General features: G+C 45.7%; 4 protein-coding genes and 1 pseudogene across 6 annotated transcripts in view; 2 read left to right on the top strand and 3 right to left on the bottom strand.

The window, feature by feature from the left end:
* The window catches only part of Pm20d2 (peptidase M20 domain containing 2), a 13,720-nt gene extending 13,194 nt beyond the window's left edge, over positions 1-526 (top strand). Inside the window, exon 7 of the mRNA XM_059254081.1 lies at positions 28-526. Coding sequence (XP_059110064.1) covers positions 28-182 — 155 coding nt within the window. The 3' untranslated portion in view covers positions 183-526. The remainder of the gene's footprint in view (positions 1-27) is intronic.
* A 13,784-nt stretch (positions 527-14,310) lies between these two features.
* Positions 14,311-43,418, bottom strand: Gabrr1 (gamma-aminobutyric acid type A receptor subunit rho1). Its single transcript, XM_059255787.1, has 10 exons — positions 43,318-43,418; positions 32,532-32,585; positions 30,513-30,619; positions 28,075-28,142; positions 26,592-26,815; positions 23,618-23,700; positions 22,543-22,683; positions 20,113-20,265; positions 18,267-18,463; positions 14,311-17,194 (listed from the first exon to the last, which is right to left on the bottom strand). Exons 1-10 carry the CDS (start codon positions 43,416-43,418, stop codon positions 16,901-16,903), a joined length of 1,422 nt encoding a protein of 473 aa, XP_059111770.1. The 3' UTR covers positions 14,311-16,900.
* An 8,546-nt stretch (positions 43,419-51,964) lies between these two features.
* On the top strand, positions 51,965-52,583 carry LOC131904740 (large ribosomal subunit protein eL14-like; annotated as a pseudogene).
* Positions 52,584-69,483: 16,900 nt separating this feature from the next.
* Positions 69,484-113,075, bottom strand: Gabrr2 (gamma-aminobutyric acid type A receptor subunit rho2). 2 transcript variants are annotated; one of them, XM_059255707.1, is made up of 9 exons: positions 112,888-113,075; positions 104,502-104,608; positions 92,671-92,738; positions 89,777-90,000; positions 88,941-89,023; positions 88,633-88,773; positions 84,111-84,263; positions 82,864-83,087; positions 69,484-69,897 (listed from the first exon to the last, which is right to left on the bottom strand). In XM_059255707.1, the coding sequence occupies exons 1-9, from the start codon at positions 113,073-113,075 to the stop codon at positions 69,586-69,588; spliced, it is 1,500 nt and encodes a 499-aa protein (XP_059111690.1). In that variant the 3' UTR covers positions 69,484-69,585. The 2 variants fall into 2 exon arrangements, with proteins under 2 accessions (XP_059111690.1, XP_059111691.1); XM_059255708.1 differs by having other exon boundaries at positions 82,891-83,087.
* Positions 113,076-122,915: 9,840 nt separating this feature from the next.
* On the bottom strand, positions 122,916-142,236 carry Ube2j1 (ubiquitin conjugating enzyme E2 J1). 2 transcript variants are annotated; one of them, XM_059254079.1, is made up of 8 exons: positions 142,103-142,235; positions 135,068-135,141; positions 134,068-134,199; positions 130,788-130,872; positions 129,866-129,971; positions 127,510-127,639; positions 126,484-126,603; positions 122,916-123,263 (listed from the first exon to the last, which is right to left on the bottom strand). In XM_059254079.1, exons 1-8 carry the CDS (start codon positions 142,131-142,133, stop codon positions 122,985-122,987), a joined length of 957 nt encoding a protein of 318 aa, XP_059110062.1. In that variant the 5' UTR covers positions 142,134-142,235; the 3' UTR covers positions 122,916-122,984. The 2 variants fall into 2 exon arrangements, with proteins under 2 accessions (XP_059110062.1, XP_059110063.1); XM_059254080.1 differs by lacking the exon at positions 126,484-126,603 and having other exon boundaries at positions 142,103-142,236.
* Positions 142,237-143,728: the final 1,492 nt, after the last annotated feature.

Genomic DNA, 143,728 nt, shown 5'->3' with positions numbered 1-143,728 from the left:
ATTCTAATTGGCTTTCTTTACCTTTAGGATCCCAGGAAGCTCAGTTGTACACTTTGCGCACAGCCAAAGCTCTGGCAATGACTGCGCTGGACGTCATCTTTAAGCCCGAGTTGCTGGAAAGAGTCAGAGAGGAGTTTAAATCGAAGCTTCAAGAAGAACAGCTTTTAAATACACCCGCATAGAAGGAGGACTTAGGGACTGCTCAGGAAGCGTTGAGTCTGCTTGTTTGTTTTTGACCTCTAACATTTTTTCAATGCAAGAGAGCATGCTTGATTTCCACTCTTGGTAGGTGAGGGCAGGATATAGCGAAGACACTAATGGAGTTTGTGATATTTCAGGCATTGGTATGTGATGCCATTTCTTAAGCTAGATGATATGTGATTCTGTACCATGGTAAGGTAATGTTTTGTGAATGTATCTTTCGTATGGATTTATGTGATTCTGTACCATGGTAAGGTAATGTTTTGTGAATGTATCTTTTGTGTGGTTTTATAAGTCCCACAGGTTTCAAAACTTAACACTCATGAACTCTTCTCAGCAGTTTAAAGTTAGGGGAGTTTGTTTTAAGTCTAACTGTATCTGTCTTGGTCTAGAGAAACACTTAAGCATAGCTTGTAGAACACACCTAGAATCTCCAGTACAAAAAATTAGCTGTACTTGTAACATTTTTTGAGAGAATGTCCTTTATTTACATGTAGTTACTCCAAGAAGCGGCAGAGGAGCAGCGGTCAGTACCAGGAAAAATGACAGGAAGACAGGGTTTGGTTTTCCGGTGGGGTGGGCTGTTGTGTGGTAGCCCAGGATGTTACAGGAGTTGGGAGAGGAATACAGCTTGGCTGTGCCCTGTTCTCCAGTGTCCTGCACTGGTTCCCACCACCCGGCAGCCAGCTGCCCCACAGAAGCGCCCCCAGCCCTGCTGGCCCGTAGTGAAATCAGCCTGGGAAGGCGGCCTCTGTATCCTCGTGCAGGGACTTAGTGAATTTTCTAGCCTTTTCTCTGGAGTTCGTCTGTTGCCTTCTCAGCTCACTTTGTGCCTTTGTGTCACCAGAGCGCTTACAGAACTACAAAAAAGAGTCCATATTACGAGAAACCCAGGATTTTACCTGGACGTTGGAAACCGTTCGGTTATGTCAGTAATAATCCTGGAAATGGGGGAGAGTCACATCAATGACCAGTTTCTCATGGTTCTTCCTTGGGCTTGAGTTTCTTTTTGGTGGCTGATTTTGGGACCAGTTTTCCGTCTGCTCCCATCTTCCCTTTCTTCCTGCTGCGGCTGCTGCCTCCAAGTGCTGGGGTTGTACGCATGCGCATGCACCACTGCTGCTAGTGTGAACTTCTTGTCCACGATTAAAGAGTGCAAAAGGCTGTGAAACACACTCTTGGGCACTAGTGTTCTTTACTGTCAGTTGAATCCTCAGGTTTAGGAGGCGCTCCAGAAATGGAAGCGCAAGGAGGCGGCCAGGTGCATTTGGCTTCTGTGGAGGAAGCAAGTCACTTTCCCAGCTTTCACATGGAAGGTAATCTCCGGAACTCCTTCCAGCCTCTAGTTCCCGTTTGATGGGTCGTGTTGAGGGTCAGTACCCGAGAACTGCTCTCTGCTCTACCCTGACTCGATCTGGGCCTGGTGTCCGCTTGCTTTTGTGCGGCCAGTATAAAGAGTAGCTTTTGCATTTTTAGAGGTTAAAAAACGCACCACCATCAAACATGGAGTATTTACCGTCTGGCCCTTCACAGAAAAGCCGACCAGCCCACTCCATCGGACAGCGTCAGGTTTCCGTCCTGTCAGATGTTCTGGGTAAACTTCAGGCCTGTATTGAAGACACTTGAGTGTGTGGGTGGGGCTCCCTGACGTGGTGACCTGCACTGTTCCGCTGTCAGCTCTGTCCTGCTGAACAGAAGCCTAGTGCTGCTTCCCTCATCCAGTAAGTCCTCAGACTTCCTCTGCATACCACCCTTCTGTCTCTCAGAGCAGCAGTGAGATCGCGCTCCTTCACGACACCTCTGTCTGGATAGTCACGGCTGAGTCCACACATTTGGTATCGTTTTAGAGAAAGAGGGGTGTCCTTGAAAGCTGCAGTCAAAGACTAAGACCATCAGAGATGTGGGTGATGTTGATGGAGTTCTTCTCCTCAGTATCAGGTTTATGAGTTTCTCACATCCTAAGGAACAGGTATTCTCTGGTTGGTTTGGTTTTGGTTTTTGCAGTGCTGGATGCTGAGACCAGGGCTTCACACATGCAAGAGCAGATCTCTAGCACTGAGCTGCGTCCCCAGCCCAGGACAGGACATTGGTTTCACCTCCTAAGACCTTGACAAAATTCCACAACAGCGGTTGTTACTGATACATCCCGTCCTCTGCAGACCGTCACAGCTGTTATTCATGTCTGTGTTCTGTGTTTGGTTTACCTTTTTAAAGTAAAATTAAATTGTACTCATGTATAGACAATGTCACGTTTAGGTAAGGGAGGGACGGTGCTGTTTTTCTTTCTACTTGTTTCCCGTGGAGGTTGCTGGTGTCTTGCATAGGGCCTTGCTGCTGCTTTGACTAGTCTACCCTCAAACTCTAGCCCAGCCTGAGTAGCTGGACAGAGGGGTATACCATGGTGCACAGCTTTAGCTCTTTGTTCTCAAGAGGTGAATGCTTGCTTCTAGAAAGCTGATGAGACTTAAATGTGGAGTGTTGTGGTTTTTTTTTTTTTTTTAAGAATGCCATCACGTTTTCTCCGGGTGTGAATTTGATGAGACTTTAATCACTTAATAGAGTCTATAATTCATGCTTTTGCACTACATTCTGTATCTGAAGTCAGTGTCTGAGTGAGGTGGTTAAACTTTTCACATCTAGCATAGTTGCTAACTTTTGGATTGACTACCTGCTTCCTTGGAATCACCCAGGTTCAGACACTTTCTAGTGGCTTCTGATCACAAGTATTCATCCTGTGATGGAAGCTTTCTCGTGACACCCAGAGTAGAAAAGGGATAGCTGGTGTTACTTTTCTAAAATACACAAACCTGATCCATCTCCCGAAAAGGTTAAGCTTTTTAAAATGAGAAGATTTTTAAAATCTTGACTTAGTTTCTGACAGTCGTCTGTCAGTGGACCTGATTGGGTTTTTGTTGTTTGGAAGTGGTGGTATCTTCCAGTGGTTTACAGTCTTGCATCACTTAACCATGTGCTGAAGCCTTTTCCTCAGCTCTCACTTGGGGGCGTGTGTGTGTGTGTGTGTGTGTGTGTGTGTGTGTGTGTGTGTGTGTAGAGAGAGAGAGAGAGAGAGCATGCTTGGGGGTGGAACCCAAATAGAGCTATAAAATTCCTTTAGGTTTCATATGCACGTGCCGTGTACACACAGCTTGAGGGAAAGTCTGTTCAGTGTTTTTAGTGTGCCTGAGATTTGACTGACCTGTTCACAGAGGCCAGTTGTGCAGTTACCCACCTGGGTCATGCCACTCAAAAAGGTTTGGATATTGGAGAATTTTGGACTTGAAGTTAGGTGTGTTCAACCTGTACTGTTAACTAGTAAGTTGCTAGGTGTTCTATGAGTGTAGCTAATATTTAGCTTTCCTCAAAGTTTTTGAACTGATTTTTAGTCTTAATAAATTCTCCTTATTGAATGAACTACACAGGAATTTTTGTTTTGTTTTGTTTTTTGTTTTTTTGAGACAGGGTCCCTCTGTGTAGCTTTGGAGCCTGTCCTGGAACTCACTTTGTAGACCAGGCTAGTCTCGAACTCACAGAGATCCTCCTGCCTCTGCCTCCCGAATGCTGGGATTAAAGGTGTGCGCCACCACCGCCCGGCTCTTTTTTTTTTTTAAACCATGTCTGTCTGTAGCATAAATGCTAGAGTATTTAAGATAGACATTGCATGTTTTTATGAGGATGTGTAAACACAGAGGGTCCCCACAATCTCCCAATGTGTTGAGTGGTATAGTTCCATTGATTTTTTTTTTTTAAACTGTTACAGTGTGAACATTTGAACGGTGAACATTTGCAAAAGCCCCCCACACACACACACACTGGAGAAAAAAGTAAAGACAGAAATCCCTTGTGGTTGGTGGTGAATTCTCCCAGGATTTTCTTCACCTGACCCACACTGGGGTGGAGGGCACCTGAAAACTGTCCTGGGGATTTTGAAGGAAGGGTTTTAAATACTTTAAAATATAGGAGTCACTTCAGTCAGTTTAAACAGAGAAATTTGATATCAAGTCCTTTAAACGTTGTAACTTTTTTTTTTTTAAGAAAAAAACCTTTCTGGTGGTTTTTGTGTTTTGTGATTTCTGACCTTTTACATGAAGCAATCTTCTGAAACATGTCGCAGATCATCAGAGTGAATTTTGATGAGAATATTATGAGATAGCTTTGTGCCAGTTAGTCATCTCTAAGATAAACTCACACTTCAGGCCTCTGTGTTCTAGTGGCATAGCTTAGGATGGCGTGTTTGGGTGTGAGAGGTTAGTATTTTCAGCTAAGCAGTCTCTGCTATCATGATTTTAATAGTTTTGTAATATTTAATAAATGCATATTAAAGTTCATGGAAAATATAAAATGTCTTTATCTAATAGCAGTTATTTTTAATGACATATATCAAAATAGAGATTTCATAAAAAATAAAGCATAACCACCCAAATACAAAGTTGTGTACTGTTCTCTTATTTGTTGGATTGTGGATTTGGTTTCTTTTTCATCTATGTAAATGTTTTATATATATATATATATATATATATGTGTGTGTGTGTGTGTGTGTGTATATATATATATATAATGTGAATTTTAAGACAGTCTTTTGTTTAAAAATGAATGTTTAGGCTGGACATAGTAGTCACCCCTTTAATCCCAACAATGGGAAGGCAGAGGCAGGTGGATCTCTGTGAATTTGAGACCAGCCTGATCTACATAGTGAATTCCAGGACAGCCAGGGCTACAAAGTGAGATCCTGTCCCCAAAAACAAAAACAAAACAATAAGTTAAACTACAGTTGAAATGAATGTTTTACTCCTCCCCAAAACTGAACTGCCACCTCTGTGGTATGAGTCAGGTACATATTACAGCATCACACTTGACTTTCCATTTCACAGAAAGCTCCATCTTCACTAGACAGTCCAGAACAGATTTCAGTTCTTACCAAAGCTTAAGGATCTGTGAGAAAAAACAAATATCCACTGGCCTTTGTGTTAACTACTTACTGGCTTGTAAAATAGTCTTAGTGTTTCTGTTGTGATAAACATCATGACCAAAAGCAGCTTGGGGAGGAAAAGGTTTATTTCAGCTCACAGTTTACAGCCCACTGTCCAGGGGCGTCAGGGCAGGACCCAAGGCAGGAACTTGGAAGCAGGAGCTGATGCAGAGGCCATGTAGGAGCACTGCTTACCGGAGTGTTCAGCCTGCTTGCTTACACTGGGACCACCAGCTCAGGGGTGGCATCTCCCACATCAATCACTAAAATGTAACAGGCCAACCTAGTGGAGCATTTCATAGTTGAGGTTCCCTCTTCACAAATAACGCTACTGTGTCAAGTTGACATAAAACTAGCCAGCATAAGAGCTTCAGACTTTTAAAATTAATTTTTGTCTTTTCAAGACTGAGAAGAATTGTGTATCCCAGGCTGACCTTAATTAAATTCACTATCCTTCCTCAGTCTCCCAAAGTCTAGGATTATAGGCATGTGTCATCAAGCCCCACCCTGTCCCCATTTCTTCTGTATGTTTGGCTCAAGCATGATTTATTTTGTCTCATTGATCGGAATTGAACAAAAAAGAATGTAGGCGATGTAGTATAAAAAGTGACAGAAGCTTAGGAGGACATTGGCAGGGTTGGGAAGATGGCTCGCTGGGTAAAGCACTTGCCCTTCAAGCCTGTCCCCAGACCCGACTCTACAGAGTTGTTCTCTGACCTCCACACATGTCCCCACACTCACATCACACACACAGGAAAGGGAAATTCCCAAGGTGGCCTTCAACTGATTGTGTAGCTGAGCCAGGCCTTGAACTGATCCACCTGCCCTCACCTGGGATTACAGATATGCATCACCATAGCTAGAATACAAAGCAGAGATTCCTTTTTTAAAATTCATACAATGTATTTTGATCATAGTTTTCCCTCCCCCAGACCCTCCCCACATTCCCACCCATCCAACTCCATGACTTCTTGTTGGTTGTTTTTGCTCTTTGGGGGGCCTGCCACCCAGCTCCCAAATAAATCACACACGGAAGCTTAATTATAAATGCTAGGCCTTATCTTGGCTTGTTGCTAGCCAGCTTTTCTTAAATTATCCCATCTATCTTTTGCCTCTGGGCTTTTACCTTTCTCTTCTGTAAATCTTACTTTCACTCTTACTCCGTGGCTGGCTGGGTTGCTGGGTGGCTGGCCCCTGGCATCTTCCTCTCCTTGTTCTCTTGCTCTTTCTTCTTTTCCTCCCAGATTTCTTCTTCTATTTATTCTCTCTCTGCCTGCCAGCCCTGCCTATCCTTTCTCCTGCCTTGCTATTGATCAGTTCTTTATTAGACCATCAGGTGTTTTAGACAGACACAGTAACACAGCTTCACAGAATTAAACAAATGCAACATAAAAGTAATACACCTTAAAATAATATTCTACAGCATCTTCTTTCTCTCTTTAGAAAACAGTCAAAAAATAAATAAAATAAAATAAAAAAAGAAAACAGTCAAAAAATAATAAAAATTAAAAAGAAAAGACAAGAACTCCCCCCCAACACACACACCATAAAAACAAAATCAGAAACCATAATATACAAGCAAAAAATCAGTAAGATAAAAATGCCCAAGCGATATGAGACAAAAATATTAGAAAAACACCACTGAGTTTATTTCGTGTTGATGGTCTGCTGCTGGGTGTGGGGCTTACCCTTGAGTGTGGTTTTTTATACCCAGTGAGACTCCATCAGTGAAAACTAAATTTTTCTTTGCAAGTGGCCGTCAGTTGGAGACAGCTTTTTGGTTAGGGATGGGAGCGTGTGTTCACTTCCCCTTCTTGGCACTGGGATCCCATCTGGCCTGAACTTGGTTCGGGATGGGAGCGTGTGTTCACTTCCCCTTCTTGGCACTGGGATCCCATCTGGCCTGAACTTGGGCAAACCTGTGTGTGCTGCCACAGTCTCTGAGTTCATGTGTGTATCCGCCCTTTTCTGTCTGGAAGACACTGTTTCCTTAGAGTCACCATCACCTTGGCTCTTACCATCCCTCTCTCTTCCACACAGATCCCTGAGCCATGAGGGGAGAGGTTTGATGAAGGCATCCCGTTTAGGACTGATCTCACTCGGCACATTGTCCAGTTATGGTTTCTTGATTAGTTCTTACCTGGTGCAGGAGGAAGCATCTCTGATGATGGCCAAGTAAGACACTGATCTCTGTGTATAACAGAATGTCATTATGAGTCATTTTATCGCTATGCTCCTCAACAGAACAATAGTATTTGATTTTCTCCTAGGCCTTTAGCTAATCTGGTCCCAGGTTCTTGGCCACCAGAACAATATCAGGTATTGGTTCCATCTTATGGAGTGGGCCTTGAATCCAGCCAGAAACGGATTCGTCACTCCCACAACATTTGGGCCACTAGTGCGCCTGTGTATTATGCCGGCAGGTCACCATTGTAGATGGAAGGTCTTGTCACTGGGTTGGTGGCCGCCTTTCTTGTCTGGTAGTGTGCAGAGGACCATGAACACCAGTCAGTAGGGGTGCAGTCTCCAGTTAAACGTTGTTTGACTTTCTGTGTTTAACAAGATCTGTAAGCACAGCACAGATTTCCTGTCCTGAGATGACGGTAGAGGTACCGTAACTTAGAAGGCTTGTTACTGTTTACATCCTGTGGGTGTGTCTTCCAAAGGCCGTATGTCGAGGGTGTGGTCTCCACTGGGGTAAGGTGGTGAAATATCACTTACCACCAATGACTCTTGCCAAAGAATTGGAGTTGAATTCAAGATTCAGCAAAATCAGGGGGCTTAAGGCTATGCTGCTCCAAAGTGTCTTTACTGGCATTCTGTGAAGGTTTTATTTTGGATACTTCAAAGCCCAAAGCCGAAACTATGAAAAATATACAGACTGTTTCTCCACACTATCCCCAGCTCTGCTCAGGAGACAAGATCTCATGGTTGAATGGAGGTGCTTGCATAATGCCCTTGCACGTGTAAGAAGCGGGCAGCAGGGCCGAGGAGCAGGAAGAAATATCCTGCCGGCAGCATTCCTTGGGCAGGTGGAGGCAATCCTCCCGGGGGAGTAAAGAAAACCCTGTGGTAACAGTTCACACTAAGGATATGTAGGAAAGTCTATTATATGCAGGCTGCAGCAGATTCATCGTGATGCAGGGCCCAAGTTAGGTTACTAGGATCATGTACTTGAAGGGACCTTGGAATCTTAGCCCTTCTGCTTCTCTCTGCTTCCCAGAGGCCATGAGTGCACAAGGGTCTATGTGCTTGTCAGGATAGGCCATGCTGCTACAGTCCCAAAGAGAAAAGGCCAAGCCACCGTGGCTGAAACTATGGATCAAAATAAACCTCTCTCTTGCTGATTATTCTCAGATATTTTACCAAGGTGACAGCAAGCTGACAGCTTGTTTTTAATGTGGTAAATATAAAAAATAGAGTGATACTCAGCCATTTAAAAAAATGAAATGTCTGTATGCACGTGTGTGTGTAGGGCTGTGCTCCCATGCACATCTGTGAAGGCCAGAGGAGGATTTGTCAGGCAGCCTGTTTTATCAGCTTCATCCCCCTGAGACAGGGTCTTTCACTGAGCCCAGAGCAAGGCTGGTGGTCAGCAAACACCAGTAACTTCCTGTTCCTGCCCCCACAGTGCTGGAGTTACAGATGCAGGCACGTGACCGTACCTGGTTTTTATGTCGGTGCCGGGGATTTGAATTCAGATCCATACACTTACACAGCACGTTCTCTTACCTACTGGGCCATCTCCCCAGTCCCCTGAATATTTTAGGTCTGAAGTATCCCTTTGGGTCCTGGTCATTTAAATATACACACACACACACACACACACACACACACACACACACACGTTTGTGACTGCATGTTATGTGACACATTCTGTGACACTGTGTGACAGACTTTTCCTGGAGAGATGCAAACAAGCATCTGCTCACCCCAGATAGGGAACCAGTGGCACACCAAGGAAAGGATACCGTCAGTGTCCAGTTGGTGAACTGATGAGTTGTAGTGCCGTCACTTTCGAGCAGAAATGATTCTAGGACAGCTGCATCACTCAAAGTCGGTACCAGCATGGCTGACAGCTCACCTCGCTGGGAACCTGGAGCACACTGCACAGCTTGCAGGCAGATCAGCAGGTTGGAGAGTCTTCCAGGCAGCTGGTCTGGTCTCTACTTCTTTGAGGCAGCTTGGCGGGTCTGAGCATCTTGTAGGTAGCTTGTCTGAGAATCAAGGCACCTCAGCTTATCTTAAGTGTCTGTTAAGCAGCTGGCCTGTCTCTTTCAGGTGACACTCCTTAGCGTTTATGTATGCCTGGGGAAGAAGGGGCCTTGTGTAGCCTGACAGTTTCAGTGACTTCCTGTATAAAAATTGAGTTGTTCACTTTGTGAACTTAACTAGCATGTCTGCAGACTGGAATGCTTTGCCTCCCTTTAGAACATCCTAATAATGGGTTTCCTCTGAGATGGACAGGAAACTGTTACAGAATGCATGTGGAGGTCAGAGGACAACTTTCCAGGAAGTGCTTCTCTCCTACCTAGTTGAGGAAGGGTCCTTCCTGTTTCTGCCACTTGTGCACAGCAACCTAGCTGACTCACAGGCCTCCTGGTGATTCTCTGCCCCACCACCAGCCCCAGCTTCGGAATTTTTGAGGTATGTTAAGTCTAGAGTTCAGAATCACGTATGAGCAGAGAAGGAAATCTTGATAACACAGTCACAAACAAGAAGTAAGGAAAGATACTGTGTTGGTTGATCTTGTCACCTTGACAGGACCTGGAATCTACTAAACGGCACGGCGCGTCTTTTGGTTGGTCTGTGAGCAGTTCCAGAGTGGGTTACCTGGAAGAAGACCCTTCCCCAGAGTGGGTGGAACCTTCTAGCTGCAGCCTAGACATCAAGACATCCAAGCAAAAGGCTTCTTGCCTTCCGGCCTGCATTCTTGCTGGTGACGTTGCATCTGCCACTGCTGTTACTGCTGCTGCCCTGCCCCACGGTGTCAGAGGCCACCAGCACCCACCAGGAGTCACCCAGGCCATCAGTTCAGGTTGGGTCTGCAGAGGCATCTGGTTTATGGACTGAGGGGCTACCAGATTCTTAGCCTCTCCAGCTTATAGGTGACCATTGATGGGCTTGCTCAGCCCACGTTGTGGAAGCCACCCTAGCGATCCCATGTATTATGCACATTCTGTTCCTTTACATTAGAGAACCCTGCCTAATGCAGGCACTGTGATGCCTAGAGAGCAGAGAAGGCTTTTACCTCCTGTATTTAACACCAAAGATCCCTCGGCTTCCTATTCATTTCTTAAGAGTTTGGAGGGACTCCTGCCAGGGAACCAGGTAGGCGGACTGCAGACCTTCATCTTCCTCTGTTCTCCAGGCCCAACCCCTCAGTCTCATCTCTAGCTTTGCAACAGAAATCCTGCTACAGCCTCCCCTGCCCCTAGTCCTCATCTACTGTGCATCTCACAGATCTCCCTCCTAACTGTCCTTCCCCCACTCATTGCTTTATCCCATCCCCCGACTCCAGCAGGCAAACATACCCTGCTAACCCAAAGGTCACTCATTTCAGGGAAGCTGATAGGCTGACTTAAGATCTTCTCCTCTCCTTCTGCCCCTCCATTCCTAACCCCCCTCAGTCCCATCCCCAGCTCTGTAGCAGGACATCTGCTGCGGTCTCCCTTTCCTCTCCAACTCCATCCCCAAGGACCACAAAGATCTTCTCCTCCAACCTTCCCTCTCCCAGCTCATCCCAGTATCCAAGCCTCCAACACCTGCAGGCATTCCCTGAGCCTCAGAGCCTGGGGACATACCCCTCAGACCCCTAGCCTGTCCCCATTCTTAAGGGTCAGCTCCCAATATCTAGAAATACATTTTACCTGGAATCCCCAGTAGCCACAACTATCAGGTCCAAAGAAAATTTCCCACTAGGCAACACATAGCTATCACACTCTTCAAAAATCTAGAGAGGAAACCGAAACCAAGGAACCAAACACCCACCCAACAAAGACAAATCCAGAAACCAGCACCTAGACCTATAATCATCCCAGTTCCAGATTCCTAGAGGCCAGTGTAAAAACTACAATAATAGCCAGGGCAATACATCTCCATAGAGCCCAGCTATCCTACCACAGCAGGCCTGAATACTCCAACTCCAACAAAGCTGAAACACAGAAAAAAATTAAAATCACCTGTATGAAGATGATAGCAGTCCTTAAAGAGGAACTCAATAAATCCCTTAGAGAAATCCAGGAAAGCACAAACAGTGGAAGGAAATGAACATAACTATTTTAAGACCTGAAAGTAGAAATCAAATCAATAAAGAAAACCCAAAATGAGGCAATTCTGGAAATGAAAAATTTAGGAATTCAAACAGGAACTACAGAGGCAAACTTTACCAACAAACTACAAGAGATAGAAGAGAGAATCTCAGGTGTTGAAGATATGATACAAGAAATGGATATATTGATCAAACAAAACATTAAATCTAAAAAAACTCCTGACACAAAACATACAGGAAATCTGAGACACTATAAAAAGATCACACCTAAGAATAATATAGAAATAGAGGAAAGAGAAGAATCCCAGCTCAAAAGCCCACAAAATATTTTCAACAAAATCATAGAAGAAAATTTTCCTGACCTAAAGAAGGAGATTCCTATAAAGGTGTAGAAGCATACAGAATACCAAATAGATTGGACCAGAAAAGAAAGTTCCCTTGGCACCTAATTATCAAAACCCTAAATGTACAGAACAAAGAATATTAAATATTATTAAAAGCTGTAAGGGAAAGAGACCAAGTAACAAATAAAGTAGACCTATCAGAATTACATCTGACTTCTCAATGGAGACACTAAAAGCCAGAAGGGCCTGGACAGATGTGCTACAAGCTCTGAGAGACCACAGATGGAAGTCCAGACTACTATACCCAGCAAAACTTTCAATCACTATAGATGAAGAAAATAAGATATTCCATGACAAATAAATACAGAGACCCATGGCCAGATACTATGCAGACAGAGAGGGGAGCCTTAGAACACACATCTCTAAATGAGATGTCTCCATCAAATACCTCCCCTCAGAGCTCAGGGCATCCCATGGAAGAGGAGGCAGAAAGATTGTAAGAGTCAGAGGATGTGGAGGTCACCAGGAGAACGAGGCTCTCTAAGCAGGGCTCATATGAACCCACAGAGCCTGAAGCAGCAAGCACAGGGCCAAGACGGGTCTGCACCAGGTCTTCTGAGTATATATTACAGCTTTCAGCTTAGAATTTTCACAGGACTCCTGAGTGTGTGAACGAGTGGGTCTCTGATTCTTGTGCCTGCTCTTGAGGCTCTTTTCCTTCTGTTGGGTTGCCTTGTCCAGCTTCAGTGTGATGGATTTTGTTTTATCTTTTATTTTGTCATGTTTGGTTGTTATCTCTTAGAAATCTGTTCTTTTCTAATGAGAGACATAAAGGGGGTGGATGGGGGAGATGGGTAAGGACTGGGAAGAATAGAGGGAGAGGAAACCATAATCAGGATATATTATGTAAGAAAAGAATCTATTTTCAATAATAAAAAAAAAGAGTTTGGAGGCTGGAGAGATGAGATAGCTCAATAGGTAACTGATTGCTGCAAGCATGAAGTCCTGGTTCAGATCCTCAGAACCTATAGGAAAGCTGAATACAGCAATGCTGCATGTAACCACAGTGCTGGGCCCCCAGACGGGAAGATCCCAGGGCCTCCCCATGCAGCCAGTTTAGCAAAAAAGGAAGCGAGTTCAGTGAAAGACTCTGTCTCCAAAATGTGGGAAGTGATTGGGGAAAGACATGCCAGTGTTAACTTCTGACCTCTACACAATGACACAGACAAGCACATGTGAACACACACACACACACACACACACACACACACACACACACACACACCCTCTTACCAAATGTAGTTGGGCCTCCATACCTACAAGTTCTGCATCCATGTATTCAACTCATTCTGAATAAAGATTTATCAGTAATTGTAGTAGGACAGGCCCATAGGGTTGAGGAAATTGCCCCAGACCAATAGCCAGGGCATGCACATAAAGTACTCCTTAAGAGCCAATCTGGAGTCTGCCTGAGGGCCTAGCAACAGGAGCTGTCAGAGTTCCTAGTCGCTGTCAAGTTCCTGATCATGGTAAGTCTGCCTGAGGACCTAGTAACAGTCCGTGTGATGTCAGAGTTTCTGATCATGCCCACCAATGAGGGATGACCACATAGACTGGGCACTGGGAGAAGGGTATATAAGGCCTTCCCTGTTATTGAATAAAGGAGTTGGTTATTTGCTTTCAATAGACACCTGGTGTCTGAGTCGTTGATGCTGTGCCTTCTCACCCCCTCCCCCGAGGGAGCTGTCAGAATCCAGCAACAAGTAATAGCACATATTAATATTGAACACATGCAGGCATATTTTCATGTGTGTGAGTATGTGTGTGTGGTGTATGCATATGTGTATAGTGGCTTCATGTGCTTGAATGTTCATTCACAAAGACTAGAGGAGAATATTAGGTGTCTTGCTCCATTACTGTCCACCTATTCCTTGAGACAGGGTCTCTTTCTGAATCTAGGACTAGGCTAGTGGCCAGCAGGCCCCAGAAGTCCTCCTGTCTCCACTATGCCCCCTACACACACACACACACACACACACACACACACACACACACACACACACACACACACACACCACAGCACAGCACTAGGGTTGCAGACATGCGCATGACCACACACAGCTTTCTGGGTGGATGCTGATGATTTCAACCCAGTGTTCCTCAAATTTGACAAGCGGTGTTCTCACCCATTGAACCACCTCTCCAGTCCCCAGATTTTTTTTCTTGTCATTCCCTAAATGATATAGTATAACTATTTATAAAGCATTAGGTATACTGCAAATAGATTTCCATGGGCATATATGTTGTGTGACACTATTCCTGTGCATATGCGAGCAGACATGAACCTCTCCAGATAGGAAACCAATTACAGACCAAATTAATGACACCACCAAAGTCCAACTCGGTGAACCAATGAGCTTTATTGGGGTCACTTATAGGAGCAGAAATGACTCAAAGACAGCTGCATCAACAAAGTCCACCCCATCACGGGTGACAGCTCACAACAGCTGGAAATCTGGTGCTCACTGCATGACTCACAGGCAGCTGAATGGGTTGGAAAGTGTCCCTTCCAGGTAGTTTAGCTGGTCTTTGCCCCTTCCAGACAGCTTGGATCACCTAAAAGCAACTTTCAGTGGTTCTTATTGCTTATATATACTTTGTGGAGGGCGATAGTTTATCTATTTGGTTTCAGGGATTTCCTGAAACTTTTGAGTTGTTTGTTTCCTGAGCTTAACCTAAATGGGCTTCTTCCCTGTGGGATGGAGGACATCACCTTCTTTTAGCACATCCTAAGGAGCTTCCTTCCAAAATAAAGTATTCCAACCTGGGGGAGATTGCTATAGAACAAATGGTTTGGAGACAGGCTTCTAAAGAAAGAACTCGGGTTAAATGAGGCCACTGATATGGGCCCTGAGCAAATATAACTAGGGAGAAAAGGACATAGGTGGGTACAAAGGAAAGAAGGCAAGGGTACAGCAAGATGGTGGCCATTGAAAAGTCAGGGAGAGAAGCCTCTAGGGAAACCACATCTGCCAGCACCTTGACCTTGGACATTAGTCTCTAGAACTGTGAGAAAAGAAATCTCTGTTAATCAGGCCATTTGGTCTGCAGTCTTTGACACAGCAGGTTAGCAGACTAGGAGAGCATTCTACACACTGACTCAAATGCTAGAGTATCCCAAACAGTAGGTAAGGTTTAGCTTTGATCTGGAAACCTAGACAGCTCAGTGGCCCTAGTGGTGAGGGAGAAGACAGTGGCAAAGATGTTGACTTTAAAGGTAATTGTTTCATAAAATAAAAATGAAAAAACAGTCTTTTTAAACCTCATGTAGCCCAGGCTGGCCCCCAATATGCTGTAAAGCTATGGCCAGCTTTGAACTCCAGGTCCTCTCACTCCTGCTTCCCAAGTGCTGAGATTACAGACAGGTGCAAACCATGACTGTCAAAACAACAGTCGTTTTTAATATCAATGATAATCAATTATTTAATTTATGTCCTTCTAAGTTTACTACTTGAGTTTGAAGAAAGCTTTTGGTGACTTTTCATTGTGGGAAGTGAAAGACTATCTTCTAAGTAGGAGTTTGCAAATAGCTCTTTTTAAAATCAGAATAAAGAATAGCCATGCATATATTAGTTAGGGTTGGTCTGTCAAGTTAACTCTGAAATGATGGGAGATCTAAGGACATATAAGAAGGGAACTTTCCTAGCACAGAGGACGGTGGTCCCTGGAGGGGTCTCTTAGATCACCTCCATATTTATTAACATGTTCCACAATGTGAAAGTATCATTTATGTCTCACTAAACTCTGAACACAACCACAATTAAGGGGCCATGTCTTAGCTAAGTTGGCTTAGTGGCTAGTGGGATGTGAATGAGTGTTGAATAGACTCCCTGTCTCTGTGAGTGAAAGATGAGGCCCAGAGAAAATGCCATACTGTAAATTGCTATTTGGGGAAGTCTGGTTGGAGTTGTTATAGATCTTCTAGATAGATAACACAAAGGCTTGTTTTTTAAACATTATTTTAAAATAATTCACCAGATTACAACCCATGACATCAGTTGCCACTGGGCCACTTTATCAGGTCTGCTGCCGGCTCAGTCTAGCTGACAACTGGTGTCTAGTTCCTAGACAGTGCTGGCTCTCGCTGAGTGGTAACGCAGACGTCTGTCTGCTTCTTTTGCTTTTTAATGGTATTTTCTCTTAAGAAATTGTGTGCTTCTCCTTCTTATGAGCTATAAGCATCCCAAGATTCCTTGAAATGCTGATTATTCAGAAGAAATTAATACCTCTTCAAGCTCCTCAGTGATATCACACTACTGAGAAAACACTTTATTTTGAAGAAACACCTGCTCCATGGTAGAGAGGCACAAAACAGTGACTAGAAAACAGGAAAAGGAACACGGTTCTCTAGCTTACTCACCTCCCAAAACAGACAAAATGCATACACACATATCTCTATCTTCAAAGTTTCTTTACCAGGGAAAAGTCAACAGTCTAAAGAGCATGTCTTATAAGGGGAGATATCTACAGCTTGTTAGAGAGGTCCTGAGAATCACTGCCTTTCATTAACTGTGGAGGATGCAGAGTGGATGGAGGGAGAGACTGGAACATGAGCATCATTACCTTTCATTAATTATGAGGGATACAGAACAGGTGCAAGGACAGACTGAAGTAGGGCCTTTCATCAGAAGGGGTTCATGTGCATGTGGGCTCCATGCAAATGGGTTTTATTCAGGTACTCCCCAGTTCTACATAGTCTAAAGAACACAGTGCCACCCATGAAGGAAGCAACAGCATCCAGGACCCCAGCACTGAATTGCAGCATGTCCACATGTGGCCTCTGTGCTCTTCCTGGGACCTGGGGACAGCTAATATCAGTGGCTATCATGACAAATTCCTGCAACACTTTGTATAATGCTGTGTATACAACCGATTGCAAAATAATAAATGCAAAAATAGAAGGTGTCTTGTCAGTGCAGCTTTGGACAGCTGAAGAAGAGACAGTGAAAACCCTGGTGGGTACTGGGATGTTTTTTCAACCATCCTGTTTCATTTTACAGCAATTTCTGTAGTGCATACAAACCACGAAGGAGATGAGATTGACAGAATCACAGGCATCTAAGAGAAAATTGACCAGTATATCAGATTGAATAAGATGTAAGCGGCTGGGAAAATGATCCTGGAGTATTTATCAATGGCGTGCGTGTTGATCCTCATGCTCACGTAGCTGCCTCTCTGGCTTTTCCTCTGGGGAGAGCCCCTCTCGGAGGCCAGGGTCAGCTGCACCATCATCCTGTCAGGCTTCTCTCCATTCTCAGGCATGTAGCCACCCAGGTCATTCACCTCCCCGTCACTGTAGCTGCCGTCCAGCATCACTGCTCGGGGCTGGGGCAGTCCGCAGGTGCAGGAGATCTGCAGACACACAGGGGCATGTGAGCTGAGCACCATTCCTCAGAGGCCCGCCAAAGCACTGTGTACGAAGGGGGTTACCCTCCAGCCTCTTTTAGTCCCAGTTTTGGGGGAAAGATAAGAAAAATGGTGATGGTGTCACTGTAAACATCCTAAGACAGCTGTGAGCACAACACTGTGTCAAGAACTTACCAGCAGCCTCAAGATCAGGGTTCGAGCGCTGGCATGGTGGTGATGAGAACTGGGTGTTGAACTAATGTCTACATGTTGGCACACTGTTGTACCACAGACCAACAAGACTAGCAACGGCTAGCCCTGTCCTCTGTGTCCCCTTTGGGGACAGTGGGCACAAACCCAGGGCATTGTACATGTTAGACAAGAGTGCTATCCTGAGCTACCCCTTTTTTCCTTTTGAGACGGTCTTGCTAGTTACCCAGGCTGGCCTCCAACTTGTGACTCCCTCCTGAGTAACTGGATCACAGGTTCGTGACACCACCACACCCGGCAGCAAACTTTTCATTAAAGTGTTTACAGATGGCATTATTCGGTGTTTGTCATGAGGGCTGGGATTGAAAGACAGCACTTTGGGAATAGTATATGGCAAGATATGGCTGGAAGAGAGAGGCTCTAAACTGTAGGCTGGGAAAAGGGAGGAAGGGCGGGAGGAAAGACAACTTAAGGAATGATAGGAGATAGGAGGTCATGTAGGAAGGAAGGGAAGATTCCTAGGCGGAAGTATGGTTGCTCCTGGGAGGGTCTTTTAAATCACCTCCATATTTATTAATAATATGTTCCACAGCATTAAATTATCATTTATTTCCCTCCTGGGATTCTCTCACTAAACTCCGAACACAACCACAATGAAAGGGACCATGTCTTAATTTGGTGTAGTGGCTGCTGGGATGTAGATGCTGAATGAAAACCTTTACTGAATGAAAGATGTAAACGTCAAATATTCTTGACCATGGTTGGAAGTAAGCAGAGACGAGGCTATCAGAACCCCTTTTACAGGGAGGGGGGACCTGCCCACAGTCCCAAGGCTAGCCCCGCCCCCTCGATGTCACGGTAAAGTCACCTTCTCTCGAAACTTCCGTTCCTTCCGCTCCTGCACTGTGGTCAGATAGTTGACAGCTGCATACTCCAGTACCGAGAGGAACACGAACACGAAGCTGACCCAGAGGTAGATGTCCACGGCTTTGATGTAGGACACTCGGGGCATGGAGGCGTTCACGCCTGTGATGATGGTGGACATGGTCAGCACCGTGGTGATGCCTGCCATAAATGGTGAGAAGTAAGCACGTGCTTGCTTTTACCAAATGCTGTAGGCCTTGTCCCTCGGTGTCCCTGCCTTTTGTTCGGCCTTGGCTTGGACGGCCAGGACCTGCTCCTTTCTGGGGAACTCCTCCTGTCTTTGAGAGCTAGCTGTCATGAATCTCTCCCTGCCCCTCTGCCCCTCATCTCCACTTCCTCCTCTGCACACCTGGCATATCCATTACAGCACCAAATCACATCCTTTCTGCAGAAAGGACCAGGCATTTTGGCACGGAGGTATTTCCTTCCATTCTTTAAAGAAAGGACATAGAGATCTAAGCAACCATGTGGTGAAGGAAGGCATGAGGTTTATTTCAACACTGTGTCCTTGGTGTCATGAGAGTTCTGTATCCCAGGCCTGGCTCTCCAGCTGACAGCCACCCCTCTGGACCTGTGTGCCCATCCAGCAGGGGTTCTGTCATCCTGGGCCTGTCTTTCCAGCTGGCAGCCTCCCCCCCACTGGACCTGTGTGCCCATCCAGCAGGAGTTCTGTAATCCCAGGCTTGTCTCTCCAGCTGACAGCCCCCCCACTGGACCTGTGTGCCCATCCAGCAGGAGTTCTGTCATCCCAGGCCTGTCTCTCCAGCTGGCACCCCCACACACACACTGGACCTGTGTGCCCATCCAGCAGGAGTTCTGTCATCCCAGGCCTGTCTCTCCAGCTGGCACCCCCACACACACACTGGACCTGTGTGTCCATCCAGCAGGAGTTCTGTATCCCGGGCCTGTCTCTCCAGTTGACAGCCCCCCCCCCCCCCGACCTGTGTGCCCATCCAGCAGGAGTTCTATAATCCCAGTCTTGTTTCTCCAGCTGACAGCCACCCCACTGGACCTGTGTGCCCATCCAGCAGGACTGCCTTGAGCACCTTGACATTAGTTTTATGAGGCTCGTTTTATGTATAGGAGACAGATTTTAATACGAGAGCACACTTGAACTCAGCACTGTAGCTGTTGGAGTGGCAGCTAACTGCTGGAGAACGGGCATCATCTGTGGAAGTTTGCCCAGGATTGCAAATTAAGCTCAGAAATTTGCTTGGAAAACATTAAATCACAGAGGACTGGGGTTCCCCTAAGGGCCCGCTCCAAACCGTTTCACTGAAGCCTGGTGGGTCACCTGTCACTTGCAACCTGAGCTGTCTGAGCTGTAGCGGTGGTCGTGACTGAGTGGGCTCCGTGTTTAAGATAAGGATGTTTGGTGGGGTGCTGAGAAAGGAAGTGAGGGGGTGCAAGAAAACTCAGGGATTCTGGCTGCAGATATGATGAAACCCAAGACTTTTCGTTTTTAATAATTTCCTCAAGGATTTTATTGCAAAGATCTGCCGGGTCATCTTTGAGAAACACTGTTACAAAATACATTATACGGACCAGCAGGGAAAACACCCAAAGACTGGGAGCCCCTGCCCAAGACCACAGTGAGCTGCTTGGACGGACAACCACTGAGGCCTGGGCAGATTCCCATGTGGCACTTAGATTGTGTGGTGCTACTTGAATCAGTACCTTGACTCATTTCCAAGTTACGCTGTGAAGAGGAGTACAGGACCTGCTTGAGAAGGATGAAAGGAATGCCTTGGATTTTCAGACACATAATACACACTTGAGATGGTCCTTACCTAAGGGGACTCTGGCAGGCACAGCTCTGCGGTCGATCCAGAAGGACACCCAGGACAGCATGACCATGAGGGTGGCAGGGAAGTAGGTTTGGAGCAAGAAGAAGAAGATGTGACGACGTAAAGTGAAGTTGATGTACAGACGGTTGTACCAGCCTGGGGGCAAAGGAAGAAGAGAGAGCATGCAACATAGTTGCTTGACTTCTTCAGAAAACAAGTTCTATTTGTCCAGTTGTGTCTTAGATCTCACACTGGAACCATACCTTAAACAGTGGCAGTGACATGTGGTGGCCCTCATGACTTGTGTGAACCCACTGTAAGGAATCTCTGTCCCCTTCATAAACACAAAAGGAACCCCTTGAAAAAAATCTGATTTCTCAAACTATGACCAAGGACCCGTCAGCCTCACAGTCACATGGGAGCTTCTTAGAAGTTCAGCTATAGCTCATGGGTAGAGTCCTTGGCTAGCATGCACAAGGCCTTGATGTTGGCCCCCTCCGCCTTCCTTCCTTTCTTCCCTCCCTCTCTCCTACCACACTCCTTAGCTGTAGCCCAGACCGCTGGAGCAGAATCTTTCTTGAGTAGCAGCCTCATGTGGTTTGTGTGCATAGCAAAGCTCGAGGCAGTGACTTAAACAACTCCCTTTACTTCTTTCCTTTTACTTTTCTCTCTTATTTATTTATTTATTTATTTATTTATTTATTTATTTATTTATTTATTTATTTATTTTGAGGCAGGGTTTTAGGTAGCCCAGGCTGGCCTCAAACTCATAATGTAGCTGAGAATGGCCTTGAACTCCTGAACCCCCTGTTCTACCTTGCAAGTGCTGGGATGATGGTGAATATCCCTATGCCTGGCTCCCTTCCTGGATTTTTTTTATGGGAAGAACTATGTTTTGAGGTATAAATAGTCTTGTATCTAGGCACAGAGTAACAGTTACCGGTCTACTGTGCTTTACTCTGCCCGTGTGGTTTTCATGAGAAGCAATGTGTGTGAAGAGGGTGCCCAGGGCTGAGAATCAGTGAGACCTGGCAGTGATAACTCAGGATTCGGTGTCCAGTGAGTACATTGCATGGGACATGCCTCTTGGTACCAGCAAGTGACTGCAGAAGGACTTTCAGAAGACTGCGACCCAAATAACTAAGCGTCAAGGGTGAGTGGGTCAGCGTTTGAGTTGGATTGCCACACTAAACTGGACTACCAGTGCTCTCTAATGGGTCAGGATTGCTCACAAGGTGGAGGTCCAGCAAGGGAGACTGCAGAACCTTCTGAAAGGTGGGTGATCAAAACAGAAGCAAGGGATGGAGAATGTCAACCCTTAGCTGTTTACCAGCACAGGCCAGCAGCTGGGGAAGGCCACAGAGCATAGCCTCGAGCACCAGGAGGGGACAGAACCTGTACAGACCTTTGACTCATAAGGCCACAGCCGGGTCCACATGATGACTGGGGTCATTCTGAGGGGCGTGGGTAGGAGTGGCACACCCAGGGAGACAGAGAACAGCAGTCGGAATGAAACTTGTTTGTTTCTATAGAGGCTCTGATGAGCATTTCAGGGATGTAGTGCCAACTTAATGAGGCAATCATCTCAAATAAACCTACTCTCATGGCTTACCTTTGAGCTAATATTTCCCAGGTAATTATCTCTGACACATTGGTGGGTCAAAAATGACCTACAGAGCTAGTTGCCTTGGAGCATACCTATAACTCCAGCACTGGTGATACTGAGCCAGAGGCCCAGCCTAGATACATAACATATATGTTCACCAGCCTGGCCACATAAGTGCGTAATGAGTTCACCTGCCTGGATACATAGTGTATAGTGAGTTCACCAGCCTGTACGATAGTATACAGTGAGTTCACCTGCCTGGATACATAGTGTGTAATGAGTTCACCAGCCTGGATACATAGTGTATAATGAGTTCACCTGCCTGGATACATAGTGTGTAATGAGTTCACCAGCCTTGATACATAGTGTGTAATGAGTTCACCTGACTGGCTACAATAGTGTGTAATGAGTTCACCTGACTGGCTACAATAGTATACAATGATTTCACCAACCTGGATACATAGTGTGTAATGATTTCACCAGCCTGGATACATAGTGTATAATGAGTTCACCTGCCTGGATACATAGTGTATAATGAGTTCACCTGCCTGGCTACAATAGTATACAATGATTTCACCAGCCTGGATGCATAGTATATAATGAGTTCAGAGTAGCATGGACAATGGTTTCCTGTCTCAAAGGAAAACAAGTCACCCCATCCCCACCCTATTCATACTACCCACTAGACTTCATTTAAGACTCTGGTCTTCTGTTTCAAAGCTCTGTTCACTTGGTATGACCACCAAATCACACACTTCCTAAATAGAGCCTGAAGCATCTGGCCAAGACGAGGCCTCCCTGGCACTCAGCGCATGCTCCGAGCTCACCTGTACTGCTGTAGAAGGCTAGTTTTGTAGTGGTGTGGAATTCTTGAATGAGGAACTGGGAGAGGGAGATCCTCTCATCTGTCTTTAAGGAGTCGTTGCCTTTTTTCCAGTATAGCATGAGGTCATCTTCTGTGTAGGCATCTGGGAAGATGAGAGTCAGTGTCAGGCACAGGGCGACACTCAAGCCAGACCCGCCTGTGGGCTGTGTGACACTGGGTCCTAAGCCACACAGACTACTTGGCTTGCAGTAAGATAGTAAACTGCAACCTAAACAATACAGACAGACCACTCTAGTTTGTCCCAGTTTCTCAAAAGTTATCAGAGCAAGGCTTCCAAGTTCAAGGGCTCACGGATTCTGTAAAAAGCCTCACCCCACAATCCAGCTGCAATAGCTAGGTTAAACCAAATGATAGTGTTGCTTGTAGGGCAGAGATAGTTCAATGCTGGCAAGATTTCCTATGGCTCGGCTTTATAGATTAGGACCCAATCAGCTCTTTCTTCTTTTGTACAGGGTAATGATTCACCACTTGAGGGTCAGAGCGTGACTCACTCTCAGGCAGCATGAGTGAAGGATGGGCTTTTCCTCAGGCGATTGTGCCCACTTCCTCAAAATAAGGTGGGAATGACTATGGTCACCACCCTCTCAGAGGCTGCCACGTGCCCAGCACACCCCCTTCAGGAGAGGCCACTGTGTCCAACGGCATGAGCACATGTGCTGCTGGACGTAACTGAGGTGAAACCTCTTGGAGCTGCAGGTAGCATCTGCCTATGTACAGTCTGGTCTTCCAAGGGCTTGCTAAGCCTTGGCTGTGTGATAGGAGACCTCACGTGTCAATGGCTCGGCTCTGATACACACAGATATCAAACCAGATACTAGCCTGTAAAGGCGTTTTCTAGAGGTGACTAGCATTTCAACCGGTAGGCTTTGGGTAAAGGAGATCATCCCAGGTCACCCGGGACAGCCTGATGCCAGGAGGTGAAAGGCAGGGAAGGCAGAGCAGAGGCCCTGGGAGAACTGTCACCTGCCAACCAGAGAGGTGTTTGGAAGTGCTGGTGCCAGGCTGCACCTACTCACAGCTTTCGATTTCCAGGGAGCAGGTCTGCGTGTCCAGGGGGAACCTGCTGAAGTCCATGTTGCACATCGCCGTCACCGTGACTCTAGAAACAAAAAGACACATGGCTTCAGCTCCTGCTGAAGACAGAGGCGAAATGATAGGCAGACAGAAAAGGCCCCGCTTCCTTTCTCCAGTCCCTAAGCAGCGCGTTGACATCAGGACAGACCCTTAGGCATGACGCGCTCTTCAGAGTCCTCTCAAGGATTTATGTTTAACGTTAGGATCTGTGCAAGGCGATTGAGTGTCTCTGCTAACACCAGCACATTCCAAGGATCTGGAGATGCAATGTCAACATAACAGTGTAAAAGACACACATACACACTTTTCATTTAAATGATTGTTGAAAGAATGAATATTCCCAAAACAGAAGTATCCAAATATTTCCCTCACTAATAATATTTCCCTCACTAATAACTACTCAGAGCTTGCTGCTTCTTAATGACATTAGTACACTGTTAGCTGTGCTCCTGATGTTGATGGCACTTACTTGTGTCTAGTAGGACATTGCAGAGCAGTGGAATTCACATCTGACACTGGTAAGTGGTGAAGAACCTGAGACTAGATAACTATAGGCCTAGGGGAAACCTTACTATTATTATTCTGCTAAAGGGACATAGCAATAAAATGACTCCTGATGACATTCTGCCATACCCATAGGTCAGCGCCTCACTCAGTCCTCACCTGAGAAGCCTGCAGTAGACAGCAGTTACCAGAGTCCCACAAACAATGTACAGAGAGTGAGAGACTTTGGAGCACTTAGCCCTAAAAGGAATGTCTTTATCAGCACCCCCTCCCTCCAAGGCTCAGGTATCTATGCAGAAGACATTGTAAGAGGCAGAGTGGTGGATGACTCCAAAGAAACGATTTTCTAGACATAACAGAACTGATTCACAGAGACCGTGACAGCCCACACAAGACCTCCGTAAGTTCAAACCAGACAAAATCCCAGCACTGAGAGAGGGAAGAATGCCCTACCACTAACCGAGGAGCTTTTGCAATTGATAGCCGCTGGGAAAGGGAAATCGGTGTTCTCCGACGGAGTGTCACTGAGTACATCAACCACACTTCAGGGCACGCCCCTTACCCAGGAGTACTTGGTCAACACGAAACGGAATCTACGGATTTGTGTGCACTTTTTGTTTCGTTTAGGTAGTTTCTGTCTTAGTGGATTTTGTTTTGATTTTTATAGTTTTTTTTTGTTTGTTTTGTTTTTAGAGAGAGAGAAAGAACATGAAGTTGGACGGGTAGGGAGGTGGGGAGCTGGGGAGCTGAGAGGAGCTGGGGCAGGGAAAGAATAGGATTAAAATATATTGTATGGGAAAAATAAAAGCAAGTAAACAAAGAGAAAAAAGCATCTAATGTATGTGTTTAAAATGGCATGGATGTTCAGGAGTTATTCATCCAGTATTTGAGAGCTGTACCCAAATCAGGAAGTAGAGTGTGTACATCTTGGGCAAATGAGTAAAGTCCTACATAATTCTTCCTTATCTCACTTCTTACTTATTAACATTATTAAAAGCATTGAAGGCTGGAGAGATGGCTCAGCGGTTAAGAGCATTGGCTGTTCTCCCAGAGGTCCTGAGTTCAATTCCCAGCAACTACATGGTGACTCACAACCATCTGTAGTGAGATCAGATGCCCTCTTCTGGTGTGTAGGTGTACATGCAGATAGAGCACTCATATACATAAATAAATATTTTTTTTAAAAGAAGCATTGATATACACTCTTTTGTCAGCTAAACAAGCAGACTCTTGCTGTGTTTACTGTGGTCTCACTTTACAGAACTTTTGTTGATGGCAGAATTATAAAAACTGGTAAATGGTTTCACATAAAAATAGTAGAAAACGGTGTTGTTAAAGTACATGGAAGTTATAGGTAAGGAGTGCCGTGTATTTTATTTCACTGGTAGACCAGATGCTTCCATCTTAGTTCTCTTTCCCATTGCTGTAACAAAAGACCTCAACAAGGGCCGCTTAGGGCGGAAGGGGGTCACTTGTCTCACAGTCCCAGGTTATCTCCATTCCTGTGCAGAAGTGAAGGGGGATGGGGGTGGGGCAGGAAGGTGAAGCAGCTGGTCACAACACTCCACAGCCAAGAGCAGCGAGCAGTGAACAATGCATGCACCTCAGTGCTCAGCTAATTCTCTTTATTCAGCCCAGGACCCCAGTCTCAGGGAAAGGGGCAGCCCACAGGGGGTGGGTGGGTCTTCCCATATCAATGAACATAATTAAGATAATTTCCTACAGACCAACCTGATCCAGACAAATCCTAACTGAGACTCTCTTCCCAGACTATTCTAAATTGTGTCATGTTGACGATTAAAACTAAGCATCACAGCATTCTGTCACCGAACTGCACACCCCTGGCCCTAGATTTTACTCTTGACATTGTAAACGTGATGCTCAGAATGACATTGTCATCAGGTAGTCCAGAGTCCCATGGTGTTTCAGGATAGAAACTATGTTGGCCAGGCAAGGCAAAAGAATCTATTTAAACCTAAGTTCTAAAAAAAATACCCCAAACATGGGACTCAGAGAGAGGAAGACATGTGTCTGAGCCTCAGAAAACACATGTTTATTTATTTATTTTATTTCCCTGACTCTTACTAGGAAAATAAACTTTTTTTTTTAATTAGGCACACTTTCAGGCTGGAGAGATGGCTCAGTGGTTAAAAGCACTGACTACTCTTGCAGAGGATCTGAATTTGATCCCCAGAACCCACATGGCAGCTCACAACAGTCCGTAACTCCAGGCCTAGGGGACCTGGCACCCTCTTCTGGCCTTTGCAGGCACACATGTGGTATCCAATCACACATGCAACCAAAACACCCATACACATAGTACAAAATAAAAATTTAATTCATTAAACACTTAAAAATGAAAATATTCGGGCAAGGCCTAAGCTCTCAGTCCCAGCCTGCCTCTGTCCCCACCTGAGGCTGTACAGCACTTTCCCATCGGGCTGGACCCGCAGCATGACATTGTCTGTCGTGGTGTCGTGGATAAAGGAGCGCTTGGAGTGCACAAAGAACATGTCGGGAACCCAGATCTTCTTTACCAGCCGGCCATCAAATGTCATGCTGAGATTGTTCGTGCTCGGGAAAGACAGCCGCTCATCCTTCCAGTAATGCCTCAGGTAGAGCGTCATGGTGAAGTCCTGCAGGTGGAGACAGCGGAAACACAGACACCCACCCACTGTGTGAGCCATCACCAGTGGGGACCGCACCTGAAGCCAGTGGGCTGAGCATCGGCACTGGAGAAGGCAGAGAGGAACCCAACAAGGGACCTAGGACAGACTGCCCATGAACTCCACCCACCCATGACATCCACCGTCTCCATGACAACTGCCCCGCTGACAGCAGCAAGCGGTAGAGCAGTGAGCACCTCAGCTGGAGAAAGCAGTCCACCTGCCAGGCCCTGAGCCGGGCTAGCCTGGGCTGTGTTCCTCACTGCCTCCTGGAGAACGCTGTAGGGGGAGTGCTGAGGAGTGGCTTGCTTGAGAACACTGTGCTGTTTGCTCGTTCCCTGTCTCACTGTCTCATTCTGTCTTGGCGTTGTCTGGGAGTAGTCCCCGAGGACACACCGGACTAGAATACTTCTTTCCAGCCTGCTTCTTGGAGGCTCCAGGCCAAGGCAGACTTTTAAAAAGTCCCCTAACTTGTAGAATACTTCCCACCCCCAACCCATGCTACTTTTAAAATTTTTGAGATAAGGTTTCACTGTGTAGCCCAAGCTGGTATGGAGCTTCCTATATAGAAAACCAGGCTGGTCTAAAACCCAAAGTGACCCTCCTCCACCTCTTGGGTGTTGACTTGAAGACATGCACCACCACGCCTAGCTGGCAACATTTTTTTGGTTTTGGTTTTGGTTTTTGTTGTTGTTGTTGTTGTTGTTTTGGTTTGGTTTGGTTTGGTTTTTTTTGAGACAGGGTTTCTCTGTGTAGCCTTGGTGCCTCTCCTGGATCTTGCTCCATAGACCAGCTGGCCTCAAACTCACAGAGATCCTCTTGGCTCTGCCTCCCGAGTACTAGGACTAAAGGCATGCACCATCGCCGCCTGACTCTGGCAACATTTTTTAAAAACTGTAACCCACTGAAAAGCAAAAAGGAATGGTCCCGCCGTTCAGGTTTCTAGAGCAAGACGTAGATTCTGCGGAAATGCAGAGGGCCTGCGTCTCACAAGGCGTCCATGCTGGAGGATAAAGATCAAGTTTGTCTCCTGGCCCTATCTCATACCAACTGGGAACTCTGGACAAACGACATGATGTCTGTGAGTCATCTGCAAAGTGACTGTGACAGTTCCCATCTGCCAAGGAGTGAGGAGTTGGGGGGGGGGGGACTCAATGGTGCGGAGTTTTTGCCCAGACAGGTCCACATGAGCCCCCGTTGTCCAGAGCCCTGGTCAGAGAAGCACTCACCATGTCGACCTCTGAGATGCTGTCCAGGCTCTCCACCTGCACGTCCACACCCACGGGAATGGCCGGGCCTGGGGAGGGTGTGACAGGAGCATGTGTTCAATCGTTCTCTCTGTTCTTTCTTTTTTCCCTCTCTCCCTTCTTACAACTCCTCTCCCTCCCTCCCTCCTTCTATTTTTCTTCTTCTTCCTCCTTCTCCTCCTCCTCTTCCTCCTCCTTCTTCTTTTTCTGACAGAGCCTTGCTATGTAGCCCAGGCTGATCTCAAACTCTCAATCCTCCTGCCTCAGCTTCCAAAGAGCTAGGATTATAAGACTATTCTATCACATCCTGCTGAAAGTCTTTCTCTTTGCTTGAACTTCTACTATGGAAGAGGTGTGCAAACATGTGTCAGTCATGCCAGAGTCCAACATTGGAAGGTTTGGTCATGCCTGCCTGCAGTCAAATAAGAACTAAAAGAACAGCTTCATGGTTGGCCCCTTGAAATCCCCCCCACACACATGCATACTCCAAAAAGCAATAAAAATGCTTTGTCCTTTGTAGAATGATAAGAGTAGATTATTTTATTTTATGTGTACAAGTGTTTTTGCCTGCAGGTATGCCTAGAGTCCACGGAAGCCAGAAGAGGGCATCGGATCCCCTAGGACTAGACTCATAGACCATTATGAGCTTCCCTGTGGCTCTAGGAATCGAACCTGGGTCCTTTAGAAGAGTAGCCAGTGTTCTTAACCATTGAGCCATCTTTCCAGCCCCCGAATGATGAAGTTAGTACAGCCCATCCCTTTCTGGTTCCACTTGTTCATTTGAAGCTGTGCTAAAGCCCTAGACTGAGTCAGGGTCTGGTCTAAGGAACATCAGCACACTCCCTAGCATGAGAGTGCCTGTTGAATTTTCTCCATTTGCACCACCTTTGATCTTGGAAGCCTTTGGCTCTCACTTAGCCACGAGAACCACATTTCTTGGTAATGGTACCAGGACTGGTCATATTCACATCATTTGTCCTACCCACAGATCTGTATCTTTGTTACATGGTGAAGAAGCTTCCAGCAAAGATATGCCATGCCAGAATGGTCTTAAATCAAAACATTACATATTTGTTGTTATTTCCAGGTCATTAAAACTTAGTATTGACAGAGAATAAGAGCTTGCTTGCTCTTATGTGGGTTAGGTATAGGGTGTGGTCCAGTTACCATGACACAAAGAGGTGGGATTGGATCCAATAGCTTACCTATGACAAAGAGAATAAAGACTTTTCTAGAACTTGGGGGATTGGTTTGTTGGGGGGGATGTTAAGGTGGAGGTAAACATGACTAGAAAAAAATGAAAGGCATGAAATTTATTTCTAGGGCCTGGAGGGAGGGCTCAGTCAGTAAGAACTTCTGATCTCGCCTGCATGAAGACCTGAGTTTGATCCCCGGAACCCACGTAGAAATACGAGATATGATGTTATGTACTGCAGCTCTGGGAAGGCAGAGGCAGAATGATTTCTGGGGCCCACTGGCCAGCCAGTCTAGCCTAGTTTGTGAGCTCCAGGACAATGAAGACTGTCTCAAAGGAGATAGCATTCCTGCGGATGGCACAGGAGGTGTCCTCTGGTCTCTGCATCCATCCACACCCACACCTACATACATGTGTTTGCATACACGTGAACACACATACACACAGGCATAAAATATATTTTTCTCCAGGAAGAAACCAAACCTAGGTCAGTGAGATGGTTCGGCAGGTGGAGCTGCTCACTGCCAAACCTGAAGACCCTGAGTTGGATTCCCAGAACCCACATGATGGAAAGAGCCAACTTCCACAAGTTGTCCTCTGACCTCCACACATTTTGTGATGTGCACGCCGCACCATCCCCAAAATAAGTAAATAAATGTTAAACACACAGAGACAGAGAGACAGAGACAGAGACAGACAGACAGACAGACAGACACAGAGAGAGAGAGAGAGACCCCTTTGACAGAGGGCTGAAGCCTGGCATCCGTTAAACCTCAGATCCCTTTCCGCAGCGAACCCTTTCACTTTCTCGAGCTCTGTTCATTCATTAAACCCTGCAGACAGGACTCTGATGTGTAAGTGGGGCTCGTCTGCCAACTCCCGGTGAGAACCAAGCCAGCTCAAGGTTATTGCATGAGATTTCAGAGCATCCTCAGGAGGCAGCCCTGGCTGCCTCTGCCCTGCCTTCCTGTGGCAGCCTCGGTCTCACTGACCTTCAGTGAGGCTTCTTACGAGCACTGCCCTGGGACAGCTGGCTGGCCTTGCCTGGCTGCACATCAGCAGGTAGTCTGGCAATGCCCGGCAGAGAAGGGGCATGAAGGGCAGACACTCAGAAGGTGCTCAACCCACCGTGCTCAGCTAAGGCGGATGTGATAAGCAGACCTGGGTGCAGACAAAGAATCCCAGAAATGGAGAGGAGCCCCACCCTTGAGCATACATCTCATACCTCCGAAGCCAGGCCTCATGCTGAAATCATGGTCATCTATCCTCAGCAGCTGCTCTGACTTGGTGAGAGGCGACTTGGTGATGTCAGAGCTTCGTCTCAGAATTGGGCTGCCACAGAAGGAAAAGCAGGGTGATCACATAAATGTGCTAACCAAGGCTGGTCAGAGCCATAGCCATGTGCTCTTCCTGCCCTTGGCAGGTTTCCTAGGGTGTGCTTGCTCTCCTGAGAGCCACTCAGCCTCCTCTGTTCCTTTTTCTAATTTTCTGGATAAAGAACCGGACCTGGAAGTTCCAAGATTGCGGTCCCCAGCCACACAGAGGGGCTCCTCAAATAGCAATGCCAGGCACTGCCTCGGATATCCTGATTATCATCTGGGAACTGGTATTTTTTTTAATTTAAGGGGCTGACAACTGGTATTTTTTAAAGTTTCCCAAGGCTGGGGGTATAGCTCAGTGGTGGAACGCTGGCCAGCATGGGCATAGCCCTGGGTTCTATTCGCTGGAACCGAAGGGGAAAGGAACTCACCGATTTAACATATAACCAAAGCTGACACCTGCCGGAGCTGGTCTGAATGGTAAGCCAGACTCCTTCAAAATGCCTGAGACGCTGAGGGAAGGCTGACTGGAGGAGAAGCAACTGTGTATGGCTGAGCCTCACACCCTTGACTTTCTGTGGTCATTCTGTGGAGGGTGAACACCTTCACATCGTGTTTCCAGGGAAAATGCTTCTGAATTGCTTGTAGGGACACTTTTTACCTATTTTTGTCTTTTTATCTGTTTATTCCTAAATGTGTGATGTGTTTTCAGTGTTTGACAATCTCTCTATCTCTCTAATGCAGGTAGGGCCTGGAGAAATGGCTCAGCAGTAAAGAGCCCTGGCTGTTCTTCCAAAGGACCCGGGTTCTATTCCCAGCACTCACATGAGTCCAGGGATTCTGACGCCCTCTTCTGGCCTCCATAGGCACTACATGCACATAGTATTCAGGCAAAACATCCATACACATAAAATATTTTTTTAAAAATTAAACATGCAGTTAATTCTACTGACCTACCCCTCATCCACAGAAACTTGTATTATTGCTTCCTTGTCTAGACAGAGTTTGTTACAGAAATGTGTAAGTACTTATATATAGGATTATTTTCTCTCCTTATACAGTTAATGTTATATGAATGCTTCTTTATCTTGCTTCTCCCTCATTTAATAATATGCCTTGTACTTTCCCACACGGGAGCCCCCTGTACCCCTTATCCCACTGCACACTGCCTCCTCTGACCAGTCTTCCCACAGCAGACACGTGACTTGCTCTGGGTCCTCTGTCCCTACAGTGACACTTGAAACTCTTCATTACTCAACAGCATAATCCTAGGGATCCTCATCACTAACTAACCACCTTCCCAGCTCCAGATGCAGATGCCAGCCATGTCCCCTCTGAGAGCCTCCCCATATGTCCTGCCCCCAGTACAGACCCTCCCACACTTGATTGGGGGCTCATTAGAACCTAGATCCCCGAACCTCACAGGCCCTTGTGGGTCTGGCGCAGGGGTCTGGGCTGAGGATGTTGAAAGACAGGAGGGAACACTTGAGAGCCCCGCTCAGGTGCATTACCTTCCCAGTGGCTGGCTCAGGTGTGGTATCCTCCCCCTGACGACTGCCTTCCAGAGGCTTGCTCTGCTCAGCTCTCCGCCCTTACTAACTTCTTCCCTGAAAGAGCCGCTAGTGTTCAGGAGAAGACATGAAGCTGAGGTCAGGGAGCCAGGGCCCTATCCTCCCTTCAGAACCTGGCTGATTTAGACTGCTAAGCAACCAGCTGATTCCCTGAAAGGCATTTTCCTGACCGGAAGAAGGCTTTGAGTGGATCGTGTGGTGTGCAGGTTGAGTGGGGCATGTGGGGAGGTAGCACGCTTGCTGAGCAGAGGAAGGAGCTAGGCAGGGATGGGAAAGCCAGCTTCTTCCTGGTCCTCGTGGGGTAGGGCTGAAAATCGCTGGAGTCGGGGCGCTCGCTGTTATCACGGGCCATACCTGCCTTGCTTGTGGGCATCGTCGTGTGCTCCTCGTCTCTGTCTCTGAGGTCTGCTGTAGGAACAGAAAACAAAAGATGCTCCAGAGACTGTCCAGTGACTTAGATCGACAAAGCACCCCGGCCTCTGTGCATGCTTCAAATTTAGCCGGAATGAAATGGGGGTGGGGAGAGAAGACGGCTCAACGCATTAATCTGGTCTGATGAGCGTTTTCCAAGTACTCACAGGAACAGGGAACGAGGATTAATTATTTAGAAGGCCTGATTTACAGAGATCTGACTTAAGCACAACCCCACCGCATGCACGTGCACACACACACTTACATACATATTCATGCCCACTCACACAGTAATATACACACTCATACACACATACACATACTCACACTCACACACGCATTTACACTCACACACATGCATGCATTCACACACTTATATACTCACTTATATATACATATATTTATACACACACTCCCGTGCACACTCACACACACTCAAACATACACACATTCACGCACACTCTCATGCATGCACACACATGCACTCAGACATATGCATACACACATACACATATGCGTGCATGTACACACACTCATACATGCACTCACATCCACCCAGGCTTGAAACTGAGCCTGAAGAGTTGCACATTCTGACCTGGATCCACTATGAAACTGTGGCAAACAATGACGCCAGTTAATCATGCCCTCCTGGTTGTACTTGCCTCTGGCCAGGGATTTGGGCAAATGGGTACAGCAGGGAGTGAAGGAGAGGCTGAGGCTGGAGCATGTACTGCTCATTTGTTCCTTCCTCAGAGCTGACGCCAGCTATGCCCTGGGCCTCTGCCTAGGGCAGACATGGCATCCTGTTCTTCCTCACTCTGGGGGACATCAACATGCCTGCTCTCCTGCCCTGAGACCTGCCCACATCTCTGTGGGGAGTGCTTGTTTTTGATTGGTTAAGCCCTCTGAGTGTAATGCTATTTCCCGAGAGGACTCCACTGGTGACAGGGACAGGGATTATGTCATCCATAGCACAGTGAAGCAGGGCAGGCAGGAGCTTGGCAGGAGAGGACTGGGAATCGGGAAAGGTAGCTGGGAGAAGAGATCATCCAGGACAGAGTCCTGTGCATGTCCAGCACAGGGCAGCACTGGCTGCAGTGGACGCTCAGCACAGGGTAGCTGAATGAGAAAGGAATAAGTTCCCTGTACATGGAACAGAGCACGTGAAGAGGGACAAGAGACTGAACAAGGAGGTCGGAATAGAAAATGAGTCGTCCTATTCTGATTTTCCCCTTGGGCCAGCCTGCAAAACAACCACTCACCAACCGACAGGACTGTCAAGCTCTGAGATAGCCAGCAGTTGCTGTGGCAAAGCTTAGACTCTAGCCTAGAGGACACAGAAAAGGATCCTCGATGTCTTTCTCATTGTCATTAATACTTTAAAGCAAAATTGTTGTTCCTATACCATATACAAGCTGGAAACTAGAGTCAACATGAAGCAGCTGGAAGCAACCCAGAACACGACTCTGGCATTTCTATGCACGTTCTTAACAGCCCAGGGAAGGCAAGTAGACGGCTGCTTGCTTAGGTCATGGTATAACTAGCATGGGATATTTTCAGCCCCTTTTTACCAGCTACAAATATGACGGTTGTTAAAACTAAGCACAACACAAAACAAGTAATATGAACACCTGGCACAGCTGGAGTAATCACCGTTGGCCGGCACTATCTGACTCCTTCTGTGATGAACTCGTTACTTCTCGCAGCACTTTGTCCTCAGACCTCTCCACCAGCTCCAATCACGTGTGAGAAAACCAAGACAAAATACTGGGAGCTCAAGGAGCTTTGAGAGTGGCAGACTAGGCACTGGGTTGGTGATCTGGATTCAGGGCTTGGAAGAAGTGTTGGCCACGTTATCTTGCTGGATGATCTTCCTCTCTCTGCTAGAAATTGGGTTGGTCTCCACCCCTATTTATTTAGTGTTCGAGCCAGGGTCTCTCACTGGACCTCATGGATTTGCCTGCCATATCCTATTGAGAGCTGCCGGTAGCAAAAGGCCATGGGAGTATACAGCAGGTGACAACTAGTGTTCAGAAAGTCAACCTATCAGAACCAAGGGTTCTGGTGGAGGAAACCATCATGCAAGGTGTTATGGAATTACTGCCTTTTGAATGAATTGCCTGTTTCTTGTTGTAAACTTTTTCTGCAATAACAGCTATGATATCTCCCCATTACCATGCATCTTCACGTAATATATATATTTAATCTCATGATTACATCTCAGTCTTATGGGCACATATATCTGTGGGTGGTCAGGAAGATGACTTTTCATTTAGCTGTATCATTTTGATTATAGAAATTGTATAGAAAATATACTAAGATATGCTTCATAGCCAGATCCATTGTCCCACGAGACTGTGGACACTCAAAGTCTGCTTTGTTCCTTTTGCTCAGACTAACACAGAAAATAATAATCTCTCCTCAGTCTAACACAAACTGCTATGACCTTGAGGGTTCTGAAACTTTCTCAGGATTGCAAAGAGTCTCCAGTTAGAAATGTGAGGAGCTAGGAAAGAAAGGAGCCAAGAAAGAGAACTGACTTACAAGAATAAAGTGAATGGACTGAAAGAGCTCGGTGTTCGAAGATTCATTTGATATCCCTAAGATTAGAATCCCAGCTGCTTGTAAGCATCTTCCCCTGGACTCTGGGAGAAAAAAACCCTTGGGGCAGGTATCAAAAGCCTCCCCCCGTCCCCCACCACCACCCCACCTTGCAATCTTGAGAAAAGTTTCAAAACTCTCAAGGTCATAGCACATTCCTAGAATAGATGATAAGGAGCAGAGCCATTACTATGGTAACAAGGTTCCAAGGTCTCAGGACTAGAGGGAGGGGGTGCAGTGCCCAGTGCCACAGACTCTGAGACATAGCTTTTTGTCAGCAGACTTGACAAGTGAAGAGTTGGCAGGCTTTTCTTAGGGTGTTTTGTGTTAGTAACCTTGGTAGACACCTGCAGTTCTGACCTTGTGCATAACTGTAAAGTTTTGAACTTATGATCTCTATATAAAGGCTTTTAATCTAGTTTGAACTTGCTCTGAGGTAAAAATGAGCTAAATGCATGCAGTTTATGTTAGACTAAGGAGAGATTATTATTTTCTGTGTTAGTCTGAGCAAAAGGAACAAAGCAGGCTTTGAGTGTCTGCAGTCTAGTGGGACAATGGATCTGGCTTTGAAGCATATCTTAGTGTATTTTCTATACAATTTCTATAATCAAAATGATACAGCTAAATGAAAAGTCATCTTCCTGACCACCCACAGACATATGTACCCATAAGACTGAGATATAATCATGAGATTAAATATACACATTACATGAAGATTCATGGTAATGGGAAGATATCATAGCTGTTATTGCAGAAAAAGTTTACATTAAGAAACAGCCAATTCGGCCGGGCGGTGGTGGCGCACGCCTTTAATCCCAGCACTTGGGAGGCAGAGCCAGGCGGATCTCTGTGAGTTCGAGGCCAGCCTGGTCTCCAAAGCGAGTTCCAGGAAAGGCGCAAAGCTACACAGAGAAACCCTGTCTCGAAAAACCAAAAAAAAAAAAAAAAAAAAAAAAAAAAAGAAACAGCCAATTCATTCAAAAGGCAATAATTCCAAAACGCCTTGCATGATGGTTTCCTCCACCAGAACCCTTGGTTCTGATAGGTTGACCTTCTGAACACTAGTTGTCACCTGCTGTATACTCCCATGGCCTTTTGCTCAGGCAGCTCTAAATACTCATTCATTTGTGCCTTCCTTCTTTCCTCTTTCTGTTTGGTAACACTAGGTTGTCTTATTTTCTAGCCCAGACTAGCCTCAAATTCACCATGTAGCCCAGGCTGGCCTAGAACTCATGACAATCATCCTACCTCAGTTTCCCAATTGCTGGAATTACAGTTATGTGCTACCATGCCCATCCACCACAAATTTCTGAAAGTCAACTTCTTTTCTAATTAATTTATATTTACCCCATTTTATATGTGTGGGTGTTTTGCCTGCCTGTACGTATGTGCATGAAGTTTGTGCCTGGTGCCTGTAGAGTTTAGAAGAGTGAGTCAAATCCCTGGAAACTGGAGTTATAGATGGTTGTGAGCCAGGGGATGGGAACCAAACCTAGATGACAAGTACTGAGCCCTCTCTCCAGCCCCTAAACTTTTAAAAATCAGTTTCTTCCTTTCCTGTGGATGGGTGGATGAGTGGAGTGAGAGATACAGATTCACAGCTATACATACTGTTTCCATGAAGGTTCGCAACTGTTTTAACACGTGCCCACTCTGACATTGAAGTCTGCACATAAAAGGGAGGTTTGCACTGGGGCTGGACTGAAAGGCAGCCTGGGGTTGGCTGCACTCGCCCCTTGCTCCGTCTTGTCTTGGAGTCATTGGATCAAGCCATCCATCTGCCACTGTCACTGATAACTGCTCCAAGAATCTGGTGGGGGCCCTAACACAAAGACCTGACCTGCTGTTCATTATCCTTCCATAGGAAGCACACGCTGAGAATGTTTTTGTCTGTCCATGGCTCAGGTTGTCTCTACCTAGACCATTCTTGTTTTGCTGGTCCATGTCTGAACATAAGTTCCCTGCTCCTTCCTTCTTGAAGACACTACTTTTACACTTAAAGCTTTAGTGTTCTCCCCACCCACCACCTATTCTCTCTCTCTCTCTTTTTTTTTTTTTTTTTTTTTTTTTGGTTTTTCAAGACAGGGTTTCTCTGTGTAGCTTTGCGCCTTTCCTGGAACTCACTTGGTAGCCCAGGCTGGCCTCAAACTCACAGAGATCCGCCTGCCTCTGCCTCCCGAGTGCTGGGATTAAAGGCGTGCGCCACCACTGCCCGGCCACCACCTATTCTCTTTGATAGAAGTTTCAGAGTGTATTTTCCCCAATTCCATTGGAAAGGCCTTTCTTCCATGCATCTCTGTCTCCAACACCTACACTACAACTTTTGTGAACAACTTTTGCTTAGCATTTTCATCTTTTAAAACAGTAGTTTATATATATGAATGATTGTCTGCATGTATGTATGTGTACCACATGTGTGCCTGGTGCCCACAAAGGTCAGAAGAGGACATCAGACCTGGAACTGAAGCTACAGTTGGTTGTGGGCTACCATGTAGGTGCTAGAAACTAAACTTGGGTCCTCTACAAGAGCAGCAAGTGCTCTTAGCCACTGAGCCATCCCAGGCCCAGCAGTCACATCTTATTCACTCTGTGCTTGTGTGACTTTGAGTAGGTGGGCTCCTCACTAAATGAGTGAAGTTCCCACCACTGATTAAATGTACTAGGCATTAGAAACAAAACAGGAGTATGTTTGTCATGGAGAGCACCTGTAGTACAATGTTGTCAGAGGTGAATTCGCTCTCTACCTGGTCCCAGCCCCACCCTCTGCACCAGGGATTAAAGCAGTGAGCTATAGACTCCTTTACCTAACCACTGACATCTGCTCCTGAAAGCTATTAAAGGTAAGGGGTCCTGTATCCTGTATCACTTCTCAGTCTTCTACCTGACTGACTCTGATCTTGGTGTAAACTGACCCCCCCATTGACCATTCCCTCCCTAGGAAACCATTGACACGTCTCTAGGACGCTTCCCTAGTCTGAGGTCCCCAGAGGGGTCAGCCTCCTTAATAATAATGCAGAAACTGGTGAACAGCCACTTAGTAACTACTATGACAGACATGTGGAAGGCATCCAATGGTTCTTAGTGTCCTTGACACCTCACTTCTCTGGTCCTTAGTTCCACTTCCTTCACGGTCTTCTCCTCAAACACCTTCCTTTTGTGGAAGTGTGTGGAGCTGGGGGTTGGTACCGAGCATTAAACCCAGGCCTTATATATGCTAGAAAAGCATTTTATCAATGAACCCTGGCTCCCCCTCCGCCTCACTTCAGACAAGGGCTCATGAAGCCGAGGCTGGCCTCAAACTCATTGTGTAGCTAAAGATGATCACCTCCCAAGTGCTGGGATTACAGGGGTGTGCCACCACACCTGGTCGCAAACCCCTCCTTCACTAAGTTGTCCACACTGACTTTGAATTTGCTGTGCAGCCCACCCTTGAACCTGTGATCCTCCTGCTTCAGCCTCCACGTAGATGGGATTACAGGCCTCCAATGCTGTACCCATCTCTTCTGACTTCTTAAACGTTCTTCTTCTTCCATCTGCTCCTGCTCTTAGTTTATGCCACGCTCTCTCTCTGGGTCCCTTGACTACCTGCCCAAGAATCTACAAATCCACCCTTTGAATCTACATCTTCGGGTCCAGTTCTCCCCGAGCTGCCTATCCCTTCCTGATAGGCATACAGGAAGTCTCTCCATAGCCTTTGAGTGGTCCAGGGCCATGTGTTCTTTCTTCTTCACACTGCTCTGCTTCCTGTCCTCCTGCCCCTGACATGACCACTCTCCCAGACAAGCAACCCAAATGCCTGCTGGGAACTCACCTGAAGCTGCTTTCTTATCTTACTGCCACACAAATCCTGGCAATTCTAAAATGCTCTGGGCTCCATCTCCCTACCTGCTCATTCCACTGTTATCCCTGACCACTCACTACCGCTCATCTGTTCCAGGTGTGACCTCTGCTCACTTTCTGTTTCCCTTCCTACCCATCTACCATATTTCCTGGTGTGCCAGCAAGTCTGGTCTCTCTGGGATGGAATTCTCCTGAAGCTACCTGGGTTTCTTTGCCTTTGGAGGAAGTACAGGTTTTAACATGACAGGAAGTTATGGAACCAGCAGGCTCTGGATCATGCCAGCATCCCTAAGGCTGTAGTGCACACATGTTTCCAGCCCTCCAGTGACGAGAAGAAGGACAGTATGTATGAGTCCATTCTGGAACTTTGCCCAGTGTCCTACATGATGCAGGAAGGTGAGTCATATTTGGATACGCCTTCAGAGAGATTTTTGGAATCTGGGTGAAAGTTTAGGCTACATTAAAAACAAAACTTAATTTAAATGATGGGATAGGAATTGGGTCCACTTTCAGTTTTTAAAGAAATGTAGTCAGATCTACCTAGAGTTTTAGTATCTGTGTGTGTGTGAGCGCATGCGTGAGCCACAGTGTGCGTGTGGAGGTCAGAGGACAACTTACAGCCATTGTTTCTCTCCATCTACTCTTCAGGACCCCGGGGTGGAACTCAGCTCTTCAGGGTGAGCGGCAAGAGACTTCACCCACTCATCCCCAGGCCTGTACCTACAGTTCTAAGTGTCTCGTGCTAGTTGATCCAGGACACTTCTTATTTTATTTTATTTTATTTTATTTTATTTTATTTTGTTTTATTTTATTTTATTTTATTTTATTGTTGTTCTTGTTTTGAAACAGGGTCTCACTATTTGTTCTGGCTGTCTGGAACTCACTATGTAGACCAGGCTGGCCTCAAACTCACAGAAATCCGCCTGCCTCTGTTTCCCTAGTGCTGAGATTAAAGGCATGTGCCACCACACCTGTCTGATCCAGGACACTTTCAAGAGACCATCCTAACTAAGTAATCATTATAATATTTGTAATAATAGGGGCTAGATAAATGACTCAGTGGTTAAGAACATTTGCTGCTCTTACAGGGAATCCATGTTTGTTTCCCAGCACCCATATGGTAACTCACAACCTTCAATATGTCCTCTGACCTCTCCAGACAGTGTACACATGTGGTGCATATACATACATACAGAGAAAACATTCATACACATAAAATAAAAATCAATAAATCTTTTAAAATATATTTGCAATAATAAAGAGAGAGAAACTAAATGTTAATAAATAAAACAAAATGCTTACATGATATTATACATTATTATGCAGCTAATCAAATGATCTTTCTATAGGCTAAAAATAAATATGTAGGTAAAATCATATTAAATACAATAAGCTTACAAAAATGTATTTGCAGACTTAAAAATTGCCATGTGTGTCTTCCATAATAAAAAATGAAAAAGTTTGAAAAGTAACTTTTAAAAAGGAAGTCTATTTCATTCTCTAGGAATAAGGCAAACATGAACACTCACAATCTCTGTTCAGGTATAGTACTAGTATGTTCTTTCTAGAGCAGCTGGTACTTGATGATAACATGATCCCATGGCCCAGAGTCTACTCAAAACTATTAGGAATAATAAATAAACAAATAAATAAATGGTGAAGCTTGAGGACATTAAAAAAAAAGCATGTTTCTATACACTAGTAATGGGCTGTCCAAAAGAAAAGTCAACAGAACAGTCCCTTTTATAATAGCTGCAGAAAATGAAATGCTTAGGAACAAGTGCTCTGCCACTGAGCAGCAAGGGCACCAAGAACACACACTAGGAAAAAACCATCTGTTCCATCAAGAGTGTCGGGAAAACTGGATAGCCACACGCAGAAGGATGAAATGGACTCTGATCTCACATCCAATACAAGAATCAACTCAAAATGGGCTAAAGACTTACATGTAAGGCCTGAAACTGTGAAACTGTGAAACTGCTATTAAACACAAGGAGAACTCTGTGCTGTTGAGCTCGGTGCTCGTATTTCAGACATGACCTCGAATGCTCACGTAACAGAAGCAAGACCGTGAGGTTATCACAAACTCGCAGCTTCTGCATGGTGAGGGAAGCAATGGTTGACTGCAGAGGCTGGTCTGGGCTACTGACCTACAGGCTGGGAGAAAATACTGACAAGGCGGACGTCTGAGCAGGGTGCCACCAAAAATTCACGGGGAATTCAACTCAATAATAAAGGGAACGAGCGGATAAAAACAGAACGATCAGACACCTCTGCCTGCCATTTTCCTCTTTGAAAAGAAGCTGTGCAGTGGCCGTGAAAACTGGAACAGCAAGTGTCAGCAAGGTGTGACGAGTGGGTGACCCCTGTGCACTGTTGGTGGGGGTGCAAAGTAGTACAGCTATTCCAAAACACCATGAGGCTCTTCAAATAACAAATAGAATTATCATGCCATCATATTCCAGAGCTCATATTTAAAGGTTCTGAACTCAGTGTTTTGAACAGATGCCTGCATTTCCACAGTCACCACAGCACTGTTCACAACAGCTAAGTGACGGTATGAAGAGGATTGGTGTATTTTTAACAGGACAATAGGCATCCCTTTGCAAAAGGAATGTCTGCTGTTTGTGACAACATGGACGGACCTGCAGGATGTCATTCTAAGTCTGATAAGCTAGACACAGGACAAATGCCTAATGCTAATGATTCTCAATCTCCCACACATGCCCAAATTAGGACCCAAATCTAACTCCCTGTTTTCAATTGCCAGAAAGAGATCTCCACGGGGTATAAAATCAATTCATTTTTTCTTCTGTCCCTCTCTCCCACCTTACCCCTTACCCCACCCTCTCTCCTTCTTCCTCTCTTTTTCCCCCTCTGCCCCCCTCCTCTTGTTTTGCTTTGAGAGAGGGTTTCATGTAGCCCAGACCAGCCTCATAGGTTTGAACCTGTGTCTTTGAGGATGACCTGCCTGGTCTTCTCAAGGGCTGAGATTACAGATGTGTGACACTGTGCTCTTAGGCACAATTTCTTAAACTGACTGCACATCTCACTTACAGGCAGAGCCTAAAACCACAGAGGTCACAGAAGCAGAGCAGGACAGTCACTCATGCCTGGGGGTCGGGGAGCTACTGGGCAAAGGGCGAGTACCTTCCTGTTGAAACACTGCTCACCTTCCTGTTGAAATACTGCTCAGCAAAGTGACCGTAGTTATGATGTGCTGTAGATAGCAGAGTTCATTCTGATATTTGCATATTCAGCATTCATTTCGGGTCTTCTCACCAAAATCAAATCCTAAGGGGGCTGGAGAGTGAGCTCAGTGGTTAAAAGTACTGGCTGCTCTTCCAGAGAACCTGAGTTCGATTCCCAGCACCCACATGGCTGCTCACAACTGTCTTTAACTCCAGTCCCAGAGGGTCCAATGCCTTCTTCTCACCTCTGTGGCACCAGACACACACAGGGTGTGCAGACAAAACACCCATACACCAAATAAATAAAATTTATAAAAATGAAATCCTAAGTAACCAAGGTAACAGATATGTTAACTAGCCTGATTTAATTATTCCATGTTTGTGCCTATATAATACTCTATACCCTGTTAATTAGTTTATAATACTTTAATTTTTAAAAATTAATCAAATGTTTAATCAAAACTAATTTTCTAAAAGAGTCTCCTCAGTCTCTGTGACTTCTCTAAAACATTTCCATTCTAATTGTGTCTTGAGAAAAAGGCTGTGAAGTTTTGGTAACAATTAGCAGGGTTAGTTAGTTTTAATTCCCATGAGCACATTTGGGTCAAACAATCCCTGTATTTTGGGGCTACATCACTGCACAAATTTCATTTTCCCAAGCAATTCCTGACGCTCTGGGCACAATGGTCCTCCTTGGTACCCCAGGCTCACCGTGAGCACTGGATGTCTGAGCTCCTGGTCATATGACACTGTAGAAGCAGACAGAAACTGGCATGGTGAGCACATCGGAGCTGGGGTGCTGGTGTGTGGAGGACTCGGGCCTCAGGAGGGAGCACAGAGGAACAAGACAGGGGCCTACTGGATCCTGACTTTTGAGAGACACATTTCCCTTCACATGAGCTGGTCTTTCTCGTTCTGTGGATTTACATCTGAATAGGAGGAAAACTCAGGTTGGACTGGAAATTAACACTGATGACCAAAAGATGACCTTTCCTTCATCCATCTCCTCATCAGTAAAGAGGAAGTGTTGGGCCAGGTTGTCTCCAGGGCCTAATTTACTGACTGATGCAGGGCAGGGCAGTGTGATAGATGCTCACCAAGCCAGTGTGGCCTTGGAGCCAGGTGAGGCCGAAGGCCAGGCCTCAGGCTGCCTAAGCTCCATCTGCTGGGTAGCTACGGCCAGGGCAGCACGTACCATCCTAGGCTCTCTCAGGTAGCAGGTAGTGGACAATCCACTGATGCTGCACGGCCTGAAGAGAACAGTTTTTAAAACAAAACTGAAGAGAGTCCCACATTCATACAGAAATAGTTACAAAAATCATTCCCGCAGATCAAAGCTTTCATCGGTCCCTTGAGAATTTGTGCAGACATCAGTCATCCTTAGCGTTCAGAAAATGTACAATATTTTCTTTTCCAGAATCCTTTTTTTTATCCAAGGTAATTAATAACAGATTTAAGAATATAGGCTAATACTGTCAAGTGCAGTACCATTACAAAGGAAAACACCATTCTAGTTTCCTGAAAGGGAAAGAGAAGGAAGGGGATGGGGGGAGGCTTCTGCACACACACACACACACACACACACACACACACACACACACACACATCTGGCCATGCTGCTGCCTGAGACTGGACCGTGCAGAACCTGCTTTTCATCCCCAAGGCCTTTGCCTCGGCGTCACTCACCTGCCTTTCCTAGATGGCTCATGAACTTCTCTTCCTGGCCAGTGCGCTGTGCTCTCAGCGGCCAGAATCCATCCCCACCACAAAAGGAAGATGCCAAATTTCATATTCTGGACCGCCAACATAGATTTCCAAATCAAACCGTTCTCCCGAGAAGCCGTGAGAAGGAGCCGGTTTGGGAGACTGTCGGTCCCCTCCTAAGGCACCATTGCTGTGTTGTTATTAGGAGGATGTTTACCGCCGCAAAAATGAAGCCGCAGTCTGTAATCTGGCCAGCGGGAGAAAGCAATCTCCACTAACCCCGCAAATCCTCCTGCGTCAGATGTCAGGGATTTTCTGAGGTTGAACTCCTGTGTCCTGTGGGACAGTTCTTGGGGCCGGTCTAAATTAGTTCATCATCAAATGTGGTGAACGTGTCCGAGAGCATCTGTATTTTCAAGTCGGCTGAACAGAAAGAAGAAAGTAAATGTGGAAAGGCTGAGGCACTGTGTGTCTGCTTGCCATGATCCTGCTCCGATCTATGTGAAGCTTCTAGATGCGTCTAGCTTACTCACAGCTTTTGTAACTTCGGGGTTGATACCCAGTGGGTAGCTATGGCTGAGGTTAAGAGAGAATGGGGGGAAAGTTCCATCATGGTGGGTAATGTTCCTGTCATCAGCCTCACTGGGCTTTTACATCTGGAAATGCCAGATAAATAAATGAACTGCCATCAAGTGTTATCCTTTTGACATAATCTGCAGGCCCAGGCTCTGTCTCCGTGACAGGACAGAGTCAGAGTCCCATGGAAGAGGGCTACATTCAGGACTCCCAGTTACTGACTCTGCCAAGCTGAGCTCACACAATCGAGAACTTTCAGACTGTGCTGGCAAACTGAGTCAGGATTCCCAGAACTCCACAGCTGAAAAGGCAACCTGAAACTCAGGCAGCCTGGGCTGGCCTTGTCTTCTCTATACAGGCAGTTGTTCTTGAACTCTGGATCTTTCTGTCTTCAGAGGGGGTAGAGTCTTTAAGAGACAGGGCCTAGGCCAGGTGTTGTGGTGCATAGCTATCATTTCAGTATTCTGGGAAACTGAGGCAGGAAGATTATACATTTGAGGCCAGCCTGGGCTACTTGGCAAACTACATTGAAGAACCAAGAAACAAATGAGAAGGAGGAGTCGCTAGGGGAGGAGAAAGATAAGGAGAAGGCAGACGAGGAGGAAGTAGGAACTACCGTAAGATAATTAGATTACAGGGAGGAGGTCTCACTTCGATGAGATTAGTGTAGCTCTCGAAAGACCTTGTTTGTTTCTACGAGTGGAAACTCTTATTAAAAGAACAAAGGTCACGACACATCCGACCCCTCTACCCAGTTGATCCTGCACATCTTTCTCCAAGGTTTCTCATTGAGTCTGCCTGACCCTCCCCTCCAAAGACCTCCCCAGTCTGCCAGATCCAGCCAGGGTCCTACATCCAGTGCCCTGGCCCAGACTGGCCAACTCTGCTAGAGTCACAACCAACCTCTTCCATCAGGACACATCCTGCCAGTCCTCAAATCCACAGGCCCCTCCCATACCAAATCCAACCTCTCCAACCAGCCAGATCCACTCTCACACTCCAGGCCTGGACCAGGATGCACATCCTACACCCTAGCCCTCTGTCCACCTGACTTCAGTCCACCTAAGCTAGTTCCAACTTTTAGGCCCAATCCACTTACACAACCTGCTCTCTCCATATCAGACTTAGAACTAACAAAAAAATCTACATACCCAGATCTCATTGTAAGATACAAACTATATGAATGATCAGTCCAGTACCCTCTCTACCAGTCCTGTAGAAATGTTTGTCAATGAGAATTGCCTGGATGAACCGCAGGACATAGAAGTTAAAAGAACAATCATAAACTTTATCAAATAATTTAAGGAATTCAAAGAATACACAGAGAAAGAGCTTAATAATAATAAGGAGAAAGAACTTATGGAGAATAAATTGACTGAGTGATTCCCAAGAAGACGTAAACATGAGGCTGAAGGAAATGATGAAGACACTCTAGGACTTGAGAATGGAATTCAATAAGGAAAGAGAAATGTTGACCCTTGAGGACTCAAGCTGAAATGGAGTTGAAAAACATAGTAGCCCAAATGGAAAACTCAAAAGAAAGCCTTATAAGTAGAATGGATGAAGTAGAAGATAGAATATCAGGACCCAAAGATAAAGTAGGGGATTTAGACCAAATAAACAAGGAATATGAAAAGCATTTTAAAACACAGGAAAAGAACATGCAGGAAATATGGGACACCATGAAAAGACCAAACCTTTGCATTATAGACATAGACAAGGGAGAAGAATCCCAAGTCAATGGTATAGACCAGATCTCCAACAAAATCACAGAAGAAAACTTCCCCAAACTAAGGAAAAAACACATATGGATACAAGAACCATATGGAATTCCAAATAGATAAGACCAGAAAAGAAAATCCCCACAGCATCTCATAGTGAAAACACTAAACATACATAATAAAGAAAGTATATCTAGAGCTTCAAGAGAAGAAACACAAGTCACATATAAAGGAAAATACATCAGAATAATAACTGATTTCTCAATGAAAACTTTGAAAGCCGGAAGTGCCTGGGACAATGCATTCAAAGTCCCAAAAGACCATGATGGTCAACCTAAGCTAATATACCCAGCAAAACTATTTACCATAGTTCAAGGAGGAAAAAAAAAATCCATGATATAGAGAACCTTAAAAAATTTACATCCAAAAGAAAAAAAATACATCCAAAAAGAAAAAAACCAAACAATAAAGAAAAAAACAGAAAGCAATGTTTTGGGCTGAAGAGAAGGATGAGCACAACCAAGAGACCATGGAAAGAAACACAAGCCATGATAACTAACACACAAAATATGACTGCAAACACAAACAACAACACCAAAACCAACAACACAGTGACCACAATTGACACATGCATTTCAATAATAACTTTAATATCAATGTCCTCAATTCTCTAATAAAGACATAGGCTGACTGCATGGACCAAGAAACAGTATCTGTCTGTTATCTACAAGAAACATATCTTAGCTTTCAAGATAGAAATTGCTTTAAAGGATGGACAAATATGCTTCAATCAAATGAGACCAGGAAACAAGCAGGCATTGTTACCCCAATATCTGACAAAATATACTTCAAATTAAAACGAGTTAGAATAGATGAAGAGAACATTCCCTTCATCCTCATCAAGGAAACAGTTGACCAAAAAGACAATACTACCCTGAACATATATGTACCAAACCCAGATACACCTAATTTCATGAAAAAATATACTACTGGATTTAAAGAAACAGATTAAAACAAGTCCATTGGTAGTAGATGATTTCAATACCCTACTTTTTCCAATAGACAGGTATCTGGACAAAAAATAAACAGAAATATTAGAATTAAATGATATCATACATTACGTGGACCTAACAGATGCAGAATATTCCATCCAAACACCAAAGAATATGATTTCTACTAGAGAGCACACGAAAGCTTCTCTAAAATAGACTACATCCAGGGACACACACACACACACACAAAAATCTCACAAACTCAAAAGATTTAAGTAACTTAATATTTCCTATCTGACCACAGTGCAATAAAATTTAAAGTCAAAAAAAAAAAAAAACCTTAAAGTCAACAGCAAACAAATCTTTAGTAAATATACAAGCTCATGGAGATTAAACAACTCATTACTGAATGATGAATGGGTTGAAAAAGAAATAAAAATTTTTCTGGAACTAAATGAAACAGAAAACACAACACAACAAAATCTCTGGGACACACTGAAAGTATGAGGGAAATTTATAGCTCTAAGTGCCTACATTAAAAATTAAAAAGAGCACAAATTAATGAGTTAATGATGCAACTAAAAAATTTGAAAAAAACAAGAGCAAATCAAATCCAAGCCCAGTCAACAGCAAGAAATAACAGCAATCAGAGCAGAAGTCAATGAAATAGAAACAAAGAAAAACAATACAAAAAATTAAGGAATCTAAGAGCTGGTTCTTTGAGAAGATAAACAAGATCCACAGACCCTTGACCCAACTAATCATGAGAAAGAAAGAGAGGACCCAGATTAACAAGATCAGAAATGAACAGGGAACCATTACAACAGACACCAATGAAACTGGAAATATTATGAGGGGATGACTTAAAAACCTGTATTCCTTTTAGTTGGAAACCCTAGAAGAAATGGATGAATTTTTAGATTCTGTCAAACCACTTAAAATTAAAACAAGAGAAGTCAATAATCTAAACAGATCCTGACTTAATTACTTTTCTATTACTGTGATTGAGGGAACTTATAAAAGGAGGCATTTAATTTGGGGCTCCTGGTTCCAGAGGGTTAGAATCCATGACCATCATAGTGGAGAGCAGGGCTGCAGGCAGGTGGGCATGGCCCCTGAAGCAAGAGCTAAAAGCTTACATCTGATCCATAAGTCTAAGGCAGGAGGGGGGTGCAGAGGGGGAGGGAGAGGGAGAAGGGGAGGGAGAGGGAGAGAACTAGCTAGGAATGGTATGGGCTTTTGAAATCTCAAAGCCCACCCCACTGACATACCCTTTCCAACAAGGCCAGACCCACTACTACTTCCCAAACAGTTCTACTACCTGGGGACCCCGAAATCTAACATATGAGCCTGTGGGGGGGACATTCTCATTCAAACCATCACTGACACATAACAAATGAGGAGACTGAAACAGTAATTTAAAAGCCGTCCAGAAAGCAAAAATTAAAAAACAAAATAAAATAAACTCAAGTTCAGGGCCAGATGGACTCACAGCAGAATTCTACAAGCCATTCAAAGAAGACCTACAGTCAATCCTTCCTAAATATTCAAAAACAGAAACAGGAAGAGCACTCCCAAGCTTCTTCTAAAAAGTCAGTATCACTTTAACATCCAATCCAGGTAAAAACACGACAAGAAAAGAAAACTACAGGCCAGTATTACTGATGAACATAGCCTCAAAAGTGCTCAATAAAATACTTGAGAATTGAATATAGATACACACCAAAAAGAGTTTCCACCATGACTAAGTTGGCTTTACCCATGAAATGCAGGGATGATTCAACATACACAAATTAATAAATGTAATAAACCACATAAATGGACTTAAAGGCAAAAATCACATGGTCATTTCAATAGATGCAGAAAAAAACCTTTGACAAAATCCAACATTTCTCCATAATAAAAGTCCCAGAGAATGTAAGACTAGAGGAAACATACCTCAACATAATAAAAGCTGTATATGAGAAGCCCACAGCCAACATCATTGTAAATGGAGAAGAGCTTGAAGCAATCCTGCTGAAGTCAGGACGAGCCAAGGCCATATCCTGTTCTCACTTCTTTTCAATATTGTGCTTGAAGTACTAGCCAGAGCAATAAGTCAAGAGAAAGGATTTAAAGGGATACAAATACAGAAAGAAGTCAATATTCATATTTGTAGATGACATGATATTATACATTAGAGATCCCAAAAATTCTACCAGAAAACTTCTACAAATGATAAACTCAGCAATGTGGCAGGATACAGAATCAACTTCAACAAATCAACAGCTTTTCTATACACCAACAAAAAACATACAGAGAAGGGGATCATGGACACACTCCCATTCACACCATCCTCAAAGAAAATAAAATATCAAGGATAAACCTAACCAAGGAAGTAGAGGGCCCCCTCATTTAAACCTCTAAAGAAAGAAATAGAAAATGGAAAAGCATCCCATGCTCCTGGGTTGGTAGAATTAATATTGTGAAAATGACCGTTTTACCAAAAGCTATATACAGATTCAATCCAATTCTAACCAAAATCCCTATCTCATTCTTCACAAAACCAGGAAAAAAATATCCCAAAATTCATATGGACTCACAAAAGACCACCACTGATAGCCAAAACAGCCCTGAGCAAAAAGAATACTGCTGGGGGGATTACCATTCCAGATTTTTTTAAAGATTTGTTTCCTTATTTATCTTATGTACATGAGTGCTCTCTCTGAAAATACAGCCTGCATGCCAGAAGAGGGCATCAGATCCCATTACAGATGCTGTGAGCCACTGCATGATTTCTGGGAACGGAACTTAGGACCTCTGGAAGAACAGTCATTGCTCTTAACTACTGAACCATCTCATTTTTCCAGCCCTACCATTCCAGATCCTAAGATATATTACAGAACCATAGTAATAAAAACAGTATGGCACTGGCACAAAAACAGACATGTAGACCAATGAAACAAAACTGAAGACCCAAACATGAGTACACATGAATTCAGCCATTTAATATTTGACAAAGATGCCAAAAATATGCTGAAGAAACAAAGTATCTTCAACAAATATTTCTGTGAAACTGGGTGTCCACATGCAGAAGAATGAGATTAGACCCATGTCTATCACCTTGCACAAAAACTGACTGCAAATAGATCAAGACCTAGACCTGAAACCTGAAACACCGAAACCTCTAGAAGAAAACACAGGCAGTACCTTACATGATATAAGTGTAGGAAAGGACTTTGTGTTTGATTTGTTTTCAAGACAGGGTTTCTTTGTGCAGCCTTGGCTATCCTGAAACCCACTCTGTAGACCAGGATGGCTTCAAACTCATAGGGATCCACCTGTCTCTGCCTCCCTAGTGCTGGGATTAAGGGCATGCACTGCCACCACCCAGCTTGGAAAGGACTTTCTGAATAGGACTCCATTTGCCCAAGAGTTAAGGCCAACAATTTTGTCATGAAATTAAAAGGCTTCTGCACAGCTAAAGAAACAATTAATCGGGTGGAACGTAAGGCCACAGGATGGGAGAGAATCTTTGTCAGCTATACATTTGACAGAGGATTAATATCCAGAAAATAAGAACTCAAAAAACAAAGAGTCAAAAACAAACAAGCAAACAAATGACCCATTCGAAAAATGGTCCAGGGGCCTGAACAGAGAGTTCTCAAAAGAAGAAAAAAAAAATGGATAAGGAATATCTAAAACATTATTCATCCTCTCTAGCAATTAGGAAAATTTAGATTAAAGCAACTTTGATGTTTCAGCTTACTCAAGCCAGCATGGCAAGGACCAACACAAGCACTGACAACAAATGCTGGAGGGGCTGAGGAGAAGGGAATCCACGTTCATTGTTAGTGGGATCGCACACTGGTGCAGCCACTGTGGAAATCAGTGGGGAGAATCCTCACAAAGCTAAAAATACTTCTACTGCATGATCTAGCTATATCATTCTTTGGCATATGCCCAAAGTACTTGGCATCCTATTCCACAGACATTTACTCAGCTGTGTTCATTGCTGCTCTATTCATAGAAGCCAGGAAATGGAAACTATCTAAACGCCCTTCAATAATAAACAATGTGGTAGGTATATAGTATAAAATACTACTTAGCTGCGAAGAAAAATGAAATCATGAACTTTGCAATTAAATGGCTGGAGCTAGAAAAGATCATATTGAGTGAGGTAAGCCCGACCCAGAAAGACAAACATCAAATGTTCTCTGTCATCTAAGGCTTCTAGCTCACCATCTTCAGATGTGAGTACATAAACCAGGAAAGTTGAAACAAACAAGGACTATTGTTGGGGAGCAGGCAATAAGGAGGGGAACAGCAGAGCACAAGTGATCTGATTGGGCAAAAGGGAAAAACGGAGGGTGTCTAATTAGGAAAGGGGTGGAGATAAATACAGGAGAGAGGGTAAGATGACAGTAAAGATGTCTAAAAAAGTCATGAGAAATTATACCATTAACTATCTACTGGAAAACCTACCATACACTTAAGTCTATAATATAAATATATAGTTCAAATGAAAAGTGCCCGTCTGGGCTGACAGTGCTCCCTCCAAAAGCTGAAGACCATTGTAGTGGCTGGTTTTGTGTGTCAACTTGACACAAGCTGGAGTCATCAGAGGAAGGAGCCTTAGCTGAGGAAATACCTCCTTGAGATCCAGCTCTAAAGCATTTTCTCAATTAGTGATCAATGAGGGAGGACCCAGCCCATGGTGGGTGGGGCCATCCCTGGGCTGCTGGTCCTGGGTTCTATAAGGCTGACTTCTTACTGAACGGGGCCATCATGTGTTCAGGCACTTCGTGGAGGTTGGCCAGGTGACCTAAGTCTCCTTTGGGCCTCACACTGGAAAGCTGGTGGTGATTGTAGATGTTATTGATCAGAACAGGGCTTTAGTAGATGGACTTTGCACTCGGGTGAGGAGACAGGCCACGCCTTTCAAGTGCATACAGTTCACCAACTTCATCCTCAAGTTCCGACACAGTGCCCACCAGAAAAGCTTAGAAGGCAGTTATCAATACGAAGGGGCAGCTACAAGATGGGCCAAGAAGACTGATGCCAGAGAAAGGAAAGCCAAGATGACAGGTTTTGATCATTTCAAAGTCATGAAGGCAAAGAAAATGAGGAACAGAATAATCAAGACTGAAGTGAAGAAACTTCAAAGAGCTGTTATCTTGAAAGCTTCTCCTGAAAGAGCGCCTGTTGCTAAGGCCGCCATTGCCGCGGCAGCAGTAGCTCTGTTAAGCTGAGGTTCCGGCCGAGAAGGCAACAGGACCAGGCAAGATGGATGCGGTCCAGAAGGCTGCACCTCCTGTTAAAGGTCAGAAGGGTCAGAAGCCCCCAGCCCAGAAAGCTCCTGCTTCAAAGGCAGCTGGCAAGAAAGCATGAGGCTGTACAAAGGAAAAAAGGCTCTTTTTGACATGTTGGCAAAAAAAAAAAGAAAAGAAAGGCTGAACAAGCCATGGGAAGCAAGCCAGTAAGCAGCACCCCTCCATTCCTCCAGGATCCTGCCCCTGTTTGAGTGATGAACAACAATGATGAAGTGTAAATCAAATAAACCCTTTCCTCCCCAACTTGCTTTTTGGTCATGGTGTTTCATCACAGCACTAGAAACCCTAAGACAGCCATCTAACAAAAACCCCAACACCAGGCATGAAAAGCTCTCTTTTGAGTTGTTGGTCAGAGTTGTCTAAGAGACTCCCCAAACATCCTAGGCTATGGCTACTGCCTTTGGTTGACCCTAGAGGTGGAAGGCTGAGGTCCCTATTGCTAAAGACACCATGTACCAGGGCCCCTGAACCGGAACTGGTTTCAAAGCCACCTTCCTGAGGACCAGAAGGTACCATGAAGCTTCCAAAGGAGGGCAGCAACCAACAGTCCTTCCCAACTATGATGCCTATGAACCACAACAGCAACCAGCCATCAGTACAGTAGTGGCACACACAGCTTGGCAGCTACCAACTGCTCTCTACTTGGGCTTAAAACCAGCTCAACCGGAGGGAATCACAGCTTGCACTGGAAACCCAGTCAACCACCCAGGGCTAGTGAAGTCATGGATATTGGAGGAGAATCGAGTTCTGCTACTTTACTAAAATACATTCTAAATATTTGTCCTTTGACCCACAGGAAGTGTAGTCCTAATCCTTCATTAAGGAAGCTTCTCTTTGCAACGGACAGAGACCATTCCAGGAGATCACAACCAATCAAATCACAGAGTTGTGGGGCCCAGTCCTAACTCATACATCCACAAAACACTCCCGTACCTAAAACTCAGGGATCAATTTTGGAAGAGGAAGTAGAAAGATTGTAGGAGCCAGAGAATCAGGGAGCTTTCTGTGAGATAGTGGCTGGGAAAGCCAGGACGCCTCAACCCTACAGAAAACACTACAGGCAACCAAGGAATGCTATATATCTATACATAGTCTTGTGCTAGTTTTTTTGAAACCTCAAGAAAAAGGGATTCACCCGAATTGTTGGGGACCAATTCCGGACAGCTGTGTCTTGAACTTTGTGTGACCTTCCTTGCTTTATCAAACCTTACGAAAGCAGGAAGTTCCTGGCCTAACCTCGAGCTGTACAACTTCCTGGAGTATGTGCTAATCAGCCAGCCGCAGGGGCCTGGGACCAAAGCGACCTCACCCTCCCTTAGGAATTTTTCATCCTTGCTTCCCCTGCTTCCCCTCCCTGCCTGAAGCCCTGCTTATAAGCTTCAATTCCCAGTCAATAAACTGAGACCTTGACGCAATTCAGACTGACTCCGTCTTTCTTTACGCGCCTGGTCTCCTTTCCCTCTCCCCCCTTTTGGTTTACAGGTGGACCCTCCTCGAGACCCTCAAATAACCTGGCCCGCGGGACGGGTCACCGAATGTTTACATACTAGAGGCAAAATTGGACAGAATTTCTTGGGCTTGGCTTCCTCATCTCATTAGGACAGCAAACAGCTTTTTAAAGTACAGTCCAAGGTTTCTTATGATAACATCTAGACAGAAGCAAATTTGGATTTGTTTGATATTATATGGCTCAATTTTGCAAAGCAAACTGAAAGGGGTTCCTATGGTAAAGAACAGTCTTTGATGAACTTAAGGAAATCGCCGGCTTAAATCCCTATTCACCAGCACTGTTGACAACCATTCAGCGTATGGAGGAAATAGAGGCAGAGGATGTGACATCTTCACATGTCAGTGTGAGCTCAATGTGAGCTCAGTGAGTGAGTGAGCTGCAGTGTCTTGCTCATTTCAAGGAAGAAGGACAAGGGGAGATGTTCTGGGGCTGAGTACATCAAACTGTCCAGGACGAGGAGGCATGGATTGAGGCATCTGGGCATGAAGGGATTTCGGATGCTGGATTGGAAAATGTTTTTCTTGGCCTTGGGAGATGAGTCAGCTGCAGCAGTGCATGAGCAGGAGGCCCTGAGTTTGGTACCCAGGATACACATAAAGCCCAGGTGCGGGAGTGGGTACATAACCTTGGCACTGGGGGATGGTTTAGACACGTGGATTTCTAGAACTCTCGAGCCAGTCTAGCCAACTGGTAAGCTCCGGGTTCAATGGGAGACCCAGTTTCAAAAACTAAGGTGAAGGTGGGCAAAGGGGAGCACTGGACCTTGCCCTCTGGCCTCCACAGGCACCTGCACACACCCTGCACACACACCTTGTCATACAGGACCACCGTCTAAATGAAACTGACACCATCTTCGGAAGTCTGCTGGGTGGGCAAAACGTCCTCATAGCTAGGAAGTTGACTGCTTCCCTTTCCTCACAGGAGGAGGTGTGGGCGAGTAAGAGGTCACTCACCTAAGTAGCCAGCCACCCCTCCTAATCAGCTGAATGCAAATCTGCCCTAACTGTGCACACCTTGGGGTTTTGGAGAGGACTGGAGGATATAGGTGGGAAGGACTAGAAGATGTGGCTCCATCTACGTAGCTATGGAAAAGCCGTCATCCCCTCTTTCCGGGCTGAGAAGAGCATCCACCCCTGTAAGTATCCCCTCACATGTGCTCTGTAAGGAAGCCAAATAAACTCTTTAGTTCTCCAGAGTAAATTCTGGTGGAATCATTCTTCGGTTTGTCATTGGGACCTTAGGAGAAGGGACAGACATTCTCCCTCAGGGAAGGAATTTCAGCAACACACATGCACTGTACATACATGCATATCCTCACAATCAGTCCGTCACTCAATCAATAGGAAATGTATTTGGAAGGTCTGAAACTTCCTCCAGGGGCATATCCTGGGCATAACCAAAAACAGCAAACACAAACAGCCTCAACACATACTTCCTTCCCCTTTAGTAGCCCAGAACTGGCTCCAAGGTCAGAGTTGGCCCACGGAAAGGACAGGGTGGTAGCAGCTGCAGAGGATTTGCAGTTAAGGTCTCTTCCTCCACGGGAGGCTCCCCTCCCAGAGGTGTGAGGAGAGAGGCTTGTTCGAGCACTTTCTGCTTTGAGTCCCAGCTGATTTCTGCAATTACACGAGCTCAGAATGCTATTCCTATTTTTGGTGTTTTGAGTAACCTCCATACTGAGTCATATGGTCTGCTAAATCACTCTGGATATGTTCCAGAAAGAATCAAAGTCGTCATATGCTAGAGATGCCTGCACACCCACATGGATTGTGGCACTAGTCATAGTAGTCACATGACTCCAAGCCGTTCACATGGAATCAGCCACGTGGAATTCCATACGGAATGGGATAAACTCCCAGCAGTGGATGTCTGGCTGAACTGGCACACACCTACACCTAAACACACACACACACACACACACACACACACACACACACACACTACTCTGCCGTAAAGAGGAATGAAACCGGGTTGTTTTCAGGAAAGTGGGTGGCACTGGAGACCACCATGTTGGAAAATGAGACAGATCAGAAAGACAATTGTCACATGATGCAGACTCTAGATTTTAAACAGAAGACATGAGAGTATAAAGCAGATTGTTTGGGAAGAGGAAGAGAGCCAGGGGATGAGGCAAGAGGCATAGGAAAGGGTAATTGAGCAAGAATATGATCAAAATATGTTACGCACATGTAGAAAATGTCAAAATGAAACTCATTATTTCATACAATTAATATGTGCTAATAAAAAGACTGAAACTTAGCCTTGTCCTCTTACCACATTCCATCTGTTTTCTACATGTCACTGTGTCCCGCAGGGTGCTGTGTGCAAAGCACCGTTACATTATGTGGGCAGAAGACCGCACTGTATACTTCAAGTGCTACATTCTAGGTTTCAATTTTTATTCTTATTATGACTTTATTAATAGGGGTGAATAAATTTATTAAGTTAGTTTGTTTATAAAATGAATGTTGTTGTGTGCATTTATGAGAGAGGGAGAGACAGGAAGGAAGGGAGGGAGGAAGAGAGACAGAAAAACATGCTCGTCTGGTTGCTTCCCTGTTGGTGTTTTTATTTTGTTTTGGGGTGCACGCATGCGCATTTATTGTGGTCAAATAACAGATGTTTTATGCACCCTGAGAACAATTATGTCGTGACTGAGCGGTCCATTAGACCCTGGTCCTCCTTCTTCAGAAGATGAGTGTTTTCCCTTTCCTTCTGTGAGGCATGTCTTATGTCTTCCTTTTCCACCAGGAGCCAAAGGGCTTCGTCAAATGTGATCTCTGGTGAGAATTAATCAAAGATTACAAACAGAAACAAGCCAGCAGGAGAAGCCATATATTCCCCTCAGCCCTGAGAAAGATAGAGAAGAAAGACAGCATAGAAGAGTTCTACTTATTAAACCACCTATGGCTTGCTGTTTTGAATGACTTGAATCTGGCCTCACACCCTTTAAATTTAGTTTTATAAAATATGGAGCATTTCTAGGACTGCCACAGTCTTTTGGGGTAAGTTTGACCTGTTTTGAAGTGCTGTACTGTTATTTCTTTACTTGGAGATAAATCCCTCTGTGGTGGTTTGAATGAGAAGGGCCCCCATAGGCTCTTATATTTGAATGTTTGGTTCCCAGTTGGTGGAACTATTTGGGAAGAATTAGGAGGTGTGGCCTTGTTGGAGGAGGTGGGCTTAGAGGATTCAAAAGCCCACACCATTCCAGTTTGTTCTATCTATCTATCTATCTATCTATCTATCTATCTATCTATCTATCTCTCTATCTCTATCTCTATCTCTATCTCTATCTCTATCTCTCTTACTGCATGCCTGTGGGTAGGATGTAAGGTTCTCAGCTACTGCTCCAGTGCCACACCTGCCAGCTCCTCAACATGATGGTCATGGGCTAACCCTCTGAAACTCTAAATTAAATGCTTTCTTTTATAATAGTTGTCTTGGTCATGGTGTCTCAATATAACAGTGACCAAGACACCCTCCAAATTATCAAATCACCTAGTTCTTGAGATAAACAATAAGTATTTTAAAAGTCCCAGCCAATGAAACAGAACCATATGAACAAGTCACAGGAATGATATGAACAGAACTACATCTTCAACAGGTGAGCCAATGAGGAGAATACAGCTTCAAGTGTAAAGGAGCCACAGTTTTAACACAGCCCACTGTGGCCTGAAGGTCCTGATCAACTCTGGGGAAACTGAAAGGAGACCATCAGCCCCGGAGCTGCTGCGTCTGCTAAGATAATCTTATTTGCAACATCTAGAGACTTAAGTCAAGAGACTTACTTAAAATGACCTTGCACAGAAAAGCGTTTTCTTATAAAACAAGAATTCTAGGCTATGGGACGGTTTGATATCTGGATCAGTGGTGCAATAATTATCTGGGTTTCTTCCATCTATCCTTCATGTCTCTTTTTTCCTTTGGCCATTTTACTCATGGTTGTAATATAGATGTCAACAGCAACGAATTTCCTCGTTCATGTTTAGTAGAAAAGACTCCGGTGTATTGAAGATGGTCCCTTCCCGGTCCTAACCAATTAGCTTTTCCAGGGGATAAAGTGCCCTGGACTAACGAGAATCTCTCCAGGATCCAGAGTAGCACACATGTGAAACCAGTTCTGTTCTGATCAGGATGGAGGCAATCAGGGTGAAACAGTCACTAATGGCCCCATTTCAGGCACAAAGCCTTGTCTGTGGCTGAATATGTAACATGCTCTGGCCACTCCTTCCAAAACCCCTCCTGGATCCTGAGGTCACTAAGCCACAATCCGGTTTTGGAAGTAGAGCTGAATTTGTAGTGGCCATGAGCCAGATGCTCTTCCCACCACGAGATGCTAAAATCATGGCTACCATCATATGGCAGAGAGGGAAGGGTTAAGGAAGGGGAGGAGGACAAGCTGGCTCTCTTCCTAAAGCCGCTTCTCAGTTATGGAGGGCTCCCTGTGGGAAAGCTCAGCTTTGTCTCCCTCTGCTGGAATCACAGTAAAATCACATAAGCACCCTCAATCACTTACAGGCCTGCCTTTAAAGTCTACCCACGGGCTCCATGGGTTCAAGTGTAACTTCACCCAAAGTCTCCAGCTTCTTGGTAATAGAACCTGAGGTATTTAGCAGGACTCCAGATGCCTGGGACCATCGGGGGACCATCTGTGGGGAGCACTGTGTGGAAGAGATGTGTGATGAAGATCTACGTGACAAGCTGTCTGAGGATGAGATACAAAGGGACTTCCCTTGGGCTCCGGAACAGTCAGTGGGCTGGTTCTGAACAATGATAACTGGCAGCTGAGTAGTTCTCGGCATTTACTTAACAGTTTCACGTCCTGGACTCAGAACAGGCGCAGGAGGCCCCAGCATGCCAAGCTGTACGGCCAGACCACACAGCTCAAGACTCCATCCCCACAGGAAATGGTATCTGCAAGGTCTCATCATGTGGCCACTGCCCCCTAAAAGCTTACAATTGCTCTGGGGGACTCTCTCCAGAAAAAGCTCTCCTGGCCTTGCCACCCTCTGCCCCAGCCTTGTCACTGAGGCCATCTCTCCAGTCCTATCATTTTCACTAAGTAAATAAAAAATGAGAAAATTTGTTTTCACTTCACGCTTTGCTTCCTTACGTGCAGTGAGCACGGAGGCCGGAAGAGGGCGCTGACAGATTCTCCTACCGAAGGCCCTCCTTCCCAAGCTGTCGTGTCTGCTGCTCACGTACATGTACCATTTTCCGTCCAAGGTTCTCTTTCCCACCCTGAGGCCCGATCATGGTCTCAAGGCCACTTTTCCTAAAGTGACTTTTCTGAAGGGATTGGCTCATGCGTCAGCTTTCCTTTCCTTTCCTGGCCTACGCTGCTCTTCTCCTTTGTCTTAAAGAGAGACCCGAGGCCGGCTGGTCTTCCTCCAGCGGGGCTGCAGCATGGCCACTGCCCTAGCCACAGGGGCTCCATCAGCCCCAGAGATGGGATCTCCAGCCTTCAGACTCGAGATGTCAATGCGTGTGTTTGAAGACACCACGCCTGTGCATTTTGTCACAGCAGTCGGAAGTCCTGAGACCGCTGCGCCGCAGTGGCTCCAGGGAAAACCGTCAGTGTGTGACTTCATCACAGACACCACCCACCACAGACCCGTTACGTGCTTTTAGGCTGGCGTGGTTCTCTACACGTTGTTTCCCTTGGGGAGGCTCTACTCGGTGCTATATGGGAAAGGTCCATGAACCGTTTCCTCTGTTATAAAATGGAGAAGCAACAACTCACCAGGAGTAGTCCTCACCCGTGAACTGCACCTCAAACCACGCCTGTTTTCTTTATTTGATTGCAACTGATATTTACGAACTGTTAAAAATTGTTGGGGGAGGTATTGTTTTTTGCTTTATGCTAACCAATTCTCTCGCTGTCTTTGGCTCAACCCTGTATCTACCCCGAGCAGGCTCAAGTTGTACATGTGTTGTAGAGGGCAAGAGGTCCTTGTACACACAGAAAAGGACTAGGGAAACCAGGAAAAGTTGAACATGTAGGCTTGTCTCTTCAAAGGGAGGACATGTTTACCTGTCCGCCTGGGATGCTAGGAAAGCACGTGTTTTACAACCTGGTGACCCTTTGCTGTCTGTAGGGCCAGGCTTCCCCCGAATCCTCCAGAATATTGTTTGTTCATCCCAGACTTTCCCCACCTAGATCTTGAACAATGCTCTCAGCTCATAAACCCACCCTTATGAGAGATGGAACTTGTCCTTCACAACAGCCTAAGTGACTTCTATGTTGTCTTAGGGCCGGGCCAACCCTGACTCCCATGGGCATTATGTTTATCTCAGGAGGGGAGGAAACCAGATGTTTTGATGGTACCTGCTGAGAAGTTCAGGCCCAAAGGACAGGACACTAGCTTTGCACTCTCCCTCACTTCCTCTTTCTTCTGGAATTTCCTGTTTTCATCTAAATATGCACATATCAAGAGCCAAAGCTTTGCAGAGCTTGCTTTCCATTTGTATAAGCAGGAAGTGGGTGGCAGCCTTCTGGAAGCTTCCTCAGCCTGCTCTTGTCCCTTTAACCCATTTCCTCAGATGCAGAAATAGTGGTGAGAGCTCCAGTCACCCTCCTGTGCCACTACATCAAGGGCCACCCCACCTTTAGAGCAGTGAGCGGTGAGCTGGGGACAGCTGGGGACTTTCTGGAACACAGTGCACATCCTTAATTATCCACTCTTGAGTGTCCATCTTGTTTAATCTTGTAGTAAGTGCATGTGTGGTCTGCCAGGGATCGAACCCAGGACCTTAAAAACTGCAAGCCTTCACCTGTTGACATTCTATGAGTTGCTGAAAAGAAATACATAAATCTGGTGAAATTCAATGACATCACACAATACTTTTTTTTAATATTTTTAATTTTATGTGCATGTATGTCTGTGTGAGGGTGCCAGATCCCCTAAGACAGGAGTTACAGACAGTAGTGAGCTGTTATGTGAGTGCTGGGAATTGAACCCGGGACCTCTGAAGACCAGCCAGTGCTCTTGTGAGACCAAAATGAGAACAAAATGCCTCCATATTAGAAATAAGGCCTAAGCTTTCTCCATTTTAGGTATAGGCCTTGAGTTGCTGGAAGAGGCCTTGAGTTACTGGAACCAGTCAACCCAGATTCCAGAAATTAGAAAGTGCAAAGTACAGAGTCACAAGGTATTCATTCAGTGATGACTGTTTATCCAAGGAATGTTCCAGCCATGGTTTCCAGGGTAACTGACCATAGAAATGTCCCCACCTGAGGGCAGCCAATGAAAAATGGTGATGGGCAACCACCTCCTTAGAAGTAAGATTAAGCCATGATTTCTAGGAAGTCCCTAGAAGCGAGCCATTCAGAATTGTACCCGTACTAGCATTCCTAAATGATGTAACCTTGTGCTTTTTGCCTTTAAAAACTGAGCTTGCAGAGGGGCAGGCACTTCCTCCAGCCTCCACTGTGTTGGATGTATTGGACAAAGTCCCTGCCTAGGCTTGTATTGCTTTTGGATATCCAGAATTAAATCTTGCTTTTACATTCCAGCACACTCATCTTCAGTAGTCTCTCTGGGGGTTGCGATCTGCACACATCTCTCCAGCCCCTCTGAAGGCCTAGACTTAACTTTACAGGCTCTATTTTAGGGAAAGGGCCACCATTTCAGACCACCTGCTGTACTCAGTTCTAGGAAGGACCTCAGGGATATGCTAGGATAACTTGAACGGATACAGAGCAGTATCCTGTAGTGGGTAGCCATTCCAGTATCCTCCTGCAGACATCCTGTCTGCTGTTTATACAGGAAAGGAAAGCTTAATAAGATCCTGTCTGTGGTTTATGGCCCTGGCCCTTGGAGATACCTAGATAATCCTGCTGAGCAGCCCAGATAACCCTGTTCAGTGGGTTGTGGTTCCCCGACAAAAGTCTAAACCAATAGTTTCAAAAAAATCACCTTACTCCTACCCAATCCCAAGTTGCCAATTCCCAGCTTGTGGTTTTTCCCTATAAAACCCTCTACACCTGGGCTCACAGCCGCCGCCACATTTCCTTCCATCTGCCGTGCGGTGGCCCAGGCTGAACCTGAATAAAAGGACCCTTATGTGCTTGCATCAGAAACCAGCTCCTTGGTGGTCTCTGGGGGTTTCGTGAAACAGGTACAACACTCCAATCACACAGGTTTTTTTTTTTTTGTTGTTTTTGTTTTGTTTTGTTTTGTTTTGTTTTTTGAACTAGAGAGAAACAGGCTGGAGAGGCTTATGTATACAGTATTCTGCCTGCATGTATCCCTGCAGGCCAGAAGAGGGTACCAGCTCTCCACACAGTTTTTTTTACAGGATTTTTTTTTTTTTCTGAGTTCAGAAATATAATCTAGGAAACTCAATGGAAAACTATTAACAGAGAGCCCACGAGACATGACCACTCAGATACCGTTTATAGCCAACTGAAAGTCTTTACTCCAGTCCCCTTCACTTCAGTGAGGCACTTCACTCAGGGATCCAGGGACCAGTGTTTATAGTAGGGGGGGTTTAAAGGCAAAACCTATTGTGGTATCTCACTCCGCAGCTGCAGGGGGAAGTTTGCTCAAGCAGGCAGTTTAACAGAAGCCAATATAAGTTAGCTGGGGCATCTTGGCCTCAGGTTCTAGAATAGAGCTGGGTAATTTTCCATAGGATTCTCCATCAAGGAGTTCAAATTCTAGTTAAACCCAGAATGGCCTCAGCAGCGGTACAAGATGGAGGACCTTCTGTACTGTCTTGCCATCACAAAACATGACTGAGTGAGGATGTGGCTATCTTATTTTACCTTCAGAGAGTTCTCACAGGCATCCCGAAGGGCCAGAAGGTTGAAGATTGAAATCTAGGTCCAGATTGTGAAGTCCTACACTGCCACCAATTTCAAGGGATTTGTTGACTGTGAAGTAGCCTGAGCGCCATAACTAACAAAGAGTGAGTGAGGAAGCCCTTTTCTCTAAACACGAGCCAGCATTAAGCAAGCTACGGAGTCTCTCTCCATCAATTTTCTCATCTGCACAATGGGATCTACTCCCCAAAGTGCCACGGGTCTGTCCTTTTGGTGAAAATAGCATGGATACAGTGCACACTGGGTTTTAGGAAGAATTTCACACACTTCAAGATCAGACCTTTCATTCCCGATGTTCATTTTATTTATTTATTTATTTATTTTTAGTTTTAAAAAACGATGGTGATGGGGCTGGTGAGATGCCACCACAGGTAAAGGCACTTGCCACCAAGCCACATGACCTGAGCTCCATCCCCAGGACCCACACGGTGGAAGGAGAGTCGACTCTGCAGAGTTGTCCTCTGACCTCGGCGTACATGTTCACCATGACCCACGTGTATGTGTGCACACATGACCAAATAAATAGTAAATTTAAGTGATGTTTGACTGGCAAATTTTAAAGCTGGCAGCCTCATCCGCAACTCTTCCCCCTTCCCCACCCCTCCCTCTCCTCCTCTCTTTAATCCACTTACATTTCTCTGGGGCAGGCACTGAGCTGGGTATTTGAATTTATTTGCTTTTAGTCTTTCCTTTTCAGTGCCCGGGCTGAACTTGGGTCTCAGGCACTCCACACAAAGGCTTTACTAAGAGAGTGCCCGCTACCCATTCGCACTTCATATCTACCCCAATGGGCGGGCGGGAACCGCCACATTTAAAAATTGTTTTTACACAAAACAAAAAATTCATAGAATTAAATGGTTCAAAAATCACCGAGCTATCCAAGTCTCTTCCTTCCTTCCTTCCTTCTTTTCTTTTCCTTAATTTTTTTTTTTTTTTTTTGAGACAGGGTCTCACGTAGCTCAGGCTATCTTCAAATTCACTATGTAGCCTTGGAGTTCTGATCTCCCCTGCTTCCCCCTCCCGAGTGCAGGATCACTCTCTGTGCCACCATGTCCGGTTTATGTAGTTCTGAGGAGCAAAACCGGAGTTTCTAGAATGTGGTGGGGCGAGCACTCCATCACCTAAGGTGCAGCCTCAGCCTCCGAAGTACAGCCTTTGGCTCTCTAGACTCCTGCCTCTGTATTGAATAAGACTGAGATGCCGGGTTGCTAACAGGAGATCACGGGATGTAAAGAGCTGCCATGGTGCCTAGGACCTGGAGGGCTCTGACGGCGAGGAGTTGTTCGTTGATTTCTCCCATCAATTCAACGAGCGTCTCCCATGTGTCAGGCACCGTCCTGGACCCTGAAACAAAGCGGTTAAGAACACAAGCAATTCCTTGCTCTGAGGGAGCTCCCTTGGCATCCCTGCCACAGCTTCACCCTCCCCTTGTGCACCCCACAACGCCTCTCTCCACCCCACCCCCACCCAAGCACCCTGCCTGCTCTCAGAGCTCTGCAGCATCTTAAATACCATGGCAGGGGACGCGCATGCCACAGTACCTGCGGCTGCCAGCTTCCTAGTGGGTACGGGAACAAGAGCTGCTTTGGGAAAAGAAGGCAGCGGGGGTGGGGAGTGGAGATGGGAGATGGGGGCAGAGAAGGGGGCAGAAAAGCCTGGAGAGGATGGGCCCTGTGGCTGGGAGTTGCTTCTATGCAGCTGGAACCATCAGCCCTGTGGGTGGCGGGTGGCGGGCCCTGCCTGCCCCTTTCATCCTCCTTCCTTTGAATCCTCGCCACCAGGAAGCCAAAGACTTCTAGATAAATCTGAGGAATGTTCAAAGAAGAAAACAGAAACTTCCCCCAACAAATGATTAACAAAAACAGAAATCAAAGTAGCAACAACAACAACAAAATACCCGCCCAGCAGAAAGCCATGGAGTGGAATGGGCTAGGAGCTGAGGGCTTCTGTTGCCATCTTGGCCCTGCTTCCACATCTCACCGCCTCTCAGAGGATCAGGTCCCCGAACAGCCACTGCTCCGGTGGGTGGAGTGTTCTCTGCTGGGATGGTCCGTGGAGCACCAGCAGGTAAGTTGCTGAGAAAGGAGTAAGGGGTCGCCTTCCTTTTTGATCCCTCTTTGGTCGGTGGCCTCATGGTCACAGTTTCTACTCATCCCTGTCTTCCATCTCCTGCCTCCCCAGAGTCCCCCAGGGAACACGGCCTCAGACCACATCCAGAGAAGAGCCTCCACATCCAGGCAATATTCTCTCAGAGAAATTTATTTTTGACTTTAGTATCAGCCTAGAGAGAGGCTGTGTGGAGAGAGTTCACGCCACAGTAGAGTCAGGACTTAGGAGTTGCAGCTCAGGTGTTAATTTTTCTTTCCTTCTTTCTTTCTTTCTTTCTTTTTTTTTTTTTTTTAATTTGGTTTTTTTCGAGACAGGGTTTCTCTGTGTAGCTTTGGAGCCTGTCCTGTAACTCACTCTGTGGACCAGACTGGCCTCAAATTCAGAGATCCACTGCCTCTGCCTCCCGAGTGCTGGGATTAAAGGTGTTCACCACCACCCCACAGCTCATGTTAATTTTTTAACATGCGTTTATTATTTGTGTGTGTGTGTGTGTGTGTGTGTGTGTGTGTGTGTGTGTGGAGGGGGAGCTGTCCTCATTGGCACTGGTGTGGTAGAGACTTACCATGAGCCCTGGTGCCCTGGCACAGCTGTGCTCTTACCTGTCCTTCCTGCAGCCTGGGAACCAGCTGCAATGACCTGCCCAAATGTCCTTTTCTCTGCTTTCCAAGCTCTCCTCTCTCCTTCCATCTGTTTACACAGGCTGATCCCTTCACCCAAGGCAGTAGTTCTCGTTCTGTGGGTCATGACCCCTTTGGCAAACCTCTTTCTCCGAAAAAATTTACATTATGATTCATAAAAGTGGCAAAAGTAAAGTTATGAAGCAGCAACAAAAACAGTTTTATGGTTGGGAGTCACCACAACATGAGGAATTGTATTAAAGAGTCGCAGCACTAGGAAGGTTGAGAACCACTGATCTAAGGAACTTTCAACCCTTATGAAATGTTCTGTAGACCTGCACCATCCAGTAAGAAAACCACAGGTATTTGTGGCTACTGACCAGAGTGCCTGAAGTGTGGTTAGTGCCACTGAGAAGTTTCAATTTTATTTAACTTTAATTAATTAAAATGTATCTACGCCGGTGACATGTGGTTACCATATCAGAGAGTACATGAATGAACTACCACCACAACCAAAAGCCAAGGCCCTAATGTCAGAGTCCAGCTCCAGCAGGGTTCAGGTCCCCAAGAGGAGGCGTGTGGAGTCAGCGAAGGAAAGGAGGACACTGACATGATCTGAGGGTGAGCTGGCAGGGCTGACATTTTATACACTTTCCTTCCTCAAAACCCACACAAAATTTCCCAAGGTTTTAAAAGGCATAGGGGAACTCCCATAACACATAGTGAGAATCATTAAAAATAAAAGCCAAAGGGTGCTGGAGAATTGTGAACTACGAAGTCAAAATGCTGGAACTTTGCCAAGCAGCAATGGTCGCCATGCGATCCACACCGCTCTAACCTGAGCTCTAAGTTCCAAGAAGCAGCTATTTGGAGATTTAAGGAGAAAGGCAGCTGATCCCAACCCGCACCCAGTGGTTGCAAAAGGAGGCAACAGACTGCCATCTCAAACACAGCTTGTCTAAGGAGAGCATCAAACCCCCAATCTGCCCCTAACACAACCCTTCCCCCTTCCCTATCCTTAGCTGCAAAATCCCCAGACTAAGGCTTGTGATCTGCACTCTCTTGAACTCTGGTCGTTGAGTGACTGGGTCCTATGACCTGGCTATGGTGTGGCCAGAGCTACTGATGCCACCTCTCTGACCTGAAGTCAAGCCTGCTCGAGCTGTCCTGATGTTACCTAAATTCTCATCTTACTACAGATTAAATTCTTCCTTGTCCTAGCAGAGACCTAGCCCATAATTGGCCCCATGTTTTCCTATCCAAATACACATGTTCAAGAGTGTTTGAGGGACAGCTTTCCCCTTGAGACTCAGTCTTACCTTCCTTTCCTTCTTCAGAATTCATATCACATGTTGAAGCATTACTGTGGCCCTAACACATGTTATGATTTGAATGTGACCCTCAAAGTTCCATGTGTTGGAAACTCAGTGTCCAGATCACATGGTAAATGTGTCTAAAAGCTGGGCTTTAAGAGGGTGCTGTGGTTTGAATACAAATGTCTCCCGAAGGCTCACATGTCTGAATCACTGTCCCAGATGGTAGCACTGTTTTAGGAGGCCATAGAATCTTTGGGACTTGTGGCTTGGCTAGCACATGGTCACAGAGGTTGGAGGGGTTGGCTTGAAAGGTTATATCTACATATGGCTCTTGCTGGAGCTTTATGTGATCTGATTTACAAGCATGAGTATCCCCAGACACACATTCCTGCCAATTTGAACTCTTCCTCTCTACGCCAGACAAAAAATGATGAAGTAAATCCTTCCTCCCTTCAATCGCTTCGGTCAAGAATTTTGTCACAGCAACACAGGAGACAATTAGGAGACAAGATTGGATGAGGTCCGTGTTCTTGAACGTTCCAGTTTCTAGAACCCCCATTAGGCACCGTGTGCCCAAGGCAGGCCTGCTCAACCTCCAGAGAGGCTGCAGACTAAGATCAGTCACGTGGACAATCAGTGATGCCAAGTTGGTACACCTTGATGAGTTGGCTGAGCGTCCCTGAACTCTTCACACGTCCTTGCTGGAGAAAACAAGCACAGTCCATATAGGTCCAAGACGAGAGAACACGTTCGAGTTCCGCTCCTGTCCTCCAGACCCTCTCCTGTGCACCTCTTCCTTTGCTGATTCTGGTTTTATGCTACAGTAACAAGTAGTAACCATGAAGACAATGGCTCTTCTGAGTTCCCTGAGTCCTTCTTAAATATCAGGGTAGCCTTGGAAGCTTACTGAACTCGCAGCCACCTAAGGTAATGCATGATGCATGTCACAGTGGTACTTGAACTAGCCTGGCTGTGCCTGCTCTATGAATCCCACTCTGGCACATAGCCTCTGAACGGGTGGGCTAGAAGCTACAGCTGAGGTCAAGGCTGGTGGCTAGAGATGATAAATCTTTAGCATGGGCAAGGGACTGTTAAAACCAGTAACTGGAACCAGTTGACACAAGATGTATGTAAGGGGATAGAGGACACAAGGTGGGGAGTGATCCTGAAGGAACAGAGATGTGAGAGCCAACCATGCTGAGGGAGAGAGAGGATCAGGCGGCAGCAGCAGACCCCTCCCTGGCTTGGAATTCAGGGAGGTTCGACAGTCCTGTGTGCCTGGCCCTCAGAACTAATTCCTGTCCTGGAGTCATGTGCAGGAGAGCAGACTCTACAAGGAAGACTCTTCCCCTCACAGGAAGCTGGTGGGGATGGTGAGGAAGAGGAACAGTGTCCTTCAGTAAGCAAGGATCTGGAGGGGGGCATCCCCTTAGCTCCTCAGAAACAACCTTCTGACCCCTGATGCTTTAATTTAAAGAACTTCTTATCAGAATCATACCCATTATATCACCCATAATTCTGGTAGAGATTTCCTTAAATTTTCTAGCCATCTCCTATCACGATTCAGGGTCAGCTAAATGAGTCAGGTTGCCTTCTTAACGCTCACTCAGTGGTAGTAGAAGAAAGAGCCACTTGTAGAAGTAAGAAGTCATTCTAGAGTGTGGAACCTTCTGGTCGGAGTAGGTGGGACCTTGAGGGTGGGGACTGGACTTGGACACAGGGATAATGATAACGATGACATTAAGGATGCTGTTTTGCTGAGGAAGAAGGGGAGGAACCTGAAACAGGAAGCAGGGGTATCAGACTAGATTTCCACTGCAGACCTAGGTCCCCTTCTCTCCAGGATCACACTGCTTTCTCCAATACTCAAGTCCTGTTGTATTCTCAGCCCTCGGTTCATTCCACAAGGATGCCCCAGGGCAGAGTGCTGAGCTGGCTTCAGGAGGGCCTCACAAGAGCATGGACGTGATTTTCTAGACAGACCTAGAGTGAAAACACCAGGAAACAGAATTGGTCTGTGGATGAGTGAGGCAGAGCGGGGAACAGGACGCAGAGTACACTGTGTACATAGAATGAGCATAGCTTAGAGAAGCTCAGTGAAGGAAAAGACCACTCACTCATTCCCACAGTTCTAGGCACAGGGTGGGGGCTCAATGTTTAATGAATGATTAAATGAATAGGGAAATGAACAATTTCCTCTAGCATTTATAAAATCATGTCAGTTGCCAGTTTTGTTGAGGCCAAATCATTTCCTGTCCCGTTCTGAGAGTTTTTTCTTCCAGTGTAGGCACTTAATCCAACTGGATAAGTTCACAGATTTTTGCACCCAGTTTCTTACCCAGAATGCCCCTTGGTTTGTCCTTCATTTTCTTTCTTCCCATACTGAGCGTCTCAGAACATCTGGGAGGCATTTGAGTCTTTCATTAAGTAGGTGTGGGGGGAGTTCTTGTGAGCAAGTTCACATACAGCAAAAGACAGCTCTGTTGAGAGAGGTTGGAAGTGTGATGTGGAACACAGCATGAACTAGGAAAAGACCCACAAAGATGGGGTGAGGGCAGCTGGAGGTCCCTGGGCTCCTCCAAGCCAGCTGCTCGGCCTGGTGTAGGAAGTGTGGTCATCAGGTCCATGTGTCCACCAAGGGCTGTCCATGCCCTTTCTTAGACACAGCCTTGGAATCCCTAGGAAAACACTGACCAGTAAATTAGGTTGAAAAATATATAGAAGGCCGGAAATATCAACCTGGAGTATTTGTCAATGGCGTGGGTGTTCTGGAAGATGTAGAGCCCCATTTGGCCTTTGAGAAGGCCTCTCTTTCTGGAGGATGTCAATTCACTGTTGAGGGCCAAATGGACCACTATTTTGTCTTGCCTTTCTTCTTCTGGCAGAATATGGCTTCTTGGGTAGCCAGCCAGGCTGTTGGCCTCGGATTCACTGTAGCTTCCATCTAGCATCATGGTTCTTGAGTGAAGCATTCCACACATGCATGGAAACTACAGGCAGCAGACAAAAGGTCTCAATTAGATCCTGAAGATGGGAAGAGGAGCTGGCCTGGTTACAAAGTGACAACCCACTGATACTCTGGCATCCAGAGAGACATAGTTACAACCACCTCAGCAAGTACTGAGTCCAGTAATTCTCAACCCTGGTTGCCTGTTAGAATCCCCAGGACCACGACATAACCACTCTACACTAGCTTCAAACTTTCAAATGGTCCTGCTATTGTGAAGCAGTTTCCTCTCAATTGAAACATTCCATCCTTCAGGGAAGCTCATTAAGACATCATGGTGGTTTGAAAGAAAGTGGCCCCCAAAGGGAGTGGCACTCTTAGGAGGTGTGGCCTTGTTGGAGTAGGTATGGGTTTATTGGAGGAAGTGTATCCCTGTGGGGATGGACTTGGACATCTCCTATACTCAAGCCATATTCAGTGTGGCAAGCAGTTGCTTCTGCTGCCTGTGGCTCAAGGTGTAGAACTCTCAGCTCCTTCTCCAGCACTGTGTCTGCCTGCATGCCACCATGCCACCCGCCTTGACAATAATGGATTAGACCTCTAAACTGTAACCCAGCCTCAATTCAATGTTTTCCTTATAAGAGTTGCCTTGGTCATGGTGTCTCTTCACAGCAATAGAAACCTTAACTAAGACAGACAGAAAGTAAACAATTCAAAATAGCTTCAGGAAGTTCCTGAAACTGACCAGACTCAACAGGCCCTCTTCCTCCCCAAGAGTGTATGAGCAGTGAAGACTGCTGATAAGCCAAGCTGCAAAGAAAACTTGGGGACAAGCCCAGACACAGGGAAGAAGCAGAAACCTAAGGAAGTATCTAGAAAAAAACAAAAACCAACTAAGTTCCCTGGAAGAGGCTCAGACTAACTGAGCCACCTGGGGTTGGAGAGGACACTCTCCAACCTGCTGACCTACCTGCAGGATGTGCAGTGCCGTACAGGTTCCCAACTTTTGTGAGCTGGCACCCTTGGGGTGGGCTTTATTGATGCAGCTGGCTTTGAGTTATTTCTGCTCCTGTGAGTAACCCTTCACCCATATTCTTGTAAGTAATCCCAGTGAAACACATTGGTTCACCAAGTTGGATTTTGGTGGTATCCGTATTTTGGTCTGTCTTGGGCTACCTATCTGGAGTAAATAGACGTGTGCATGTGCTTGTGAGTGTGTGTGCGTGTGTGTGTGTGTGTGTATGTGTGTGTGTGTGTATGTGTATGTGTGTGTGTGTGTTGCATCTGCTATACAACAGCTATGCAGCCAGAATTGAGAGCCACTGATCAAGCCCAATTTCAGAGGTAAAAACTAAGATCCAAGTGCTACACAGTTCTCCTGAAGCCAGGTAGCAGATATGAGATCCAGAGTTTTATCTTATTCTTTTTGTTTGACATCAAATCTCACTATGTAACCTGGGCTTGTCTAAAACTCTCCAATTTCCTCTTTCTAACTCATGAATGCTTAAACCAGGAATTAAAATCTATGTGTTCTGTTTCTAGTGCTGAGATCTACCACTGTGTTCATGAATAAAGAAAAAGAAAAAAGAAAAAAAAAAGATTAGGAAAGGCTGGGAATGCCACCCAGTGGTAGAGCACTTACCTGGCACTTACAGAACCCTTACTGGTTCTGTCCCCAGCATTGGAAAAAACTTAAAGCAGAGTGCCCTTATTTCAAAGTTGCATTTAAGTAAGAGTTGAGGGTCATAAGTGGACATAGTAGCACATACATGTAATCCCAACATTCTGGAAACTAAGGCAGAAAGATCACAAGTTGGAGCCAGCCTGGGCTATTTGTGAGAGACCTTGTCTCTTAACAAATAAATAAATAGTAAAAGAGCTGGAGTTTATGGTGCTTATACTGCATTTTAAGATTAATTAATTTGCATGTGGTGGGAGCAAGCTCATGAATGCACATGCAGAGGACAGATGAGGACATTAAGTATCTTCCTGTGTTATTCTCCACTTCATTCATTCATTCATGCATTCATTCATTCATTTTGAGACAAGGCTCACTATGTAACATTGGCTGGCCCAGAACTCACTTTGTGGATTAGGCTGGCCTACAACACAAAGAGATCCACCTACCTCTGCCTCCCAAGTGCTGAGTTTAAAGGTGTGGGCTATCACAGCCAGCTCTTTATTATTATTATTATTATTATTATTATTATTATTATTATCATCATCATCTTGTGTATCTGTATGTGGATATGTTCATGTGAGTAGGTACCCATTGAGGCCAGAGGGTTGGCTCCTCTAGAGCTGGAGTTGCAGGTGGTTGTGAGGCACCTAACATGGGTGCTGGGAGCTGGACTCTGTAGTCATCTACAAGAGCAGGACACATTCTTAACTTTGGAGCCATCTCTGCAGCCTTGACTTATTTCTTGAAGCAGGGTCTCTCACTGACCCTAAAGTTCACTATTTCGGCTAGGCTGGATGGCCAGCAAGCCACCTCAGTCATCTGCTTCCCTCTGCAGCCCTGGAGTTCAGGCACGTGTGGACACAGGTGTTACCAACCCAGGAAATGCTCTTACCTGTGTGTTTCCTCCACAACCCTAATGTTGCATTTTTAAACAGCTCAGCTGCATCAGCAACAGTTGGAAAAGCTCAGTTAATTGTTGAAGGGCAAGTAGCAGAAGACAAAATATTTCTCCTGCCATTTTACATGGAAAACACAATTAATTGTTAAACTGTTCCCAAAGTGGTAGCTGAGCAGAATTAGGTGAAAGCTTGGTTATCTTTTAAAATAGAAAAGTAAAGGACTTCCAAACAAAAGTATTTATATAGGGGGCTGGAAAGATGGCTCAGTGGTTAAGAGCCCTTGTTATTTTTGCAGAGGACCCAGGTTCAATTTCCAGCACCCACATGGTGGCTCACAATAGTTGATAGGTCCATAACTCTAGTCCCAGGACATCTGATACCCTCTTCTGACCTCCTCAGGTACCAGGCATCCACATGGTGTACAGACATACATGAGAGTAAAACACTCAAACACATAAAACAAATAAATAAATCTTAAAAAAAAAGACTATATAAAAGGTATTTAAATCAGGCTGGAGTGATGGCTGAGTGGTTAAGAGCAGTCTAGTGCATTTGGAGACAGTGTGGAAACACTTGAATAATTCAGATACCATGCTTTGAAAGCCAGTTCTGTAAAGGGAACACCATTCTTTTCCTAAAATTTAAAGGCCCTTCTGGTAAGGGGTCAGCAGTTACCCAGGTGAACACAGATGTGGAATTTTCATGTTTTCTAGGTGACTGCCATGTTGATTGGTATAATTGTCAGCAATGTGTTGGTAATGATGACACTGGAGAAACTGGGAGTACTAAGTTGATGTTATAAAGCATCCAGTCAATATATAAGTTCTATAAAGTAGAATTTGGCCGAAGGAACATGCCTGGGTATCTTATCAGAAAGAGCATGATTCTGCCGACAGATAGGGCGACCCTGGCTGACAACTGCCTGGGAAAAACAGCCTTGGTCTGTGCGGGAATAACTATGACAATATATTACATTGTAAATACCTCCATTTGTCCAAACAACCAAGCCTTGGAATTTCTGTCTCTCTGAAACATGGTTAATTGCTCAAACCATAACTTGGGCCTGGAACTTAAAAGAGCTATGTAGATGACATCACATATAATATAACTCAAAACCTAGATAAGCCCCAGATGATTTCTGTCCAGTTTAGGCACTAGGCAAAACTGGACAAACACTGTTATTGTTAAAGAGTTTTTCCTGAACGTATGAAGTAAGTTCTCATTGGGTACTTACTTCTCTGCCACAGTAAATCGGGGAGTGTGTGTGTGTGTGTGTGTGTGTGTGTGTGTTATTGCTAGGAGACTGAATTCAGGGCTTTGTACTGTGATTAATACAACATTCCTGTATGGAACATCTTATTTGCATTTCATGTTACAGTACAACGTGATAAAATAAAGTATTGGAAGTATAGCATTTCTGGGGAATACAAAGGATAACTATTAGTCTTAATTCATACTTGGCTAATGTTTACAGAGCATCAATTATTAAAGGGGCTTTGGGAAGCCTGGGGGTGTAGCTCATTGGTTAAGTACTTGCCTAGCACAGGTAAGGCCCTAGATTCAATGCCAACAGCAATAATAAACAAGTCAATAAATAAAGGAACTTTTTAAAACTCCAGAACACAACTTTTGTCTCTTCATAGAACAGGAAGCCTCTACCTATTATTAGTGTGTTCACTAATAATAACAATAATATATAATGTGTGTCTAGAATCCTTCAGTTTCAAAACAGCTTTCCCATGCATGACTTCATGTGCCCCTTACAAGGGATCCTAGAGGAAGATTGGACAGGGGTTCTGCAACCTCTTTCTACCCATGAGGAAACCGGGGCAGAGTTCAGACAGCAGAACCTCATGTGACCCTTACACGGGATCCTAGGAGGAAGATGGGACAGAGGTTCTGCAACCTCTTTCTACCCGTGAGGAAACCGGGGCAGAGTTCAGATGGCAGAGCTGGATCTAAACTCAGCCTTTGTTGCTCTTGTTCTTTGTCCAAACACTTCTTCACTGTGTAGAAAAGTGAGAACAGATTCTCAGGAGGGATCGGCCTCCTTTGGAAGAAGATGAGAGCCCTTCTGAGGGGACCAGGCAAGCGGTAAAGACAGCTAGAAATCTACTGGTGGTAGGGTCACGTTCTTATTCCTTCTGTGTCCATTTTCCTGTAAATAAGAAAGGGTGGGGACTTAATCCCTAGTGGGCAGCGATTGGGCTTTCTGTTGACACCCTGGCTGTCTTCAACAGAAGCACCGCCAGTCTGACGACCCGACGGGTACCCTTATGCCAGCACCAGCTATGTTGAAAACTCTATATGGCTATTTTAAGGAAACAAGACAATGGTTGCCGCTGCTCGCTCTGGCTCCTGAAGTGTGGCCGCAACCTGGACTGTTTAAATCAATCTGTACCTTTTCTCTATCACAAGTCTTGGTGACATCTAGCATCTGGGTAACCTTGAAACAGTGTCCACAAGGCAGGGGAGTGGTTTTTCCCCTGGTGGTCTAGCAGAGTGACCTCCATGATGAGGGCAGGGGGACAGTGCCTTGACTGGTCCAAACATGAGCCTTCATTTGCATGCGGGGCCTGCTGTTTTTGCATGAACACCGGTTCTCCAGCTGTGTTAGCAGGCTGTTCAGCTCAGTTTGGTGAGATACTGGGAGAGGCCTTTCTGTGTTGCCTCACTGGGGTTGTAACAATAGTGCACACCCCCAGCTTCTCTTGAGTGGTCTTTTGCCACCTAATTTTTGGCGTGTCTGAGCCAGTAACTTGAAAATAGAAGTAGCAGCGGCAGCAGGAGCCGCCGAGCGGCAGCAGCAGCAGCAGAGCAGCCCACACTTGGGGCTGCAGGGGCAGCCATCTGACAGCTGCAGAAGACAGACCCTTGAGGCTGGCGGACTGCAGTGGGAAATACAAGCAGCAAAGACAAAGCATTGGCGGCAGCTGCCTCCTGACCAGTGACCACAGGAGCGAGAGGCAGCAGGAAGGCTGGAGAGGGCAGGAGCTGGGGCGCAGTGAAAGCAGAGAGGACAGAGAGTGGAAACCGGGGCAGGATCGATGGCTGTGAAAGCCACAGAAGAGGAACTGCGGGTCCTGGTAGCTGAAGATCTCCAGACAGCTGCCAGGCCGTTAGGGCCAGGGATCTCAGATCCCAGACCCAGGAGCTGTACTGGTGGCTGCTTGTCAAAGGCTAAGGAATCCTGACTTCCTAGGCCTCTGTGAGAGCTGTGAACAGTTTCAGATCTTACTCCCGGGGGAATTTGCCTCTTGGTGCAGACCCAGCTTAGCTCTTTCCTGAGGACCCTCGCAGGCTTCATTTCTGGTTCATCTCCATCCTTTGTGCCAACCACCAATCCATCAGTGGCCACACTGGGTTGGAACTCAGGGTGATGATTCTCGCTATCCTCCCTGCCCTCTGGTATGTTCTCTGCAGACTTATTTCTCATCCTGTGGCAGCCTGCTCACAGCAGCCCCCTCCCACACCAACTCCATTCGCTGAGGACTCCACCTCTTGGTACAGACCCAGGAGTCTCCTCACCCTTTCACCCCTGCTCTCCAGACTCATTCTTTGTCCCTACTGCAGGCTGCTTGCAGGAGCCCCTCCTTCCACACCTCCAGCCCTTGGGGACTGTCTTTTGGTGGGGACCAGATCCCCGGACCTTTTTCCCACAGCCCCTCTCAGTCTTTCCTCCTAGTCCATCTCCATTCCTTTCTGCTGCCCACCAACCTGAAAAAGCTGTGTCTACCAGGAAACCCACAGCCACCACACTTGCCTAGGACCCAGAGAGGCCAACAGCAACCAAAGAAGAAAACACCCAACAAAAACAAGACAAGCTATCAACACCGAGAATCACCTCAGATACTTTAACTCCAGACACCTAGACTCCAGCATAAACACACACAAGAATACCAAGAGAATATGCCTCCACCAAAGGCCAGTAACTACTACAGTAGGCCCTGAGAAATGCAATATAGCAAAAGCACAAGGAAAGGACTTCAAAACAGCAATTAGGAATATCTTCAAGGACCTTCAAGAATATATAAATAAAACCCTTAATGAAGTCTGTGAAAACACCAACAGTTGAGTGAAATAATGACAACAATTCAAGACATGAAAATTTAACAAAGAAATAGAATCAATAAGGAAAGCAAAACTGGAAATAAAAAAATTAGGATTTCAAACAAATGCTCAGAGGTAAGCATCACCAATAGATTACAAGAAATGGAAGAGAGAATCTCGTTATTGAAGACAAGGCGGAGCCAGCGGTAGTGGCACACGCCTTTAATCCCAGCACTTGGGAGGCAGAGCCAGGCGGATCTCTGTGAGTTCGAGGCCAGCCTGGTCTACAGAGTGAGATCCAGGACAGGCATCAAAACTACACAAAGAAACCCTATCTTGAAAAAAATTAAAAATAAATAAATAAATAAAAAAGAAGAAGAAGAAGAAGAAGACAAGGCAGAAGAAATGGATAGCTCTGTCAAAGTAATTGTTAAATCTAAAGCAATCCGAATCCAAAACATCTAGGAAATCTAGGACAGCATGAAAAGACCAACCCTGTGAACAGTATGGATGGAGAAAGGAGAAGTAGCTCAGGTTAAAGGTCCAGAAACTATTTTTAAACAAAATCATAGAAGAAGAAAAATTCTCCCAACCTAAAGAAAGGGATGCCTATCAAGATACAAGAAGCATACAGAACACCAAATAGTCAAGACCAGAAAAGAAACTCCCCTCTGCACATAATAAATCAAAAGAACTAAATATACAGAATAAAGAAAGGATATTACAAGCTCCAAGGCAAAAAGACCAAGTAACATATGAAGGCAGACCCATTAGAACCATACCTGACTTCTCAAAGGAGACTCTGAGAACCAGAAGGACTTGGACAGATGTTCTACAAGCTCTGAGAGACCACAGATGCCAGCTCAGACTACTATACCCAGCAAAACTTTCAATCACAATAAACAGAAAAATAAAAACACTCCATGATAAAACCAAATTTAAGCTATTTTTATCTACCAATCCAACTCTACAGACACACTAGAAGAAAAGCAAAATTGGTCTAAAGAGGTTAACTGCCCCCAAGAAGACACAGGAATAAATAATCCCAGAACAATAAATCAAGGGAGGGGCACATCATAACAAAATAACAGGAATCAATAAACATTGCTCACTGATAATTCTCAATACTGATGCTCAATTCCCCAAACAGGGTCCATATTTCTGTTGCATCCAGGAAACACACCTCACCATGAAGGGTAGACACCACCTTAGGTGAAAAGGATGGAAAAAATAATTCTGAGCAAATGAACCCAAGAAGCAAGCAGATGTATCCATTTTAATATCTGATAAAATAGACTTCAAACCAAAACAAATCAGAAGAGATGGGGAGGGAGACTACATACTCATCAAAGGAAAATTCCACCAATAGGATACTGCAGTTTTTAACATTTATACACCAAATACAAAGGCACCCGAGTACATAAAAGAAACACTACTACAGCTTAAATCACATGTTTGTCCTCACACACTGATAGTGGGCAACTCCAATACTCCACTCTCACCAGTGAACAGGTCATCCAGACAAAACATAAATAGAAAAATGCTGATGTTAAATAATGTCATGAGTCAAAGGGACCTAACATCTTCAGAACATTTCGCCCAAGCACAAAAGGAAAATTTCCTTCTCAGCAGCTCAAGGAACCACGTACATGGATAAAAAGCCAGTCTTAACATATACAAGAAACTTAAAATAGTCCCCTGCAACCTATCTGATCACCATGATTAAAGCTGGGTGTCAGCAACAGAAAGTATGCAGACTTATGGAAGCTGAACAACTCACTACTGAAGGACAACTGGGTCGAGACATAAATCAAGAAGAAAATTAAAAACTTTTTAGAATTGAGTGCAAATGAAACCACAGCATATCCGAACATATGGAGCACCATAAAGGCAGTTCTAAGGGACAAGTTCATAGCACTAAGTGCCTATATAAAATAATTGGGGAGATCTCATACTAGTAACTTAACAGCACACCTGAAAGCTTTAGAACAAAAAGAAATACCACTCAAAAGGAGGAGACAGCAAGAAATAATCAAACAGGAGGCTGAAAATATAAACAAATAAACACAAAGAATCAATGAAACAAAGAGTTGGTACTTTGAAAAAGAACAGTAATGTCTGATCTCAGAAGCTTAGCAGGGAACCTGGTTAGTACTTGGATGGGAGAAAATAAGATTGACAAACACCTAACTATGTTAATTAAAAGACAGAGGGAGAAGATTCAAATTAATAAAATCAGAGATGAAATGGGGGACATTACAACAGATACTGAGGAAATCCAAAGAATCATGACATACTTTACAAATCTGTACTCCACCAAACTGGAAAACCTAAAATAAACAGATTAATTCCTTGATATATAAGACCTATGGAAGTGAAGGTTGTTCATTCTCTCCATACCTATTCAATATAATAGTTGTAGTCTTAGCTAGAACGATAAGACAACTGAAGGGGATCAAGGGGGTACACATAGGAAAGGGAGAAGTAAAGTATCCTTATTTGCAGATGAAATAATTTGATACATAAAAGACCCAAAAGACTCCACCAGGAAATGTATACAGCTGATAAACATTTTCAGCAAAGTAGCAGGATACAGAGTTAATACACAAAAATCAGTAGCCTTCCTATATACAAATGACAGAGGGAGAAAGAAATCAGGGAAACAGCACCTTTCAGAATAGCCAAACAAACAACAACAAAAAACCCTCGAGATAACTCTAACCAAGCAATTAAAGACTTGTATAATAAAAACTTTAAACTATTGAAGAAGACACCAGAAGGTGGAAAGTTCTCCCATGCTCATGGATTGGTAGGACTAATATAGTAAAAATGGCCATCCCATGAAAAGCAATCTACAGATACCACACAAACCCCATCAAAATTCCAACATGGTTCTTCACAGATATTGAAAAAACAATTTTCAGCTTCATAAGGAAACAAAGGAATACCAAAACAGGATAGCTAAAACAATCCTAAATAATAAAAGAACTACTGGAGGTATCACCATCCCAGATTTCAGCACTATAGAGCTATAGTGTTTTGTTTTTATACACACACACACACACTTTGGGATACCTAAATTTTAATGAAGTCAAAAATACAGCATCTTCAACAAATGATCCTGGTCACACTTCATGGCTGCATGTAGAAGAATGCAAATAGATCCATTTCCTATCACCCTGCAGGAAACTCAAGTCCAAATGGATCAAGGTCTCAACATAAGACCTGATACTCTGAATCTGATAGAAGAGAGAGTGGGAAATAGACCTGAACTCATTGGCATGGGAAAGAACTTTCTGAACAGGACACCAATAGCACAGGCACTAAGAACAACAGTCAATGAATAGGGCCTCATGAAACTGAAAAGCTCTGCATGACAAAGGACACCATCATTCAGAACAGAGTAGTAGGTTATAGAATGAGAAAGGATCTTTACCAATTATACATCTGATAGAAGGTTAATATCTAAAATATATTTTTTTAAAAAAAAAAAAAACTTAAAAAACCCTGAACATCAAGAAAACAAATAACTCAATTTAAAAATTTAAAAAATGAGGTACAGAACTAAGCAGAAAGTTTTCAAAAGGTGAAACACAGATGACTGAGAAACAGAGAAATGTTCAGCATCCCTAGCCATCAGGGAAATACAAATCAAAAGTACTCTGAGATTCCATCCTACCTCAGTCAGATTGACAAGATCAGGTAAGCAAATGACAGGGCCTGGAGGGATGGCCTTGAGAGCACTGGCTGCTTTTCCAGAGGACCCAGGTTCGATTCCCAGCACCCCCGTCGCAGCTCACAACTGTCTGTAACTCCAGTTCCAGGGGCTCCAACACCCTCACACAGACATACACGCAGGCAAAACACCAGTGCACATAAAATAAAAAGAAATTAAAATAAATAACTAAAATATTATTTGACAATGTAGGCTGGTGGGGATGTGAGGAATGGTGAACAGGTTCTTCACTGCTGGTGCGAGTGTAAGCCTATACAGCCCCTATGGAAATCAGTGTGGTGCTTCCTCAGGAGGCTGGGAATAGATCTCCCTCAAGATCCAGCCATTCCACTCTTGGGCATATATCCAAAAGACTCTACATCCTACCACAGAGACACTTGATATTCCATGATTATTGCTGCTCTATTCATAATAGCCAGAAATTGGAAATAGTCTAGATGTTCAATGGATAAATAGGTAATAAAAATGTGGTACATTTTCACAATGGACTATTATTCAGCTGTTAAGAAAAATGATGTTATGAAATTTGTAAGATGGAGCTGAAAAAATTCATTCTGAGTGAGGTAATCCAGACCCCAAAAGACAAATATTTAATGTTTTCTCTTATATGTGGATGTTAGATTTGAGCCTTCAGTATGCATGCCACAATCCAAACAACCATAGTGGTTAGGTAGTTGGTAAGGGAATGGGTGGGGGGAGGGAAGGGGAAATAGAACATGTTTTTATGGAGAGACACAGAGGAAATTGGAACAGGATTAAATAGGGAGGGGATAGGAGAAAAGAAAAAGGAGGGGATGTGGGGAGGGACGACTCACAGTAATTGTCACTTGAAAAGTCATGTGGAAACCTACTGCTGCAGAAGCCGCCTAAAATAACACATCCATAAAAGGAATACAAATGGAGTCACCAAGTCATGAGGGAGACAGTGCTCCAACCAGACATCTCATGGCACCAAATAAAACCAGACCAGGAACAGATTACATTTTCTCCAGTCTTTGGCCAAAGGGGCCCTGGAAACCCCAAACATCACAGGCTATCTATCGGTTACTCTCCACAGCCAGACCGTAAGGCCCTGTTGCTGAAGATAACACTTACATATCTCATTGAACATGGAGGAGTCTTGTTCTAGTTAGTCTAACTAGAAGTTTCACCCCTACTGACTAGCATTCATGGAACTAGAAGGTGCTAGTAAAGAAGAAAGATAATCATCAACCCAGCTACAAACCCTGTGACCTACAAGAGTGACCTGCCTGCAAGATAGACTGGTACAACAGTAGTGCCATAGTCAGAGAGGAAGCCACCAGCTTTCTGACCGGATGGAATTAGGGCCCACTCCACGCCCTGCTAAAGTGACCAAGAACCTGCAACTAGATACGCCATGGGCCTAGGTTAAAACCAAACACTATCATGCTGCTAAAGAACATAACAGTGAAAGATTCCTAAGGACATTCTTCTGTACATATAGATCACTCGCCCATCACCAGAGAACCCTTCTTGCAGTAGATGGTAATTAACCCTGAGACCCACAACTAGACAATGTACAGAGTGAGAGACTTTGGAACACTCAGTTCTAAACGGGATGCCTTCATCAAACTTCTCCCCTTGGGGCTCAGAGATCTGTGTGGAAGAGAGAAGGAGAAAAGGTTGTAAAAGCACAGGTGATGGGTGACTCTCGGAAACAGTGTCTTCCGCGCAGAAAGGGACCGATGCACACAAGAACTCACGGCGACTGTGGCAGGGTGCACAAGGCTTGCATAAGTCCAAGCCAGATGGCGGTCCCAGCATGGAAGGGGGCCCACCCCTAAGCAAGAAGCTATCTGTAATTGATCCCCACTGGCAAAGAAAAATTAGTTTTCACCAACGGAGTCTCACTGGATCTAATTAGCCACTTAGGACCAGCAGTAGACGATCAACATAAAATGAACTCAATTGTATTTTTGTAGACTTCTTTCATTTTTTCTTTGTTGGGGCATTTATTTTTCTTCTGTCTTGTTGGTCTTTTGTGTGTGTATCATGGTTTCAGATTTTGTGGAGTTTTTCGAGGGGGTGTTTCTTGTTTGTTTGTTTGTTTTAACAGTTTTTTGTTGTTTGTTCACTTGCTTGCTTGTTTGAGACAGGGTTTCAATACGTAGCCCTGGCTGTCCTGGAACTTGCTTTGTAGACCAGGCTGGCCTCGAACTCAGAGATCTGCCTATGTTTGCTTCCCAAGTGCTGAGATTAAAGGTGTGTGCCACCGCTGCCTGACTTTGTTTTTCAAAAAGAGGCTGAAGCGGGGGGAGACAAAAAAGAATATAAAGTTGGTTGGGGGCGGGCGTTGAAGGAAATGGGAAGAGGAATCCATGATCAGGCTATATTGCATGAAAAAGAAACAGCCTCAGATCTAAGAGTTGGAGCTCTAGGTGGTGGTGCCTGCCTGCCTGCGGATCCTGCCTGCTTGTTGTCAAATGCCGAGGGATGCCAAAGCCTCCACAGACTGGCACTTAAAGAGCTTCTTGCCTACCCGCAATTTCTGTCTGAGCAGGGCAAGAAGGGAACGGTTCCCACTTTGGCATTAATGCCTCCCTTCCCACAGGCATTGGCTCCTCCTAACTGTCCCTACCTAACCAACAAAGTCATTCTCCTCCAAACACTAGCCCAGCTTACAGGAGAAAAGGAGTGAAGACTCCTCACCTTCTCTCGAAACTTCCGTTCCTTCTGCTCCTGCAACGTGGTCAGGTAGTTGACAGCCGCGTACTCCAGCACCGAGAGGAACACGAACACGAAGCTGACCCAGAGGTAGATGTCCACCGCCCGGATGTAGGACACTCGGGGCATGGAGGCGTTCACACCCGTGATGATGGTGGACATGGTCAGCACCGTCATGATTCCTGTAAAACCATCTTAGTTCAGCTGCTGACCCACCCCGGAGCCATACCCACATCTCACAGTCACAATTTTACATTCTCTGTCTCTTTAATCAAGTGAGAGCTTCCCAGACGTATTTCCATCCACTAGAGGTGTGAGGTTCTGCTCCCTAAACAATCAGGCTTTCCCTGACTCACCCCTTCCAGAATGTTCCCCCAAGAACTAGCTGCCTGCTTTCAGTCACCTTGGGAGTCTGAGTTTCTGCAATGTGTCTGACAACGTCATGCCTCACACAGGACCATTGATGGTGTGGGACTAAAAACAATGATTGACGGACAGCTCTGAAGGAACAATCATAGCTCCCTTTATCCACACCACATTTATTAAGCTCTGTCCAGTTCTTTTCCACTGTGGCTTGCCTGCTAAGTTCTCCCATGTGTCAGGGTCTACCCTGACTTTATCCAAATTTGAATACTGTATTATAAATTTTCACTCTGGAATTCAGGGTCTGGAAAAAGCCAGAACTGCAGCTCTGAAGGAACACAGCCCTCACCCCAGGAACCACATGTTCCTGTACAATACAGCAAGGTCTTAGAGTTTACAGAATAATTTTTGGCATTTGCCAAATCATTTATTTACTTTTTAGTACTGCACTCCCATACTGCCTTGTAAAGGATCATACTCCAGACTGGTTCCACGTTTGAACTGATGGACACTGAGGGGTGCAATGTTAGTTCCCCCAAGTTTTCACAGTGTGGTACCTCCGACTTCATGTGGATAGAGTAGGCAAGAGGCAGGAAAGTCCTCCTTTGACTCACAGGTCCATCGGTTAAGAATTCTAAAGACTTACTTTACTTTTTTTTTTTAAGGTCTCTCTATGTAGCCCAAGTTGACTTCAAACTTACAGTCCTCCAGCCCCAGTCTGAGTGCTGGGAGTAGATGACGGAGCCACCATGCCCAGCCCGTGACCTTAATTCTCCGTTACCTAGCGATCAGCTGAAAGAAAGACCAAAAGCATCCTACCACACCTTATCAAATACTTTTACCCAGTGAAACTCTGGCAGGCACAGCTCTGTGGTCGATCCAGAAGGACACCCAGGACAGCATGACCATGAGGGTGGCAGGGAAGTAGGTTTGGAGCAAGAAGAAGAAGATGTGACGGTGTAAAGTGAAGTTGATGTACAGACGGTTGTACCAGCCTGGGGGGATACAAGAAGAAGGAGTGAGGTTCCAACCAGAACCTCCCCAGGAGCCCATCTTCGCCGGCACTGCTCATCAACCGCAGAAAGGAAGTTCAGTGGGCTTGACACCATGCCTTCCGTCCTACTGTGGGAGTCCTCTGCTATGGCCACCTTGTCAGTATCTAGTATGCTCTCCCATGGAGTCTGAGCTAACTTTTCACAGCAATGTGGGGAAAAGGTAGAAGGAAACATTTACTTGGTAGTTTGGTTTTTATTACTTGCAAACTGTGACTGTATCTCCTGAGGGGCTGGCTGCTTGGGAGCTTAAGAAGGTAGAGTAGTTCTAACTTGTTGAGGCCAGTGCTGCTCAGTCAGGAGCCAGAAGAGGCGGGCTGTCACTCTGGTCCTCTTAATCACTGGGTTGGCTGGTACCCACTCAGTCCACACACCAGCACAGAAGAGGTAGGTTGGTCACATTACTCGGAAGTCTGGCATCAGTATCATTTCTAACACTCCATCCTCCTCCTGGGATCCTTTACCATTGGGCGGGGACGGACCTGATGCTATAGTACTAAGTCACTGTGCACTCCGAGAATCCCTGTTTAAAGGCTGTAAAAGGAGTTTGAAAGCGTGAGGTCTCAGCGACCTACAACCACTGTGACCCACAAAGGTGCCGAGGGCAGTGAGTCTGAGCTAAGGAGGCGTGTGCGCCCGCAGCCCCTGCACCTCAGCTCAGCACGGTCAGGCATCTCAAAGTATCACATCATGACCGTACAGGATGCTTTGGGTGGGGGTGGGGGTTAGGGGTCCAGAAGCAGGGTTCCTTTTTCTCCCCATGTGTTCATTACGTTATTAAAGTTATCTTCTGTTCGTGGCAAATGACACCAACTGTCCACCCATTGTAGGTATGCAAATCTCCTTTGCCAAATAAAGTACAAAAAGGCTCATTGGCTTAAGGAGAACAATTAAGTTGCTGACTGCAAGGAGGCGCATTAGGGGCACCCTGCAGGGGGCTGCAGTTGGGGAAATCAGAACGGTATTACTCGGAGGAGCACTAAGGAATTGAACTCAGAGGCTGCTCCAAGGCCTCCTGGTCTAGGCAGACTCAGGTCACTTAGGGCTTCTAGCTAAAGGCCAGGGCTTTACTCATACAGTGACTTTTTCAATGAGCAGGTATTCAAACACTTGTTAGAAATTCAGGTCCTTAGAGCCCACACGGGACCCACTGATGAGGGACACTCCCCCACTCAGAAAAAGGGGGGTGCCCATGGAGGATTGGTTAAAAACAGCTCTTGGCTCCCCAGAGTGCCTGAATGCAACCTGAGAACCACACTGGCCAGAAGCAACAGCCTCTGAGTTCTGATCCACAGAAGTCTGTGAGATGCCCACCCCGCCCTGAGTCTGAAGGCTTGCAGGAACTCTGCTGTGAGCACCTCGCTTTGGTGGTGTGGGTACAGGTGGGCCTGAGACTGCATCCCTCAGGTTCCCAAGAAACACTGGGGAGCAGACAGACTGGCTAGAGCAGGAGGTAAACACAGAGCGGGGAGGGGGGTTAGACCAGTAGGACAGGCCCGGAACAACAGGGTGTGCTCAGACGGGTTTGACAACTGTCTACTGATGGTTTTCTGGGCTCTCTGAATGGGCTGGCGCTTTAGGGGGACGGACAAACAGAAAGTGATCTTCAAGAACGGGAAGAAAAGAATCAGCTGACCGCTCCCCACCTCACCCCACCCTTGCTCTGTTCTCCCCCTCCAAAAGGCATCCCTGAAGGAAATCACACTGCTCGTCAGCAGTGCAGACTCTTCCTGACAGCGGCCTCTGTTCCGGCAAGGACTATCCCACCATCCCTGCTTCCACTTATGAAGAGCAGGAAAGTTGTGTCGGGAACACGGGGACAGAGAAAAGAGCTATGAACATGTGTGTGACTCCCGTGTGAGGGGACATGTGTGTGACTCCCGTGTGAGGGGACATGTGTGTGACTCCCGTGTGAGAGAACATGTGTGTGACTCCTGTGTGAGGGGACATGTGTGTGACTCCTGTGTGAGGGAACATGTGTGTAAGTCCTGTGTGAGAGGACATGTGTGTGACTCCCGTGTGACGCCACCAGTCCCATGGCATGAGTGTTGTATGTAGTAAAGAGTGGAATGAAAGATGCGTTTGAATCTGAGCTCCAGAAAGGCTTGAGCAGGAAAGAAAACAGGCCAGTGCACCGCACAGCACAGAAGGCACTAAACAAGACAAATGTGGCCTCTCACGGCTCCGGAGCTTGAACCAATAGCTTAAAGTCCCAGTTTCCTCATATGAAATCAAGGAATAACAATTTCAAAGTCTTGGTTTGTAGGGTAGAAATTAATTTACACATAATAAATGGTATGTAAGAAGCTCTTACATAATAAATGGTATGTAAGAAACTCTTAGCCATGGCTTCATGGATTTGAATTTGGTAAGAAACAGATAAGGTGGCTGGAGAGATGGCTCGGTGGTTAAGATCACTGACTCCTTGTCTGGAGTCTGGGTTTGGTTCCCAGCACCCATATGATGACTTACAACCATCCATAACTCCAGTTTCGGGGGATCTGATGCCTTCTTCTGACATCAGATGGCACCAGGCACACACGTGGTACACATACATGCATGCAGGCAAAACACTTGTCTACATAAAATAAAACAAATATTTTTAGAAAGTAAACACAACAACCGCTACAATGAATAGATAAGGAAGTCGTGTGTGTGTGTGTGTGTGTGTGTGTGTGTGTGTGTGTGTGTCCCCGAATGGAAGGGCCGAGATGAGGATGAGCCCCGCGGGAACGCCCTGAAGCAGGCCTGTGACGTCCTGACGCCAGCTCAGCGCTAGACGGGCCTGTGCTCTTCCAGTGTGCGGCTCTGTGAGAAGAGGGTGAGTGGGGGCAGGTGACCAGCTAGCAGAGCATGCAGGATCAGGAAGGTACACAAAAGCTTCCCATAGAGGGGTTTGGGCATCTCGGCTCTGGGACAAGTGGTGATGACCTAAGAGTCCCATTAGGAGCCTGCAGAAGCACTGTTGAACTGTTATTACAGATACATGGAAGTCTTCACTCTCACTGCTTCAGAGGGACCTTCTTCAGAGACGAGGTCTTTGCAGATCTCATCAAGACAAAATGAGGTCTCGCTGGATTCTAATCGACCCTGACACAGTGACTTGTGTCCCTACAGAAGAAGGAAGGTTGGACGTGGACACGTGGGAAAGACACTAAGTGGGACACAGGAGAACATCCACGGTGGCTGGAGCAGGTTAGAGCAGCACAGCTATAGGTCCAGGGCGCCGGGCATTGCTGGCACACCGCAGAGGCCCTTCCCTGCCTGCAGGTCTAGGGCACCAGGCATTGCTGGCACACCACAGAGGCTCTTCCCTGCCTGCAGGTCAAGGGCACCAGGCATTGCTGGCACACCGCAGAGGCTCTTCCCTGCCTGCAGGTCCAGGGCACCAGGCATTGCTGGAACACAGCAGAGGCCCTTCCCTGCCTGCAGGTCCAGGGTGCCAGGCATTGCTGGCACACCGCAGAGGCTCCTCCCTGCCTGCAGGTCCAGCCTGAAGAGGGACCGTGTCCCTCACACCTCTGCCTAACAAACTGTGACAGAATAAGTCTCTGCTGTTTCAAACACCCAGTCTGGAGAATTTCATTACGGCAGTCCTAAAAGAATCTAACCAAGGAGTGTAAGGTGAGACTAGACAAAGGTTGACAAATGGATCCTCTCAAATTTTCAAGCATGGCCCAGGATGGAAGGGGTTAAACTAAGTACTGAAAATTGACCCTCCTGGGACTGGTGGTGTAAGTCAGCGGTAGCACACGGACTGAGCATGTGCAAGGCCCTGGGTCCAGCCACCAGCAGGAAAAAGAAAACAGAACATAGATAATAAATACTTTCCCTTGCACAGCTGTGAAGTAGAAGAAACAAGGTTGCAGACCAGCATGCCAAACACAACCCCATTCTTAGGAAATCCACGGCTGCCGTAAGATGTCTTGAAGGGATTTACTAACTTGTGTCCCCTCTGGGGGTGGGATCTCAGGAGATAGCAGTGTTTTGATTCTATTTCCTGCTTTTTAAAAGTGCTATTTTAGGACCAGGCTGTGGTAATGCATGCCTCTAATCCCAGCACCCGGGAGGCAGAGGCAGGCAGATCTCTGTGAGTTCCAGGCCAGCCTGGTCTACAGAGTGAGTTCCAGAATAGCCAGAGTTACACCAGGAAACCCTGTCTTGAAAAAAACCGTAATAGTAGTGTTATTTGGGACTCTGCTTTATTTGAACAGTCGAATCCAAATTGTGTCTATTGGCAGTGGAAAGGGTGGGGGCTGGAGAACTCAAATGTGTCTCCTCCACATTGGAGTCCAGCTGAGACAGTAGCTACCTGTGCTGCTGTAGAAGGCCAGTCTGGACGTCGTATGAAATTTCTGAATCAGAAACTGGGACAGGGAGATCTTGTCGTCCGTTTTCAGGGACTCGTCCCCATTCTTCCAGTACAGCATCAGATCTTCATCTGTGTATGCATCTCGGAGAGAGGAAGACAAGTGAACTCAACACCTCTGCTCTCTTGTTTAATCCTGTGCCAGGGTGAACAGCTCCTAGCCCAGGAGGCAGTCCTCAATCTCCTGATTCTCAAGGGCCGCGAAGATGGGAGAGGCAGTAAGGTAAAAGCGTGAATCCATGGATACTTACAGCTCTCCAGCTCCAAAGAGCAGGTCTGGGAGTCCAGGGGGAAGTGGCTGAAGTCCATGTTGCACATGGCCGTGACGGTAATCCTGCACAACACAAAGACATGATGTGGCTTGGGAGCCGACCATCAAGCCCAGGCTCTGCCCACACTTAGGAAGACCCAGTACAGCGCCCAGGGTGGCAGGAACCTCCATGGTCACCTTCAGAGGTCAGGCATCTAAGCCACGGAAGCATAGTAAGAGCTTTGTCTTCTGTGACCTCGTGGGTCTTCTTTATTGGGCTTGCTGTCCCCCAGCTGCTGGAGTGGGGGTGTTGGCTGCTAACTATCCACACTTGTGCCCTTCTCTTGTACCACCTCAGCCAGCAGGGCTGCCTCCCTCAGAGACGCCTGGGAGGTGAGGCCTTCACCATCGTCCACACAGGGTAGGAGTGTATCTGGCACTAACACTGATTCTGGTGACTCACACGAACAGGCCAGGAACAAGGACCCTTCAAACCACCAAGTGTGCCCCGAAGCCAATCTGCACTAGCACTTAGCCAACAGTAGCTACTGTTATGAATTTAAAATCTTTATTGCCAATTAACTAGAGTCATAGACTCTAAGGAGTAAAAGGTCATTGTTCCCATCAAGTCAGGGCCAAACTAGTCTTTTAGTTCGAGTGTAAGACCCCAGCTAAGAGGAAGTTGCCATCTGCAGGGGTGGCATCAGACTGACTGACTGACGTCCAAAGGCTTGGGCCAACCTATAGACCCTACTACAGAGAAAAACTCATCAGGACTAAAGGAGCTGGCAAGACGCCCTGTCATTCCAGGGCATCTTGACAGCTCCGGACTGTTACCTCATGCTGTACAGCACGTGGCCGTCTGGGAACACTCTCAGCATGATGTTGTCTGTGGTGGTGTCGTGAGTAAATGACCGTTTGGAGTGAACGAAGAAGACGTCGGGAACCCAGATCTTCTTCACCAGCCTGCCATCGAAGGTCATGCTCTTGTTGCTGGTGCTGGGGAAGGCCAGCCTCTCGTCCCTCCAGTAATGCCTCAGGTACAGGGTCATGGTGAAGTCCTGGGAACCAGGGAAGAAGTCCTTTAGCTAGAAAGGCTTAGAGAGCATCCCTCCCTGCAATTGACCCGCCTTCCTCTACTGCAGAATCCCCTCGATTCTGCCTCCAGATTCAGAGCGAGGGCTTTGCAGTCCTGAGCACAAAGGCCAACATGATGGCCCTGTGGCAATCAGGAAGAGAGTGGCTCGTTTTTGCCACTGAAAACACAGCTAAGGTGCCACAGTCTGGCCACACAGCCCACCAGGGTGTAGCGCTCCCAAGACCCTGGTCTTTTTCATGAGGTCCCTATGCACAGGCTTTCCTACTATAATAAAAGGTGAGCATCAGCAGTCGGTTTGGAAAGGAAGGTGTCACAATTCCCTTCGTGAATTTGCTTAGAAGAACAGGGCCTCAAGGTCATGACTAAGACTCAAGGTTGGAGGAAGAGTGTAAGACCCAGTGCTGTAAATGGAGATCTAAACACGATGAGGCCTTAAAGAGAAGGGGAGGGATTCCCTTTAAAACCTGGACAGGAGCTGCATTGAGAGTAAGAATGAGAAAGGGAAAGGAGAAGGGGAATGGGGAGAGGGAGGGAGGGAGGGAGGGAGGGAGTGAGGGAGGGAGGAGAGAGGGAGGGAGGGAGGGAGAGAGGGAGGGAGGGAGGAGAGAGGGAGGGAGGGAGGGAGGGAGGGAGGGAGAGAGGGAGGGAGGGAGGGAGGAGAGAGGGAGGGAGGGAGGGAGGAGAGAGGGAGGAGGGAGGAAGGGAGGGAGGGAGGGAGGAGGGAGGGAGGGAGGGAAGAATGACAGAGATGGGTTGAGGAAGAGCCTTTTCGGATAGCAGCCTTCAAGGTCACCTCCCCAGCAGTCTCCCTCCAAAGTCTCAAACTAATCCCCTGAACAAAGGAAAGATTTGACTTTTAGTAACCCTTGAGGGTGTGGGAAGTTCCATATCACATGATTTCGATCAGCACAGAATATATGACAGAGCATGAGAGAGCCAAGAGTCACAATCGAAAGCTGTGTGCCTAGGTCTCTGTCGCAGCAGGGACAGCTCTGGGGGATGCAGCCAGCTTCAGGAATTCCAACACTACCTCTATAGCTTTCATCTGAGAGGTCAGTTAGAGAAACCTGGACAGTCAGGGGTCACTCTTACAAAGCAGGATGAAGCTGGGCATGGTGACATAGGCCTTTAATCCCAGCAATCAGGAGGCAGGGGCAGTCGGATCTCTATGAGACCAGCCTGTAACGCACAGGGAGACCCTGTCTCCAAAAATAAATAAATAAATAAATAAACAAAGGAAGACAGCAGCCTGAGCAAGCCAGTCAGCATGGTTCCTCGGTGATTTCTGCTTCAGTTTCTGCCTCCAGGTTCCTGCCCTGACTTCCCTCAGTGATGGACTGTTACCAGGAAATGTACGCGAACTAAACCCTTTCCTCCCCGAGTTGCTTTAGGTCACGGTGTTTTATCGCAGCAATGGCAGCCCTAACCAAGCCTTCGTTCTAGGCACTTCTCCCTAGGATGTCAATCTGAAGCCACACTTGAAGGAGTGCACATGGCTGCTCACAGCCTGACTTAGTGTCTGACTGCAGTCTAGGGAAGCCGGGCTGACCTCAGCCCCAGCTGACCCCAGCTGTTGAATACCCGGAGGAGCTGGCAGGGTGTGCTCCAGTACCTTGGAGACCTTCGCATCTACACCTTCCACAGATCTCCTCCCGCCAGGAGCTGGGGCTCTGAGGGACACACAGCATGTGTTTCTCAGCTATGCTGCTCAGCACCAAGGAAGGGGGGTGGGGTGGGGGTGGGGTGAGGGGGGAGCGGTGGGGTGGGGGAGGGCTCAGTGCTAGAGTATCTGCTTCCAGGTGCAAGACCTTGGATTTGTTTGCCGAACACAGAACAAGGAGGAGGCAGAGGAAGAAGAGGAATGGGAGGAAGGAAAGGAAGGAGGGAGGGAGGGAGGGAGGGAGGGAGGGAGGGAGGGAAGAGAGAAGGAGAGAGAAAGGGATGGAGGGAGGGAAGGAAGGAAGCTCCAAAATAACTCCATAGCACCACTGGAACTGACTATGTGAGTTATGAAGGAAAAGCAGAACCCCGAGACCAGGAGCTCGGGAGGGCCTCTGAGGGAACTTCATCTCAACAGAGACAGAGAGGCCAAGAAGGAAGCCTCCTGGGAGGGCCAGAGGAAGGCCACCTACAGAAGAAGTTTGTAAACTAATGAGCAGAGCGCCGAACACAGAGAAGACTGACAGTGTGGAGCGGCAAGCTGCCCTCCAAGGTGAGTGGGCCTCACAAGAGAGTCACAAGATGGGTACGAACATGGAGGGCGGGGTGGGGGAGGGGCTGCCGAGCAAGTGGGAGGTGGTGGGGGTAGAATGGAAAATCAGAGCATTGAAGGGTTTCAATCAAAATGCCGTCTCTCCCCCTCCTCCCAGTGAGATTCACTGGGTACCTTGCATTTTATTGCCTGCAGCAGGCCTTGAAAAGACAGAGGTGGGCCTCAGTCCCCAGCTGACCTTACCCACGGAAATAATAGCACTGCTCCAGATGTTACTGCACCTGGGCCAACGCTTCCAAGACCCAACCTGGTCCCCTTCTGCTTTCACAGACACAACCTGCACCCCAGAGGCCCCCCAGGCTCTCAACATCTCAGCAGTGTGATCCCTCCCTGAAGAGGCCAGCCTGGGGCAGTGCCTACCATGTCCACCTCGGAGATGCTGTCCAGGCTCTCCACCTGCACGTCCACGCCCACAGGGATGGCAGGGCCTGTGGAAGAGAGAGAGGCAGCTGAGTAAGGTGAAGTCCTCTCCACTTGGGGCTGAGGGATGGCCCAGCACCTTCCCTGTGGTGTGAGGGCTGCCTCGGCGGTGAGGCGGGACTCAGAATCCTATGTGGGGTGTTTTCTGCTCGCACCTGATGTATAAAGGTGCTTATACTTTATCAGTGAGGTCAGAGACTGGGTCTGCACTGCATGGTGTTCCCAGGCTGAAGTGAATGTCCTCTGTGCTTGCTGGGCGAGTTACGAGCTGGACTATGCTTGTCTCTATTCTAGGCTGTGTCTGCAGGATGGATGGGAGCAACAGTGTGACCCCAGTGCCCAAGCGGACATCTTGGTCACTGGCCCAAGGTTGGATCACTTCCTACAGAGACGCTAACACACAGCTGGAGTTCTGCCTCCTACTAGCTTTCAGTCTAGTATGAGATGAGATCTCTACCAAGTTAGAACACAGCACAAGGCAGCACCGTGGAAGGTGAAGACACACTGGATGAGATTCTATGGCCAGATTTCTAAAACTGTTCACCTAGGGTTTATCTACGGCCCTGTCTTTTTCCTGAGCTGGATGATAGTTACATTGGTGAGTTGATTTAGTGAGAAGTTAGTGAGCTGAGCACTTAGTTTGTGCACTTTTTAATACTTGTATACTACAGAAAATTTTTTTAAATGATTTTGATATTAATGATGCCAGACATGTATTACATGCATGCCTGTAATCTGAGCTAGTTAGAATGCTAAATCAGGAAGATTGAATTTTGAGGCCAGCCTTGGCAACTTAGCTGGCCCAGGTCTCATTTTTTTTAAATAAAAAATTTTAAAAATATACTTTAATATTAAAAAAAATGAAAATAAGGACTTGGGATCTATCAAGCATATTTAACATCTTTACACTCAGAGCCAAACAGACACTCTAAAGAAGCAGATGGAGTTAAGTCTGTGATTAAAAATTTCCCACAGAGAAAATAGCACATTCAGATAGCTTTACCAGCAAAGCACTGACAGTTTAGGAGGAATTAGCACCGTTCTATACATCCTCCCAGAAGCTATAGAAAGAATGTTTAAGAAACCAAAAGAAGCTGGGCTGCGGTGGTGCACACCTTTGGTCCTAGCTCTCAGGAGGCAGAGGCAGGTGGATCTCTGTGATTTCAAGGCCAGCCTGGTCTACAGAGTGAGTTCCAGGACAGTGAGAGCTACACAGAGAATCCTTGTCTCAGAAACAAACAAACAAAGAAACAAACAAAAACAGTGTTGGGGCTGGAGAGATGTCTCAGCAGTTAAGAGCACTGGCTACTCTTCCAGAGGACCAGGGTTCAATACTCAGCACCCACATGTCAGCTCACAACTGTCCGGCATAACTCCTTTATACCAATGCACATAAAGAAAAAGAAGAAGAGGAGGAGGAGGAGGAGGAAGAAGAGGAAGAGGAAGAGGAGGAGGAGGAAGAGGAGGAAGAGGAAGAGGAAGAAGAAACATCCAAAAGCATCAATTTATTTCATGAAGTGAAAACAAGGAATGAAAAGGCAAATTCACAAGCCAGCCTCGCTTGGGACATGGAATCTAAATTCCTAATAAGCCAACAACAGCATAAAGCACCAAACTTCAGGGTTTGTGTGTGTGTGTGTGTGTGTGTGTGTGTGTGTGTGTGTGTGTGTGTTTTGCTGGGAGTCAAATGACCTGGGACTGGATTTACAGATGGTTGTAAGTTTCCACGTGGGTGCTGGGAAATGAACCTCCAGTTCTCTTCAAGAGCAGCAGTATTCTTAACCACTGAGTTATCACTCCAGTCCTCCAGCACAAAATTTTAAAAGAATGTACGTCATGTTTTAAGTCAGGTTTATTTAGGAATTGAACATTTGTTTTAATGTTGGGACTTTGTGCATGTGTGTGGTACTCAGAATTGAGCCTAGGGTCTTACACATGCTGGGCAAACACTCTACCACTGAACTATAAACCCAACTCTATCATTGGAAAGAATCAAGGGATTCTATCGCTAACAACAGTGGTCCTGGAGAACAAACCCAGAGCCTCATTTATGATAGGCAAGATCTCTACCACTGACTTATAACCCAGTATGCCCTCTTCTTTGTGAAGACATCAGTTAACAGAGTTGTGTGGGCTTGTGGGGCAATGTCAGAAGGGAAGAGGGACCAAAGAGGGGGGCCTGGTGTTAGGTCTCCTAGGAGCATTTGTCAGTTCTGGAGGGAACCAGGAGTGTATGTGACACTGTAGATGATTTCTTGGGGCTCAAGGAAAGAGACTAGAGTCCAGAGCCACCAATGCAGCTGTTTTATATTATATATTTATATATTAAGATGTGAGGGGGGGCAAGACAGCTTGACCACACAGCTTCTGGCAGGCAACACCTGGACCCTGGAAAAGCCATAAGCTGACCCCACCCAGGGAGGGCATGCATCTAAGAGGAAATACCTAAGGCCCGGACACAGCTTCTGGCAGGCAGCACCTAGACCCTGGAAAAAGAAGTACCTGACATTCCAAACATTCCCTATACCCCTAGACAAATGTCAGCCAATCAGAGTCCTGAACCTTGGAAATCCCCTCATCCCAACCTCTGCTATAATAAAACCCCACCCTGCCTGGGCTTGGGGCTCTCTGCTCCCACTGCTGCATCAGACAGACAGAGAGCCCAAGCTCCGAGCTTGAAAATAAAGGCTCTGCTTTTACATATGGGATGTGGTCTCTGTGGTGGTCTTTTGGGAGTCCCCACGATCTGGGCATAACAAAGATACATAGAACTTCACTTTAATATACAGAATTAATATACAGCTCAGCTTCAAATCATGTCAGTGTCTGTCCTTGACACTTTTCTATTGCCATGACGAAACACCGTGATGAGGGCAGCTTATAAAAGGAAATGTTTAATTTGGGTCTAATACTTGCAGAAGGTTAGAGTCTGTAACCATCCCTGGGGGAAGCATGGCAACAGACAGGTGGGCAGGCATGGCAGTGAGGCATTTAGCTGAGAGCTTATATCCTGACCCACAAACACAAGACAGAGCTAACTGGGAATGACGAGCCCTTTTGAAACCTCAACTGCCTCAGCTGAGTCTACCAGGCTGGGCTGACTCCCCAGGGGAGACCTTGCCTTGAAGGAGGTGGGAATGGGGGGTGGATTTGGGGGGAGGGCTGGGAGTGGGAGGAGGGAGGACAGGGGAATCTGTGGCTGATATGTGAAATTAAGTTAATTATAAAATAAAAATATTTTTTTAAAAAAGAAACCTTAAAGCTCACCCCCAGTGATACATCTTTTCTGGCAAGGCTACACATCCAAATCCTTCCTAAACAGTTCCACCAACTGAGGACCTTGCATTTAAATATATGAGCCTTTGGGGACCATTTTTATTCAAACTACCACACTTCATCCCCTGACCTCATGGGCTCCTGGTCATATCATAATGGAAAATGCATTTAGTCCAACTTCAAATGTTCCCATAGTTTTTCATAGTCTCAACACACTTTACAAGTACATAGTCTCCTGTATAGACCTGAGGCAACCTCTTAATTGGAACTTCCTGTATAATCAAAAAGCAAATTACATACTTCCAACATACATTTACACATAATATAAATTACCATTCCAAAAGGAAAGGAGCATAGGGAGGAACCAAAGCAAGAACTAAACCCAGAAGAGCAAACTTCAAACCTTTAACCACATATCTGATGTCAAGGGCAGATGGTTTTGATCTTCCAGCTTCACTGACTACAAAACACTTCTCACTCTTCGGCTGGTTCCACACCCTGTCCTTAGCTCTCCCTGGCAGATGTCCCTCAGCCTTGGCACCTCCAACATCATGGAATTGTTAGCAGAATCCAGATTTCACCTTCACATCTTCACACAATGGCATCTTGGGGCCTCTGTGCAAGGATTCCCCAGGCACACACCTAGCCTCAGCAGCTCTCCTTAACCACTGAAGAAGATTCCATAATCCCTTAATCATGTATCCTTCATGAAACAAAAGCCAGAACTACTTGGCCAAAGCTGCCATGTTCGGGTATCTGCTTGGGTTCGAGGCTGGCCTCTCTTTAAATTACATTTGCATAAGCTTTGGTTTGCTGTTGCTTCTTAGGAATGGAATATTCCTCAAGCCCTTTTCTTTCACGTATTGCAGGATTGTCTGGCTAGGGTCTTGCCCTGAGGGCTCTACTCCCCACTCCCTGTATCCCCTTTCACACAGGGCCTCTCCTTATCTCTTTCATCATAAGCTTTGGCTCCAACACTGTATTTTCTGGTACTCTTTTTCCCCTCCAACATTTTTTATTTTTTTTGCCCAGGTTTTTCTTTTTCATTGTAGATCGACATAAAGCAGTCAGATTAGGCTGTCTTGAAATCTCCTCTGCCAAGGATATTAGTCCATTATTTTTTCAATTTTCAAGAAAATTTTTAGGACAAGGGCAAAAAGCAGCCACAACCTTTGTCAAAATATAACAAGAATGGTTCCTGGCCCAGTTGTTAACTTCTTGAACTGGGCCTTCATAGTCCACATTGTATCCAAGCTGCTGCTAGGATAGCCCCTTAATCTCTGCTTACAGCGTTCAACCACTTTCCTAGCCCAAAGTCCCAAAGTCTTCTTCCAAAAAACAGAAAACAAACAAACAAAAAACCATCATGGACAGGCCTGTCACAGCAATACCCCATTCTGGCACCACAGTCTATATTTGTCAGGGTTCTCTAGGGGAATAAAACTGATAGAACGATTTCTATACATCTAAAGAGATATTTATTGGAATGGCTTACATGTTGTGACCCAGCTAGTCCAACAATGGCTGTCTCCTGAAGAAAAGGCCAAGAATCTGACAGTTGTTCAGTACATGAGGCTAGACATCTCAACCAATCTTCAGTCTATGTTGGAATCCTGAAGAAATAAGTCCTATGCTGTGGGATGGTCTGTATGTCAAATGTGTTGCTGATTGGTCAGTAAATAAATCACTGATTGGCCATTGGCTAGGCAGGAAGTATAGGCGGGACAAGGAAAAGAATTCTGGGAAGTGGAAGGCTGAGAGGGAGACACTGCCAGCCGCCATCAGGACAAGGAAGATGTAAGGTACCAGTAAGCCATGAGCCATGTGGCAAAGTAAAGATTAATAGAAATGGGCTAAATATAAGAGTAAGAGCTAGACAGTGACAGGCCTGAGCTAATGGCCAAGCAGTTTAAATAATGTAAGAGTTCGTGTGTTTATTTTATAAGTGGGCTCTGGGACTGGCGGGACTTGGTGGCGGGAGCTGGAGAGAAATTCTCAAGCAACAGTCCTAAGAGCAGCAAAGGCATGTCTCCACTGCAGGATAGATGAACTTGAGAGAAAGCAGGCAGAAAGCAAAAGGTTTCCTTCTTCAGTGTTCTTTTATGTGGGTGCCACTCTAAGCTATGGCCCAGATTTAGGGTGTGTCTCCCAAACCTCAAATGACTCAATGAATAATCCCTCACAAGCGTGCCCAGCTGCTTGGGTAGTAGCTGATTGCAGATGTAGTCAAGTTGACAGATTAGTCATCTCAGTGTCTGAGCATGACTAAAAGCTACCAGGAGTAGCTTTTTTACCATTGCCACCAGGTAATTGACTGCACTCAAGAAAACATCTCACCTCCTCCAGTCCCTCTCCCTCCCCCCACACACACTACAGAATGATGGGCAGTCAGCATTAAACCAACGTCATGCAGTTCCTCTCACACAGTGGAAGAGGAGGAAGGGGCACACTGCGGGCTTTGTGGCCTCACAGGTGGGCAAGAGTGAGGTCATTCTTAGGTCTACTGTGGACTAGGGAAGCAGTCTCTGAACATGTCACTCCTGTCCTCAACCAGTTCTTCAGTAGGATGAGGAGATTGCTGTAAGAATAATGAAATTGCTAGACGATGGTGGTGCATGCCTTTAATCCCAGCACTTGGGAGGCAGAGGCAGGCAGATCTCTATGAGTTCGAGGCCAGCCTGGTCTACAGAGCAAAATCCAGGACAGACACCAAAACTACACAGAGAAACCCTGTCTTGGGGGGGGGGGGAAGAATAATGCAAATCAAGGAGTGGAAGACAAGCCCATGGAAGCTACCATGCCCTTCCTGGGGTTCTGTGATCTAACAAGGTCCAGAGACAGCGGAGAGTCATTTCTCCTTCTCAGTTCCCCTTCTGGCCTTGCGTCCCCTCTCACCTCCTTAGGTATCCTTCGTACACCTGCAAGCTGCTGACTGCTTATGTCTGTGTCCTGGCCCTGCCCACCAATAGCCCCATGTTGTGATCATCTGGGGGAGGGGATAGGTGGAGACATCCTGGAGCCTCTGGAGAAAGGTGCAGGGTTTTGCGTATTTGCACATGCACATGAATGCATGTGCACACAGTGTTTATATGATATTGATGGAGAAACTGAATTATCCTTATTCTGGGAAGCAGACTTTTGAAAAACCATGCAATATCAAAAATTAAAACAGTTAAGCCAATGCATTATCATACTGTCTGGGTCTGAGTTTTGTCTTCATCATTGACTTTAGTGTGGCCTTGGGCACATACATTTCTCTGAGGCTCAGCTTTCTCATTTGCTTACTAGGTGGGGACCTTAATTTTGATACACTGTAGAAAGCCTGTGAAGGGTCTTACACACAGGACTAGAATCAAGGAACAGCCAAAATAGATTTACATGCTTTTAGTCATATTTTCAAAGCACAGATTTTGGAGTTACACAGTTGCCAGTCTGTTATATTTCCCACTAGCTTTATTGACAAGGCCTTGAGCTTGTGGGTTAAGATGGTAATGATTACCTGCATGGCTTTTCAGAGACGTGGCTGTTTTGGCAGAAAGCACCAGTTCTCCCACTGGGCCTGTAAAAGTGCCTGATGTGTGATGGCAACAGAATGAAAGGCTGGATCTCTGCCTTTCTACTGTGTCTCCCCTTGGCAGATTTAACCTTTGGGTCAGGCGGGCTTGCTCTAAACTTTCCTGACCTCTTTCCTCCCCTTCATGCCAAGATATAAGTCACCAAGGCAATATCCCCTTCTAGGTCACTGTAGTATCATCTAGGAATCTCCCAGTCCTGCCCATGACCTCCTCCTCCTCCTCCGTACCCCACCCCCACCCACCCACCCACAAAGCCTGTGCACAGAGCTGACATTCCAAGACAATCATCTTCAGCAATGGCCTCTCAGTTACCCCCACCCACAAAGCCTGTGCACAGAGCTGACATTCCAAGACAATCATCTTCAGCAATGGCCTCTCAGTTACCCCCACCCACAAAGCCTGTGCACAGAGCTGACATTCTAAGACAATCATCTTCAGCAATGGCCTCTCAGTTTTTCTAAGCTTTCCCAATACACCTTTTTTCTTGACCCAACGGTTCGCCCTCAAGTCACTGGCCTTTGCAAGTGATCAATAAAGAGTCGCAGGCTGTTCTTACAAGCAGTTACATTAGAATGTAATGTCACTCCGGCAGGTCTCACTTACCTTATCCCTCCTGACATCGCCTTCAGTGCTAACTGAGTAGAGGAGATGTCCTCCAGAGGGTTTAACCCATGCTAGAGGAAGAACTGTCTCTGCTGGCCTCCTGACACTGATGTCCGGATTATTGGAGGGACACACTGAAAATCTGGTTCCCAGTTATCTGGCAGGCATCCAGAGTGGATCTCTGCTATACCAGTACTGCCTGTGGTACCTAGATTCCCTCAACAAGGTGCCTACATCATCGCTGGCCCTGGCTCCAGTGCTGCTGTGGTACAGTATGGTTTCCCCAACAGAGTGGGCAGAAATAGACCATACACAGAACATAGAAGGGAGGCCCAGTAGCAAAATGCTGTGGGCTACTTCCAAGCGTTGTTAGTAGTGCATGTTCCTAGTTACTATGGAAACGGAAAAAGAGTATCTGTGAGAGCCTATATGATCTGTCAAGGAGTTGCCATATCAAAATGAATAAAGAAATTGAGCTGGGCAGTGGTGCACACACCTTTAATCCCAGCACTCAGGAGGCAGAGGCAGGCGGATCTCTGTGAGTTTGAGGCCAGCCTGGTCTACAGAGCTAGTTCCGGGATAGCCGGGGATGTTACACAGAGAAACCCTGTCTTGAAAAACAAGAAAAAGAAAAAGAAAAAGAAAGAAAGAAAAGAAAAGAAATCATTATCCAAAGGCAAAGAATTCTTCAGGCTCCTTCACAAACCTCTTTTTATGATGAAATGTTCTCAAACTAACAAAATTAGTCAAAATGGAAAACAAAACTATAATAACAATACCATATTGGTTGTCCTAAGTTGACAGCTTGAATGTCAGATTGTTAAAGAAATAAATCATGGCTGAGAATATTACTTTATAGTAGAATATATGGTGGGCATGTGGGGAGTCCTGGTTTTGGTCCCAGCTTACAAAAAGGGAGAGAGAGAGAGAGAGAAAGAAGGAAGGGGTAGGAGGAAGGGGAAAAACACGACTAGACAGCATCACAGCTTAGCTTGAATAATCCTCTCATGTGTGCAGTGCCTCCTAGGTCCACACAGCTTCACTGACCGATGGTGTCTGCTCCAACAAGCTCTGAGCAGTGCAGCCGGGCTCTGGAGTGGCTGATGTGGTTCCTTTTCTCCAGGAGCATGGACCAATGAAGGGAGACTCAGCACAGAGATGACAGTTGCACCCCGAGTGCAACTGGAGGCTAGGTGAAGGCCTAGTTCACTCCAAATACAATACAGAAATGCCAAATACAATATAGGCAATATAGAAAACTCCAGGGGCTGGAGAGATGGCTCTCCCGAAGGACCTGAGTTCAATTCCCAGCACCCACTGGACTGCTTAAGGAGACCTCAGACATAAGTGGCCCATGCTGTCACAGCCATTTCTTTTGCTGCTGTTGGCACTCAACCTGTGCACCCCTTCACCCCTGCATCCCCTGTATCCATGCATCCCCTGCACCCCTGTACCCCTGCACCCCTGCACCCCTATACCCCTGTACCCCTGCACCCCTATACCCCTGTACCCCTGTATCTCCTGCACCCCTGTACCCCTGCATTACCTGCACCCCTGTATCCCTGTGTCCCCTGCACCCCTGTATCCCTGTGTCCCCTGCACCCCTGCACCCATGCATCCCCTGCACCTCTGCATCCCCTGTATCCCCTGCACCTACTTTGCTACTGAGACGCTTCCTAGGTTCCTTTTCCTTTCTGGTCAGCCTCTTTCTCGTAACCCATCACCTTTGAGGTCTCCATGACACAACTTGCTGTTTCTCCTTTTGAGACCGTAAGGCCCATTCTTCCCCAGCAGACACTTCCTACTCCCGGAGCCAGCTGGTCTCCAAAGCGGCTGACTTGACCGCTCTGCTGGGGTGGATTTCTGACCCAACGAACACAGCTGGATTGTTTAAAGGCCTGTCCAGGTTCTTCAGTTTTATGCCCTAGTCACGTGTGCGAACTATGTGAAACTGGAGTAAACTCACTGCGGCTGGTGGAACAGCTCCACGGAGAAGCCTGCCACACGAGCCTGATGACCCGAGTTCCACCCAGAGCCCGTGTTAAATACACTGCCTTTGAAAATGCAAAAGCCTGTAAGATAGTCTTAATCCTTCCACAGTCACACCAGCGGAAGGCCTGACAGCTGGACTTCCTGCGAGGAGGATGTGAATGAATGTGTGTCAAAGGGCTTTACATATATTATCTCTGATTAGTCTGGACAGAACCCCGTATGTTGATTACTGTTCCCATTTCATAAAGGAACAAACAGAGGCTCAGCAAAGATTAGTGGCCTGCCTGAGGAGAGCCTGTGGTTTACTGATGCCTCAGGAAAATGCAGATGAGTGTGAAGGTCATCTTTGCCCCAGGAGAATAGGGGTGGCGGTCCTGAAGGATGGTGGAGGGCAGAGATAAGAACAGCAGCAGCCTTGCCCGGGTTTGACCTGGCTGATCTCCAAATGCCCCCGGCCTTACTTCCCTCACAGGCATGTGGTTAGGGTTACCTGAGGGGGGTCTGTGTGCTGTGCTGTTCTCCTTTGTTAGGAGACACCCTGGCTCCTCTCCCAGCTGCCATGGCCTGGATGCTTATGCCCCCCAAAATGAGAATTCTGGACTCCAACCACACACCTAGGTGATGCTATCAGGGAATGGGTAACTAGATCATGGGCATGGAACCCTTTCTTGAATGAGATTCGTACCCTTATAAAAGGGGTCTCCGAGAGACCTCCACCCATTCACCATGTGAGATATGATGGAGCTGAGCGAGACACATAGAGACTCTTCTATTGTGTCTTAAGGGCACATTGTGCTTCACGTTGTAGACTAGACTCTTCACACATACATTGCAAACAGCTCAGCATGGGTGTACTATGCTACTAGTGGTTTGTTTGTTCAGAGCCGACGTCTACATTGGTAGTGCAGCAGCAGCAATGTGAGACTCACAGGCGTAGAGAATGCACACCCGGCTGCCCAGAGAGCTGCGGGCAATCGGTCATTCCCAGGCTCAGGCTTGCCCCTCCGGGCAGATGGTCAGCTCGTCTTTGAGAGACAATGATGCCATTTCTTCCTCCTTCCGTCTCCTGCATTTTCTAAAGCCCAGATGACTGCTTCTGTTTCCACTTCCTATCTATATAAGCTGCTGCCTGGAGATGAGACGTAACCCACTACCATATCAGGCTGCAGGCTTTCTGAATAAACGGCTTAAATATTCAATGCCCAGTCCCGTGCAACGGCTCAGCCTAGGAAAGCCACCAAGGCTGACAACCTAGTTTGATCCCTGGAACCCACGTCGTGGAAGAAGAGAACTAACTCCCAAACGTTATCTTCTGATCTCCACACTTACACCACGGCAAGTGCACACTAAATAAATAATTGTAAAAAAAAAAAATTTTTAAAAATACTCAATTCCTGGGCCAATGAGATAGTTCAGTGGGTAAAGGTGGGTAAAGGTGCCAGCTACCAAGCCTGATGACCCAAGTTCAATCCCCAGGACCCACACAACATGACACTAATACACACACACACACACACACACACACACACACACGCGCGCGCGCGCGCGAAATAAATAATGTAATTGTTTGTTTTTGTTTTTGTTTTTTTGAAACAGAGTTTCTCTTTGTATAGCCCTGGCTGTCCTAGATCTTGCTCTGTAGACCAGACTGGTGTCAAACTCACAGAGATCCACCTGCCTCTACCTCCTTAGTGCTGGGATCAAAGGTGTGCATGCACCACTGCTAGCCAGCTTAAAATCTCTTTTACAAAGACTCAGTTTCTGTCTCTGACATAATGCTGGCAGTTACAAAGGGAGCCCTCTGCAGACACAGACTCTGTCTAGTCTCTGGCCTTTAGAACTATGACAAACAAGTGTGTGGGGTTTCTGAGCCACCTTGCCTGCAGGCCTTTGTTATTGCAGCCCAGCCTGACTGAAGCGCAGGCACCAGTGTGGCATCCCTCCAGATCCTGGGAGCCACATGTCCCTCCCTGATCTCCAAAGCGGAAGGCTGAGAGTGAAAGCCAGTAAGAAGGGTGAGGGGCCTCAGTGATGGGCCAAGTTACTGCTGCCACCAGACACCCCCGCTGGCCATCGAGTGACCCATATCCTCGGCTGGTTGTTTATTTTGCAATACACAGTTAGCCTGCTCTCCTTTGTGAAGGTGAACAGTTGCGTGTCTGCGGCTGGTGACCATTTCTCTCCTTAGAGAGCTTATCTCACTGCTGGGGTGGAAATGAGCTGTGGCTGAGAGAATGGACAGGCTGCACCTCAGTCGAGCAGCTCTGGGGACAGGTGAGACAAAGTGGCTGGGACCCCACCCGTGAGGGGGGGAAGCCCTCTTACCTCCAAAGGCTGGCCTCATGGTGAAGTCATGGTCGTCTACTCTGAGCAGAGGCCGAGGTTTTCCTGGCCGGATTTTGGTCACATCAAGGTTCTTTTTATACAAGTGACTGCAAAGAAACAGAAATGTTTTTCCATGGCCCACCAAGGCACTGGGAGAGGCCGTGTGGATGGATGTCTCCCTGCAGGGCCCACCTGGTCTGTGCTTTTTCTCTATTCTGACACACACAGGCAGGGGAAAAAGCTAAAGGAGTCTCCCCACCATCCACTCCCTCACGGGGATGTTCACCAGAGCACAGGTCCTTCCAGAACATTCTGAGAGCAGAGTCTTCCCATGAAGACTGTTGTCCTACCCGGCAAGTTCTTAGTGAGTTGTGAGTGGGTGAAAGTGGGGATTACAGGATGGTGAAGATTACCAAGATTTTTCTTCTAAAAAAAATTTCCCAAAGCTGAGCCTGGTGGCATGGTGGGTGGCACGCATATGCCTTTAACCCCACCACAGGAGGTAGAGGCAGGTGGATCCCTGCGAGTACAAGGCCAGCCTGGTCTCCAGAGTGACTGCATTCCAGGAGGCCAGAGCTGCAGAATGAGACTCACATGTTACAATATGGTTTGGAATAAACATGCTGTGACATAAACAGACGCAAAGCCCCAGATTGCTGCTTTCCCCAGCTAGACCTGAAGCGGCTTCTGGCAGTCCAGGGGACAGGTCTGTACACTCCTCATCTAGCTCGGTCCCTTCATTGTCTTATACTCTTTCCAGACTAATTTTGTCACCATAACCACACAGTCGTGGAGCAGTCAGATCCAGAATATTGTAAAGCATCTGCCTACTGGTAAATTATTCTGTGGCAGGAAGGAAGTTAGTCTATGTGGGGCACCGTTTGTATTTCTCAGGCAACCTTCTAAAAGGCGTAATCTGAGCTCATCTCCGTGTGTCTGCACTAAGCACAATGCCCAGCACACACTAGACACTCAGCAAAGTGGAAGCAATATGAAGGAGGCACCAGCCAGCCTCTAGAAGGAATTGAAACTGATTCTAGCATGTTTGGCCAAAGTTGTTCTAAACTAGATGGTTCTTGGCCTTAAACTTAGGATTCCCCAGGAGCTTTCAAAAATCCAGATGCTTGGGCACAACCCAGACCCACGACCCACTTCACTCTGTCTCTGGAAGGGACTCGCGCTAGCTAATTCCCACACAACCACACTGAGGACCACCGCTCCCAATGTGACATCCTAAGATCCCGTGGCACCTGGGTGACTGGCTCTCAGACTTAACCACAGTGTGATCGCGTGGGGAGCTGTCACACTGCTGCTGGGGGGCTGGGGTGATTCTGAGGGGACAGACATGCTAGGACTTCCCAAAGCCCTGGAGAGAGCTGGGCGAGAGGAACCAGAAAACTGGCAGCACTTTACTCTGGAGCTGCTTTTGGCCATTTCCAGAGCTGGCCAGATGCAGGCTGGTGCTGACCACGTGGTTTAAGAAGTGAGGTGACCGACTTGTGAAAGGAGGCAAGGCCCTCTCAGGACTGCGGGCTGCTGTGCGGCCTTCTGGGGGTTGGAGAGATAATGGGGCGCTTTCATTCTGAGTGTTCATCGTCCCCTTTTCATACTCACATTTTAACCTCGTGTTCCTGCCCCGCTCACTCACTCACTTTTAGGAAAATGTGTTTTCTGTTCGGACTACAGGAGAAAGGCGGCAGTTTTCCTGTGGCCTCGGAGATGCCTGTCCTTTACCCTCCAACAGCTCTGCACAGACGGTGTAATGCAATGGGACATCAAAGCTGTGCACATCCATGAAGTGGCCATTAGAAATAGGTAGCCATTTACAACTTAGACAGAATCCAATACAATCACCTCTCCTGTTTCTCCCTCACACTAGCCACATGGAAGTGCTCAAGAACAACTCACAGCTTGAACAGTATAGAGAAACAATTCCACAATCACAGGACATTTTATTATTAGTTCGGTGCCAGTTTAATGGTTGGCCAGCCCCCTGACCCAGACAGGTTCCTTTATAAGCTGCAGCCTCCAGCTTCAGGCTTCTTTGGGGGCTCCCTGCCTCATCTCACAGCCCTGGACCTCTCACTCACTCCTTCACTTCCGGTGAGGGCTCCGACTTCACCTCGCTCTCCTCCTTGAACCTTGGGGATGTAGCATCTGTACGGAGGGCTGTAGGGTAGTTCCCAGTGCCCGGAACCACTTGCCATATTTCTAGGAGCAGCTACTCTGCCTAACATGTTCACACCATGGGAGAGTGCGGCTCACATCCTCACGGGCTTGTAACCTAGTCTGAGGAGATGACCGTAAACAGGTAGAGAGATAAGTGATGTCATTTCAGGAAGTGCTGAGTGCCACAAAATCACAGAACAGGGTAAAGAATAAGAGATGGTTTGGCAGGGGAACTATTGGGACGTGTCATGGGAAGTCTTCGGAGACCTGGAGGGAGAGAGGAATGGTGGAGTGAGCCAGGAGCATGGTACAGTGAGTGCAGTGTGGGGACAAGGGACGCCTTCAACGCGGCAGCCACTTACCTGGCTCAGCCCATCTGGTTCCCGCTGACCCACAACCGAGTCTTTTGACTCTGCCTGACTTCGGGAAGCCCCCTTTCCTGTTCTCACTTTCTTCCGCTGTGAGGTTCTGAGGTAATGGGGCTCACAGAGTGTCTGACCCTCCTTGACACAGAGCCCTGGAACTCCACCCTCAAGCCCCGCTGCCAGCCCGCAGCCCTTTCCCTCTGTCATGGTTCATTCCCATGAGCAATTAAACTGGACTCCAATGTCTCCTACTTTGGACCAAAGGTAAGCAGAGACCCATTGTAGGCCAGGCCTGCTCTAGCGGCATCTCGTCAGCCTTTATCAGAAGTGACAGCAATACATATGTTATATTCCTCTTTGTTTCCTTCTATAAAGCAATAGAGTTTACTTTTCTGAGCGAGCTTTGGGTTCCTCTCTGTACACAGCTTCCGTTAGCCATACCCTATCCCACAGCAAGACCTTTTTGACAATGAATGAGCTTGCTCCGACATGTCACTGCCACCAGAGTCCATGTTGACCCCAGGGCTCGCTCTGGTGTTGGCCATTCTAAAGGTTTGCGTAAATGCCTGTGCCATGACAATACCATATAAAGTAGTTTTGCTGCCCCCACCCCAAGTCCTTTTAGTCTCAAATTTTCCTTTACCCTAAATAAATAAATAAATAAATACTATTTCTCCAAAGAGCTAGGTGTCATGTGCTTTGGCCGTCCCAGCACTCGGGAGGCAGAGGCAGGTGGATCTCTTCAAGTTAACAGCCAACTTGGTCTACATAGTGAGCTCCAGAGACAGCAACATGTGAAACTGTATGTGGATCTATATGTAACACGTGGATCTATATGTAACACGTGGATCCATGTGTAACACGTGGATCCATATGTAACACGTGGATGGATCCATATCTAACACGTGGATCCATGTGTAACACGTGGATCTATATGTAACATATGGATCCATATGTAACACGTGGATCCATATGTAACACGTGGATCCATGTGTAACACATGGATCTATATGTAACACGTGATCCATGTGTAACACATGGATCCATTTGTAACAAGTGGATCCATATGTAACAGTGTGCTCAAGAAAGTTTGTACTACGCAAATGAGCCACAAAGGCCTGTGCTACAGAACATGAAAGCTGGGTCCTTTCTGCACTGCTGCTCTCGGAACTTCTGCCTTGGTTTGCTTTCTACTGCTGTGATAAACACCATGACCAAAAGCAACTTGGGAAGAAAGGGGCTGTTTCATCTTCCAGCTTACCGCTCATCACAAAGGGGAGTCTGGGCAGGAACCTGGAGGCAGAAGCTGATGCAGAGGCCATGGAGGGGTGGGGTGCTGTTTACTGCCTGGCTCCTCATGGCTTGCTCAGCCTGCTTTCTTTTTTTTTTTTTTTTTTTTGGTTTTTCGAGACAGGATTTCTCTGTGTAGCTTTGCGCCTTTTCCTGGAACTCACTTGGTAGCTCAGGCTGGCCTCGAACTCACAGAGATCCACCTGGCTCTGCCTCCCGAGTGCTGGGATTAAAGGCGTGTGCCACCACCGCCCGGCTTCAGCCTGCTTTCTTATACCCAGGACCACCTGCCCAGGGCTGGCACCATCCACAATGGGCTGGACCCTCTCACATCAATCATCAATCAAGAAGATGCTCCACAGACTTGCCTATAGGCCAATCTGATGGAGGCATTCTCTCAGTTGGGGTTCTCTCTTCCTAGGAAACTAGTTAGTGTCAAGTTGACAAAAAAAAAAAAAAAAAAAAAAAAAAAATCAACCAACACAGCTACTGAACTTTCTCTTTGCTCCCACTTTCTCCACCGGAAATGGTTCTAATAAATGATTCTACTTCTGCAGCTGCATCTCTGCTCAGTCCTCTGTTCCAGGACATAAGAACCAGGAACCTGTTCCAGGGCCACTGAGGCACGACATGCGCCAGTATCAGGGCCGTAAGCAGATCCCCGCAAAGACTGCCGGGGACGTGCCTGAGGAGCTCAGAGGGCTTAGCAGATCACGGACATTAATGGTGCCCTCTGCCTCACCGCGCAAATCCTTCCTGTCAACACACTTTCCACATCTATCCAGGGAAGCATTCGTGAACCGGAAGTCACAGAATGCCGTCACTCCACCAGGATACAGCAGGCTTAATTCCGCTGCCATTGAGGCTCAGATTTTTTTTTTTTTAAGGGACTAGTTGTTTGATAACCAGAGTCACTGAGGTCTTCCTGGGCCCTGAGCTATTTGTCACGAGGGGTACATTCTCCACTCATCTTTTCTCAGGCATGGTCCTTAGCCCCAGACTCCTGAGCATCACCCTCATGGTAAGAAGTCAAAACTGGCTGGGTAGTGGTGGCACATGCCTTTAATCCCAGCACTTGGGAGGCAGAGGCAGGTGAATCTCTGTGAGTTTGAGGACAGCCTGTACTACAAAGAGAGTTCCAGGACAGCCAGAACTGTTACACAGAGAAACTCTGTCTCAAAAAAAAAAGGAAAGAAAGAAAGAAAGTTAAAAATGTTAGGTGACCTTAAACCTGACCTTTTGTGAAAAGGAAAAAAAAATGCTCATCATGCCTGAGGGGCAGCTGTGCCCACGGGGGCAGGTTAGAGTTCTGGATCTTGGTTTATTTGCTAACAACAGTAATCATAACACCCATTCTCACAGTGGCATTGCTCCAGGCAGGCACTCAACTGTGAATCTTAGACCCTCCTGAACGATCATCAAGCTCCTTCTTCAGTGGAGAGACTGGGGCTCAGCATGATTAGGGAAATCGGCATGGCCAGAGAATAGCTTCCCTGGCCTCTCAACTCCTTGTCATGGGCAAGAGTTACTTAGGGGCAGGAGAAGAGGCTGGCCCTGGTCCAGCAAAACAGAACCATCATGAAAACCAAGAGAGGGATGGCCAAGGATGGGGCTCCGAGAGATGGTAGTCGGGAAAGGGAGGACACAGGAAGCCGGGGCTCCGAGACTGGAGAGGGCAGAGGTGGAGCCGGCCTCTGAGGCAGGAAAGGGAGGAAGGAGGCAGGGAGGAGCGGGCTGAGAAGTCAGAGACAGAAAGGCAGAAAGAACAAGAAAGTGCTGGATGAGACGAGCAGCTTCCTTGACCGAAGTTCTACACAGAGGAGCACCAAAGGTCAGAGAGCTTTGACAAGGCAGCTGCTGGGCGGAGTAACTGTTTCGTGTGAGTGGCTTGCCAGGGCATGCAGGAAGGCTGTCAGGTTAGAAGGCATGTAATTGTGTGTACATGAGGTAACACCTATGTGGTGTGTGACTCTGTGAGGGAGACTGTGTACACGTTTGCGACTAGAACTACATGGGTTGTATGTGTGTGCGAATGTGTACATATATTTGTGTGTGAACAAGACTTCTAAGAATGGTTCCGAGGCTGTAAACAAAGGGGTCCGGTTGTATATTCCTACTTGTCAGTATAGCTTAACTCCTATGTAATGAAACTGGAAACTAAAGCGTCAGAACCACACTGACCCGCCCCCGAGACCACCTAGCTCTGTGGTTGTTTGACCCCAATGCATGTCCTGAGAGACCCAGAGAGACCCTGCACTGCCCTTCCTACCCTCTCCACAGCCTCGCTTCAGTGAGGGCACACCCTTTGGCTCTGTTCATCTTTTCTCACCTTGACTCCTCATGGGACGAATTCCAAGAAATAGTCCTCACCCCCAGTGTCAGACTCAAGCTGTGCCCAGTGCCCACATAGTGTCGAGTGACGCTCTGGGCCTTCTGAGAAGCAGCGGAAGTTGTGGCAGGTAGGCTGCTGAGTGGGGTCCTAGAGTGTGGGCACCATTCTCAGGGGACAATTTCCTGCAATGCTGTCCCATGAGTGAGTGGACCAGCCACAGAGTGGCTCACACTCCTGAGGCACTCATGCTGTGTAAAAGAGCCTGTTCAGGCCCCTGACCAGCATGTTCTCAGTGGGAGGGAGTCCCACAAGTCAGCTGTTGCTTTACGGTTTTGAAGAATCACAGTGATCTAAGCCCATGTGAACCCAGAAGATTCTAGATTTCTGTTGTGAAGGCATCTATTTGAAATGGCCCACACCAAGATTTCCCAGCCTCCTTTGACCCTGTACCTCCTTTTCACAGGATAGCTGATCACATTTCCCAAAATTAGAACTCAGAAACGCAACAGAAACAGGGTGGTTTCTCAGGTCCCTTTCTGCTTCAGGCGTGTGCTTCTGGACACATAACCAAGTTTGGGCTGTGCTTCCTGGCTGAGTGGGACAGAGCCTCAGAGAGATCCTGGCTTCCCAAAGTAGCAGGCTCCATTGAAGGGCTAGAAGTCGATTATAATTCTTTTTTTTTCTTTTTTTTCTTTTTTTTTTTTTTTTTTTTTTTTTTTTGGTTTTTCGAGACAGGGTTTCTCTGTGTAGCTTTGTGCCTCTCCTGGAACTCACTTGGTAGCCCAGGCTGGCCTCGAACTCACAGAGATCCGCCTGGCTCTGCCTCCCGAGTGCTGGGATTAAAGGCGTGCACCACCACCACCCGGCCGATTATAATTCTTATTCTTAGATTCTTTCTGAAAATAAGGAAGCAGCCAAGACTGAATCTAGTATGCCTATTTACAATACTGTGTGTGTGTGAGTGTGTGTGTGAGAGTGTGTGAGTGTGTGTGTGTGTGAGTGTGTGTGAGTGTGTGTGTGTGTGTGTGTGAGTGTGTGTGTGAGAGTGTGTGTGAGTGTGTGTGTGAGAGTGTGTGTGTGTGTGAGAGTGTGTGAGTGTGTGTGTGTGAGTGTGTGAGTGTGAGTGTGTGAGTGTGTGTGAGAGTGTGTGAGTGTGTGTGTGTGAGTGTGTGTGTGAATGTGTGTGAGAGTGTGTGAGAGTGTGTGAGTGTGTGTGTGAGTGTGTGTGTGTGTGTGTGTGTGTGTGTGTGTGTGTGCAGATGAAAAGGGGGGATTAGAGGTTAAGGCTCCAGAAAATGTTATCAGTAACAGTACATGGCCAAAAATATTTGAAGACCACTGACCTTGACCATTTGCCTCACATGCTCAAGGCCCTGCAAATAAACAAACTAACAAAGACCTTATTTGTGTATATTCAAAGCACACATTCTCAGAACACCTGGAGGAACAGGTGCAAACCATTTCACACAAGTATTTATGGCTTCTTCATGCCCAACAGCCCTTATGCCTCAGCTGGGGGTCAAGTTCTGTACAACTGTCCAAATCAGATTCGCTAGGAGTGGAGACCTTTTGAATACAACGGTTTTCAGTACAAATTCTGGGCCTAACCAGTATTTCTTGGAAATGTCTGCAGCAGCATTCACTGTTGGTGGACATGTACCACTCACAAGCTGACAGACACTTCCTCTAGAATTCAAAACAATATCACAAAGCCTGTTAATATGATCAACTTCTCCTCTGACAACTTAAAGAAGACTACCCCAATTACATTTTATCTATTTTTGTCAGGCTAAGGCTCCCACTCCAGGCCTCACATGCTCTGCAAGCACCCTGCCACTGAGCAATACCTCAGCATTACGTGTTTTGTTAATAGTTCACATCAAGTCCTTATACAGTTTCTCCTTCAACACTTGACTGAAATCCTCTGGCCAACCTCCATGTTCCCTGCAGGATATAATCTGACAGAAGCAAAGCAGCATCAGGAAACGCAGAGAGATTTTTACCCATGAAGTCTGAGCCACCTACCAAAACGCTCTTGGTGCCCACGGGCATTAAAAACAAGGCTCACTACATTGCAGATGTCAGCACTGTGGCGGATGTCAGCTCTTTGGGGAGGTGAGGGTCCCTCTAGCTGGGGTATTCTAATAGGACGTTTGAGAAGGTAACCACTAGCCCTGCTGGGGAAACCTACCAGGAATAGCCTTCCCTCACCCTCACCCGGCAAACCTACCTTTGCTTGGGCATTTCCAGCTGCCCTGTCCATCTCTTCCTCCTGGATTTTCTGCTCTCCACAAGAGCCATCAGGCAAAACGAGAACAAAACGAGTCTCATAAAATAAGGCATTCTGCAAATGTCTATGATGCAACAGTCTGCTGAGCAGGGGCCTTCAGCGGGGCAGCTGCCCCCTGGCTTGACCATGAATCCTGTCCCCAGCCTCCTGGAAATGCTTCTCGGAGGGGCTGCGAGGGCATGGTTGGCAAGGCTGAGTTTCCCAACCTACTAATTGATACCGACCGACGCCTGTCCAGCCCCACCTCCCACCCACCCCCGGCACACACACACCTGGCTAGGACACAAATGCTAGGCTCTGTCCTGCCTCTGCTTAGAGATTGGCCATTAATCAAGGAGTCTGTCCCCCTGGGAAACTGGGATTCCTCTGAACCCTAGAACAGCTTTGGCTAAGGCTGTTATATAAAAAAATATTTTAAATCTCTTGAACACGCCAGCTTTTTGCTGAGATCATTAATCCACCTCTCTGGCTGCATAAAACCAGTCTGTCACATCCAGCAGCGAGTCGGCTTTGATTCCGAGTGGATTTGTATGTGTTTGGGGGAAGCTAGGAAAAAACACTGATGGTTCCAGAGGGCTTTTTGATCTAAGAGAATATGCTTTGCCTATGGCTGAGGATAACTGCTTTTACATCAAATGTGTACCTTTTTTTTTTCCAGAAAAAAACATCAAAGACATGCATTTTGATTTTGAAGAATAGCATGGAGCAAACAAAAGTCATGATTATGTAACCTCCTTTTCTTCCCGTGAGCACTCAATTCGCTTTGCTCTTTGACCCTGAAATGTGTAAAGTCAAACTTCATCAATTAGGCTGCATTTCTATCCTTGAAATGGACTTGTGCGCACTAGAAGTATAGAGATATATGAGGTCATGTTTAACCTGCTAAACAGTACACTCTGTTTTAAAATGACTTAAAGCTTGGTTGCTGTGTGCTGGCAGTTGAGTGTCGTAGAAACAGATCTGAGGATGAAGGTAGATAGAAAGAGACAAAACTGGACTTCTATTATGTAGGGAAGAAAGAACCAAAAGCAGGAAAGAGGAATGATATGATATATCTTATTTGTAAGGATTCCTAATTTGAACAAGTTGTTTCAGGAATCAAAGTAACCAAAGAGGATGGTGTAGAAATGTGTTAATCCCAAAGATGTAAGGAGAAAGGCCACCGACCCAAATCATCATAGCCAAATTAACTAAAGCGAGATTTTATTTTATTCGTGTATACAGGCTGCCTTCCAATAAGGCAGGGTTCAAGAGGTCAGCATTAGACCTGGGCAAGATAAGGGTTAGGCGGTTTCCAAATGGGGGACTGGGCAGGCAAATAGGCAGGGTTACAGGAGCAGAACGTAACAAGTTGGTCATGACCAGGTGGTCATAATAACCTTTTGAAACAAAAGTAGTGTTGCAATATGGTCATAACACTTCTTGAAACAAAGGCATGGTTACCATTCCTGGAACACGAAGTGCAGAACCATTTGTAGTTAAGGTTACAGGTGGGGCAGAGCCCAATCCTTGAGAAACAGAGGTTTAATCATAATCAGGAATGAGCCTGGTTTGTCTTTGCTATAAGATGGCTTTCAAGCCTAAGATGGAGGCAGGCTGGTTCATCAAACGCAGTATTAGAATCCACACCATACGGCTGCCTAGGCCACAGAACCTGCAGTGCCCTTTCCCTTCTCACTGATACCAACAAGCACCTGCTGAGGACGCTAGAAATGCATCCGGGGCATCCGGCAGATGACCACACAGTCCGAAGTGTTCCAGCAAGACAAGAAGTGTAGCTTCTGCAGAAAGAGGGCTGCGGAGCTGTGAAAACTGAGTGAGCAGCAAGTCCAGTGGGTTTTTACTCCTAATACAAGGATCTGTGTCTCACCTGATGAGTCAGAGCCTGGCTTTGAGCCCTTAGCTGGTACAGAGGGACAGTTTCTAGGAAAGATGAAACCTCTAAAGGATTAGTTTTATTTCAGGAGCGGCTCACTCAGAAGGGACTTTAGCAAACGGTGTCTTCTCAAAGGGGAGTCCGCCCTTATTTAACCTTCGTGCCAGGGTCGTGGGAGTATACAGCAGGTGACAACTAGTGTTTGACAAGTTGACCCACCAGACGTATAACTCCCTGACGAGGAGCCCCACCTGGCAGAGCCGTGGGGTCGCTGGCTGTGGAAATTGGTTGTTTTCTGTCTGTAGCTTTCTCGTGTGCCACCGTTATACCTCCCTATAAGAACAGCTGTGCGGTGCTTTCCACAGCCCTTTGGTGGTGTGTTCTACATCTCTGGGCACTCAGTTAGCTGTGGATTTCTGTTTAAGCTGTATAATTCTGATGAACAGAAATATTACCAGAATATTCTTCTTTACTGACACAGGAAAGTAACAGTATTCTCAGTCTCAAAGACAGTCCTTTTACACATTTTGCAAAGACCTTAGAACTAGTCCAAAACAGACTAAGCTGCCCCTACATAATATACACAAAGACTAATTCCCAGGTGTTGTTTACTGCTAAATCCAGGCCAGGCTGTTTACATCTAGACATAGTCCTTGCAGTAGCTCCCTTTCTGCATGTACCCTGACGGCTCAAGGTTCAGCCAATTGCTTACTGTCTGGGAATCCTCACCAACTTAGAGCTACACACATGGCCGAACGTGATTTACTAGCTAAGAGAAACTACATGACTTACCTTGTGTTTTGAGAATGGGCAGGGCCCTGAAAATGTAACTTATAATTGTCCAAAGTTTGGCTGAGGGGGAGCAGCAGCGGCAGTGTGGTGAGAGAAGGCTGTGAGAATGTGAGAGCTGCTGCAGAGTGTGACTGGTGTGTGTGTGTGTGTGTGTGTGTGTGTGTGTGTGTGTGTGTGTGCACATGGCGCACTGAGAGATGAAGAAGCAGCATGGGTGAAGTGTGAGGAAGTGAGTGGGTGAAAGACTGAGTCAAGACTGAGTGAATAACCTAGAAGTGTGTGTGTGAATGAGTGAGAGAGGAACTGTGTCTAAGAGCTGCTGCTAACAGAGGAGCTGTGCCTAGGAACTGTGTAAAGTGCTGTATGGGGAGAGAGCTATGTAATGGGATGTTCAGCTGTGGCTGTGTGGAGATTTGTGACTGTGTGCAGGTAAGGAAGATGAAGCTGTATGGAAAAGAGATGCACAAGAGACATGTATGTAAAAGAAAGATGTGTAGCCACGTGGAAAGTGTATGTATGTAAAGATACGTAGCTGAGCCATCTCTCCAGTCAGAGAGGAGATAAATTTGGACTCCTAGAATTTGTGTGACCATTGGACCTTGTGGTGGCCAACAGGCAGCTAGTGTAACAGCCTAGATGTGAGAAACTTTTTTTTTCTTTTCTGTCAAGGTGGCTACCCCACCAAGGGCCAATGGACCCCCCAAGTGGGAATTTCCCTCAGGAATTTCATGCTGGGAGAAAAGAAGGTGCCAGCCAGAGTGGGAAGCTTGTCTCCTGAAGAGATTTACAACTTGCCAGACAGCCTTCCAGAATGAGACTAGAGTCCTAACAATGACAGGTCAATGGTAGGCGGGACCACAGCTTGACTCAGACTGCTTAAATGTGCATATTCCTGGCCCGAATTTAAGACTTTAATCTCACTTCAGGACCCCCAAAATGGATCTCTGTCCCTCTTCCCAATGTGGCTACACTGAATAAATCTTTTTTTCTTTTTTCTTTCTTTCTTTTTTTCTTTTACTAGTAATTTGGCTGATTTGGTAATTTGTTTCTTGAGAATGAGTCCCTGAACTTGGCTTCTTGGGTTATAGGCTGTGAACCCAAGTTTGGTAACAGTAACATCTGTACAGACAAGGGGTGGATGGGGAGCCAGACTTGGAAACATGAAGAACCAGCTGAGAAGCTGACTGGGAGTCAGTCATCATAGGAGGCCCAGCATGGTGAGAACAGAGCACAGGCTACTGGAGCTAGGAATCAGAACATGGTTTCTGGCTCAGCTGGTCGTTCGGGTTGTGAACCATTTTGGGAAGCCTAATTACAATGTCCTCAATGGGTACGTGGGGCTGTGAGGCGGCTCAGCAGGTAAAGGGGCTTGCTGCCAATCCTGACCACCTTTTCCACCTGTCAGCCACAAACCTTCTCTACAGGATCTGTCTGTTCTGGACATTTAATGTAAATAAAATCCCACGACGCATAGCCTTTTGTATCTGGCTTCCCTCAGCACAATGTGTTCAAGGTTCATCTATGTTATAATATGATTCAGTATAATGTGTTCAGGGTTCATCTATGTTATAGTATGATTCAGTATAATGTGTTCAAGGTTCATCTATGTTATAGTATGATTCAGTATAATGTGTTCAAGGTTCATCTATGTTGTAGCATGTATCAGCATAACATGTTCAAGGTTCATCTATGTTGTAGTATGTATTAGTGCAATGTGTTCAAGGTTCATCTATGTTGTAGCATGTATCAGTGCAATGTGTTCAAAGTTCATCTATGTTGTAGCATGTATCAGCATAATGTGTTCAAGGTTCATCTATGTTGTAGCATGTATCAGTGCAATGTGTTCAAAGTTCATCTATGTGTAGCATGTATCAGCATAACATGTTCAAAGTTCATCTATGTTGTAGCATGTATCAGTGCAATGTGTTCAAGGTTCATCTATGTTGTAGCATGTTTCCTCACCTATCCCTTTTACAGGTAGAAGCCATGCTGTTTCTCTCTTCACCAGCCTGTTTCCACTTTTAACCATAATGCCATGAACATCTGTATAAAGATGTTTCTGGTGTGACCCACATGTGTACAGAGGTCGGGTGACAACAGGCAGGGGGTCAGGTGACAACAGGCAGGGGCGAGTCCTCTGCTTCCAACCAGTGTAGGACCCTGGGATCAAACTCAGGCTGCCAGGCTTTGCAGCAAGGACCTTTAATCACTGAGCCTACATTTTTCTTCGGGATACAAAAATGGACTGGGATTCCTGGGGCATACAGTAACTTCATGTTTCACTTTTTATGGAACCATTAAACTATTTCTGAAAGTGGCTGCACCATTTTACATTCTCACCAGAAATACAGGATTCCAATTTCTTCACATTTCTGACAGTCATCTGGCTTTGTGTGTGTGTGTGTGTGTGTGTGTGTGTGTGTGTGTGTGTGTGTGTGAAAGATCTCTAAGTATTTTGCCTGCATGTATGCGTATGAACATTGTGCGTGCTTTGTACCCAAGGAGGTCAGAAGAGGGCATCAGATACTGTGGGGTGGTTTGAAAGAAAATGGCCCCCAAAAGGAGTGGCACTATTAGGAGGAGTGGTCTTGTTGGAGGAAGTGTGTCACTGTGGAGGCAGGCTTTGAGGTCTCATATATGCTGAAGCCACACCCAGTGAGACAGAGCACTTCCTGTGGCCTGCACATGATGTAGGACACTCAGTTCCTTCTCCAGCACCATGTGTGACTGCAGACTACCATGTTCCACCACGATGATAAAGGACTGAACCTCTGAACTATAAGCCAGCCCCATTTAAATCCTTTCCTTTGTAAGAGCTGCTGTGGTCATGGCATCTCTTCACAGCAATAGACACCCTAAGACGCCTGGGAACTGGAGTTGAGATAGTTTTAAGCCGCCACCCGAGTGCTGAGAACCATACCCCATCTCTGCAAGGGCAACAGTGCTCACTCCCCAAACCCCTCCTCACTTTTAAGATTGGGTTTTACTATATAGCCCAAGCTGGCCTCAGCTTCCAAAGTGCTGGGACCACAGGTTACAGCACGATTTATCTGGAGTTCAGAGTCTAGTTACAAGCATCCTGGCCGTACTTCTGAAGTGGTATCTTAGTGCGGTTTGATGTGCAGCTTCCCGATATTGACGTAGAGCTTCTCTTCATATGCACACAGGCCATCTATGTATCTTTGCAGAAATGTCTACTCAAATCTGTTCTCAGTTTTTTGCTTTAATTCATGTTTTGTTTTGATTTGGTGTTTGTTTTACAGTAGGGTCTCATGTAGCTCAGGCAAGCTTCAAACTCACTATGTAGCCAAGGACTTTGAACTGATCGTCCTGACTCTACTTCCCATATCCTGGGTTTACAGGTGTGTGCCACCATGCCCAGCTTCTGATCTGTTAATCTGTTGTCATTTTTAAATCAAGCTCTCTTTTTTAGTATTGAATTGTGAAATATATATATATATATATGTGTGTGTGTGTGTGTGTTGTTGTTTGTTTATTTATTTTTGACAAGATCTCACTATGTAACCCTGGCTAGCCTGGAACTGGCTATGTAGACTGGGATGCCTGGAACTCACAACAGTCCACCTGCTTCCTTGTGCCTGTGGTGGCACTTGCCTGTGTCTCTTGGTGACATAGGCATGTGCCACCAAGCCCAGCTAAAGCCCAGCTGTCAGTTTCTTAATAAAGATTCTTTGAAAAAAAAAAATTATTTCAATGAATTATAGCATCCCTTTCTTTGGTTCTTTGTACTTTTGAACCTGTAGCTGCGAAGTCACTGCCTAGTCCAGGGTGGCAAAGACAGTTTCTTCTAAGGGTTTTATAGTTGTAGCTGCTGAGTTTTGATATGGGGTCTGGATATGTAGCTCAAGTTGGCCTTGAACTCCAAATCTGCCTGCTTCTGCTTCTGCCTGTCCAGTGCTGGCATTACAGGTGTTTGTCACTAGCTGCAGTTCTTACATTGGAGTCTATGATTCCCTTTGACTTAATTTTTGTCTGGCACGGGCTATGAATAGTCTAGCTTGTAACGCTGGCTCATTTGAAGACAGAGGGGTCAGGTCCATGGGCCCAAGCTCAGAGACTGGGAGACCCCAGTAGCATTAGCTGAAGCAGGTCTCTGGTCATGGACAGCAGTATGGCTTCCAATGGGGTTTAGGCAACGGGAGAGGCAGAGGCAGGTGTACTGAATGAAGATTGGCTGTTTATAAAGAATAGCGAGCGAGACTGGAGGAGATCCAGAGGTAACTGCACAGATTAGAAAGTGGCTAATGCAAAGTGGCAAAAAGCACAAAGTGGAAGTCCAGACATGGTACTTGAAGGAATGTGGACAAGAGGTAAGATCAGATGGCGAAGAACTCAACCTTCGCTCAAAAACAAGCTATGGTGTTGTCACTGGTTTACCACCACAGTCTTGGGTGGAACTCTTTTGTGGTCTGGGGTGGTGCCCTGTTTGAGGTGAATAGGTATTTGTTCTCATGACCTCAGGAAGTCACACAACTGTCACGGTCACTCTGTGTTCACTTGATACGTACTTATTTGCAGGTATCAGAACAATGTAGGCTTTTCAGCACTTCACCCTAGGTCCCCATAAGAATAGACATGTGAAGTTTTAGATTCTGGTCTATAAAAATGAGCAATCTCGCCGGGCGGTGGTGGCGCACGCCTTTAATCCCACCACTTGGGAGGCAGAGCCAGGCGGATCTCTGTGAGTTTGAGGCCAGCCTGGTCTCCCAAGTGAGTTCCAGGAAAGGCGCAAAGCTACACAGAGAAACCCTGTCTCGAAAAAAAATCAAAAAGGGTAATCTCAAGATACCACGTTTCTTCATAAACCAAAGTTGAATAAACAGAGTTCTTATTCTCCTGAAGTAGGGAAATTTGTCATTTTCATAGTAAAATCAATAAATTAGTTTTTAAAAATTCATTGAGAAGCTTGATGAAATCATTTATTTCAGTAGAATAAAACAATCAGCAGCATGGAAATGTAAAGTGCTACATAAATTCCCCACATACAGAAGATTTGGAAGGCTCATGGGCTTAGACCGCTACAAGCAAAACAGGCATATTTTTCAAGCATGCTATTTTAACTATCTTGATGTGTAGTCATATGCTATGCTGGTCAGTGAAGAAGCCTTAAGTTCTGAAATCTGAGAACTGGGGAAATGGGAATCCTAAGACTTTACCTACCAGCTTCTACATGGTTTGGGCCTTAAGCTGGAACTAAAGGGCTAAACCGAGGCTTTAATGACAGAGGCCCTTCAGTGAGCTCACTGACTCCAAGATAGTGGTGGAAGAACAATTTTTAGATAGCGATGAGGGAAAAAAGCACAATGTACCACTTTGATGTGTGTATCAAGTGCTAAAAAGAAATGCCAACATACATGAGGAGGTAGCTAGTTAGCAACAGGGAGGGGAGAACGGATGGAATCACAGAGCAACTTCAGTGCTTAGCACAGGCGCCCCCAGAAGATGCAGCAAGATCACAGAGCTCCCAAGGCTGCCAGTCTGACTGGGAGGAAGACTGCTCTAGTGCATGAGCCATTTCAGCACAGGGTGATGGTGCAGGGTTTCTCTCCTACGTGGGAAGGCCATCCAGGCTTCCAGTGGGTCACTGGCTTCTCTCTAGGAGACCACTGACCCAATGTTTCTCATATCTGGTATTATAAACTAAGACCTCAGAATATATTTTTTCATGGCAAGAAAATTAAAAAATTGGTAACCTATAGTCTTCCTGACATGAGGTCATCTCAAAGTTCCTGGGCTTTTTAGACTTTACCAATTTCATATATAGACATAAACAATCTGAAGAACTATAAAATGCCAATCTATTAAACGTTAAATCTATTTAAATGTCAAGATTATATTATAGCATACAGTACCTTTTTAAATTTTAGGTGTTGACACAACAACAAAAACTGGCCACCAAATAAAAATGGAAATTATGTTCAATGGTTGACAGACCCCAAATCACATAATAGGACTGAAAATTAAACTCACCTTTAAAATGATTTTGTCAGCTGTTTTTATCTTGCCCATAATTGTATTTAGTTAAAACCACATAAAGACTTTACAGCTACCCTCCCACACATACTTAAAATAAGTATGAGCTAACTAACCTTTGTGGACTGACCTAGAACCCAAATACCATTTATATTCAGTTGTCTAAAAAAAAAAAAAAAAAAAAAAAAAAAGCTTATAAATGGGCTTTGAGAGCATGATATATTTAAAAGCTGGGGACTGCCTATATTTTCCAGTTAAATCATTAACACAGGACCCTCAAGAGATCCCTCAAGGTTGCTGAAAGAACATGCTGCTGGCAGTATTGCCTCAAGTGGTCTCACTAGGCACTGTGATAACAAAATTAGATGTCAGCATCTGGGGGGCTGGCTGGCACTAAGGGACAGATAAACTTTTCCACTGAAATCTTTCTTGGCTTTGATTAGTGAACAATTCTAAATAAAAGTTGGTTTGTTTTTAATCTCTCATAGGCCCTGAGTTTTTCTATTAAAATTTGAATATTACGCATATTCCTAGAATAATTAAAAGCTATAGTGATTACAGAGCTGGGCATATAATAGAATTCAAACCATGTACAAATGAAAGCAGAGCAAATATTCAAACTTTATGATCTCCTCACCTAACTTGTGAAAGAAAATATCAAACTATTTCTTGGCATGGACCCTTCCTTCCATATGACAGGGTTATAAAGGCCTGTTTTCTTTTAATTTGTGTGCATTTAGAAGTGATAACAGCATATCAAAGTGGCTACAAAGTCTTTTCTCTTCAAGTAATATCCAAAAACAAAAATATAACAAAGATCTTCATAAATGTCTGAAATAAAATTATTCTCACCGAACAAAGTCTCAAACACAAAGATCACAGAATGGGCAATCCCAGTCTCTCCTATAAATGACACTTTCCAAGAAGCTGATGAGCAATGTGCCCTCCCTCTGCCACTCTTAATCCCTTCTCACTCTACAGAGCTAGAGACAGTACTCAGTGAGTGACGCTGAGTAACCAGTAATACTCCAGATGTACAAACACCACCTTTTACCTGAAACTCCAAAGGACTACATAGAAAAGCGTTGCAAATCTATGAAAAGCAGCGCGGGGGTGAGCAACCACAATAAGTTACTTGTTTTGAAGTAGATTAAATAGTAAGACAAGGAACTGTGGCTTCCAGTCCCTTAATCTAAGCAACAAACTGTTGGACCACAGCCTGAATGTCTGCCTATAGCACAATGAATTTATAACGATAAAAAAGGAATGAAGGGTAAATACAAAATAATCTTTTTGTAAACAATCCTTAGGTTATACCCAATGCAGAATGTTTAATGAAGCAACTGAGTCTCAGCTCTTAAGTCACAAACCAGCATTATAACTCAAAGTCAAATATGTACTCATTGGCCAGATATATCCGTCGGAATATAAGAGCTGCCAATGCCAAAGTCAGGATGACGATGAGCATGGCAGACCCGCCGTGCTCAGTATGGTTGGCTCTAGGTGGCTGGCCTTGGATCATGTCGGGGGAAGTAGAAGACCTTCTCTGACTCTGCTGCTGGGCCCGGCGCTGTCGAGGGCTCATGGAGGTATTCTTAGGAGCCGGTTGGGTAGGTTGTGGCAAGGGTGCTCCAGATGGATTCTGGGCTCCATACTAGGAAACAATAAGAAAAATCTGTTTGAAATTGGCAAAATAAAATAAAATAAACCACATTTTGTATATGTATATGCACTCACTAACAGTTTAAGAATATGTAGAGTATTAAATATGACTAAGGTCAATCTACCAAGAACCATGTAAACACTGAGACTAGGAAGCAACCCTGATGAATAAGCCAGAGCTATCGTGAGCACTCCTGAGGTGGAGAAGCCCATTTATCAGCAGACACAGGCACTGCTGCTGTTTCTCCCCAGATGGCTGACGCAATGGTAGTTTCTGCCAAGCATCTGGTCACTGCTCTTCTTTCCCAAGATCTGAGGAGAGAAGCAGGGTCTCCACTTTCAACTTAAAAACTACCCATTACAAATAGTAGAAAGAATCAACTCCAAGCTGTCCACCTTTGGTGAACCTGACTTCTTCAGTATAACCTTACCTACCATGTCGACACACTTCCATCAACCACAGTAAGGAAGTAATTTTAAACCACAAATTTTCATATTGCTATTGTGAAAATGTGCTTGTTTTCAAACTCAGCTTGTCCTTTCCCATAATCCCAGACAAGTGAGCTAAACACAAGTCTAAAAGTATCTAGTTTATGTTGTCAAGAGTGCCCTGGGTATGTGAATGCCATAGTGTGCTCAACTTTGTACATGGCTGTTCCCCCAAAGCACGGGGTGGTGGCGTCTTCTGGTTACCTCAAGGAATGCTCAGTCAGGAGACAATCATAATGTGACACAGGGTTTCAAAATCTTAAGTTTGCCTTGGAGATAATAAAACTGGCAACAGCACATTCAAAGAAGCCACACAATATATGGACTACGCTCAGACTCATTAACTTGCCTCGACTGCATCAATGGCTTTTAATGCTTCCATCCAGAGTGACTGTTACCACTAGAACATACTCATCTTTTCAGACAAGAAACAAGAATGGTTTACTCAGAAGAATATGGATTAAATATAAGATATTTCAAATACTTTCCAATAGAGAAAACATAAACACTTAAAAGAATCAAATAATATAACCCAAATTCTTCTTTAATCATTGAGAGTGTAAGCTTTGTGCTGGCAACAGCTTTAAACACGAGGAGGAAACCACTGATCTGAGTTACTTACAGAATTTCTATCTGAGCTGGGCAGTGGTGGCATGCACCTTTAATCCCAGCACTCAGGAGGCAAAGGCAGGTGAATCTCTGTGAGTTCGAGGCCAGCCTGGTCTACAGAGTGAGATCCAGGACAGGCTCCAAATGCTACACAGAGAAACCCTGTCTCGAAAAAACCAAAAAAAAAAAAAAGAATTTCTATTTGAAACCTGCCTTTCATTTCCACATTACAAGATGTTAGTTGGGTTTGGTAGTTCCCACCTGTAATAGCAGCACTCGAGAGTGAAGATAGGAAGATGATAAACTCAAGGCCAACCTGTGCTACACACCAAGAAAGACCCCCATCTCAAAATACAAAGATGTGAGGATAATGGCAGAGCGCTTTCCCAGCATCCACAAAAACCTGAGTTTGATCCCTAGCATAGGAATAAAGCTTAGATAATCTGAAATTCTTAAAATTATTCTTTGGCATTTCTTAACGTAGTTAACGCATAACACAGAGTTAAAAAGAAAGTACTGGCGAGTTGAACTTAAAGTAGTACCAATGCTCAGTTAAGAGCTGCAACTCAGGCTTGTACAATCTAGGATTCCAAGGGACAATCTGCCCACTGAAGAGTGCACACACATAAAACCCAATGTTGTATGGTGACATGTCATCACAAATGCCATGCAGCAAGTGAACCAACATTCACTGAGCGAACTGAGTTACAGCAGCCAACACAGGAACACTACAGTCTAACTTCTGCATCCTCTGACGCTCAGCCAAGAGCATCAATGTATTCAGTAGATCCAGGGACTACGGCTTAAAGAGAACACACAGCTGGTAACCAGCTGGCCTTGACCACGGGATCCTCTTGCCTCCGCCTCCCCCAGTGCTAAGACTGTAAGCATGCACCACCATACCCAGCGAGGAAACAGGTTCTTCCCTTTCTTTTTTTTTTTTTTTTAATCTTGAGACAGGGTTTCTCTCTTTTTGTTTGTTTGGTTTTGGTTTTTTGGAAACACGGTTTCTCTGTGAGTTTTGGTGCCTGTCCTGGATCTCGCTCTGTAGACAAGGCTGGCCTCGAACTCACAGAGATCTGCCCGGCTCTGCCTCCTGAGTACTGGGATTAAAGGTGAGTGCCACCACCGCCCAGCGAGACAGGGTTTCTCTCTGTAGCCCTGTAGCCCTAGCTGTCCTAGAACTTGCTCTGTAGATCAGACTGGTCTTGAATTCACAGAGATCTGCCCGGCTCTGCCTTCCAAGTGCTGGGATTAAAGGCGTGCGCCACCACTGGATGGTGAGGAACAGGTTCTTGGGGAAAAACATGATGATAGTATCACTATAGCCTAAGGGATTGGCTCACACTACAGCTTTTACTGAGTATATGATTTTTTTTCTTAGTTTGAAACTAACAAAGCAATGAGCCTTTATTAGTTCCAGTCTGGCTTTGCCTAGCAGACGTGTGTTCCTAAGCCAGCTGTTTAGCCTAGGCCTCAGCTCCGTCATCCGTACAATGACAATAATATCCAATTCAGCAGTTGTGAGGATTAAATGGATTAATGACATAAAGTGCTTATGATACATAATTACTTATTAAATGTTAATCATTACTAACATTGTTACTATTAACATATCCTATTGAAGGCATTCAGATTTAGGTTCAAAAATAGGTTGTAAATTTACTTAGGATAGTTCTTAGCCTCCTTATTAGTATGATTAATACATTTAGAAAACAATCCTTAGAACATGCGTGTAATCTCAGCACTTGGAGGCTGAGGCAGAAAGATAGGTAAAACTATTTCATCCAAACAACCCCATTTAACAAAAAAAACTAAAGTCCAGAAAGATTCATTCAAAACAACATAATTAGTGGGGCAGCTGGGCTAAAATCCTGCTATTAAGAAAAACAATTTTCAGTATTTGATCCAGAAGCATCTTACCTTACTCCAAACAATAGTGCAGGTTTGTGTGCATGGAGGGCGGGTGTGTGTGTATGTGGTGTTTGTAAGTGGAGTGTGTAAGGAGGGTGTGTGTGTATGTGTATTTGTGTGTATGTGTGGGGGGGGGTGTAGTATATGTGTCATGTGATTTGTGTGGTGTGTGGGTGTGTATTAAAGGATAAGAGCCATACCGATGTGCCGGCTGTAGCACCCTGGAATGCTGTAGGTAAATCGTCTTGTGACTCATTTAGTGAAAAAGAGTGGTTTACATCTGATTCAGCGATAGTCTTTCCAGATGAATTCACTTCGGCCTATAAATAAGATACAGCCAAGAGCAGTGTTATAAGAAGAAATGAATGTTTAGCAATTCAACTAATTAGCAATCAACTAATCCCTCTCCTAGATTTACCCTCATTGCTCCTTTCACATGCACTGCTTTCCCTCTTACTGGCTTGCCTCCCTCAGCCTTGATGAGGGTTCGTGCCTAGTCTCATTGTATCTGATTATGACATGTTCAGTTGATATCCCTCAGAGCCCTGCCCTTTTCTGAAGGGAAATGGAGGAAGAATGGATCTGGGGAGAGCAGGGGTTTGGGGAAGGACTGGGAGGAGTGGAGGGAAGGGAAACTGTGGTCAGGATGTAATGGATAAGAGACTAGACGGTGGTGGTGGTGCACACCTTTAATCCCAGCACTCTGGAGGCACAGGCAGGTGGATCCCTGTGAGTTTGAGGCCAGCCCAGTCTACAGAGTGAGTCCCAGGCGACAGCCAAGGCTACACAGAGAAAGAAAGAAAGGAAGGGCAGGAAGGAAGGAGGAAGGGAGGGAAAGAGAACTAGAATGTAGTAAGCACTAGGGGTAGTTCTAAATGCAACTATAATCCATGTGGTCTATGTGTTAATTAGCATATCCTGACAAAGTCCGACAGGGAGGTACTATTACTATTTATAGGTGTAAAGGGGACACATGATGGTAAAGTACTATATCTGACATGTCAGCCAGTAAACAGCAAAGCTGAGATCTGAATGCAGTCTATACACTAGTCTAGCTTTAACTGCTATACCCAAATGCCTCCATGAGTATAGCTTATACGTTTTGTAGTAGAAACATTATTTCTAAAATCTCATGTCAATAGAACTGTATTACTTTCCTTTCTTATCTAGAATTCAGCAGTAAACAAAAAGGCTACATAAACGATCTGTTCCGAAGTTTATAGTACCTTAAAACTAATTTGTCTCGCCAGTTCTTTGGCTTCTTGGTCAGCCTGGCTTGAATCACTTCCAGAGTTTAAAGGCAACAGGACATCCTTCATGGCAGAGCCACAGCCTTCACAACAGAAATCTTGTGATCTGGTAGGAAACAATGTTCTTCAGTGAGCACAAACCAAACAGTTGAGTATTAATTCTCTTTTGTTAAGATACTCAGATTGCCGGGCGGTGGTGGCGCACACCTTTAATCCCAGCACTCGGGAGGCAGAGCCAGGCGGATCTCTGTGAGTTCGAGGCCAGCCTGGGCTACCAAGTGAGTTCCAGGAAAGGCGCAAAGCTACACAGAGAAACCTTGTCTCGAAAAACCAAAAAAAAAAAAAAAAAAGATACTCAGATTGCGGCTGGAGGGGTGGCTCGCACTTAAGAACACCGAGTGCTCTTCCAGAGGACCAGGGTTCCATCTCAGCACTCACATGGCAGCTCACATCCACCTGTAACTAGAGTTGTAGGGGACCCAACGCCCTCTCTGGTCTTCACAGATGCTACACACACACGATGCACAGACATATATGTATGCAGGCAAGATACCCATTAACATAAAACAAAAATAAATAAATCTTTAAAAAAATTGTAAAGATATTCAAATATGGAAAAACTAAAAGAAAAGAACACTTAACGACTTCCTAATACAGTTACCTATAGGCTGTAGGACAAGGCAGCAACTCAGTTCTGAGGAAAGTAAATGTGTTCATTAAAAACCTGCTTAGGTTTCATTCTTAAAAAATAAGTTATCTGTGCCGGGGTGTGGTGGCACATGCCTTTAGTCCCAGCACTTGGGAGGTAGAGCCAGGAGGATCTCTGAGTTCAAGGCCAGCCTGGTCTACAGAGTGAGATCCAGGACAGGTACCAAAACTACACAGAGAAACCCTGTCTCAAAAAACAACAACAAAAAAGTTATCTGAAGAAAGATAAGCTTCAGATCTACATAAACTGTCTATCATACTCTATGATACTATCCTAAAGAACACAGATCATGAGCCTATTCAAAGTCTGTGAAAAGGTCTAATATAAAACTCCAATTATCTCTTAGTAAAAACATATACAACAAAAAAGAAGTCAATTAAAAATAGAATTTGCCGGACGGTGGTGGCGCACGCCTTTAATCCCAGCACTCGGGAGGCAGAGCCAGGCGGATCTCTGTGAGTTCGAGGCCAGCCTGGGCTACCAAGTGAGTTCCAGGAAAAGGCGCAAAGCTACACAGAGAAACCCTGTCTCGAAAAACCAAAAAAAAAAAAAATAAAAAATAAAAATAGAATTTATGAGCTGGGTGGTGGTAGCATATGCCTTTAATTCCAGCACTCAGAAGGCAGAGGCAGGCGGATCTCTATGAGTTCAAGGCCAGCTTGGTCTACAGAGCAAGTTCTGGGATAGCCAAGGGCTTCACAGAGAAACCATATGTCAAAAAAAAAAAAAAAATTATGCTGAGCTTGGTGACACACACCTGTAATTCCAGAACTCTGAGTTCAAAGCCAGCCTGGTCTACATAATGAGTTCCAGAACAGCTAGAAAGGAAATGGTACTTTGAATTGAATGAATTATTATGATTATATAGATAAAAATATACCAAAAAAAAAAAAAAAAAACCTAAGAGAGGGCAATATCACCATATCACTGCCTAATAAAATTTTCCTTTATTTTAGCCCAGATCATTTATTAGATATCTACTATAAGCTATATAAGTTGTTACAAAGATACAGTGGGTTCCATTCCAACCCTGGGGAGTTGATCTTACAGACAGCTACAAATAAATAATGACTCTGGCTCTTTCTACCTATGATGCCAACCAAAGTGGGACAAAGGGCCAGTAATGCCTTCCAGGAGATATGTCTCCCACCGGAGTAAACCAAATCTTAGTAGAATGTTATCAATTACTTTAATTTTTAATTATTATTATATTTATGTATATGAGTGTTTTGCCTGCATGCATGTCTGTGCACCAATGTGTTCCTGTGCCCACAGAGAGCAGAAGAGGAAGGTAATTGGCTCCTGTGGGGCTGGAGTTACAGACCATTATGAGCCATAATGTGGGTCCTCTGGAAGAGCAGCCAGTGCTAACCACTGAACCATCTCTCCAGCCCATCAACTACTTTTATAAGAATGAACTAGTTGGGCTGGTAATACAACTTAGTGGACGAGTACCTGCCTGACATGAAGTGAACCCTGGGACTGATCTACAATACTATAAAAAATATCATGAGATTGATTTATATTCTGATCACTCCAAGGAAATTTGCAGAAGTGGACTTTTACAATGCTAAGACTGGATCCTTAACCACTAATACCACTCAGCCCTAACATGGAACTTACTTTTTGGCAAGCGCTCTTCTCTCCTCGGGTGTGTAATCTAGAGAACCTATGGCTCCCTCTCCTTTAGTTGGCATAAAACCAATGATGGCCAGCAATGCTGTCCTTACTGAAACAGAAAATGAACATCAATTCAGTGAAAGGGGTTGGAGCTGGGGTAGGAGCTGGGTTGGGATAAGAGGTGAGCTGGGGTAGGAGCTGGGTTGGGATAAGAGGTGAGCTGGGGTAGGAGCTGGGTTGGGGTAGGAGCTGGGTTGGGATAAGAGGTGAGCTGGGGTAGGAGCTGGGTTAGGAGCTGGGTTGGGGTAGGAGCTGGGTTGGGGTAGGAGCTGGGGTAGGAGCTGGGTTGGGGTAGGAGCTGGGTTGGGATAAGAGGTGAGTTGGGGTAGGAGCTGAGGTAGGAACCAGCTCAGCAGTGTAAGCACAGGGACCCAGGCTTGGTCTCCAGCACCCATGCTCCCTGTGATTGTTTTAAGAAATAAAAAAAAAGCAGGTAGACACAGCAGAGCACACTCTAACTGGTTCTAGGGAAGCAGAGACAGGGGCTCCTCGGGGCTTGCTTGGTCAGCAAGTTTGACAAAATGTGCAAGCTCCGGGTTCAGAGAGATCTGGCCTCAAAAAATAGGGTAGAAGAGAATTAAGGAAGACACCCCACAACAACTGCTGGCCTCCATACACATCTGCACACAATAAAAATTTTAAAGGGAACTAGATTTACTTGGAAAAAAAAAAGATCTGAAGGTTTCAGGAAATCCAAGTGAGAGGTTATTAAAGTACTGCACTAACCTAGACATGGAAAAGTATTTTTATTAATTTTTCAATGGTATCACATATTATCCAAGACATCTTTACTCTCAAAAGTGTATTATAATTCATGATTATGAACTGAATACAATGAGGGAAGCTTGTATTCACTAATACTCACTGCTCCACGAAGGCTGCCAGGTTTCAGGATGATGCCCTGAGATGCTCAGGCAGATCTTCTTGCCTACTTCAAATCGTCCATTAGCCTTAGAAATAAAGAATACATTTTAAAAACTGCAAAAGTCCATCTAATGCCTTCTGCTTTCCAAGAACAAATAGATATATTTATATATGAATAATAATTTTAAAGGTAATATTTAAGAGAATTAAACTCTAATAAAGAGACACAGTTTTTTGTCCTCTTATAGACATACAAAAATATTTGTTAAATGCTGAATAAAAAATAAAGACTGTTTTTTAGAGAGTGTATTAACACCTTTCTGAGACTGAGCAGCATGATTGGAATTTAAATAATTAGCATGTAAAGATTTACTGATGCTATGCCCTGTGCCTACTACAGACCTAGGTTTTCATAAAGAGAAGACACGTAAGAGGTAAGAGGCCAAAGTCACTTGACTATTTGGAGAGGAGACTTTGAGACAGGAGCAGTTTTTCAGAAGGTTGATGCCATTTAATTAGATAGAATGTGGTCAAGGAAGAGCAGAGACCATGAATTACTACGAGTCACAGGAATGTAGTAAGAATTCACATGAATATGGTAAAGCTATACCTGGAAGAATCAGGGAATTCTTCCATAGGAACCCAAATCTCAAGGAGTATTTGGTATTATTCGACTTTTAATGTATCAGCTGTTTCCTGCTATGAATTTCTTGTGCGCTCTCATACCTTCCCCAAGAACGTCTAACAGTATATTTTATTTGATATACTTCTCTAGCATCTAAAGCCAAAAGCAGAAAGGACAAAGCATTTTAGACCAATTGCTGAGTCTCCTGAATTAATGTAAACACCCTTAAGGAGACACTGCCTGTCTCCCAGGTCTAGGAGACAGGTGAATTTATGTGCATAGCTTTGTTTCTTAAGCAAATGAAGCTCAGACCCTCCTTCCTCTTAAAGCCCAAGCAGCATTCCAGAGTAACTAACTCAGAACAAAAGGGCTTTTTGCATACCAGGTGCAGTGCAGCTATGAGGCAGGTTTCCTAGCTCCCAGCAGAGTTACCCAGCCCTGCCAGTACGCGGCAAAATAGAAATAGAGAGGCAGTTACATTTTAGTGACTCACAGACTCTTTTACCTACCCACCTGTAAGATTGTAGTTTGAGCACATTTATGATAGGCTTGTAACATTTCACCTAACCACTTATAAGAATATATTTTGAGCACATAAATTCCCTTTCAGATTTGAAATTCCAGGCCTTATCTGACCCCATCTCCTCCATTCACTCCTCTTTTGGGTTGCAAATGAAGCTGACTCACTGCTCTTGTGGGGAGCTTGGAAGCCTTACATTGTATTGTGAGAGTTACTGTTGGTGAGGTGGTAGACCAGTTCTGAACCAGAAGGAACCAAGATGGAGAGACACGAAGGTGAAGATGAGGACGAGGCAAAAAGAGCTTAGTCAGAACTAGGATAGGACAGGAGGAAAAGGGACAGAGGGGAGCTAAGCATGAGAGCAGAATGGAAGCTGTGTAGAGAGAATCTTATCTCAGAGGAATAAAGTAAATAGACTGTGGAACTCGGTGTACTTAGATTCATCCCCTCAGATTATTCTCGCTGTTGGTAGCATCTCTTCTGGACCCCTGGGAAAGAGACTAGAGGGGGTGGACCACAAAAGTTTCTGATAATGAATTGGTTTGAGCATGGGTCTGATGGCTTGATAGGAAAGCTACCAATGACATCTAGCAGGAAGGTAGAAGTAGAAGATGAAGAGACTCTTGGCACCTCTCCTTTCAGAGGTGACCACTGAAGTTACTTCACACAATAAAAAGCAGCAGCAATTCTGAGCAGGGGAAGTAGCCACAACATTGAGGAAGAAGGTGCAAAAGGAAAAGGCACTAAGGCAGAAGCAACACTCCACTGGTCGGAGGCTGACTCAGTCCTGCCTCATCAACACGCCTGGGTCATTTCAGGAAATATTTGCTGCACAAAGCAGAAAGTGACATTTTTAAGAAAGGAAGCAAGCAAGAAGGCAATACTGACCACTGAGGAGGGCAGGGCTGCTTGCCTACTGCGCATGCACACGCACACACGTCCCCCACGTATACCAGCCCCTTTCTCCAGACTGCTTGTTTCTCCCAGCTCACTGAAATGAGTCCTGACACAGGAGCCTGAAGGGCTGCCCCAGCCTTCATGCCAACACCAACAATTAGCATAACGGCCAATGCTTGTTGTGCAGCTTCTACGGACCAGGAACTTAGGATGTAGCTGTATTTGCCATGAACAACATCCCATTAGACAGAAACAAAACTAAATTCCTAAGACAATGCATAACCTACATGCGGTGAGATGGAAAGGGCTAGTCAGGACCCTGACCAGTGACCCTAAAACCAATGCCTTGTATTCTCCAGAGTACAGCTGCAGCTGCGCTAGTCTGCTGTCACGGATAACACCTCCTGTCACAGAGAGCTACCCTGTGAGTCAGATAAGAGGACTTAGATGGAACAGGATAAAGACTGAGAAGCCCTGGCAGGTCTCAGATAAGTAGAAAAAGAATGTTTCAACAGAGAACATTCCTGAAACTGGACGGCAATAGCCTACACAAGAGTAAAGTTATCAAAGAGAAAAACAAAGCAACAAAAAGCTCGCGCTCGCGCTCTCGCGCTCTCTCTCTCACTCTCTGTGTTGCATTTTTCACGGTTAGGAGAGAATTAAACATGAGTGAGGGTAGGACAGTTTAGCAAACAAGAGAGTTAATATATCAATAGTCTTCTTTCACATGAAAAGAAAACACACAAAGGTAGAAATTCTGAGATATAAATAGAAATAAAATAACGTTTATTAAGGTGTCTGTGGCAGGCCCCACTCTAAGAGCTGGATGCTGATCTTTCATTTCCATGTCAGATCAGTGAGACAGATATTATAGGTCGTTGCAAATATGAAGAAACTTATGAAGATGACGTGAGATGGACAGAAAATTGGAGAGGCTGTGACTCTGAGCTGTACTCACAGTAGCACCACACGCAGCATGCCTAGCACTCCTCACACATTAATTCACTGACTCCTAACAACTGTGCTGTGACATTTACACAGTCACTAGTATCACCAGTACTTCATAGATGCCAGCTTCCTCGGAATTATTCTGAGGAAAAAATCTGCACTTCTATGGCCCAGGCTCTGAAGGCAAAATTAGAACAATATTCTACTTCATTTCTTCTAAATACGCTGACTACATTTGCAGATGGCCAGAGAAGTTAATCTGCACGCACTGTCAAAACCAAGAGCTCTTACCGTTAGCAGAATAATGCTTGGTGGTTTCATAGGGTACTCAGGTGGGAGCACTATTCGTCCATGATAAACTCCTCCATCAAAATCGGAATCTGGGGGCCCTCTAACTGTGAAGTGCCATTCAAAAAGGTTATCCTAAACAAAAGCAAGAATCCACAGGATCAAGAACATTTAAACATTTTATCATTTTTTATTAACAGTAACATTAAAAATGTCAGGCGAGGAGAATCAAACACTTCCTAATAGTGCTAATAGTCTCTAAACGCTCAAAATGCCTCAAGTCATAAGTAAAAAGGTGTTATTTAATATAAATTTTTGCTTCATAAAAGTTAAAATATTTTTAAATCAAATATTTAATTTGATCTAAAATTTAAATTTAAAAATTAAAAATTTCTAAGTCCAATTATATATTCATAAGTAAGATTTATTTAGTTAAATTGGAAATTAATGCCTCAAAAATATCAATTAGTGGAAATAGTCAAATCATTAGTATAAATTTAAGTTGTCTTAACAAATCTTTAAAAAGAATTCTTCATTATGTATAACTGGTTAGTAATATTAACAGACCAGCTATATGTCACTATACAGTTACCAAGTTACTTTCCAAATTGCAAAGTTGTTACACATCATATTATGTCCTGTCTATTATCACGAAAACCTGACTATGCTCGGTCAGCATCGTCCTTTCACAGACAGAGACAGAGGTAGAGATGCTTGTGTCAAAAGCCTAGGGTAGCTGCAGAGAGACGTGCAGTGTGATGGGTTCTTTTTACTACCCTCCCTCCACACTAAACCCTAAGTTAGCACCTGAAATGCACTCACCGAGTCCCTGGGTCAGGTTGCCTAAGGAGCCTGACTAAAGTTTAAGGAAACACTCACGCAACAGAATAAAGCAGATCAATAAACAACCGAAACACATCAACAACTCAAAGCAATGGAAACGTATTCTGAGTTGTCATAGACACTGAGTCCTGCAGTACTCTGGACAGAGACAGACACTAACCTCCAGAGGCTGAGCGTGGTAATGATCTGTTGGATCTTTCAATTCCGCTGCTTCTTTCATCAATCGCTTAACAGCTGAAAGAAAATCCATAAAATGGAGATATTTAAAACATGCTTTTCCAAGTCATCAGCACAGGCTAGTAAAAACCTTTCTAGCCAGGTGTGGTGGTGCATGCCTTTAATCCCAGCACTCAGGTGGTAGAGGCATGTGGATCTCTGTGAGTTCGAGGCCAGCCTGGTCTACAGAGAGCAGACAGAAGAAAACAGAGGTCAGGTATCTACCCTTGAAAGAAAATCAGGTAGTTTAAAAACAAACCAATAGAAGGCAAATAGCTCTACAAATGGTAGGAACAGGTAGAGGAGATAAAGTGAACCATACAAAGGAGAAGTTAGAGTGTGGTACGACAGGCTAATGGGAAGCAACTCCCACACAAGAACCAGACCAATCTGGTGCTGCTTTCCACACTATTTCATTTGTGTCTAGGATTTTTTAAATCTAGGCTTTAAAAAGAAGGTTCCTAGCCAGGAGTGATGGCACACACCTGTAACCTCTGAACTCAGGAGGTCAAGACAGGGAGATTTCAAGGTCGAGGCTAGCCTGGGCCACACAGCAAGACTGTTTCAAACAACAAAAACTACATTCTTGAGTCACTGTTCTACTTCATAATTGTTAAGATTCTTTTCCATCACCTACTCTGAAGTGAATCCTTATGGTTGGGAATTTATCCATTTATCAAATACTTCAGATACTTACTAGGAACTAAATGGAACAGCTACAATCTTCAAACTCTGGGTCATCAAGGAGCTTAGAGTTGGAAGGCAGTCAGTATTAACACCATGAAAACATCTGTATTATAACGTACACATTTGACACAACCTCTCCCTCCAAATTCTAGACACTCAACTTTGGTCATTTATCAGACACATCCCACCTTCTCTACTCCAGGCCTCCTTATTAGTGTTTGCTCAGCTTGCAACACTGTTCTGACGCCCATCACCATCTAGACTGGCTCCCACATATAAGCAATGCCTTTTGTTATTGCGGTCTTGTTTCATTTTGGTTTTATTTTCTGAGACAGGGTCTCACTATGCAGCCTTGGCTGGCCTGGAACTCACAGAGAGATCCACTTGCCTCTGCTTCCTGAGCGCTGGGATTAAAGGCATGCATCACCATGCCTGGCCTTTAAGTAATTTCTTCAGGAAGGTCCACTTGATACTTACCTGTCCTTCCTCAGAGGGACTAGAGATTCTACCTGGGCAAATCAAAGTGTCTGAGACAGGATAGAGACTAGGCATCCTCTTTAAATGATTCTAACAGCCAGTCATGTTGGTTGTCATGATACTGTACCTGCAGCACCTGTTTAACCCCGTCTTTCTGCTAAGTATTGCAAGGCTCTACTTCACTGTGGCCTCCTCAGAGCTTAGAACAGAAAGTATGCAAACTGATGAATGACGGTTAAAGTTTCCATCGTTTCTCTTCCAAAGAATCTGGAACCATGACTGGTAAGGTTTTTTTTAAATGAACTTGACAAGACAAAATTCTTTATTCAAAGAAAAGCTTAATGGTATGAAAAATAAACAATACATATCCGTTTTGGATGAAAAGGTCAGTGTGCAAAGGCCTCCCACCTAGAGGCCCATGGAGAGGGGCTCAAGGGTGGTAGGATGATTCATCAGATCTCAGTTCAAGCCCCAGGACTCCTGTAAAAAGCTAGTGGCAGTGGCATGCATGTTTGTAAACCCAGCACCACTGTGGTAAGCCAAGGTGGAGAAAGAAGAGCACCTGGAAGCTTGCAGTCAACTAGAGCACACAGCAGGAACAGCAAGGAAGAGTCCACAGCAACAAGGTGGAAGCCGATCTGACACAGGACCTCCACACATTCACCCTGGCACATGCACGCCTGCACACACAGTAATAATAATAATAATAATAATAATAATAATAATAATAGTAATGTCTTAGTTAGGGTGCCTACTGCTGCAATGAAACACCATATCTAAAAAGCAAGTTGGAGAGGAAAGGGTTTATTCAACTTACACTTCCACATTGCTGTTCATCACCAAATTAAGTCAGGACAAGAACTCAAGCAGGGCAGGATCCTAGAGGCAGGAGCTGATGCAGAGGCAATGGAGAAGTGCAGCTTACTGGCTTGCTCAGCCCACCTTCTTATAGAACCCAGGACCAGCAGCCCAGAGATAGCACCACCCACCATGGGCTGGGCCCTCCCCTACTGATCACTAGTTAAGAAAATGTCTTACAGCTGGGTCTTAAGAAGACATAAGTCTCAGCCAGGCAGTGGTGGTGCACGCCTTTAATCCCAGCACTCGGGAGGTAGAGCCAGGCGAATCTTTGTGAGTTCGAGTCCAGCCTGGTCTACAAAGTGAGCTCCAGGACAGGCTCCAAAGCTACACAGAGAAACCCTGTCTCGAAAAAAGAAAAAAAAAAAAAAAAGAAGAAGAAGACGACATTCTCAATTGAGGCTTCTTCCTCTCTATGACTCTAGTTTGTGTCAAGTTGACATAAAATCAGCCAGTACAAATATAATAATTTTTAAGGAAAAGGACTGAAGTCTTCTTGTATTACTTTTCCTGTTGCTGTAATAAAACACCCTGACAAAAGTAATTTAAAGAAGCGTTTATCCTTGCTCACAGGTACAGTTCTTTATGGTAAGGAAATCACGCAGGCAGTTGGGAGCATCATTTAGGCTGGCTGGTTACACTACATCACAATCAGGAAACAGAGAGAGGAGTGCTAGAACTCAGCTCATGTTTCCTTTTTATATCAATCCAGAGCTCGATCACTGAATGGTGCCTCCACAGATAATGTTAACCTAATCTATATAATCCCTCACAGGAAATGCTCAGCGGTCCACCTCCAAGGTATTCCAGATACTGTCAGGCTGACAACCCAGGATTATGGTTAGTTTCAACTGTCAATCTGATGAGCTACAGAATCACCTGGGAGATAAGGCTCTGGTTATGATCACAAGAGATTACCTTGATCTGGTTATTGAAGTGGAAAGACTCACCTACTGTGGGATGGCACCATTCCCTAAGTAGGACCCTGGACTCTGTGTGTGTGCAGTGGAAAGTGAGTTGAACACAAGCACTCATTACTCTCTTTCTGCATTTTGACTTTAGAGGTCATGTGACTACAACCTCAAGATCGTTCAGCCAAGACTTCCACACTACAATGACTGTGAGCCAAAAATAACCCACTCTCCCCACAGCTGCTTTTGAAATCAGAGCATTTGATCCCAGCAACAGAAATTAATCACCACACTCCTGCTGTAAAGCTACATAAAACACTATTCCCAAGGAATCTACGGAGCGTCAAGGTACACAGTGCTGCCGACGACTAGGGCCAGGTAACTGGCCTGCTCCTCCTGAGAGCCCCTCTCTTGCTTCAACCCCTTCTCCTCTCTCTTTGCAAGATTATTTCCTAGAGCTCTCTGACTGTGGGGGACGACATCAGTCACGAGAGGGAATGACGGCTGCTTTCCTGCTCTTAAGTCTTACTTTTACGGAGGCATGTGGTCTCTCTGGACCAAGACTTTAGGCTCCATGGGCCCCAGCATTTGCCCTCTTCTTTGCCCAGCTGGTTCACTGAACTTACACTAAATTTGGAACCAAAAACATACAAATAAAGGAATCTTTTATAGGCCAATGTCTTCCAAACATCAATTTCTCTTGGAAAGTCCCTATCTTAATATCATCAGTTCTCAAGACATGGTAAATTTCAGGAGGCAGGTATATTAAAAATGTGAACCCTAAATGATGCTCCCAACTGCCTGTTCTCAGAAAGAAGGCATGTTAGAAAAAGTTTAAGAACTAATGTTTTTGCTTACAAAAACTCTGCAAAGGCATTTACTTTAAAAAAATGTCTGAAGATGTGCCAGAGAGATGCTCAGTAGGTAAAGGCACTTGTCACGGACATGACAAGCCTGACAACATGAGTTTGATTTCTGAGTCCCACAGGAGGGGGGAGAGAACTGATTCCAGTGAGATGTCCGCTGACCTCCTTGAGTGTCATGGTGCCTACACACACAAACACAAACACACACACTAAATACATAAATGCTAAAACATATAGAGCTGGAGAGATGGCTCAGCAGCTAGGAGCACTGGCTGTTCTTCTAAGGATCCAGGTTTGATTCCCAGCACCCACATGGAGGATCATAATCCAGTTCCAGCCAGTCAACCCCCTCTTCTGGCCTCAATGGGTACCAGGCACACACACTGTACAGACATATTCGGGCAAAACATTCCTACACATAAAATTAAAATAATTTAAAAAATTAAAACAAAATACATTTGAAGAATGTCCACAAGCTTATAGCAATCAGAAGACTTGAAAAAAATTACAAGGCAATGACATATTGACTAGGTATGAGCTAAGTTTAAGGACTACGTAGCCCACCTAAGGAAGCCGAGAAGGCTAAACCTTCTAGAAGCTTGAAGTAATAGGAACTTCAGATGGATTAAATGGAAAGCATTCCAAACAGAGGATCCAACGGGGATGGAGACATAACAACTGGAGAGAGGTTCAGGGGAAAATGCATACGAGCCTAAGAGGCTCAAGTCCTGACCGACCTACTCGAGCAAACTGCTGTTACTGCTGTAATATTGGGGTACTGCTGAAACACTGTCAACTTGAGAAGTGATTAAGTTTGTGTTTTAATGGATCTGGTGACAACAGTGACACCTTCCACCACAAGGGTAGAGGTCAAGGAGCTAACTGAGAAACTGAAGCTGCCTCCAGTATTGAGTATATCTCAGTGACAGACTAGTTTTGTTTTTATAGATCGAGACTTTTTCAGTCTGTGGGAAATCTGTGAAAACGTTCAATCACTACAGTTCTATGCATACAATTGAGATGGGTCTGAGTGGAGTGAGAAGTCTGACTAGTGTGAGGCTTCAGTGACACCAACAGTATGAACAGGTTCCTGGTAGAAATAGGATACCTCTACAAGCTGAGCAAAGTTACCATCTACACAATACAACATTTAACCTTTAACTGTATTGTCTTCACTTAAATTTCCCATCCATCTCTCTGAGATAACCCAACCCCAGCAGATAGGAAATGAGATGTTTAAATTACTTCCTTTCCCATAGTCATTAATCTACAAATAACAAAGGTTGGAGAAGGAAACAAAGCAAGCATTATCACCAGGCTTCTCAACATTTTAACAAATACTACAGTTCATCTAATTCACCTTTTCTATTATATCAAAATCGTCTATACCAACAGGAAAGATTTTTTAAAACTTTCTTTTTAGAATACCATCATCTTTGAGGAAACCAAAAAGAGGATGGAATTTATAAAGAGATACAAGTCAACCGAAGCTCAACATACTTTGGAAATTTATTAACTCACTATGTAGACCAGGCTGGACCTCACAAAGATCTGCCTACCTCTGCCTCCCAGATGCTGGAATTAAATACCCAGCTAGAAATGTATTAATTTCTAAAGTTGCTTAAATTTTATCATAACCTTGAGTACAATAACCTATCAAGATTGAGCAATTTGGGGCTGAAGAGATGGCTCAGAGGTTAAGGCTGCTTTTCCAGAGGTCCTGAGTTCAATTCCCAGCACCTACAAACCAGTTCAAAACTGTCTGTGGCTCCAGTTCCAGGGGATCTGATACTCCCATAAAGACATACATGCAAGCAAAACACCAATGCACATTTAAAAAATAAATCAATAAATAAATTATTAAAAAAAAAAAAAAGATTGAGCAATTTCCTGACAATGTTTCTGGAGGCATTGTTCTCTGGACATTTGCCCAAGTACCTCACCTCTGCTGATCTAGAGCAATCAAGTGACTAAGGAGTACTGTACAACTTACCACACAGTTTTATTTTTAAAGTCCAACTCATTCAACCATTCTGGCATCAAAATGGGAAAGCTTAAGCATTTCTACTTTCTCTGACTCTTTTTAACTCTTCAGGTTTTAAGTGATGGGATGAAGATAGAGAATGTGGTCCCATTAAAATTCAGCCGTGTAAATGTCATTCTTGAACAGGCATATGGCCAAATTTTAAAGGAATCCCCTAAAACATGACGGACTCTACATTCGGTCCTTAAGGACACTTGCTTGTCAGTATTCAAGCTAACAACATTCTGTTCAATCAAAATCCTTGGGCTTTTCATTTCTGAATTTTTTTTTCTAATCAAAGATTCACAACATCCCATACGGATGTTAGACTTAAAAGTCCAAACTAAGAAGCAGTGTAGGAAAGAAAAAAAAAATCAGCAAGAGTTCTAGTTCAAGGATCATCAATACCCTGGGGTTTATTATTCAGAGCTGAGAGTTTCTTTTCCGACAAATTATCAAGGTACATTTAGAATAAATACTATGTATAGAATCCAGTAATTCGTATCACGCCTGCCTTACTATTAGACAATTGATAATGTCGGGTTTTTTTTATTTTTTTGCATTGTTTTTAATGCACCAGAAAATAACTGGAGGCCGGGACTGTCTGGGACATTAAATGAAGGAAAGAAATTCTCTGCGTGAATTCGGACATATTAGCAGTCCACCCCACAAATCATGGTTAGTTCTCAAGTACACAGCACAACTGGTTTAGTTACGGGACATTCGCTTTCTGTCTCTAATCCTATTCGCCTCCAAATACTGAAATGGGATATTTCAACGACAGATTCCTCCAACGTGAGTCAAACACCTAACCAAAGTTGGTCGGCAGCGACGGAGGGGGTACTACGGACGCGGCAGCCAGGGGACGCTCGGTCCTACCCGCTGACGTCGCCTTTACACCTGCCCTTGGCTTGGCTGTCTCCAGCTCCCCCCCGCAGAGCCCGGGAAGGGGAGGCCAGGAGCTAAGGGGCGACAGCAGCTCTGGAGATCCGCAGCGGCCGCCCCGCCCTGCGGCCTGCACCCCGGGGCCGGCAGCGGCCTCGCGTAAAGCGCGAACCCGGAGCAGCCGCGAGAGCCGGCGGACGCGAGCCGGCCGAGGCGCCGCGCCGGGGCTCCAGGGCCCCCGCCCGCCCGCCCGCCGCCCCAGCCCCGCTCACCCGGGCTCTTCAGGTTGTAGCGGGTCTCCATGGCGGGCCTCCCGCTGCCGCTCCCGTCGGCGCCGCGGCTGCCCGGGTCTCGCGCGGCGGCCGCGCCTGGCGAGGGCCTCCGCTGACACCGCCCAGTCCGGCCCCGACCGCGGGCGAGGCGCGAGGCCGCGGGGTCCGCCTCCCTGAGGGCAGGCCGGGCGCCGGGGCGTCGCCGAGCCGGGCGCCGGGCTGCGGACGGCCTGCGGGGCTGACGTCAGAGCCCACGCGCCGCCGCGTCACCGCCCGCGCCGGGTCTGTGAGGTCGGCCTGACGTGGCAGTCGCTTCGTGGCGGTCGCTCACTCGGCGGCGGCGGCGGCGGCGGCGGCTGGCCAAGCGAAGCTCGCCCGGGGGACCTGCGGAGGCGGGCGGCACCCTTGTCGTCCCCTCGGCCCAGCCCGGGAGGCCCTTCAGGGCTTCCTCCCCGGAGATCGCGGGATGCCCGGAGGAATGGCGCGTCCCGAAGCGGCCGGCGGGCGGGCGGACGAGCGGGCCGGGCGAGCAGGGCGGGCGAGCGGGCCTGCGTCTCGGCGACCGCGACGTGCGCTTCTCCGAGCCCGCTGTTTGTCCTGGTGCGAGGGACCGGAGTGGGGACCGGAGTGGACTCGTGAACCAGTGGCCCCTAGCACCGCCGGGTGATCAGCCACGACACCGTCCTCGGTGTGCATCAGAACCTTCCCAGAATGAAAGCGAGTGGTCGCGTGGGGTTTTAGTAAAGGCGTAGATATGACAGGTCGGACTTCAAAGGACACGGTGCGTGTGTCTGTGGAGTGTGTAGGACACAGAGAGAAAACAGAGTTCAGAAGGCTTAACGAGGAGAGGGGACCGCGGGACTGGGACCCAGTAGAGATTAGAGAGAAGGTTGGGTGAAGACAAATGGACAGGCTAGTGTTATATAAAAACCTTGTTTGGTTTTTATATTGTCAAAGGTGTCTGTGATTTGTCCCGGCAGACTGAAGTGGGAGGGGGAAAGCTACGTTAACATGACATCTTTTAAACCATTCAAAGGTGCTCTTTTCTGGATGGTAAACTGGTAATCTGACGAAGAGAGAAGCAAACAAAACCGAACTCCAGTGTGCTGCTTCATTAATCCTTCATTTTGTGTTCTCTGTTTTCTGTCCTCAAATTCAGCATCCAACGCCCTCCCCCTGTCTCTGCTCAGCAACCGACCTCATAACCGTAGTCATTTCCATCCTGTCTCTGGGCGCACTCTCCCCTGGGGCTCCCCTTTTCTTCCAGTAGAGAGAAGGATGTTCCCCTTTTATTCTTGAAGCCACCACCAGCGGGTCCTTCGGGGCCCTTCTCTGTACAAAACGGGCTCAGTAGGAATTACAGCCTCTCCTTTTTTAGCCAAAAAACAACAACAGCAACAAATCTGGCATTGAGTTATGGACACATGTCAAAGTGTAATTATAATCGCTGTAAGAGAAAAGCCAACTCGATTTGTTCTCTAAATTGAAACATGTACAGAGAGGGGAATTATGTTGATAAAGAGTGATGCTAATTAAAAGTTACTAAATTCTTGACTGCTAACTGGATGGGAAGGGAATTAATTTTCCCAGGAAATTTAGGTTTTTCAAAAGAATGCTTTGTTTTAT

Source organism: Peromyscus eremicus, chromosome 2 (assembly GCF_949786415.1).
Source record: "Peromyscus eremicus chromosome 2, PerEre_H2_v1, whole genome shotgun sequence".
NCBI classification, from domain to species: Eukaryota; Metazoa; Chordata; class Mammalia; order Rodentia; family Cricetidae; genus Peromyscus; species Peromyscus eremicus.
This window is presented reverse-complemented; position numbering and strand designations above follow the sequence as displayed.

Coding starts and splice junctions, on each gene's coding strand:
- Gabrr1 (XM_059255787.1), bottom strand. CDS start 43,418: ATGGTACGTGCTGCCCTGGCCGTAGCTACCCAGCAGATGGAGCTTAGG. Junction 22,684..23,617: donor CTCCCTGGAAATCGAAAGCT/GTGAGTAGGTGC, acceptor TCATCTTCCCAG/ATGCCTACACAGAAGATGAC. Junction 20,266..22,542: donor AGCCTTCTACAGCAGTACAG/GTGAGCTCGGAG, acceptor CTTTGCCCCCAG/GCTGGTACAACCGTCTGTAC.
- Gabrr2 (XM_059255707.1), bottom strand. CDS start 113,075: ATGGTCAAGCCAGGGGGCAGCTGCCCCGCTGAAGGCCCCTGCTCAGCA. Junction 89,024..89,776: donor CACGTGCTGTACAGCATGAG/GTAACAGTCCGG, acceptor TGTGTTGTGCAG/GATTACCGTCACGGCCATGT. Junction 84,264..88,632: donor GGCCTTCTACAGCAGCACAG/GTAGCTACTGTC, acceptor GTATCCCCCCAG/GCTGGTACAACCGTCTGTAC.
- Ube2j1 (XM_059254079.1), bottom strand. CDS start 142,133: ATGGAGACCCGCTACAACCTGAAGAGCCCGG. Junction 126,604..127,509: donor CGAGACAAATTAGTTTTAAG/GTACTATAAACT, acceptor TCTTATTTATAG/GCCGAAGTGAATTCATCTGG. Junction 123,264..126,483: donor GTGCTACAGCCGGCACATCG/GTATGGCTCTTA, acceptor ATTGTTTCCTAG/TATGGAGCCCAGAATCCATC.